The sequence below is a fragment of the Scyliorhinus canicula genome, chromosome 3, assembly GCF_902713615.1.
Source record: "Scyliorhinus canicula chromosome 3, sScyCan1.1, whole genome shotgun sequence".
Taxonomy (NCBI): Eukaryota; Metazoa; Chordata; class Chondrichthyes; order Carcharhiniformes; family Scyliorhinidae; genus Scyliorhinus; species Scyliorhinus canicula.
Window position 1 is genome coordinate 17,137,308 of NC_052148.1, and position 144,179 is coordinate 17,281,486.

The following is a 144,179-nucleotide window of genomic DNA, read 5'->3' on the forward strand; positions in this document are numbered from 1 at the left end:
TGTACCTAATTCCTTTTTTCCAATTAAGGGGCAATTTAGCTGGTCAATCCACCTAGCCTGCACATCTTTGGGTTGTGGGGGTGAAACCCACGCAGACACGGGGAGAATGTGCAAACTCCACACAGACAGTGACCCAGAGCCGGGATCGAACCTGGGACCTCAGCGCCGTGAGACTGCAGGGCTAAGCCACTGCGCCACCGTGCTGTCCTCGTCGGCGTCTTTAACTCTCGTTCTTTTCGAGGGGAAAGAAGAAAAATCACCGTAGTTTGATCCCTTTGTTGTTCTCTGCATCTACCTTTTTTTTCCTCCGTTTTTTGTTTGAGGGAGGGAGAGGATTGAAAGGGGAAAGGAGAAAGAAAGATTCAAAGTAAAAATCGCTTAAGATTGGTCCCGGTGGGTTCAGCGGAGCGGCTGCTTGTGGAGGAGCTCCCATCGGGGATCGCAATTTTGTTCTTGTTTTTTCACTTGGAACTTGCGCTCAAGACCCATAAATTTGTTGCTTTAAGCCCCCCACGGCACGGGGATGCGGAGTAGGTGTTAAGCCGGTCACGAAGATCAGAAATAACTAATTTTAAAGTCGGAGGGATTAAAGAGCACGGAGGGTTTTTTTTTCCTTTCTGTCTTTCGGGCTCGAGGGACAGGCACGAAGCCAGTAATAAACCCGGCGGGTGTGCGGGGCGGCTTGAGGGCCAAAGGGGCCAATTCTGAAATACGAGGCAGTCAAGGCAGCGGGCCCTAGTTCGGAAAGCGAGGCGGCAGGACTGAGGTCAGTGCTTGAACCAACTAGAGCGGCGGGGCTGGGCGCAGAACACAAGGCAGCTGAAACTGCGGAGCTGGGTCCTGAGCACAAGGTAGCCGGAGCGGCGGAGCTGGGTCCGGAGCACAAGGTAGCCGGAGGCGGCAGAGCTGGGTCCGGAGCACAAGGTAGCCGGAGGCTGCGGGGCTGGGTCCGGAGCACAAGGTAGCCGGAGGCAGCTGAGCTGGGTCCGGAGCACAAGGTAGCCGGAGGAGGCGGAGCTGGGTCCGGACAAAGGTAGCCGGAGCGGCGGGGCTGGGTCCGGAGCACAAGGTAGCCGGAGGCGGCGGAGCTGGGTCCGGAGCACAAGGTAGCCGGAGCTGGGTCCGGAGCACAAGGTAGCCGGAGCGGCGGGGCTGGGTCCGGAGCACAAGGTAGCCGGAGCTGGGTCCGGAGCACAAGGTAGCCGGAGCGAGGGAGCTGGGTCCGGAGCACAAGGTAGCCGGAGGCGGCGGAGCTGGGTCCGGAGCACAAGGTAGCCAGAGCGGCGGAGCTGGGTCCGGAGCACAAGGTAGCCGGAGGCTGCGGGGCTGGGTCCGGAGCACAAGGTAGCCGGAGCGGCGGAGCTGGGTCCGGAGCACAAGGTAGCCGGAGCGGCGGAGCTGGGTCCGGACACAAGGTAGCCGGAGCTGGGTCCGGAGCACAAGGTAGCCGGAGCTGGGTCCGGACACAAGGTAGCCGGAGCTGGGTCCGGAGCACAAGGTAGCCGGAGCTGGGTCCGGAGCACAAGGTAGCCGGAGGCGGCGGAGCTGGGTCCGGAGCACAAGGTAGCCGGAGCGGCGGAGCTGGGTCCGGAGCATAAGGTAGCCGGAGGCAGCTGAGCTGGGTCCGGAGCACAAGGTAGCCGGAGGCGGCGGGGCTGGGTCCGGAGCACAAGGTAGCCGGAGGCGGCGGGGCTGGGTCCGGAGCACAAGGTAGCCGGAGGAGGCGGAGCTGGGTCCGGAGCATAAGGTAGCCGGAGGCAGCTGAGCTGGGTCCGGAGCACAAGGTAGCCGGAGGCGGCGGGGCTGGGTCCGGAGCACAAGGTAGCCGGAGGCGGCATGTAGACGGATCGTCGCACGTTGGGTGGCTCCTGCTTGAGGCGTATATGTGTTTTTTTCTTTTTGGGAATTTTTAGTGCCCGGTCCTGGGGGCAATCTATGACTCATTAAGAAGTTGTAAAGAAGGCGAAAGATGTTCAAAAGCTAAAGAAACACAGCAGCGAGGAAGAGAGTGTGAGGGCTCACTGTTGATTGTGAGGATCAACACCGGGGGCTGACAAGATGGTGGAGGCAGGGCTGCTTACAGCAGAGAAGATGGCTGAGGTGGTGTCTTTTGCGCTTAGAAAGCAGTTCGCGAAGCATATGGATGTTATGAGAAAAGAGATGGCGGTGGCACTGAAAGCATTGGTGGAGAAGGCAATTGCCCCAGTGAAGGTAGCTGATACATAGGAGTCGGCTGAGGTGAGGGATGAAGGAAGTGGAGGAGGCCATGTCGCGACACAGCGATCAGCTCACCTCGATGGGGGATGAACTGCAGAGGGTGATCGAGGCCAATAAGGGGCTGCAAACAAAGCTGGAGGACATGGAGAACCGCTCAAGACAACAATATTTAAGGACTGTGGGCCTGCCCGAGGGGGCGGAAGGCCCGAGGCCGACAGCGTACTTTGCCAAGATGTTGCCAGAATTGATGGGGGAGGGAGAAAAACACTCAAAATGAACTGGACCGAGCTCATCGGTCGCTGAGCCCTAAGCCTAAGTTAAACCAGCCGCCAAGGGCAGTGGTTATCTTTCACAGATATCACATGAAGGAGAAGGTATTGAGCTGGGCAAAACAGAAGTAGGAGGTACAGTGGGCTGGTGCCAAGGTTCGTATCTATCAGGACTTGACGGCAGAACTGGCAAAGCGGCAAGCGGCTTTCGGCCGGGTGAAGACAGGATTATACAACAATGGAGTGCGGTTTGGTGTATCCAGCAAAGCTAAGGGTGACCTAAAACTCTAGAGGCTTTTATTTTGAGACAGTAGTGGCGGCAGAGGTATTTATGAAGGCAGAAGGCATGGGACGCAAGTAAAGAGCGAAGAATGTATATATGGATTGGATTGGATTTGTTTAGTGTCATGTGTACCAAGGTACAGTGAAAGTATTTTTCTGCGAGCAGCTCAACGGATCATTAAGTACATGAAAAGAAAATGAAATAAAAGAAAATACATATTAGGGTACACAATGTAACTACATAGACACTAGCATCGGATGAAGCATACAGGGATGTAGTGTTAATGAGGTCAGTCCATAAGAGGGTCGTTTAGGAGTCTGGTAACAGTGGGGAGGAAGCTGTTTTTGAGTCTGTTAGTACATGTTCTCAGACTTTTGTATCTCCTGCCCGATGGAAGAAGTTGGAAGAGAGAGTAAGCCGGGAGGGAGGGGTCTTTGATTATGCTGCCCGCTTTCCCCAGGCAGCGGGAGGTGTAGCTACAGTCAATGGATGGGAGGCAGGTTCATGAGAGTATTCACGACTCTCTGAAGTTTCTTGCGGTCCTGGGCCGAGCAGTTGCCATACCAGGCTGTGATGCAGCCCGATAGGATGCTTTCTATGGTGCATCTGTAAAAGTTGGTAAGAGTTAATGTGGATATGCCAAATTTCCTTAGTTTCCTGAAGAAGTATAGGCGCTGTTGTGCTTTCTTGGTCATAGCGTCGACATGGGTGGACCAGGACAGATTTTTGTTGATGTGCACCCCTAGGAATTTGAAGCTTTAAATAATGTACTTTCTTCATGCTGTTATAAAGGTTGAAGTTTTTTTGTTGCTGTTCTTTGTAGCTTTGAATAATGTTCATTCTTCATGCTGTTAAAGAGGTTGAAGTTTTTTTTTGTGCTGCTGTTCTTTGTAGAAATGAAAACCGGAAAGGGTTGCAGGCGAGCTTTGACCAGCGATCCACAAGGAAGGCGGTGTGCCAATTGAGGCTGGCGAGGGGAGCGGTCTACGAGTATGGAGAGTATGCAGCCTTCTCTCCATACTTGCATGCTGGCAGGCCAACTTCGGAGGAAGGCAGCGGCAAGGGACATTGTTCAGGTTCGGGATGGGATAGGGAAGTTGGTGGTGGCAAGGGATGAGATTATTAGGGTTTTTGAGGAGTTCTGTGAGATGTTGTCGATGTCGGAATCACCTGGCGCAGAGGATCAGAGAATGCAGGAATTCCTAGATGTTTTGGAATATCCGAGGTTGGGGGAGGAGGATAGAGCCACATTGGAGGGGTGATGGGAGAGCAGGAAATAGTAGGAAAGGTAGCAGGGCCGGGTGGGTTTCTGGTGTACTACAAAAAGTTAGGGATAAGTTGGCGCCACTGATGGTGGGGATGTTTGAGGAGTCGATAGTGGAGGGGGTGTTGCCACAGACTTTGAGGCAGACATCGATAACCTTGTTGCTCAAGAACGATAAAGATCCAACAGAGTGTGGGACATATAGGCCCATATCACTCTTCAATGTGGATGCAAAGGTACTGGCAAAGGTCTTATCGGGTAGATTAGAGAAGTGCCTCCCAAAAGTGAGAAGGGAAGATCAGGCAGGGTTTGTAGAGGGAGGCAGCTTTTTCCAAATGTTAGGAGAGTTCTGAATGTAGCTATGACACTGGCGGAGGGGAGGGAGGCAGAGGTAGTTGTTGCACTGGATGCCGAGAGGGTCTTTGATCAGATAGAGTGGGGTATTTAACGCCAGGTTTGGAGCGGTTTGGGAGTGGGGCGCAATATGGGTAAAATTACTTTATAGCGAGCTGAGGGGAAGTGACCGCCTGAATAATATGAATTCTGGGTATATTGCTCTACATTGTGGGACCAGGCAGGGGTATACTATGTCCCCCCCCTGTTGTTCGCTCTTTGACCACCGCGCTGCGAAATTTGGTGATGCGGAGGGGGATTATGCGGGGGGGGGGGGGGGGGGCGGTGGAGCATAGTCTATCCTTGTATGCAGATGACTTGCTACTATATGTGTCAGAACCAAGTGCGGCAATGGGTGGTATACCAGACCTGCTTTGAGTGTTAAGGGTCTTTTTTGGATAAAAGTGAATATTTTGTGGCGTCCCGGCCAGGGGTGGGAGCAGGGGTGGGGGGGCTGCCATTCTGTAAGGCGGTAACCTATTTTAGATACCTGGGGGTGCAGGTGGCACGGGATTGGGTGGAGCTCCATAGGTATAATATCACTAGTTTGGTGGGGAGGGTGAAAGCGGATTTGGCAAGATGGGATTGTCCTCCTCTGTCGCTGGCAGGTCGGGTGCAGGCAGTTAAGATGAATGTATTGCCGCAGTTTTTGTTCATTTTTCAATACCTGCCGCTCTTTTTTAATCAAAGGCATTCTTTAAGGAATTAGAAAAGATGATTACCTCGTTCATTTTGGGGGGAATGTGGCTAGGATTAAGAAGGTGCTGTTGCAGAGAGGACGGCAGTCAGGGGGTGTTGGCTCACCCAAATTTACTGTATTAATACTGGGCGGTGAATGCTGAGAAGGTGAGGGGCTGGGTTAGAGGGGGGGGACGTCCAGTGGGTTAGATTGGAGGAGAGTCTGTGCAGGAGGTTGGGGTTGAGGGCATTGGCAACAGCACCGCTTCCCATGGTCCCGGGGAAATATTCAGGGAGGCCGGGGTAGTGGTGACGCTGAAGATCTGGAGGCAGTTGCATTAAGGCTGTGGGCGGGGTCAAGGGAAATGCCGATTCGAGGGAATCATCGATTCGAGCCAGAAAGGTGGGATGGGAATTTTCGGAGATGGGAGGAGAGGGGAGTTAGGGTATTAAAGGATTTGTTTCTGGGAGGCCGGCTTGCAAAGTTGGAGGATCTGGGAGAGAAATATGGGTTGGGACAGGGGGAGATGTTTAGGTCTATACAGGTCCGAAATTTTGCCAGGAAGGAGGTACAGAACTTTACGATAGCGCCGGCTCCCACACTGTTGGAAAAGATATTGACAATAGCGGAATGGAGAAGCGGGGTGTCGGCAAGTTATGGGGTGATTCTGGGGGGAGTTAAGGTATCACTAGAAAGGATTAAAGCAAAGTGGGAGGAAGAGTTGAGGGAGGATATTGAGGAGGGGGTCAAGTGTGGGGTTCTCCGGAGGGTGAATGCATCACTTTGTGCGCGAGGTTGGGGTTGATACAGTTGAAGGTGGTGTACAGGGCGCACCTCACAAGGACAAGGATTAGCCGACTTTTTGAGGGGATGGAGGATGTTTGTGAATGGCGTGGTTGGGGGGGGGGGGGGGGGGGGGGGGGGGGGGTTGGGGCGGAGTCCACTAATCTCAGTCATATGTTTTGGTCCTGTCCAAAACAGGAGGGGTATTGGAGGGAGGTCTTTAGGATAATCTCAAAGGTGGTGTACATGAGACTTGAACCGGGTCCCCTAGAAGCCATATTTGGGATTTGGGATGTCTGATCGGCCGGGCTTGGCAGCGGGTGCGGAGGCGGATGTCTTAGCCTTTGCCTCACTGATTGCCTAAAGGCGGATTCTGTTGGGGTGAAGGTCGGCTTCTCCGCCCCATGCCTTGGCATGGCGGGGGGATCTGCTGGAGTTCTCGACGTTCAAGAAAGTTCAAGTTGAGGGGCAGGCTGGAAGGGTTCTACAAGTCAAAAGTTCGGCACAACATCGTGGGCCGAAGGGCCTGTTCTGTGCTGTATTTCTCTATCTCTATCTCATGAACCTTGTTCATCATGCATTTTCATGTATTGGATGACCTTGTAAATTGACATTGACTCAAGGTACTCCTGGGACTCCTGTACTATCTGCCTGGTTCCCTTAGATTGCCTGACGGTCACCTATTGCCTATTTGCCTGCATGCTCCGAACCCGTATTGTGGCTACCTCCCTAAATGTGCTATCCATGTAGTTCTCTTCACTGGGAATGCACCACATTAACCCCGGCTACTGCTTGAGTTCGTAAACCCAGAGCTCAATCTTCTGCAGCTGGTGACACTTGCTGAAGGTGTGTTTATCTACGACACATGGCACATCCATGACTTCCCACATCCGGCAGGATGCACATTCCACTCAGCCGAGCTGCCCTGACATACTCTACAGACGATTGGTTATAAGCAGAATAGTTTACTAGTTACTCACCAACCAACTCGTTCCGCTGCACCAAAGTAAGAAAGAAGTTGGAAAAAAGGGAACACCTCTACCCCAGAACTCCCCCCTCGTTGGGTGCTGCACTCTGTTTGCAAAGCCAGGCCTCTATATTGATGCTCATTGAAGCTGAAACTGCATCAACTGTATTGGACTAGTCAACTACTCTCCAGACCAGGCAATGATGGACGATTTCCTTCCCTAAAGGACATTAGTGAAGCAGATGGGTTTTGATGCAGAGCAAGGCCAACAGCACGAGGTCAATCCCTGTACCGGCTGAGGTTATTCGTGAAGGCCCCCCCTTCTCAAACTTTCCCCGCCCCTCTTGCCTGAGGCGTGGTGATCCTCAGGTTAAAGCGTCAACAGTCAGCTCTTCCCCTCAAAGGGGAAAGCAGCCAATGGTCATCTGGGTCACCTGGTCAGCACCGTTGCTTCACAACACCAGGGTCCCAGGTTCGATTCCTGGCTTGGGTCACTGTCTGTGCGGAGTCTGCACATTATTGCCTGTCTGCGTGGGGTTCCTCCGGGTGCTCCGGTTTCCTCCCACAAGTCCCGAAAGACGTGCTGTTAGGTGAATTGGACATTCTGAATTCTCCCTCTGTGTACCCGAACAGGCACTGGAGTGTGGCGACTCGGGGCTTTTCACAGTAACTTCATTGCAGTGTTTATGTAAGCCTACTTGCAACAATAATAAAGATTATTATTATTATTAACCTTCTCTTCAAGGTGAACAACTCAATTTTTAATCCATTGTGATAACTGATAACCCTCATCTCTGGAATCACTCTTGTTAATCCACCTGCCTGTATCTATATATCTGTTTCCATCTGACTATTTCTATCTGTACTTATCTATCTCTCTATATCTCTCACTTTGCAAACATGTTTGGACACAACTTTGGACACTATGCGGTAACTTATCATAGCCAATCAACCTAACAGCACATCTTTGGACTGTAAGAGGAACCTGGAGTACCCGGAGGAAACGCATGCAGACAGGGGGAGAACGTGCAAACTCCACACAGTGATCCAAGGCTAGAATCGAACACGAGTCCCAGGCCCTGTGAGGCAGCAGTGATACCACTGTGCCACCGTGCTGCCCATTTTTTTTTTAACAGGAGACCATTCGGCCCATTGAGTCTGCACCGACCCTCCGAAAGGGCACCCCAGCCAGGCTCACTATCCAGCTGTAGCCACCTGGGGTGACCACTGCCCGACACAAAATGGAAGATTGCAAGGAATGCAGGGAAAATGGACAGGTTGTAAAAAGCAAGCAGCTTGCAAAGGGCTTGTATATTTGGACTGCTGCAGAAACCAGTTTTGGCTGTTGCTGAAACAAGACAACGCTATGAAAAGAAACAGTTAGCATATTAATGAGGCAATACCGGGCGATCCCCAGGCACAAAAGAAACAAGTTAACACTAATCGATACATTCAATGGAAGGCCAGACTTTTCGGCGCCAAAGAAGCCCAAAACAATAACTCCCAAGAACCGCCCCAGTGATCGAGATACTGCCCCGTTATTGGGGAATTCAAATCAATCGATTGGGAAGAGACCCAATCGATTGCGAGTGTATAGAGGGTCCGCCCAGGTGGGCACAAGACCCTGAGAGGAGTATAAGACAGAGACCGCGACCCCAGCTCTCTCTCTCTGCCAGCCTCTCCTTGACCAGACAGCCCTCCCAGCAGAACACCGTTGCAGCAGAAGAACCTTGAGGAGGAGAGGCCTGGACAGAAGCCGCCAGCAAGTAAGTCACAACGCACGCTACGAGAGTAGACACTCCTGACACCTTTAGTCCATAACTACTGGAAGCCTGCAGACCCAGGACAAGCTAGAGGCCGTTGTTCCCTGATCCGGCAGTCCCCTTATCCAGATAAGTATTTGGTCTATTAGTGGTAGGATTAGCCTAGTCTTATAGTTTTATTTGCATGGTTAGTAGATTATTGTAATATAATAAACGTGTCTTGTTTGAACTTACTAATTGGTGTATGGATTTTTTTGAACTTGAACGTGAAACTTGTGGCGGTATCTTAACGATACCTGGCGACTCCAAAGCTAAGGAACGAAACAGAGCCAAATTGAGTGTTAAGCACACTCACCCAGAACGAGCAACACCGCCCAACCCCACAACTCTGCAACCCAGCCTGCAGATTGCAACCTACCCTGCACATCTCTAGCTGTATCCATCCGTCCATGCCTGTTATCAGTCAATATCTTCCTGTATCTAGCTGTTTCTACCTAACAGAGTGCTCTTTATATCTTCATTTTGCTATCTGTGTAACTCTATCGTCATGTAAAATTGAGATATGTTTAGCTTTGAAGCCTTGACTCGTGAGTTACAGGCAACTGCATGCGTTTTTTTACAGGTACATGTGACTTGCCATTTGAGTTCCACTTACACCCACTGTAAGGATGTGATGCTTCTGCTACAATCCAGCTCTTGTTCACATCACTGGCCTTCAGCAGATGGGTGGTGACATGCAGGGTCACATCCCACCCTCCAGGCAGAGCTGGCACTGAGCTCAGCTCACACATCTGTGCTCAACAGCGCGTCATCCCTACAGTACAAGCCCTAATTGCTGATAAATTATTCATTCATTTCTCCGCCGTCCTGCTTTTGGAGCGGAGTTGGCTCCGATGGCAGGGCGGGTGTGTGTGTGTGTGTGTGGGGGGGGGGGGGGCATCGTTGGAGGATGCAATTCAGATTGTCATCCCCCATAAAACAACAAAACAACTCCTGGCAAATTTCCCAATGAACCGATTTCTGCAGAATTAAACAGGAGTTACCGGAGCTCACATGAAGTTAAGATTCATTTAAAAAGCTGGAGAAGTTGGAATGGGGCATGATACTGGGCTGGTTTAGCACACTGGGCTAAATCGCTGGCTTTTAAAGCAGACCAAGGCAGGCCAGCAGCATGGTTCAATTCCCATACCAGCCTTCCCGAACAGGCGCCGGAATGTGGCGACTAGGGGCTTTTCACAGTAACTTCATTTGAAGCCTACTTGTGACAATAAGCGATTTTCATTCATTTTCATGATAGAAAAGTGATTTGAATTTTCTTCATACTTACCAACCAACCAAAGCTCCATTACTCAATCCGAGCCCCTGCTTCCTCCCCTGAAGATATCAACTTGTCCTGGGTTGTGGTTTCATATTTGTCTGTCCCTTGACCAGATGGCCTTTGTATTTAGAACCATAGAATCCCTACAGTGCAGAAGGAGGCCATTCAGCCCATTGCATCTGCACCGACACTCTGAAAGAGCAACCTCCCGAAGCCCACTTCCCTGCCCTATCTCCATCACCCCACCTAACCTGCACTTCTTTGGACACCAAGGGGCAATTTATCATGGCCAATCCATCAAACCTGCACATCTTTGGACTGTGGGAGGAAACCGGAGCACCCGGAGGAAACCCACGCAGACATGGGGAGGATGTGCAAACTCCACACAGAGCGTCGCCAATGCTGGAATTGATCCCGGGTCCCTGGCACTGTGAGGCAGCAGTGTTAACCACTGTGTCACCATCCCGGTCTTTTGCACTTAATGATGCTGCTCAACTTTATAGCCTGCCTCACCTTGCTTTCTGCCTATTGCCCGGAGGTGCACCCACTATTGCCCAGCTATCTGCAGCAGGGGAGCAGCCCCAGGGATTGTCCAGGAAAGGGTCACAAACTTGTCAACTGTCCTCCGCAGAGATGGGGAGATTAAACATGGCTGGGGGGAATTGAACTTTGGAGTTTCTGGTCGAGATAGAAAAGATACACATTTCTCTGGCATCTTTCGTTCCTCAGGACACTCAAAAACACTTCACAGCCACTTAAATTCCTCTGAGCTGCAACCACTCTTGTGAGGTAGGAAACGTGTCAGCAATTTGGGAACAACAAGATTCCACAAGTAACAATACAACAATGATTAGATCGGCATATTTTCAGTGTTGTTGGTTGAAGGATAAAGGTTGGTTAAGACAATGGACAGAACTCCAATCGTCTTCTTCGGAATAGACGGTCTCTTTTATTTTGTTCATAGGATGTGGACGTCACTGGCTCGGCCATCATTCGTTGTCCATCCCTAATTACCCTTCAGAAGGTGGGGGTGAGCTGCCTTCTTGAACCGCTGTAGTGCTGCTAGGGAGGGAGTTCCAGGGTGTTGTCCCAGCGGCAGTGAAGGAACGGCGGTACATTTCCAAGTCAGGGTGGTGAGTGACTTGGAGGGGAACCTCCAGGTGGTGGGGTTCCCAGGTATCTGCTGCTCTTGTCCTTCTAGATGCTAGTGGTCACATGTTTGGAAGGTGCTGCCTAAGATGCCCTGATGAGGTGCCACTGTGCATGTGGTAGTTGGTCAGGTGCAGCCGCTGTATGCCAGTGGTGGAGGGGGTGAATGTTGAAGTCCTGAGTGGACAGGTGGGCCTCAGTGTGACGTCTCATTGGAAGGATGGCTGCTCTGAAAGTGCAGCTCTCCCTCAGCACTGCACTGGGAGTGTCAGCCTGAATATGGCCACTTCCAATTCTGAGTGAAATACCTGAATAAGGTACATCAGAGGTGGACCCTAGGTGTTCTCTCTAATTCTCTCTAATTTGAATGCCATAAGGCCATCTGCTTGAGCAACTCTTGATGGATGTTGCTGTTTTCCTGGATTAAGAAGCTGATGGGGCCAGGAGGCAGGGGATTAGTAGTAGCTGCAAACAGTATAATCATCGGCTCGGGAACAGAATGATTTCTGAACAGTCCGCTGCCAACGCTATGATCTATTTGAAGCATAGAAATGTGCTGACTGTTAGAGAGAAGAGGCTTGAGGGAAAGAGAAAACTTGAAATGGAGCACAGGAAGGAAAAACTCACATATATCTTGTGGTGGCTCGAGAAACACTCTGGCGATTTCCAGTAACAACGATGGGGTTTATTAACGGAAGGCTGGTAACTATACATGATGTGGAGATGCCGGCGTTGGACTGGGGTGAGCACAGTAAGAAGTCTTACAACACCAGGTTAAAGTCCAACAGGTTTGTTTCAAACACGAGCTTTTGGAGCGCAGCTCCTTCTTCAGGTGACTGAATATACAGGTGACAGGTTCAATATACAGGTCAAAAGACATCATGGGGGGGAAAGAGTTAATCAAAGAGTAATCGGTCTGTGACCTATCCGGACCTCTGTAGGCCAACCACATGCCCGGCATCCTTTGAGGTAGTTAAGTTGTCAGCAGCCGGTGACAGTTCAGAGGTCACCGCCTTGACGGTAGGAGACCGGTTCTCACCCGCTTCTAGCGGTACAGCTGGCTGGGAGGATTCAGGAGTTCTCAGCTTCCTCTGCTCAGGAACATTCACAGGAGTGTCGACAACACTGGTGGGAGTAATTTGCTCTGAATTGGGGGTCGCATGTGTGTTTTGGCAGTCCGTCCATTCACATTCACCACCTACGGCAACATCCGTCCGGTTAACCATAGATTCTCCAAGCTGAAATTACGAATCAAGACCGTGTCCCCCATCTGGAATGACCAGTCTCCCCTTTGCGTCGCCTGTTGACTTCTCTTAGAGCCTGAGGTGCCTCCAACGTCCGTGCTACGTTAGGGAGCATGAGGTCCAAATGGGTTCTGAGGCAGTGTGACCCCTGTGGTGGTGCGTGGCGGGTGAATTGTATGTCAACAAAAAATTGGTAAGTCGTTGGCATAGTGGTTTGTCAGATGGTTACCGCATGGTGTTCTGTAAGGCCTGAATGGTCCTCTCAGTCAATCCATTAGACACAGGGTGGTACAGGGCTGCCCTAGTGTGGCATATACTGTTGGCGCGAACAAAAGTCTGGAAGTTGTCCCCGTAAGGAAAATGAATCTGGGGAGATAGTTTATGGGGAACAAGGAAACGGCAGAGGAATTAAACAGATATTTTGCATCAGTCTTTACGGTCGAAGATACTTCGAATATTCCATAAATACTAAAGAATACAGGAGAGAAATTAAATACCATCACCATCACTAGAGAAGTAGTATTAGACAAACTAATGGGGCGAAAGGCAGATAGGACCCCTGGTCCTAATGGCTTGTATCCTAGGATCCTAAAAGAAGTAGCTACAGAGATAGTGGATGCTTTGGTTGGAATTTTCCAAAATTCCTTGGATGCTGGAGAAGTACTGGAGCATTGGAAAACTGCCAATATAACACCCCTATTCAAAAAGGGAGGAAGCCAAAAAGCGGGTTGATTAACCGAATGTCTATAGGGGCTGGTTTAGCTCACAAGGCTAAATCGCTGGCTTTTAAAGCAGACCAATCAGGCCGGCAGCACGGTTCGACTCCCGTACCAGCTGCGCTGGAATGTGGCGACTAGGGGCTTTTCACAGTAACTTCATTGAAGCCTACTCGTGACAATAAGTCATTTTCATTTCATTGTTGGGAAAATGTTGGAATCAATTATTAAGGAAGTAACAGCAGCACATTTGGAAAATCATAATCTAATCAAGCAGAGTCAGCGTGGCTTAAAGGAAGGGAAATCGTGTCTGAATATTTATTAGAGTTTTTCGAGAAAGTCTCAACCAGAGTGGATAGAGGGGAACCAGAAGATATGTTAGAATCATAGAATCGCTACAGTGCAGAAGGAGGCCATTCGACCCATCGAGTCAGCACTAACCCTCTAAAAGAGCAACCTACACAGACCCACTCCCCCGCCCTATCCCCGCAATCCCACCGAGGGGCAATTTAGCATTGCCAATCCACCTAACTCGCCAATCTTTGGATTGTGGGAGGAAACCGGAGCACCCAGAGGAAACCCACGCAGACATGGGAAGAATGTACAAATTCCACACAGTCACCAGAGGTCAGAATTGAACCCTGGCGCTGTGCCTCCAGAAGGACCTCAAGGAGACATTCTACAAGGTACCTCACAAAAGGTTAAGTCATAAGATAGGAGTCCATAGTGTTGAAGGGGCTTATTGGCATGGATAGAGAATTGACTAATGGGCAGGAAGCAGCGTGTTGTGATAAGAGTTTTTTTGATTGGCGACCTGTAAACAATGGAGTTCCACAGGGATCAGTGCTGGGACCACAACTGATTACAATTTCTATTAATGATTTGGAGGAAAGAAGCGAATGGACTGCAGCCAAATTTGCAGATGACACAAAAAATAGGCAGAAAGACAAGTTGCAAGAGGGATACAAACAGTTTGCAAAGACATAATAATAGGTTACGTAGGTGGGTAGAAAGTTGGCAAATGGAGTACAATGTGGGAAAAACTGAAGTTGTTCATTTTGGAAAGGAGAACAAAAGAACAGAAGATTATTTAAATAGAGAAAAACTGCAGAAAGCTGCAACACAAAGGGACTTGTGCACGAAACACAGAAAGCTAGCACACAGGTGCAGCAGGTAATCAGGAAGGCTAAAGGAATGTTGATCCTTATTTCACGCGGGTTGGAGCATGAGAGTCGGGAAGTCTTGATGCAACTGTACAAGGTACTGGTGAGACCACACCGGGAGCACTGAGCAAAGGTCGGGACTCAACTCATTGGAATTTAGAAGAATGAAAGATGATCTCATTGAAATAGAACATAGAACATAGAACAATACAGCGCAGTACAGGCCCTTCGGCCCACGATGTTGCACCGACATGGGAAGTCAAAAACTAAAGGCCATCTAACCTACACTATGCCATTATCATCCATATGCTTATCCAATAAACTTTTAAATGCCCTCAATGTTGGCGAGTTCACTACTGTTGCAGGTAGGGCATTCCACGGCCTCACCACTCTTTGCGTAAAAAACCTACCTCTGACGTCTGTCCAATATCTATTACCCCTCAATTTAAGGCTATGTGCCCTCCTGCTAGCCACCTCCATCCACGGGAGAAGGCTCTCACTGTCCACCCTATCTAACCCTCTGATAATTTTGTATGCCTCTATTAAGTCACCTCTTAACCTTCTTCTCTCTAACGAGAACAACCGCAAGTCCATCAGCCTTTCCTCATAAGATTTTCCCTCCATACCAGGCAACATCCTGGTAAATCTCCTCTGCACCCGTTCCAAAGCTTCCACGTCCTTCCTATAATGAGGCGATCAGAACTGTACGCAATACTCCAAATGCGGCCGTACCAGAGTTTTGTACAGCTGCAACATGACCTCATGGCTCCGGAACTCAATCCCTCTACCAATAAAGGCCAACACACCATAGGCCTTCTTCACAACCCTATCAACCTGGGTGGCAACTTTCAGGGATCTATGTACATGGACACCGAGATCCCTCTGCTCATCCACACTGCCAAGAATTTTACCATTAGTCAAATATTCCGCATTCCTGTTTTTCTTTCCAAAGTGAATCATCTCACACTTCTCTACATTAAACTCCATTTGCCACCTCTCAGCCCAGCTCTGCAGCTTATCAATGTCCCTCTGTAAACTGCAACATCCTTCCACCCTGTCTACAACTCCACCGACTTTAGTGTCGTCTGCAAATTTACTCACCCAACCTTCTGTGCCCTCCTCTAGGTCATTTATAAAAATGACAAACAGCAACGGCCCCAGAACAGATCCTTGTGGTACGCCACTCGTAACTGAACTCCATTTTGAACATTTGCCATCAACCACCACACTCTGTCTTCTTTCAACTAGCCAATTTCTGATCCACATCTCTAAATCACCCTCAATCCCCAGCCTCCGTATTTTCTGCAATAGCCGACTGTGGGGAACCTTATCAAACGCTTTACTGAAATCCATATACACCACATCAGCTGCTCTACCCTCGTCAACCTGTTCAGTCACCTTCTCAAAGAACTCGATAAGGTTTGTGAGGCATGACCTACCCTTCACAAAACCATGCTGACTATCCCTAATCATATTATTCCTATCTAGATGATTATAAATCGTATCTCTTATAATCCTCTCCAAGACTTTACCCACAACAGACGTGAGGCTCACCGGCCTATAGTTACCGGGGTTATCTCTACTCCCCTTCTTGAACAAAGGGACCACATTTGCTAGTCCTCTGGCACTATTCCTGTATCCAAGGATGACATAAAAATCAAAGCCAAAGGCTCAGCAATCTCTTCCCTGGCTTCCCAGAGAATCCTAGGATAAATCCCATCAGGCCCCGAGGACTTATCTATTTTCACCTTGTCCAGAATTGCCAACACTTCTTCCCTATGCACCTCAATGCCATCTATTCTAATAGCCTGGGTATCAGCATTCTCCTCTACAACATTATAGAGACAGCCAGGACATTAAAAAGAGCGCGAGATTTAAGACAGCCAGGACATTGAAAAGAGCGCGAGAGGAGAGACAGCCAGGACATTAAAAAGAGCGCGAGATTTAAGACAGCCAGGACATTGAAAAGAGCGCGAGAGGAGAGACAGCCAGGACATTGAAAAGAGCGCGAGAGGAGAGACAGCCGGGACATTGAAAAGAGCGCGAGAGGAGAGACAGCCAGGACATTGAAAACAGCGCGAGAGGAGAGACAGCCAGGACATTGAAAAGAGCCATGATGTGGAGATGCCGGCGTTGGACTGGGGTGAGCACAGTAAGAAGTCTTACAACACCAGGTTAAAGTCCAACAGGTTTGTTTCAAACACGAGCTTTCGGAGCACGGCTCCTTCTTCAGGTGAATGGAAAGGCTTGTTCCAGAAATGTTTATATAGACACAGTCAGAGATGCCCCGGAATGCGAGCACCTGCAGGCAATCAAATCATCAAAGATGCAGAGAGAGAGGTAACTCCAGGTTAAAGAGGTGTGAATTGTCCCAAGCCAGTTCAGTCGGTAGGCCTCTGCAAGTCCAGGCTTGTTGGTGGGGGCCGAATGTAATGCGACATGAATCCCAGATCCCGGTTGAGTCCGCATTCATGCGTGCGGAACTTAGCTATAAGTTTTTGCTCAGCAATTTTGCGTTGTCGCGTCTCCTGAAGGCCTCCTTGTAGAATGCTGACCCGGAGATCAGAGGCTGAATGTCCTTGACTGCTGAAGTGTTCCCCAACTGGAAGGGAACAGTCCTGCCTGTTGATAGTCGCACGATGCCCGTTTATTCGTTGTCGCAGTGTCTGCATGGTCTCGCCAATGTACCACGCTTCGGGACATCCTTTCCTGCAGCGTATGAGGTAGACTACATTGGTCGAGTCGCACGAGTATGCGCCGTGTACCTGGTGGGTGGTGTTTCCACGTGTAATGGTGGTGTCCATGTCAATGATCTGGCATGTCTTGCAGAGATTACCCTGGCAGGGCTTTGTGGTGTTGTGGTTGCTGTTCTGAAGGCTGGGTAATTTGCTGCAACCAATGGTTTGTTTGAGGTTGCGCGGTTGTTTGAAGGCCAGTAGTGGGGGTGTGGGGATGACCTTGGCAAGATGTCCATCCTCGCTGATGATGTGTTGGAGGCTGCGAAGAAGATGTCGTAGTTTCTCCGCCCCAGGAAAGTACTGGACGACGAAGGGTACTCTGTCAGTGGTGTCCCGTGTTTGTCTTCTGAGGAGGTCGGTGCGGTTTTTTGCTGTGGCGCGGTGGAACTGTCGATCAACCGATGCTATACACCAGATACATCGATGACATTTTTTTCCTTTGGACCCACGGCGAGACATCACTGAAACGACTACACGATGACATCAATAATTTCCATCCCACCATCAAACTCACCATGGACTATTCTCCAAATTCAGTTCCATTCTTGGACACACTCGTCTCCATCAAGGACGGTCACCTCAGCACCTCGCTTTACCGCAAGCCCACAGATAATCTCACGATGCTCCACTTCTCCAGCTTTCACCCGAAACACATTAAAGAAGCCATCCCCTATGGACAAGCCCTCCGTATACACAGGATCTGCTCAGACAAGGAGGAGCGCAACAGACACCTACAGATGCTGAAAGATGCCCTCGTACGAACGGGATATGGCGCTCGACTCATTGATCGACAGTTCCACCGCGCCACAGCAAAAAACCGCACCGACCTCCTCAGAAGACAAACACGGGACACCACTGACAGAGTACCCTTCGTCGTCCAGTACTTTCCTGGGGCGGAGAAACTACGACATCTTCTTCGCAGCCTCCAACACATCATCAGCGAGGATGGACATCTTGCCAAGGTCATCCCCACACCCCCACTACTGGCCTTCAAACAACCGCGCAACCTCAAACAAACCATTGGTTGCAGCAAATTACCCAGCCTTCAGAACAGCAACCACAACACCACAAAACCCTGCCAGGGTAATCTCTGCAAGACATGCCAGATCATCGACATGGACACCACCATTACACGTGGAAACACCACCCACCAGGTACGCGGCGCATACTCGTGCGACTCGACCAATGTAGTCTACCTCATACGCTGCAGGAAAGGATGTCCCGAAGCGTGGTACATTGGCGAGACCATGCAGACACTGCGACAACGAATAAACGGGCATCGTGCGACTATCAACAGGCAGGACTGTTCCCTTCCAGTTGGGGAACACTTCAGCAGTCAAGGACATTCAGCCTCTGATCTCCGGGTCAGCATTCTACAAGGAGGCCTTCAGGAGACGCGACAACGCAAAATTGCTGAGCAAAAACTTATAGCTAAGTTCCGCACGCATGAATGCGGACTCAACCGGGATCTGGGATTCATGTCGCATTACATTCGGCCCCCACCAACAAGCCTGGACTTGCAGAGGCCTACCGACTGAACTGGCTTGGGACAATTCACACCTCTTTAACCTGGAGTTACCTCTCTCTCTGCATCTTTGATGATTTGATTGCCTGCAGGTGCTCGCATTCCGGGGCATCTCTGACTGTGTCTATATAAACATTTCTGGAACAAGCCTTTCCATTCACCTGAAGAAGGAGCCGTGCTCCGAAAGCTCGTGTTTGAAACAAACCTGTTGGACTTTAACCTGGTGTTGTAAGACTTCTTATTGAAAAGAGCGCGAGAGGTAAGACAGCCAGGACATTGAAAAGAGCGCGAGATTTAAGACAGCCAGGACATTGAAAACAGCGCGAGAGGAGAGACAGCCAGGACATTAAAAAGAGCGCGAGAGGAGAGACAGCTGGGACATTGAAAAGAGCGCGAGAGGAGAGACAGCCGGGACATTAAAAAGAGCGCGAGATTTAAGACAGCCAGGACATTGAAAAGAGCGCGAGAGGTAAGACAGCCAGGACATTGAAAACAGCGCGAGAGGAGAGACAGCCAGGACATTAAAAAGAGCGCGAGAGGAGAGACAGCTGGGACATTGAAAAGAGCGCGAGAGGAGAGACAGCCAGGACATTAAAAAGAGCGCGAGATTTAAGACAGCCAGGACATTGAAAAGAGCGCGAGAGGAGAGACAGCCAGGAAATTAAAAAGAGCGCGAGATTTAAGACAGCCAGGACATTGAAAAGAGCGCGAGAGGTAAGACAGCCAGGACATTAAAAAGAGCGCGAGAGGAGAGACAGCTGGGACATTGAAAAGAGCGCGAGAGGAGAGACAGCCAGGACATTGAAAAGAGCGCGAGATTTAAGACAGCCAGGACATTGAAAAGAGCGCGAGAGGTAAGACAGCCAGGACATTGAAAAGAGCGCGAGATTTAAGACAGCCAGGACATTGAAAAGAGCGCGAGAGGAGAGACAGCCAGGACATTGAAAACAGCGCGAGAGGTAAGACAGCCAGGACATTGAAAAGAGCACGAGAGGAGAGACAACCAGGACATTGAAAAAAGCAGTGAAAGAGCGGGAGGGGACACATTGAGAGCGGCGGGGTGCCAGTGGGAGCAAAGATAATATAAGGTGGGAACCGGAAGTACGACCCGCGGACTTCTGGGAAGGATTTTCTCCTAGCCAATAAATTCTGGTGGAGAGGATACCCGAGACACTACACGTGTAGTGTCTCCCACCCGCCCTCCTCCTCTAACCTAATAATAAGACCCATTGGTGTGAGCAGGTAAGTGCTATATTATATTATTTTTTTAAAATTTGTTTACCAGAACTTGGTTGAAATTAAGTGGAATGGCAGGGAAGGTAGTGCAATGTTCCTCCTGCAGGATGTTTGAGGTGAGGGATGCCGTTAGTGTCCCTGCTGATTTTACCTGCAGGAAGTGCAGCCAGCTCCAGCTCCTACAAGACCGGGTTATGGTACTGGAGCTGGAGTTGGATGAACTTCGGATCATTCGGGAGGCAGAGGTGGTCATAGATAGGAGCTTCAGGGAAGTAGTTACACCAAAGACTTGAGATAGATGGGTAACTGTAAGAGGGACTGGGAAGAAGCAGTCAGTGCAGGGACCCCCTGCGGTCGTTCCCCTGAGTAACAAGTATACCGTTTTGGATACTTGTGGGGGGGACGACTTACCAGGGGTAAGCCATGGGGTGCGGGACTCTAGCACGGAGTCTGTCCCTGTTGCTCAGAAGGGAAGGGGGGAGAGGAGCAGAGCATTAGTAATTGGGGACTCAATAGTCAGGGGCACAGATAGGAGATTTTGTGGGAGCGAGAGAGACTCACGTTTGGTATGTTGCCTCTCAGGTGCAAGGGTAGGTGATGTCTCGGATCGTGTTTTTCGGGTCCTTAAGGGGGGAGGGGGAGCAGCCCCAAGTCGTAGTCCACATTGGTACTAACGACATAGGTAGGAAAGGGGACAAGGATGTCAGGCAGGCCTTTAGGGAGCTAGGATGGAAGCTCAGAGTGAGAACAAACAGAGTTGTTATCTCTGGGTTGTTGCCCGTGCCACGTGATAGTGAGACGAGGAATAGGGAGAGAGAGCAATTAAACACGTGGCTACAGGGATGGTGCAGGCGGGAGGGATTCAGATTTCTGGATAACTGGGGCTCTTTCTGGGGAAGGTGGGACCTCTATAGACAGGATGGTCTACATCTGAACCTAAGGGGCACCAATATCCTGGGGGGGAGATTTGTTAGTGCTCTTTGGGGGGGTTTAAACTAATTCAGCAGGGGCATGGGAACCTGGATAGTAGTTTTGGGGTGCGAGAGATTGAGAGTAGAGAGGTCAGGAGCACAGATTTGACTTCGCAGGAGGGCGGCAGTGTTCAGGTCGGTGGTTTGAAGTGTGTCTATTTCAATGCCAGGAGTATACGAAATAAGGTAGGGGAACTGGCAGCATGGGTTGGTACCTGGGACTTCGATGTTGTGGCCATTTCAGAGACATGGATAGAGCAGGGACGGGAATGGTTGTTGCAGGTTCCGGGGTTTAGGTGCTTTAGTAAAGTCAGAGAAGGGGGCAAAAGAGGGGGAGGTGTGGCGCTGCTAGTCAAGGACAGTATTACGGTGGCAGAAAGGATGCAAGATGGGGACTCTTCTTCCGAGGTAGTATGGGCTGAAGTTAGAAACAGGAAAGGAGAGGTCACCCTGTTAGGAGTTTTTTATAGGCCACCTAATAGTTCTAGAGATGTCGAGGAAAGGATGGCGAAGATGATTCTGGAAAAGAGCGAAAGTAACAGGGTAATTGTTATGGGAGACTTTAACTTTCCTAATATTGACTGGAAAAGATATAGTTCGAGTACATTGGATGGGTCGTTCTTTGTACAATGTGTGCAGGAGGGTTTTCTGACACAATATGTTGACAGGCCAACAAGAGGTGAGGCCACTTTGGATTTGGTTTTGGGTAATGAACCAGGCCAGGTGTTAGATCTGGAGGTAGGTGAACACTTTGGAGACAGTGACCACAATTCGGTGACCTTTACATTAGTGATGGAAAGGGATAAGTATACCCCGCAGGGCAAGAGTTATAGCTGAGGGAAGGGCAATTATGATGCCATTAGACATGACTTAGGATGTATAAGTTGGAGAAGTAGGCTGCAAGGGTTGGGCACACTGGATATGTGGAGCTTGTTCAAGGAACAGCTATTGCGTGTTCTTGATCAGTACGTACCAGTCAGACAGGGAGGAAAGGGTAGAGCGAGGGAACCATGGTTTACCAAAGAAGTGGAATCTCTTGTTAAGAGGAAAAAGGAGGCCTATGTGAAGATGAGGCGTGAAGTTTCAGTTGGGGCGCTTGATAGTTACAGGGAAGCGAGGAAGGATCTAAAGAGAGAGCTAAGACGAGCAAGGAGGGGACATGAGAAGTCTTTGGCAGGTAGGATCAAGGAAAACCCAAAAGCTTTCTATAGGTATGTCAGGAATAAAAGAATGACTAGGGTAAGAGTAGGGCCAGTCAAGGACAGTGGTGGGAAGTTGTGTGTGGAGGCTGAGGAGATAAGCGAGATACTAAATGAATACTTTTTGTCAGTATTCACTCAGGAAAAAGATAATATTGTGGAGGAGAATGCTGAGACCCAGGCTATTAGAATAGATGGCATTGAGGTGCGTAGGGAAGAAGTATTGGCAATTCTGGACAAGGTGAAAATAGATAAGTCCCCGGGGCCTGATGGGATTTATCCTAGGATTCTCTGGGAAGCCAGGGAAGAGATTGCTGAGCCTTTGGCTTTGATTTTTAGGTCATCATTGGCTACAGGAATAGTGCCAGAGGACTGGAGGATAGCAAATGTGGTCCCTTTGTTCAAGAAGGGGAGTAGAGATAACCCCGGTAACTATAGGCCAGTGAGCCTCACGTCTGTGGTGGGTAAAGTCTTGGAGAGGATTATAAAAGATACGATTTATAATCATCTAGATAGGAATAATATGATTAGGGATAGTCAGCATGGTTTTGTGAAGGGTAGGTCATGCCTCACAAATCTTATCGAGTTCTTTGAGAAGGTGACGGAACAGGTGGACGAGGGTAGAGCAGTTGATGTGGTGTATATGGATTTCAGTAAAGCGTTTGATAAGGTTCCCCACGGTCGGCTATTGCAGAAAATACAGAGGCTGGGGATTGAGGGTGATTTAGAGATGTGGATCAGAAATTGGCTAGTTGAAAGAAGACAGAGAGTGGTGGTTGATGGGAAATGTTCAGAATGGAGTTCAGTTACGAGTGGCGTACCACAAGGATCTGTTCTGGGGCCGTTGCTGTTTGTCATTTTTATAAATGACCTAGAGGAGGGAGCAGAAGGATGGGTAAGTAAATTTGCAGACGACACTAAAGTCGGTGGAGTTGTAGACAGTGCGGAAGGATGTTGCAGGTTACAGAGGGACATAGATAAGCTGCAGAGCTGGGCTGAGAGGTGGCAAATGGAGTTTAATGTGGAGAAGTGTGAGGTGATTCACTTTGGAAAGAATAACAGGAATGCGGAATATTTGGCTAATGGTAAAATTCTTGGTAGTGTGGATGAGCAGAGGGATCTCGGTGTCCAGGTACATAGATCCCTGAAAGTTGCCTCCCAGGTTGATAGGGTTGTGAAGAAGGCCTATGGTGTGCTGGCCTTTATTGGTAGAGGGATTGAGTTCCGGAGCCATGAGGTCATGTTGCAGTTGTACAAAACTCTAGTACGGCCACATTTGGAGTATTGTGTACAGTTCTGGTCGCCTCATTATAGGAAGGACGTGGAAGCTTTGGAACGGGTGCAGAGGAGATTTACCAGGATGTTGCCTGGTATGGAGGGAAAATCGTATGAGGAAAGGCTGATGGACTTGAGGTTGTTTTCGTTAGAGAGAAGAAGGTTAAGAGGTGACCTAATAGAGACATACAAAATGATCAGAGGGTTAGATAGGGTGGACAGCGAGAGCCTTCTCCCGCGGATTGAGGTGGCTATCACGAGGGGACATAGCCTTAAATTGAGGGGCAATAGATATAGGACAGAGGTCAGAGGTGGGTTTTTTACGCAAAGAGTGGTGAGGCCGTGGAATGCCCTACCTGCAACAGTCGTGAACTGGCCAACATTGAGGGCATTTAAAAGTTTATTGGATAAGCATATGGATGATAAGGGCATAGTGTAGGTTAGATGGCCTTTAGTTTTTTTTTTCCATGTCGGTGCAACATTGAGGGCCGAAGGGCCTGTACTGCGCTGTATCGTTCTATGTTCTATGTTCTATTATCTTTTTCCTGAGTGAATACTGACGAAAAGTATTCATTTAGTATCTCGCTTATGTCCTCAGCCTCCACACACAACTTCCTACCACTATCGTTGACTGGCCCTACTCTTACCCTAGTCATTCTTTTATTCCTGACATACCTATAGAAAGCTTTTGGGTTTTCCTTGATCCTACCTGCCAAAGACTTCTCATGTCCCCTCCTTGCTCGTCTTAGCTCTCTCTTTAGATCCTTCCTCGCTTCCTTGTAACTATCAAGCGCCCCAACTGAAACTTCACGCCTCATCTTCACATAGGCCTCCTTCTTCCTCTTAACAAGAGATTCCACTTCTTTGGTAAACCACGGTTCCCTCGCTCGACCCCTTCCTCCCTGCCTGACTGGTACGTACTTATCAAGAACACGCAATAGCTGTTCCTTGAACAAGCTCCACATATCCAGTGTGCTCAACCCTTGCAGCCTACTTCTCCAACCTACACATCCTAAGTCATGTCTAATGGCATCATAAGTGCCCTTCCCCCAGCTATAACTCTTGCCCTGCGGGGTATACTTATCCCTTTCCATCACTAACGTAAAGGTCACCGAATTGTGGTCACTATTTCCAAAGTGCTCACCTACCTCCAGATCTAACACCTGGCCTGGTTCATTACCCAAAACCAAATCCAATGTGGCCTCGCCTCTTGTTGGCCTGTCAACATATTGTGTCAGGAAACCCTCCTGCACACATTGTACAAAGAACGACCCATCTAATGTACTCGAACTATATCTTTTCCAGTCAATATTTGGAAAGTTAAAGTCTCCCATAACAACTACCCTGTTACTTTCGATCTTTTCCAGAATCATCTTCGCCATCCTTTCCTCTACATCCCTAGAACTATTAAGGTGGCCTATAGAAAACTCCCAACAGGGTGACCTCTCCTTTCCTGTTTCTAACCTCAGCCCATACTACCTCGGAAGAAGAGTCTCCATCTAGCATCCTTTCCGCCACCGTAATACTGTCCTTGACTAGCAGCGCCACACCTCCCCCTCTTTTGCCCCCTTCTCTGAGCTTACTAAAACACCTAAACCCCGGAACCTGCAACAACCATTCCTGTCCCTGCTCTATCCATGTCTCTGAAATGGCCACAACATCGAAGTCCTAGGTACCATCCCATGCTGCCAGTTCCCCTACCTTATTTCGTATACTCCTGGCATTGAAGTAGACACACTTCAAACCACCTACCTGAACACTGGCACCCTCCTGCAAAGTCAAATCTGTGCTCCTGACCTCTATACTCTCAATCTCCCGTACCCCAAAACTACAATCCAGGTTCCCATGCCCCTGCTGAATTAGTTTAAACCCCCCCAAAGAGCACTAACAAATCTCCCCCCCAGGATATTGGTGCCCCTCAGGTTCAGATGTAGACCATCCTGTCTATAGAGGTCCCACCTTCCCCAGAAAGAGCCCCAGTTATCCAGAAATCTGAATCCCTCCCGCCTGCACCATCCCTGTAGCCACGTGTTTAATTGCTCTCTCTCCCTATTCCTCGTCTCACTATCACGTGGCACGGGCAACAACCCAGAGATAACAACTCTGTTTGTTCTCGCTCTGAGCTTCCATCCTAGCTCCCTAAAGGCCTGCCTGACATCGTTGTCCCCTTTCCTACCTATGTCGTTAGTGCCAATGTGGACTACGACTTGGGGCTGCTCCCCCACCCCCTTAAGGACCTGGAAAACACGATCCGAGGCATCACGTACCCTTGCACCTGGGAGGCAACATACCAAACGTGAGTCTCTCTTGCTCCCACAAAATCTCCTATCTGTGCCCCTGACTATTGAGTCCCCAATTACTAATGTTCTACTCCTTTCCCCCCTTCCCTTCTGAGCAACAGGGACAGACTCCGTGCCAGAGGCCCGTACCCCATGGCTTACCCCTGGTAAGTCCCCCCCCACAAGTATCCAAAACGGTATACTTGTTACTCAGGGGAACGACCGCAGGGGGTCCCTGCACTGACTGCTTCTTCCCAGTCCCTCTTACAGTTACCCATCTATCTCCAGTCTTTGGTGTAACTACTTCCCTGAAGCTCCTATCTATGATCCCCTCTGCCTCCCGAATGATCCGAAGTTCATCCAGCTCAAGCTCCAGGTCCCTAACACGGTTTTTGAGGAGCTGGAGTTGGGTGCACTTCCCACAGATGAAATCAGCAGGGACACTGACGGCGTCCCTCACCTCAAACATTCTGCAGGAGGAGCATTGTACTGCCTTCCCTGACATCACCTCTAGATTTAAAAAAAAACAAGAAAAATAAAAGAAAAAGAAAGGAAGATATATGGGATTCTTAAGGTGGTTGGCAAGATAAATGCTGAGGGGATGTTTCTCCTCATAGGAGAGTCCAGGGCCTGAGGGCATAATCTCAGAATAAAGAGGTGCCCATTTTAGGCTGAGATGAGGAACAAAGAACAATACAGCACAGGAACAGGCCCTTCAGCCCTCCAAGCCTGTACTGGTCATGATACCACCCTTGCCAAAACACTAAAGAACAAAGAGGAATGTCTTCTCTCAGAGGGTTGTGATTCTTTGGAACTCCTTTCCACAGAGACCTGTGGGTGTAATGTCCTCTCATTGGCCATCGGCAGAATCGGGAACCTCGATTGGGCGGAGAATCGGTTCCGACGCTGAAATCGTGGCCGGCACAGGTTTCACACCAAATCACAATTCTCCGTCACCTTGACAGTGGCGTCAATGCGTTCGAGAACGCATGTACAGTGGACGCTATTGGCATATCATTAGTGGACCAGACCCGATATTCTCTGGGGCCTCTGCAATTCTCCGCCTCCATTGGGCTGAATTCTCGACAGCAAGGTTCACTCGTGCTTCTATAAATCGTGAAACCGGTGCCGTGGCTGATGGGAGAGAGGAGGTATGGAAAGTGTTCAACATCGCGATAGTTTCCTGACAATTGTGCCACTGGCCAGGGGGCTTCTGCCAAGTGTGGGGGAGTAGCGGGGGTGGCTAGGAGGTGGGCTGTGGGGGCGGGGCAGATGGGCACAGAACACCATTGCCCGCAGCCTGCAAGGCAGTCATGCAACTGCATACACCGCTGGCTGCTCACTGTGAACTTAGTGTCACGGGTTGTATGGATGTCCCAGGCCACACCCTATGTACCCTCTGGCCCTGCCGACCCATCAGTAGCATGGGCATGCTCCAGCGAAACCAATTCCATCTTGTTGGCTGGGATGATGTGTGTGGGGAGTGCAGTGTGTATGTGTATCTGCAGCTTGTCAGCCTCCTGAGTGGCAATCCTGGACCCGGAGAATCCCGCAATGTTTCTCATTGGAATCGGTTGAATTCCACGTGGTGCGGGTGCTAATCCCTCAACGGTCACTGAATCGGTTCAGCACCAGTTTTGCTGTCGTGGAAGTCCATGGATCCTTCCCCGACATCAACACTTAAGCTCAGGAACGGATGATCTAGCCGCATGTCCAGATTTAAGGCTGTGAGAGATAGATTCTTGATTAGTAAGGGAATCAATGGTTATGGGGAAAGGGCAGGAAAGTGAACGTGGGGAATATTGGATCAGCCATGATCCTACTGAATGGCGGAGCAGGCTCGAGGGCTCGAAGAGCTTACTCCTGATCCCATTTCATATATACTTATGGGTACCATGGCCCGACACAATAGACTCCATGAATAGTGAAAACTCAGTGCAAGGCATCCACCATGGCTGCCGAGGCCGAGGTTGTGGTCCCCATCTCCTGTATGGACAGCCACGGTGTGGGCATCCATCAAAACTAAAAAGATTTGTCCAAGAAAGGCCCCCCATAGTCAACATGGGCTCAAGTCCATGGGCTACTGGGCCATTCCCAAGGGTAGAGAATGGCCGACGGAAGCAGGGACTGATGCGTTTGACAAGGGTCACATTGCTGAACTATTTCCTCAATGGCTTTATCAATGTCCAGCAACTAGATATAGCTGGGTGCCAGCATCTTCATCTTTGTTTGCCCTGGGTGGGCACTATGCAGATCCTAAAGAGAGGTACCCAGGCTGGTGGTGAAGCAATGACTTGTGAGCCCCACAAGATTGCACCATCCTCGCAGGTCAGTTCACCTTGACGGGTAAAGTAAGACTCAAATTTTTCATCGTGCCACATGCTTTGTATCATCCTCTTGACTTTCGATAGAATGGGCTACCTCTGTGTCCAGTTACAAATGTGGCCAGCCAATACAGGCAAGGTGACTAAGAAATTCAAAGCCAATATGATCTCCTGGGTACTGGTGGTGGTGGTGAAATATGGTGGTGGAGGGTCCAACAAGAGATGGTGCAATGCTGGACCTAATTCTGGGGAATGAAGCCAGGCAGGTGGTTGATGTATTGGTGGGGGAGCATTTTGGTGATAGCGACCACAACATGGCACAATTTAAGTTTGTTACGTAGAAAGAAATGGGCAAGTTGCAAAAAAAAGATTGTGGTTTGGGGAGAGCAGATTTTACTAAAATAAGGCAGAATCTGACCAAGGTAGACTGGGAAGAGTTACTTGTGGGGAAATCTACAGAAGAGCAGTGGGAGGTGTTCAAAATGGAAATGGGGCAGGTACAGGCCCAACATGTTCCTTCTGGGGGTAATAGGAAGGAGTAACAAGCCTAGAGGACCATGGATGACCAGAGACATTCAACATAGAAAGAAAAGAGTGGTTTTTAGCAAGAAAGAGAAGGGAGGGAAACTGCAGGGGATGGACACAAAGGAAATGTGGAGCTTGTTCAAGGAACAGGTCCTGCGTGTCCTTGATAAGTATGTACCTGTCAGGCAGGGAAGAAGTGGTCGAGCGAGGGAACCATGGTTTACTAAAATAGTTGAATCACTTGTCAAGAGGAAGAAGGAGGCTTATGTAAAGATGAGACGAGAAGGTTCAGTTAGGGCGCTCGAGAGTTACGTTAGCTAGGAAGGACATAAAGAGAGAGCTAAGAAGAGCCAGGAGGGGATATGAGAAGTCTTTGGAGGGTAGGATCAAGGATAACCCTAAAGCTTTCTATAGGTATGTCAGGAATCAAAGAATGGCTAGGGTAAGAGTAGGGCCAGTCAAGGACAGTAGTGGGACGTTGTTCGTGGAGTCCGAGGAGATAGGAGAGGTGCAAAATGAATATTTATCGTCAGTATTCACAGGAAAAAGACAATGTTGTCGAGGAGAATACTGAGATACAGGCTATTCGATTAGAAGGGCTTGAGGTTCATAAGGAGAAGGTATTAGCAATTCTGAAAAATGTGAAAATAGATAAGTCCCCTGGGTCGGATGGGATTTATCCTAGGATTCTCTGGAAAGCTAGGGAAGAGATTGCTGAGCCTTTGGCTTTGATCTTTATGTCATCATTGTCTACAGGAATAGTGCCAGAAGACTGGAGGATAGCAAATGTTGTCCCCTTGTTCAAGAAGGGGAGTAGAGACAACCTTGGTAACTATAGACCAGTGAGCCTTCTGTTGTGGGCAAAGTCTTGGAAAGGTTTATAAGAGATAGGATTTATAATCATCTGGAAAGGAATAATTTGATTAGCGATAGTTAACACGGTTTTGTGAAGTGTAGGTCGTGCCTCACAAACCTTATTGAGTTCTTTGAGAAGGTGACCAAACAGGTGGATGAGGGTAAAGCAGTTGATGTGTGTATATGGATTTCAGTAAAGCGTTTGATAAGGTTCCCCACGGTAGGCTATTGCAGAAAATACGGAGGCATGGAATTTAGGGTGATTTAGCAGTTTGGATCAGAAATTGGCTAGCTGGAAGAAGACAAAGGGTGGTGGTTGATGGGAAATGTTCAGCCTGGGGTTCAGTTACTAGTGGTGTACCACAAGGATCTGTTTTGGGGCCACTGCTGTTTATCATTTTTATAAATGACCTGGGGGGGGGGGGGGCATAGAAGGATGGGTGAGTAAATTTTCAGATGACACTAAAGTCGGTGGAGTTGTGGACAGTGCGGAAGGATGTTGCAAGTTACAGAGAGACATAGATAAGCTACAGAGCTGGGGGGAGAGGTGGCAAATGGAGTTTAATGCAGAAAAGTGTGAGGTAATTCATTGTGAAAGGAATAACAGGAAGACAGAGTACTGGGCTAATGGTAAGATTCTTGGTTGTGTGGATGACTAGAGAGATCTCGGTGTCCATGTCCATAGATCCCTGAAAGTTGCCACCCAGGTTGAGAGGGTTGTTAAGAAGGCGTACGGTGTGTTAGCTTTTATTGGTAGAGGGATTGAGTTTCGGAGCCATGAGGTCATGTTGCAGCTGTACAAAACGCTGGTGCGGCCGCATTTGCAGTATTGCGTGCAGTTCTGGTCGCCGCATTATAGGAAGGATGTGGAAGCATTGGAAAGGGTGCAGAGGAGATTTACCAGGATGTTGCCTGGTATGGAGGGAAGATCTTATGAGGAAAGGCTGAGGGACTTGAGGCTGTTTTCGTTGGAGAGAAGAAGGTTAAGAGGTGACTTAATTGAGGGATACAAGATGATCAGAGGATAAGATAGGGTGGACAGTGAGAACCTTTTTCTTCGGATGGTGATGTCTAGCACGAGGGGACATAGCTTTAAATTGAGGGGAGATAGATATAGGACAGATGTCCGAGGTAGGTTCTTTACTCAGAGAGTAGTAAGGGTGTGGAATGCCCTGCCTGCAACAGTTGTGGACTCGCCAACATTAAGGGCATTTAAATGGTCATTGGATAAACATATGGATGATAATGGAATAGTGTAGATGGGCTTTAGAGTGGTTTCACAGGTCGGCGCAACATCGAGGGCCGAAGGGCCTGTACTACGCTGTAATGTTCTATGTTCTATGTACAAGGGGAACAAATCAATGGAGGCAATGAAAGTGCAGGTTTGAGTTTAAGAAAGCAATTAGGCGAACAAAGAGGGGACCTGGGAAAGGTTGGGCTGGTAATAGCAAGTAAAATCCCAAGATATTCCATAAGTATAACAATGGGAAGCGGATAACCAGAGAACGAGTAGGGCCCATTAGCAACCAACAGGGAAATCTGTGGATTTAGCCAGAGGACATTGGTAGGGTGTTGAACAAATGCTTCATATCTATCTTCCACCAAGAGAATGAGGAGGTAGGTATAGAACGCGGGAGGTTCTGGAGTAACTTGTAATAGGGAGCAATCAGGTATTGGAGCAGTTGGCAGGATTAAAAGTAGACGAACCTCCAAGTCCGAATGAATTGCATGCCAGGATACTGTGGGAAGTGAGGGAGGAGATTGCAGGACTCTGACCCAAATTTTAAATACCTCCCTGGTCAAGGGGAAGCTGCCAGAGGACTGGAGAACAGCTAATGCGGTCCCAATATTTAAGAAAGGTTGTAGAAACATGCCAGCAAACTACAGGCCTGTGGGTGTCTCACGTCAGTGGTCGGGAAACTATTGGAGAAAAAGGAGAGAATCTATCTCCACTTGGAGGGGCAAGGTTTGATCAGGAATATTCAGCATGGCTTTGTCGGAGAGAGGACGTGCCTAACAAATTTGATTGAATTCTTTGAGAATGTGACCAGTTGTGGGCTGTTTAGCACACTGGGCTAAATTGCTGGCTTTGAAAGCAGGCCAGCAGCACGGCTCAATTCCTGTGACAGCCTCCCCGAACAGGCGCCGGAATGTGGTGACTAGGGGATTTTTCAAGCCTACTCGTGACAATAAGCGATTTTCATTTCATTTCATGAGGGTAGTGCAGTTGATGTAGTTTATATGGATTTCAGCAAAGCCTTCGACAAGGTCCCACATGGGAGACATATAAAGGAGAGAAATGCACATGGGTTACAGGGTAACTTGATAAGGTGGATTCAAAATTGGATCAGCTGTAGGAGACAGAGGGTGATGACAGACGGTTGCTTTAGTGACTGGAAGGCAGTGTCTAGTGGCGTACAGGGATCGGTGCTGGGTCCCAATGTGGGGGGTATGTTGTATTTTATATTTTCCCCGCGTCTTGACTGTGATAGAGAAATTCAAACAGCATTCATTAGGTAAGCAAAACTGAACTTTATTCACTAATTAGAACTGACTGCTAGCAGTATGGCTGAGATTTGAAGTCAGAAAGCAGTCAATTACAAACTGCTGAGTCCATCCCAAGTCTGCAATCTTACAGAAAAGAAGGCGATTCTTATACATTATAGGATCAAGATAACGTGAATACAACTTGGTTAGGAATTTGATCGAAGTAAAACATAAGTAATAATCGTTACAATGGCATCACCTTGCTGACCTTTAGGGGACTTGAGTTTCATATCATTATCTTGTCTTTGTTTTAAGAAAGGGAAGAAGTTGTTTAGGAACAGGAAGAAATAGTTGTTCAGCTTGTTATGTATTAAGACTACTTCTAGTTTCAAGCCTTATCTAGACTCTCAGAGTCACCCAGTTCCCAGGACATGCTGTCTCTGTGTATTCTGTATCTGTGTCTTAGGTTAAATTCAATTGTACCAAGAAGACTTGACTAGTTTTCCCATCATGCCATTATTTGCTTCACACAATACCACAGGTAGGATCAGTAAGTTTGAGGATGACACAAAGATTGGCTGGGTGGTTAATAGTGAGGCTGAGAGTCTTGGGTTACAGGAAGAAATGGGATGGCTAAATGGGCAGAAGAGTGGCAGATGGAATTTAACCCTGAAAAATGTGAGGTGTTACACTTTGGAAGGAGTAATGTGACAAAGAAGTGTTCAATGAATGGCACAACACTGGGAAGTTCCGAAGAACAAAGGTGTGTTTTTCCATAGATCTTTGAAGGCAGAAGGGCAGGTTAATAAGGTTGTGAAAAAGCACACGCTGATGTGTTAGGCATGTTGGTTCGACGTTGACTGCAACTGGATGCAGGGAAGCTAGAAACAAACGTCTGACACCGGAGATGATCCAACACTGTTTTATTTAACTATGAACTGCTGTACATGTTGAGCTGTGGGTAGACACTCTACTAATCCTACTGATGACCTCTTACTGGCTCGACCAGACTTACTAACTACCACATGGCAATAGTGCCCACTGACTTGTGCACTCTGACTGTCTCAGTGTCTGGGTCTCATAAAGAGCGGGAGTCTTAATGCCCCATGGGCTTTCTAGTGGTGGTGTCTTGTCTGGTGATTTGTTGTTCTGTGTCGTGTGTTCATTGGCCATCCTGTGTGTCAATCACTGCCTGTCTGCATCTCATTATATACATGAGTAGATATTATGACATCTCCCTTTTTTTTAAACAAGTTATGGAACATGAAGGTATATACATACCTGACTATGTAAAAGTGGTAACGAACATATGTACATTGGAAGGTGTCTATCGTGCAGATACAGAGCAAACTGAACAAAATTTATAAAAGTAAAGTCTATAGATTCAGTCTTTGAGGCGGGCAAATTCTGGTCGATCGCCGCAGAGGTGGAGCAGAAGACGCTGGCACTTGGACAGGCGGGATTGCTGGCAGATCGGTGGCCTCGTGGCAGGAGACGTCCGGAGGAGGCATGATAGCCAGCAGAGCAATGCGGTTAGGCGGTGGGCGGGGAACTGTCCGCAGTGCCCTCCTGCTGCGCCAGAGAATGGAGCCGTCAGCCATTTGAACAATGAAAGACCTTGGGGCGGCCTTCCTGACAACAACAGCTGGGGCCGACCAGCGTATGCTGGAAAATAGCACAGGCTGATGCGATACCAAATGCCAACCCTATGCACTGATGAATCTCCTTATGTATATTTATTGTAGCGAACATCTAGGACTCTTCGACCAATTCTAATTGAAGTATGCGTGGCTAAAATCTAATTTAGTGTAGTTGAGGCCTCCAGCCAACTTGGAATAGGGGCCCTCGATTCAGGGAATCGGGTACCGAATAATAATAATCTTTATTAGTGTCACACTTTATTAGGCTTACATTAACACTGTGAAAAAGCCCTAGTCACCACACTATGGCATCTGTTATGGTACACTGAGGGAGAATTCAGAATGTCCAATTCACCTAGCAAGCAAGTCTTTTGGGACTGTGGGAGGAAACCGGAGCACCCGGAGGAAACCCACGCAGACACGGGGAGAACGTATAGACTGCGCACAGATAATGACTCAAGCCGGGAATCAAACCCAGGTCCCTGGCACCACACATCCTTATGGATCAAAACCATTCTCTGCTAGTTATGTTTTATAGGGGCTGATTTAGCACATTGGGCTAAACAGCTGGCTTGTAATGCAGAACAAGTCCAGCAGTGCGGGTTCAATTCCCGTACCGGCCTCCCCGAACAGGCAGGTGCCAGAATGTGGCGACTAGGGGCTTTTCACAGGAACTTCATTGAAGCCTACTTGTGAGAATAAGCGATTATTATTATTATTAGCTTAAGAACAAGAACTATAGGTGCCGCCCAGTTGGAATACTGAACCGGCTTGATTATCTCTTGAGCTCAGCTTCAACCTTCTGATGTCGGGTATAAGGAACTGGCCTGACCTTAAATAATCTGGGGGTCTATTCCGAATTGATGTGGATTTTGACTTTGACGCCTTTAATACAACCTAATTTGTTGTGAAAAACTTCCTCACACCTTATCAGGACATCTTGACGGACGCTGTTGGAAATGTAAAAAATTTCAGCCTATTGAGTTTGATTTGCTGTAACCAGTCCCTTCCCATGTGACGGGATCTTTGCCCTTCCACAACAACCAGGGACAGGCTGCCCTCTTGCTCTTTATAAGCCACTGGTATATGGGTGGTTCCAAGGATTTGCAAGGTTTCCTAAGTGCACGTGGAAAACCTGGCTGTGGTGTTGCTCAATTTTAAAATCTGAGCTCCGTCACGGATATACGTGAAGGTCTTCTCCCCCAAAACAGTCACCGAGGTCCTGGCACCAACTTCTACTTTCAGAGGTTTGCCTTCAAGGCAATTTCAACTGGACTGGACTGCATTCAAGTGGTACATTGCATGCTCCTCTTCAGAGCTCCTCTCCACTATGTTCAGTGGCTCTGTGGACTGGTGCTGCTGTTGTTTCTTTTTGCATTGGCGCACTTCCGCTTGCACAGAAATGTGCTTAAATGTGTTGTCCAACAATTACATCGAAAGCACATGAATTCTCAACAATGGCAGATCTCTTGGGGATGGTCCCCCTAGCAATGTAACAGCCCCCTCTGTCTCAGGTTGCTGCCCAAATCTTCTCCCGGTCTGTTGACTCCGGTCTGGTCCTGAAGGCCGTGTCTGGTTCTCTGCTGTGAATGTTGGCCCTGCCGCGTGGCTCACGGCCGTACTGCCCCACATTTGATTGACTCCCCCATGCCCTTTTCGACACATTCTATCGCCCGAGCAATCTCGATCACTTTTTCAGAGTTACTGTGGTTTCAGCCAGAAATTTCTTTTCAATGTTAAGATTATGGATCCCACGAACCAGCCGGACGTGCAGCATATCACGGAGCGTGATCCTGAACTCACAATGCTCAGCGAGTTGACGAAACCTGGCTATGGACGCTGAGATGGGTTCTTCAGGGTCCTTAACATTGGAGGATAATCAAGCACATTGTGTTCAAGTGTTTTTTGACCAACTTGACTACCTGGTCAAAGGTCTTTGAGTCAGGTGCCATGGGGGGTATGAGGTTCCGAATTAGGTTGTACATTTAGGGTCTGCAAACTGTCAGAGTATCACCTTCTGCTTGTCATCATCTGTGATCACATTGATGGTCAAAAAATAGCAGAGCTGTTCAATGTACTGGCTCCAATCTTCAGTCCCTTGGTCAAACTGGTCTAGTTTATCGATGATAGGCATTTTCACTCACGTTTTGATAGTTCCTGACCCTTGTTCGTCCTTCTTTTGTAAATTTGCCCTTTCCTTCCCACCTCCTTAAATCACAAAGTACTGCAGGCTCCAATCAAACCTTTTACATTGTCGCCAATGCGCTATTTGCCGACCACAAAGGTACAAAACAAACAGGAGCTTTATTGGGAGGGTGTTTTCACACACACACACGACTAAAATAGACTGACGATTAAGCTGCCCAAACTGCCGATGATGTCATCAATATGTCATGTGATCGAACTCAAAGTGACCTTGTTCCAACTAGAAACAAACATGAATACACAACACTTTCCTCCCCCTTTACATTCGAAGTTTCTGCAATGAAACACTATGGGCACGATTCTCTGGCCGCGTTTCGCTCTAGCGAGAGCACAACGAGTCTGGTGAATAGCGGGAGAGGACAAAAACGAGGACCAAGCCGGGCGTCAAACCAATCACGATGCAACCGGACTGCACCCATAGGTGAAATCTGGATCCTGCCCTGGCGTGACGAGAAACCAATTAGCATCACTTAAGCCATATTTCCATACAATTAAAGGGAACCGCCCCACATCCAACAGCCTCCCGCGATCCAGCGGCCTCCCCAGCAAGTGGTCAAGCTGGTGCCGATTAGTACTCATTTTCAAAAACATGAACCTGCTACGGGGAGACAAGAGGTAAGCAGCCATCTTGGTTCAGAGGCAGGGAGCCTGGAGGTGCTGGGCGTACTGCTCCTGTGCCTGGGAGGGGGGGCACCTGAGGGGTGAAATCCCGGTCGGGGATGGGCCGCCACGGGCAGAGGGGATCTTGGGGCTGGGGGGGAACTCTGCTGGGGGGGGGGGGGGGAATGTTGATGGGGCGGAGACGTCTATACCTGGGTTCTGCAGGCCAACTTCTGACAGTGTGTCCCTGCTTGTTTGCCCAATGATCACCCATAACTCAAATCGACTGCGGAGGCCTCTGGTTGTGTGGCTGAAGATTATTGCTAATCGGGAATTGGCACTTCACACATCCCATAAGACCATGAGACATAGGAGCAGAATTAGGTCACTTGGCCCACCGAGTCTGCTCCACCATTCAATCATGGCTGATATTTTCTCATCCCCATTCTCCAGCCTTCTCCCCATAATCCCTGATCCCCTTATTAATCAAGAACCTATCTATCTCTGTCTTAAAGACACTCAGTGAATTGGCCTCCACAGCCTTCTGCAGCAAATAGTTCCAGAGATTCACCACCGTCTGGCTGAAGAAATTCCTCCTCATCTCTGTTTCAAAGGATTGTCCCTTTAGTCTGAGGTGGTGTCCTCTGGTTCTAATTTTTCCTACAAGTGGAATCATCCTTTCAACATCCTCTCTATCCAGGCCTCCCAGTATCTTGTGCGTTTCAATAAGATCCCCTCTCATCCTTCTGAACTCCAACGAGTACAGACCCAGAGTCCTCAAATGTTCCTCATATGACAAGTTCATTCCAGGGATCATTCTTGTGAACCTCCTCTGGACTCTTTCCAAGACCAACACATCCTTCCTTAGATATGGGGCCCAAAACTTCTCACAATACTCCAAATGGGGTCTGACCAGAGCCTTATGCAGCCTCAGAAGTACATCCCTGGTCTTGTGTTCTAGACTTCTTGACATGAATGCTAACATTGCATTTGCCTTCTTAACTGCTGACTGAACCTGCACATTAACCTTAAGGGAATCGTGAATAAGGACTCCCAAGTCCCTTTATGCTTCTGCTTTCCGAAGCATTTCCCCATTTAGAAAATAGTCTATGCCTAAATTCCTCCTTCCAAATTGCATAACCCCACACCTTTCCACATTGTATTTCATTTACCACGCCATTGCCCACTCTCCTAGCTTGTCCAAGTCCTTCTGCAGTTCCCTTGCTTCCTCAATACTACCTGACAGTGGATCCCAAGTGGATCCCCGTGGGTGGAGGGGCCATGTAGCATGTGGGGCTCATTGCCTAGCATCTCAATCACACCTTGACACATGGACACTGTGCTTGAACACTGTGGGAGGCAGCATCGCAGACAAAGCGGCCAACCTACGATCACCCAGGGGATGGGTCCCAGTCCTCGGCACATGTCCGCGGCCGTGTGTATTCCACACACATGTCTGGGGGGGATGGGTCATGGGATTGGTGGCGGCCCACATCACGGAACAAATGTTATTTGTACACGTGTACACCACTGCCCCACTTTCTTGATGGTACCGCCCCACTATTCCCACCCACCCCTCCCAATGCCCCCCAATGCACCCTGCCACCTCCAATGGACACTCCACTCCTTAGCCCCCCACCTGCCCACCCCCCCCCCCCCACCCCACAGTGCCCTCTTAACAATCCCCGATGTGCTTGACCTTCCTTGTTCTACCGCTACGTCGAGGTGTATCCGTAGGATGTACATCAGAGGTGGAGGTAGCCAGGTGCTTACATCGTCCCATGTCCTTCGATGTCCCTGCCGGGCATCCTCTGGGTGTGTGGGGTCGGAGGGCCCTGGCGCAATTGAAGGCGACACATGATAGCCGTGCCGTCCTGTTCCGGGTACTTACTGCAAGACGTGGCCTCATCAGAGGGGTGAAACTCAGGGGAGCTGGTGGCCACTGTCGCCAGCCCATAGGATGGGTCCAGGTTGCCACCCTGCGCCCCCTCCACCCGCTCATTGCCCATAGGGCCCTGGGGTTCATCTCGGGATGGAGGGGCAGCTGGACTGAGCCCCGGCTGCCCCAGCATCCTCTGGCGCTGTCAGTCCTGATGGCTCCCCATTGTCTGCACCATGGTGTTGACGCCCACGGCGATACTCCTCAGTGATTGGGCCTGCAGTTCCTTAGTTCTGCCCACCTCTGACTATAACAAGCTCCGCAGCGCCTCAGCCATTCCATTGGAGAGCGGGACATGTCCCTCAGCGTCTCATGAAGGTCAGCCTGGTACTGGGTCATGTCCCCCAGCGAGTCGGACATTCTGCCGATACCCCAGCCAGGGCCATCACCAACTGCGCCATTCTTTGGACAACTCCGCTAATGCTGCGGACATCGTGCACCAGGCACTCCACTGTGGTCACCACCCTCGCAGTGAGAGCATTAACAACTCGAGTTTGACAGGTCCTCTGGGTGGGGCCCAGTGGATCCTCACCTCTGCGACGTACGCCGACCTCGGCATTGATGATCACTCTGTTTTCGCCCACCCCCGTAAACTCCAAGGCCTGTTCCTCAAAGTTCAGGATTCTTATGTCCAGCACCCCTCCACCAGCTTGGACCCTCTCTCGGCGCTTGTGGGACAGAGATCCTGCAGAGACAGACAGGGCATCGTTAGTCGCATGTGTGGTTCACAGTGGTCGTGGGGGTGAAGGGGGGGGGGGTGACGGAAGGGGGGACAGTGGGTTGGTGGGCAAATGGAGGGTTGGGGGGGTCTGGCCGCATGGGGGTGTGAAAGTTTCAAGGGGGTGTCATCTCCTGCGTACGGCCGGCTGTAGGTCATTGACCCTCTGCGGGCACTGGAGGCCAGACCTCCTGGGCTGACGGCCGCTGCCCCCTTAGCCCAGGTGGCACTGGCTGCCCCATGGCTCAACCTCAGGGACCCTCGTGGAGAACAGGAGATCCTTCCTGGCCTTGACCGCATCGAAGAGCTTCTCCACGTCCATGTCTCCAAATCTTGGGGCTGGTCACCTTGGTGCCATGGCAGCGAGCTGAGTGGGGTTGGCTGTGCAAATGCTGTTTAAGTGCTTCTCGACCTTGCTAGCAGAAAGCTGGGGAGTGGAGTCCCGGCAAATCGGATGACGAGCCTTCATTTGCAGCGTGATGCCCATGGGGCCTTGTTAAGTGGATCAATTATCGTATTACATTGTCGGCCTCGCTGGGCCGAGTGCCGGGAAGCCCACGGCACTTACTGCTCTCTACCACACTTAGAAATTTTTCTGGAGAATCGCGGCCAGTATAAAGTTAACAATCAAAATTTACATTATGTACAATTAACAAACACAACTGTTAATAAGTTAAATGTTTTGGAGGACGTTGCTTCCTGTGCGGTTGGTGGTGAATCCCAGGCCTTTGATTTTTTGGGTTGACCGTGACCTCTGGTATTTTTGGTTGTGTTTGTACACCGGCCATTGTTGTCTCAATCCGAGGCAGTGTCGTGTTTGCAGGTTTGCTCATTGTTGAAGTGTCCTCAGCTGAGAGATAGGACGAAATCCTCCACCTCGCGCTGCCGGTTGCAGAGTTCCCGGTGAGGCGGAGAATCCAGAGTCGGGGAGAATACCGTTTCCAATGCTGCGGCCCCCCCGCTAGGCGTCGGGATCGAGGTTCGTGCCCTCTCACTAGCGGGAGGATGCAAATGGGTCACTTAGACCCACTTAGCGGGCCGGCCACCATATTTCCTGGGCCCGCGAGATTCTCCGGTTCTCGGGGCCGGGATTCAGGTGGACGAGAATTACTACAAGTATGGACAAACGTGGCCATGACGCGATGGAAAACAATAATCTAATCTGATCTAGATTATTGTCACAAGTAGGCTTACATTATCACTGCAATGAAGTTACTGTGAAAATCCCCTTGTGGACTTCCACGGACATCCCCCATGATGGACCTCATGGTGGGCCAAAGGCGTAACACCTTAAAGGAGTTGCCCCCAAAGCCCATCTGAGGGCCAATCTTCCCCCACAATGCAAGACCTGCCCACCGCACCTGACCCCCGACATAAAGAGACACCCCCCCCCCCAGAGACCCCGTAAATAATGAGCCCTCAGGCACTCGCCCCCCAGAAAAGTGACCTCTGTCAGGCAGCCACCCAAGAAAATAGACTTCTGTCTGGAAGCTGGAGAGTAGTCTAGATAGAGGCAGTGGAAAAGAATACTGTTGTCACACTCACCTGGGCAATGCACCTGCTGGCACAGACAGAGGAAGCAGCACGTGTCAATTCCTGGAAATACAAACCATCCAGCTGCGTTTAAATCCCTTCAGATCCTTGAGCTGCAAGTCAGGCAGCTCAGTAGCATAAGGGTTAGCACTATGGCTTCACAGCGCCAGGGTCTCAGGTTTGATTCCCGCCTTGGGTCACTGTCTGTGCGGAGTCTGCACGTTCTCCCTGTGTCTGCGTGGGTTTCCTCCGGGCGCTCAGGTTTTCTCCCACAAGCCCCGAAAGACGTGCTGTTAGGTGAATTGGACATTCTGAATTCTCCCTCTGTGTACCCGAACAGGCGCCGGAATGTGGCGGCTAGGGGCTTTTCACAGCAACTTCATTGCAGTGTTAATGTAAGCCTACTTGTGACAATACAAATTATTATTGTTCATTCATATCACTTACTAGGCTGTGATTGACAGCTTCCACACACACACAGCTGTCAGCTTTGCTCCATTTATCTTCCTTCACGGGTTCGCGTGATGGACTGGGCGGTGTTCACGACTCTGTAGTTTCTCACGGTCTTGGGCCGAGCAGTTGCCACACCAGGCTGTGATGCAGCCAGATAGGATGCTTTGTATGGTGCATCTGCAAAAGTTGGTAAGAGTCAATGCGGACATGCCAAATGTCCTTAGTTTCCTGAGGAGTTTCCAGGTGCTCGCAGTGTGGATTCCGACCTCCTCACAGCAGTTTTCTTTCTGATATTTAAAAAAAAAAAAAATTTAGGGTACCCAATTCATTTTTTCCAATTAAGCGGCAATTTAGCGTGACCAATCCACCTACCCTGCACATCTTTGGGCTATGGGGGCGAAACCCACACAAACATAGGGAGAATGTGCAAACTCCACACGGACAGTGACCCAGAGCAGGCATCGAACCTGGGACCTCAGCGCCGTGAGTCAGCAGGGCTAACCCACTGCGCCACCATGCCGCCCCGTTTGCGGTATTTTTAAAATAGAGACTTGCTGACTACAAAAACTCACAAAACAAACAGAGCTTTATTGGAAAGGTGTTTTCATACAGGCTGCGAGCGGAGGCTGACTGTTAGCTTGCCCAAGCTGCTGATGATATCTCAGTACATCACGTGATTGAAATCTTAAAGTGACCTTGTTCCAGCTAGCAACAACATGAATACATAACAAAGCTGTTTATTGATAAAAGGTAACGGCTGCTAACAATACAGGCACAGAACACAATAGGATGGGCCTTGCTCCTTCGGCTCCACACTACCCGGAGCCCTCCTCCCAAGCCCCCATGCAAACTCGTTATTGACAGGGTTCGTGCGCTCCTGCACGATTGGCTCCAAGCTGGTCACGTGGTCCACCGGGCCCACTGCCTTAAAGCAGCCATGCCACCACATCTCTAACACTTCTATCACAGCCTCAAGAGGACGGGAAGCAGCCCACAACCCCAATTAATCACCTTTAAAATACAAGGCCTGGTTTTAGCCTAACCCTGCATGGTGGTAAACAGGTGGGTTCATGTCAGCCGCCTAATTTAGACTTGCTCGATGGGACCTGAATGGCACGAGGTATAAAACAGGCACGTGCCCTGACTCCCCCTGCTCACCTCCAAGCCCTCTGCACATACCGTATTCCAGCAGGTGGGTTTGATTTCAGATTCTTGCTCCATATCCATTCCCAATCACTGTCATCTCCTCACTGACTTTAAACCCTCAGATATCTGTGTGCCTTCAGAACCCCAAAATGTATCATGGAGTTCAACCAATCTCTCCCTTTAATGTATTGTTGCTTTTGAAGCACACGACTTGGTCTCCAGGTGTGGCATTGCAATTATGGACACGTGGGTTTTCAAACACAACAATGTTTATTCCATGAATTGAACTTAACTTTTTTACATAAACATTGGATCCCTTATCACCCCTTACTTCAAAGATAACCCCGAAAATAATACAACACTAAATAATCCCTCAAAATGTTCCTTCAAACCTCCAAAAGACTTAACACCTTTAAACAGAAACACATCAGGTTAAAAACATTTCTAAAATTAGTTTAAATCATCCAAATGATTCAGAGATAGTCTTTCCTGGCAGAGATCACAGCAGATCCAGCTCACTGCAAACACAGACACACCCAAGCTTGTTTTCTCAAAACTGAAACCAAAAAGCAGAAGTGAGCTCAGCTCAGCATACCCCCACCCTCTGACATCATTTCAGCAATATGAGCTGCTCCATTTCTTAAAGGTACATTGCTTAAACATCCATTTCTTAAAAGCACTCTCACATGACACTCTTGAGCATTCCCAATTCTCATCACTCCACCATCAGTGCTCTGCAATTCTATTCCTAAACCTCCCTACCTTTGAACTCCCCTTTCTTAAAATGTTTATTTTATTCATGTATGGGATGTACAGGCGTCACTGGTTTGGTCAACCTATTTTGCCCATCCCTAGGTACCCTTGAGAAGGTGGTAGTTAGCTGCCTCCTTGAACCGCTGCAGTCCATGTGCTGTAGGTTCACCCACAGTGTTGTTAGGGAGGGAGTTCCCGGAGTTTGACTAAGTAACAGTGAAGGAAGGCAATAGATTTCCAGGTGGCGGTGTTCCCAGGTATCCACTGCTCTTGTCCTTCCAGATGGCAACGGCCGTGGGTTTGGAAGATGCTGCCTAAGTAACCTTGTTGCATTCCTGCAGTGCATCTTGTAGATGGTACATATTCTTTTTTTTTAATTTAGATTACCCAATTATTTTTTCTATTAAGGGGCAATTTAGCGTGGCCAATCCACCTACTCTGCTCATTTTTGGGTTGTGGGGGCGAAACCCACGCAGACACGGGGAGAATGTGCAAACTCCACACGGACAGTGACCCAGAGCCGGGATCGAACCTGGGACCTCAGCGCCGTGAGGCGGTTGTGCTAACCACTAGGCCACCGTGCTGCCCTGTAGATGGTACATATGACTACCGCTGTTTGTCGGTGATGGATGGTGGAGGGAGCGAATGTTTGTGGGAGGGGTAACAATCTGAAGTGTTAGCAGTTCTAGCAATCTTAAAATTGGATAAGTCCCCAGGCCTAGATGAGATGTATCTTAGGCTGCTGCGTGAGGCAAGAGGGAGGAACTCTGACATTAATTTTCAAATCTCCTCTGGCCACAGGTGAGGTGCCAGAGGACTGGAGGACAGCTAATGTGGTGCCATTATTCAAGAGGGAAGTAGGGGGAAAAAACAGGTATTACAGGGCAGTGAGTCTCACATCAGTGGAAGGGAAATTATTGGAAAAAATTCTGAGAGACAAAATTAATCTCGACTTGGAGAGGCAAAGCTTAATAGTCAACATGGCTTTGTTAAAAGGAGATCATATGTAACAAATTTGATTGAGTTTTTCGAGGAAGTGACAAGGTGTGCAGATGGGGGCAGTGCAGTTGGTGTAGTCTACATGGTCTTCAGTAAGGATTTTGACAGATTGCTGTCCGAGGACTGGTCAAGAAGGTGAGAGCCCATGGGATCCAGGGCAATTTGGCAAATTGGATCCAAAATTGGCTCGGGGGCAGGGGGAAGAGGGTGTTGGTTGAAGGTTCTTTTTGTGATTGTAAGCCTGTATCGAATCGTGTAGCGCAGGGTTTGGTGCTGGGTCGCTTGCTGTTTATCTTGTATATTAAGGGTCTGGACAAGAATATGCGACATATGATCAGTAAGTTCGCAATGACATAAAAAATAGTGGTGTGGTAAATAATGTGGAGGAAATACTTAGATTACAGGGTGATATAGAATGGGCTGGTCAGATGGGCAGAACAGTGGCAAACGGAATTTAACCCTGAAAAGGATCTCGTGATGCATTTTGGGAATTCTAACAAGGCAAAGGAATACACAACAAATGGACGCTAGGAAGTAAAGAGGATCAGAGAGACCTTGGGTGCAAGTCCATAGGTACCTGAAGGCAGAAAGACAGGTGGATAATGTGGTTAAGAAGGCATATGGGATACTTGCCTTTATTAGCCGAGGCATAGAATATAAGAGTAGAGAGGTTATAATGGAGCTACATAAAACATTCATTAGGCCACAGCTGGAGTACTGTGTGCCGTTCTGGTCACCTCACTATGGGAAGGATGTGATTGCACGAGAAATGATGTTGAGGAGATTCACCAGGATGTTTGCTGGGCTTCAGCTCTGAGGAAAGACTGGTTCGGCTGAGATTGTTCTCAGAGCAGAAAAGGCTGAAGGGAGGCCAGATTGAGGTGGACATAGATAGGTAAGAAAGGAAACTACCCCTTAATAGAGGGGCCAATAACCTTGGAGCATAGATTTAAGGTTATAGGTCGGAGATTTTGAGGGGATTTGATGAAAGGCTCTTCGCCCAGAGGGTGGTGGGAATCTGGAACTCGCTGCCTGAAAGGGTGGTAGAGCAGGAACCCTCACAACATTTAGGAAGCATTTAGATGTGCACTTGAAATGCCACAGCGTACAAGGCTACAGATAGGTGCTAGAAAATGGGATTAAAATTGATAGGTTGTTGATCGCTGGGACAGACACGATGTACCAATGGGCCTCTTCCTGTGCTATAAAACTCTATGACCATCACTGCTCCCACTCATTAAAGGATCAAGAATGAGAGGGCAGAGATTTAAAGTGATTTGCAAAAGAAGCAAATGTGATGTGAGAAGAAGGCTGCTTTCTCCTGGATTCTATTGAGTTTTTTGAGTGTTGGAGCTGCACTCATGCAGGCAAGTGGAGCAATGCTTTTTGGCAAGTGGGGTGGCACGGTAGCACGGTGGTGAGCACTGTTGCTTCACAGCGCCAGGGTCCCAAGCTTGATTCACCAGCTTGGGTCACTGTCTGTGCGGAGTCTGCACGTTCTCCCCGTGTCTGTGTGGGTTTCCTCCGGGTGCTCCGGTTTCCTCCCACAAGTCCCGAAACACGTACTTGTTGGGTGAATTGGACATTCTGAATTCTCCCTCTGTGTACCCGAACAGGTGTCTGAATGTGGCGACCCGGGGCTTTTCACAGTAACTTCATTGCAGTGTTAATGTAAGCCTACTTGTGACAATAAAGACTATTATTATTGTTGAAAGCTATCCCTTGGATGAAGCTTTTGGTCATCTGGATCATGGGCAAATTTTACTTGCTGGTGTGAATATACTCCGCTAAATGTGATGCTGATAGGCGTGCAGGAGGAGAGGGACCTGGGTGTATAAGTGAATAGATCATTGAAGGTAGCAGGACAAGTGAAGGGAGCAGTTAATAAAGCATTTAGTATTCTGGACTTTAGTACAAGAGCAAGGATGTTATGCTGAACTAGTTTGATTTCAGCTGAGGTACTGTGTACAGTTCTGGGTGCCCCACTCTAGGAAGGATATACACGTACTGGAGAGAGTGCAGACGAGGGGGTGAGAAACTTCAGTTATGAGGATAGATTGGAGAGGTTGTGCCTGTTCTCCTTGGAGAGAAGAAGGTTAAGAGACGATTTAATGGAGGTGATCAAAATGACGAGGGGGCCGGACAGCGTAGACAGGGAGAAACTGTTCCCGCTTGTAAAAGGAACAAGAATGAGGGGGCAGAGATTAAAAGTGATTTGCAAATGAAGCAGATGTGGTGTGAGAAGAAACTTTTTCACACAGCGACTGGTTGGGGTCTGGAATGCGTCGCCTGGAAGTGTGGTGGGCGCAGGTTCAATCGAGGTGTTGAAGGTCTTCACCAGCAATGTGCAGGGGTATGGGGAAAAGACAGGAGAATGACACTAAGTCATGGTGCTCATTTGGACAGCCGATGCAGATACATTTAGCCAAATACAAACGTAGAAAATAGGAGCAGGAGAAGGCCTTTCGGCCCTTCAATCCTGCTCCGCCATTCATTATGTTCATGGATGATCCTCCAACAACAGCCTGACCCCGCCTTCCCCCCATATCCTTTGATCCCTTTAACCCCAGGTGCGATATCAAACTGCTTCTTGAAAATATACAAGGCGGAATTTACCGGCTGTTCATTCCGGTGGGATATTCCGACCTCACCGACATCTCACGGGTTTCCTGGCAACGAGAAATGCAGTCAACGGGAAACCCCATTGACAATGTCAGGACCAGAAAATCCGAGTGGCGGGCCGCCCCCTCCGCTGAAAATCGCTCGGCGGGTTGGTCAGTAAATCCTGCCCACATTGTAGTTCATAAATTCATAGGATATAGGAGCAGGTTAGGCCCTTTTTTAAAAATATAAATTTAGAGGGGCCAATTCTCCTGCCGGCAAGGTTATGCCTCTAATGCCGCACAGCTGCTACTATGGCTTGGGCCTCCTTTTCAACGGAGGAATGGTGGATTTCGGAGGCATGGAGGGTGCGTGAGAAGAGGGCCACGGGCCTGCCCGCTTGGTTGAGTGTGGCCGCCAGAGCTACGTCGGATGCGGCGTTCCCGACTTGGAAGGGAAGAGATTCATCGATTGCGTGCGTCGTGTCCTTTGCGATGTCTGCCTTTATGCGACTGAAGGCCTGGCGGGCCTCTGCCGACAGGGGGAAAACGTGGATTGGATTAGTGGGCGGGCCTTGTACGCATAATTGTGGACCCACTGGGCGTAATATGAAAAATACCCCAGGCAACGTTTCAGGGCCTTGGAGCAGTGTGGGAGGGGGAACTCCATGAGGGGGCTCATGCGTTCGGGGTCAGGGCCTATGACTCCATCGTGCACTTCGTAGCTGAGGATGGCTAGACGGTCGGTGCTGAATACGCATTTCTCCTTGTTATAGGTCAGGTTAAGGAGACTGGCGGTATGGAGAAATTTGCGGAGGTTGGTGTCGTGGTCCTGCTGGTCGTGGCCGCAGATGGTGAGGTTGTCAAGGTACGGAAACGTGGCCCGCAAACCGTACCGGTCAACCATTCGGTCCATCTCCCGTTGGAAGACCGAGACCCCATTTGTGACACCGGAGGGAATCCTTAGGAAGTGGTAGAGCCGCCCATCTGCTTTGACTGCAGTGTACTTGCGGTCGTCCGTGCGAATGGGGAGCTGGTGGTAGGCGGATTTGAGATCCACCGTGGAAAAGACCTTGTATTGTGCAATCTGATTGACCAAATCAGATATGTGGGGGGAGAGAATACGCGTCGAGCTGCGTTTACCTGTTGATGGTCTGACTATAATTAATGACCATCCTGTGCTTCTCCCCGGCCTTTACAACCACTACTTGAGCTCTCCAGGGGCTGTTGCTAGCCTCGATAATACCTTCCTTCAGTAACCACTGGACTTCCAACCTAATGAAGGTCCGGTCCTGGGCACTGTACCATCTGCTCCTGGTGGCGACGGGTTTGCAATCAGGGGGGAGGTTTCCAAAAAGGAATGGCGGGTCGACCTTGAGGGTCGCGAGACTGCAGACAGCGAGGGGGGGTATAGGGCCGCCGAATTTAAAGGTTAAGCTCTGGAGGTTACGCTGGAAGTCCAATCTCAGGGGTGTGGCAGTGCAGAAGTGAGGGAGGACTTAGAGTCGGAAATTCTTAAACTCTCTCCGCTGGACCGTGAGGTTAGCTACGCGGAACACCTTGATCTCTACAGAGTGAGACCAGACAGATTCTCTGGTTAACTGGGTGTATAGGGTGGGAGAAGCGCCTTACCGGGTTGGGGTGGATAAAGCTCTCTGTGCTCCCGGAGTCGATCAGGCAGGATGTCTTGTGTCCGTTGATGAGTACAGTCGTCGTAGCGATTGAAAGAGTTCGGGGCCGAGGCTGGTCCAGAGTCACCGAGGTGAGTCGTGGCAGAAGCTGATGGGATTCTTCGGGCAGTCATCCAAATCGGGGTCTTGAGACTCCAGCCAAGATGGCGGCGCCCACTGGTCGCACAGGGCCGTGGGTGGGCAAGATGGCGGCGCCCATGAATCACATGTGGTCTCTGGGGAACAAGATGGCGGCGCCCGGGGTCCGTACGTGGATCGCGGAATCAAAGATGGCGGCGCCCACGGGCCGCACGTGGCCTGCGATGAGAGTAATGGCGGCGGCCCCGGTTCACCCCCAAGGACATCGGCGACCGCCCTGGCCTGGCATACCGCCACAAAATGCCCCTTTTTTTCCACAGCTCTTGCAAGTTGCGGAGTGGGCCAGGCAGCGTTGCCGGGGTGCTTGGCTTGCCCGCAAAAATAACAATCGGGGCCCCCCCCCAGGGTTGCCTGACAGCAGCGCAGCACAAGCTTGTGGGGGGTTTTATAGAATTTACAGTGCAGAAGGAGGCCATTCGGTCCATCGAGTCTGCACCGGCTCTTGGAAAGAGCACCCTACCCAAGGTCAACACCTCCACCCTATTCCCATAACCCAGTAACCCCACCCAACACTAAGGGCAATTTTGGACACTAAGGGCAATTTATCATGGCCAATCCACCTAACCTGCACATCTTTGGACTGTGGGAGGAAACCGGAGGACCCGGAGGAAACCCACGCACACACAGGGAGGATGTGCAGACTCCGCACAGACAGTGACCCAAGCCGGAATCGACCCTGGGATCCTGGAGCTGTGAAGAATTTGTGCTAACCACAATGTACCGTGCTGCCCTACACGGTTGGGGGATGCGTCGGAATCGGCTGCGGGTGGGGTCCACGCTGCCCATGGGGCTGCCGCGCGGTCGAAGACATACGCTCAGGCATTGCGGGAGGCTACATCTAAGGAGCTTGCAAGGGCCCGTGCCTCCTTGAGACCTAGCGTCTCTTTATCCAACAGCCACTGGTGGATCTGAGAGAACAGCATTCCTGCAACCAAGGCATCCCGGATTAAGAGTTCGGCGTGGTCGTTGGCTGAACCTTGCGGACAGACACAGTTCCTACCTAGTACCAGCAGTGCGCAGTAGAATTCGTCTAGCGATTCCCCTGGAATTTGTCGTCTGGTAGCTGGAAGACGTCGGGCATAAACCTGATTTACTGGGCGGATGTAGTGTCCTTTCAACAGGGTCATCGCGGCCTCGAAACCGTCCGTGTCTTCGATGAGCGTGTAGATTTCTGGGCTCACCCCTCAGTGGAGAAGTTGCAGTTCCTGGTCCTCCGTGGGTGTAGTTGTGGCCGTCCTGATGTGTCCGTTGAAACACGCCAGCCAGTGTTCGCAGCTGAGTTTGCCGCATGGGGGCTAAGTTGCAGACACTCCGGCTTGATGCGGAGCTCCATTCTTCAAATCTAGTTCAATAAATTGATGCACGATCAATAACTCCCGAAGCGAGATTGTAGGACAATTGAAGGCTTTATTGAACTAGAAGTTTCCCCCAGCAGAGCAGGTACAGAATGCAGCAGCTAGGGAAACACAGACTCTTACACTCCGCCTTACTGGGCGGAACCAGCAGGCGGGCTTCACCAATGATCTTACAGTATCAGGTACCTCCAACACCAGTGATCTTACAGCATCAAGTACCTCCAACCTAGGTACCGTAATACCCCTAATACCGACTACCACACCTACTCTACCTGCATGCTAGTTTTCTGTGACTCATGAACGAGGACCCCAGATCCCTCTGCACTGGAGCATCTGCACTAGAGCATCCCAAAGCCTCTCCCCATTTAGATAATAAGTTCCCTTCCCATTTTTACGACCAAAATGCACAACCTCACATTTATCCACCTTAAACTCCATCTGCCACATTTTGGCCCACTCTCCTAACCTATCAGAATCCATTGGAAAGGTTCTTATTTCCTTATTGCTGCTTCCTGTCCCGCCTATTTTTGTGTAATTTTGGCCTCAACAACTTCTTGTGCTAGACAATTTCACAGGCCGACCATTCTCTGGGGAAAGAAATTTCTCCTCATCTCTGTCCTAAACGGTCTACGGTATCCTCAGACTGTGACCCCTGGTTCTGGACACCCCTTGACCTCCTTCTGCATCATACAATCTCTATGATTCTGTGATCATGCTGATATAATCAGTCTATAATATCACAGGGTCTTGAACATCCATCTGAACCACAGGATAAGGCTCCCAATTTAACGGCTGATCTGATCAAGGGATTGATGAGGAGGGAGTGGGTATAGGGAGGGGGAGTGTGTGAAGAGTGGATTGTAAAATAGGGAGAATGGTGGAAAGAAATATGAGGGAATCACAGAATGGCTACAGTCAGAAGGAGGCCATTTGGCCCATCGAGTCTGCACTGAAAATCTGAAAGAGCACCTCAGCTAGGCCCACTCCCCCGCCCGATCCCTGTAACCCCACCCAACGTTTGGACACTGAGGGGCAATTTAGCATGGCAAATGCACCTAACCTGCACATCTTTGGACTGTGGGAGGAAACCAGAGCACCCGGAGGAAACCCACGCAGACACGGGGAGAAAGTGCAAACTCCACATGGAAAGTCACCCGAGGCCGGAATTGAACCCGGGTCCCTGGCGCTGTGAGACAGCAGCGCTAACCACTGTGCCTTTTACAGAAGGAAGGGAAAGCTGGGTAATTACGTGAGAAAAGGCAAATGGAAGGAGGGGGGGATAAAGGAGGTGTTGCTCATGCCGAAAGTAGACTCCTCCATGCGAAAACCTCAACATTGCTCTGCATAAAGATGTTTACGATTTCGTCTCAGCTGGTACGCAGGGGAAATGTTCCTGCTTGCTGATCCTCGGAAAGCAGCTAACAGACCAAATTCAGCACACTCGTGCAGCTGACACGTTATAATCACAACGTAAGCAATCAGCAACCATCACCTGCCATTTCCCAGACAGAGAGCTTTATGAGGCAACTCCACTTCTATCTCCGCCTCCGCACCATGCCTCAGAAAACAAAAGCAAGTTCCCGACCAACACAGAACTGGAAAGGAAACAAATTAACAGGATCGTTAAACTGCCACGAGACATTCTAGCATCCTCCCCCCCCCCAACAGCCAGCGTTTTATCAGGCACCGGTGAGGACGTCAATCATTCCGGGCAGCACTTCCCGTGGGGTCCTGCTATGCCAGCTTGCCTCAGGCTTGACAATAAAAGCAGATAACGGACTCAATCGCTTTACCTGCTCAGTTGGTGATTGGATTAAAGGGCTAATTAGGGTTAATGATATGTTTGCTTTTCCTTTGAGCTGCTTACTGGTTACTGATCCAAGCCCCGCTCCGAGGAGTCACTGCTGAATTCTTGCCAATGCTTTCTTTTAATGATTTGCTTTATTGCTGTGAGCCTTGGCTCAGCTGGTAGCGCTCTTCCCTCCGAGCCAGAAGGTCATGGGTCGGCATCCCACTTTGAGCACAGAATCTGGATTGTCACTTCTCAAGGCAGGAGTATGGGATTACTGCACTGTCGTAGGTGCCATCACAGGTGGATGTAAAAAGAGAGTCTCATGCCAATCAATGTATTGGAGAAGGGCAGGGGAGCTCGCCCCCTGGTGTCCTGGAGGGGCATTATTTCCTCACCGTTTGTGGGAGCTTGCTGTGTACAATGGCTGTTGTCCTGCCTAAAGTACAACGGGGCCCACACTTGGCTGTCCTGGTGTTGTGAAAGACAAAATATAAATGCCTTGGCCCAATTTTAACACTCTTGAACTCCACCTTTGGAGACTGTTCTTTCAATTGCTATGCCGACTCTTTGTAACTTCCCTTCCTCCTGTCTTCCCAGAAGCCTCTCTAAAAACCTATGTGTCAGACTTAAAGTCAAACCATTTTTTTTAACCCATTCTCTTTTTTCTTGACCCATTTCCTTTTCAATCTCAGTCTAATTTTTAATCGCGTTTTGCAGTGCCTGATGAGATGGGCATCATGGTAGCACAGTGGTTAGCACAGTTGCTTCACAGCTTCGGGGGCGCGGGTTCGATTACCGGCTAGGGTCACTGTCTGTGCGGAGGCTACATGTCCTGCCTGTGTGAGCCTGGGTTTCCTCCGGGTGCTCCAGTTTCCTCCCATAGTCCAAAGATATGCAGGGTTAGGTGGATTGGCCATGCTAAATTGCCCTTAGGTTAGAATGGGTTACTGGTTTACAGGAATAGGGTGGAGGTGTGGGCTTGGGTAGGGTGTTCTTTCCAAGAGTCGGTGCAGACTCGATGGGCTGAATAGCCTCCTTCTGCACTGTAAATTCTATGATTCTATGGCTGTATTCTCATATTTGAAATTGTAAAAGACTACGGGACCAAGACAATGGGGGTCAAAAAAACGGAATGTACATGATCGTTTAAATGGACAACGGTTAAGCTTTTCGCTTCATGGACAAAATAGTCCACGTGGAAAATATCTGTTTACCTTTGGGAAAGTTCTGCACATAAGGGATCGTAAGTGCTGAAGTTGATTTTTTTGGCCAAAGTCTAAACTTCCATGAACTTGGACAGTGTGGTAGTCACCACTAACTAGCTGTATTGTATGTATTACGGTAAGACACATATACTAGCGGTACATGGGTAAATCCCTGCCTGCTGGCTCCGCCCAGTAGGCAGCATATAAATGTGTGTGCTCACCGGAGCTGCTCCCATTCTGGCAGCAGCTACAGGAGGCGCAGCATCTTTGCTCAATGAAGCCTCGATTATTCCACTATTGAAGGGGCTGGTTTAGCTCACTTGGCTAAATAGCTGGCTTTTAAAGCAGACCAAGCAGGCCAGCAGCACGGTTCGATTCCCGTACCAGCCTCCCCGGACAGGCGCCGGAATGTGGCGACTAGGGGCTTTTCACAGTAACTTCATTGAAGCCTACTCGTGACAATAAAGCGATTTTCATTTCATTTTTTTCTCGTCTTTGTGGTAATTGATAGTGCATCAGACAGGTATATGTGCCACTGCTGTGTGATGTTCCAGAGAGGGGCAGGTACGTGAGCATCGGCATGAGTGACATACTTCACACCATAAACATCAGGAGCCCGAGAGTGTCAGCAAGGTCATCAAGAGGTCATGGCCTGGTCAACCACTGAAGACATAAAGAGGACTTGCTCAGCAGATTCGCCACCCTGGGACACAGGGAACCCAATTGCTGCTTTGTGAGTACTTGTCGTGACTTGTGATACTCAATATAGACCATAAGACCATAAGACATAGGAGCAGAATGAGGCCATTCAGCCCATCAAGTCTGTTCCGCCATTCAACCGTGGCTGATAGGTTTCTCATTCCCATTTCCCTGCCTTCTCCTCATAACCCTGATCCACTTCTTAATCAAGAACCTATCTATCTCTGTCTAAAAGACACTCAGTGACTTGGTCTCCAGAGCCTTCTGCGGCAAAGAGTTCCACAGATTCACCACCCGCTGGCTGCAGAAATTCCTCCTCATCTCTGTTTTAAATGATCATCCCTTTAGTCTGAGATTGTGTCCTCTGCTTCTAGTTTTTCCTACAAGTGGAAACATCCTCTCCACGTCCACTCTATCCAGGCCTCGCAGTAACTTGTAAGTTTCAACAAGTTCCCCTCATCCTTCTAAACTTCAACGAGTACAGACCCAGAGTCCTCAACTGTTCGTCAAACAACAAACTCTTCATTCCAGGGTTCAATCTTGTGAACCTCCACTGGACCCTTTCCAAGGCCAGCACATCCTTCCTTAGAGGCGGGGCCCAAAACTGCTCACAATACTCCAAATAGGGTCTGACCAGAGCCTTATAGAGCCTCAGAAGTACATCCCTGCTCTTGTATTCTAGCCCTCTCGACATGAATGCTAACATGGGCAGGTAAACCAGGCTCTAGGGGCCCAGGGACCTCTCCCGCCAATGCAGATGGTGAAATTTGAATTGAATAAAAATCAGGAATTAAAAGTCTAATGATGACCATGAAACCATTGTCAATGGTCGTAAAAGCCCGTCTGGTTCAGTAATGCCCTTTAAGGAAGGAAGTCTGCCATCCTTACCTGGCCTGGCCTACATGTGACTCCAGACCCACAGCAACGTGGTTGTCTCTTAACTGCCCCCTCAAGGGCAATTAGAGATGGGCAATAAATGCTGGCACAGCCGGCAACGCCCACATCCCATGAACGAATAAAAAAACAATTTGCCTTCTTAACTGCTGACTGAAACTGAATGTTAACCTGAAGAGAATCTCGAACTAGGACTTCTAAATCCCTTTATGCTTCTGATTTCCTGAGCCTTTCCCCATTTCTTAGAAAATAGTCTTTGCTCCATTCTTCCTACCAAACTGCATAACCTCACACTTTTCCACATTATATTCCATCTGCCATTTCTTTGCCCACTCTCCAAGCCTGTCGACGTCCTTCTGCAGCCCGCCTGATTCCTCAATACTGTCCCTCTACAGATCTTTGTATCATCTGCAAACTTAGCAACAGTGCCCTCAGTTCCTTCTTCCAGATCATTAATGTATATTGTGAAAAGTTGTGGTCCCAGCACAGACCCCTGAGGCACACCACGAGTCACCGTCTGCCATCCTGAAAAAGACCCCTTTATTGCCACTCTCTGCCTTCTGCCAGTCAGCCAATTCTCTATCCATGCCAGGATCTTACCCTTAACACCATGGGCTCTTAACTTATTTAACAGCCCTCGTCAGCCATGGATGCCTCATCCTCCCCTGAGCATGCTTCATCCTCCTTGGGATGAATTCCTGTTGAGCCTTAGCCACGCGGTTGTTCTGCGCTATTGTGCATCCAGAGTAAGACTAGAACCTAGACAGGGTATAGCCCAGGTAATAGAGGGAACTTTACAATCATTGTAAGATAGTATAACTCCTATGAACAAATCCTTGCTAGCACTCTACAACATTCTGCTGCAGTGATGTTCTTGGGATATGACAAGGCAGTATCTATTGTCAATCCTTAGTGGCCCTTCGGGAATTAAAAGACAACCAATACCCTTCAGGGAAGGAAATCTGCCTTCCTTATCTGGCCTGGACTACATGTGACTACAGACCCACGGCAATATGGTTGAGTCTTAACTGCCCTCTAAAATGAATCGGTGCTCGCCCCTCAACAGTCACTGAATCGGTCCAGGTGCGGCGACAGTTTTGCTGTTGTGGAAGTCCACTAATCCTGCTCCAGAGTCAACACTTAGGGCATGATTCTCCAAAATGGAGACTAAGTGTTTGCGCCATTGTGAACACTGTCGCATTTCACGACGGCACGAATTGGGCGCGGGGACAATCGATTCTGGCCCCCACAGGGGGCCAGCACTGCGCTGGAACGGTTCATGCCGCTTCAGCCTCCCGTCGCGCCAACCCACGCATGCGCAGTTGGGCCGCACCATGGCGCGGGGGTTCTGGGGCCGGAAGCGGAAGAAAGTAAGCCCGGGGGGGGAGGCCAGCCCGCCGATCATTGAGCCCCGATCGTGGGCCAGACCCAATCGGAGCCCCCCCCCCCCCATCCCCGGTGAAGGAGCGCTGTTCCCCACCCCACAGGCCGCCCCCCCCCCCCCCGACCCTTCGAGCAGAGTTCCCGCGGCAGCGACCAGGGGTGAACGGTGCTGGTGGGACTCTGCCTTTTCCGCGCGCCTGGCCACGGACAGCGGCCCGCAACTGGTGCCTAGCCAAATCCGCCAGCGCAAATGGCACCAATTCTCCGCACCTCAGAGAATCGCGCACTGGCGATTGCGCGGTTGCGGCGATTCTCCGGCCCGGCGTTGGGCCCTTAGTCTCAGGAACGGAGAATCCAGCCGTGTATATTTTCAAGAAGGAGCTAGTTATAGCTCTTGGGGCTAAAGAGATCCAAGGACATCGGGGTGGGTGGGGGGTGGGGGGAGAGGGAACAGGTTACTGATGATCAGCCATGATCATATTGATTGGCAGCGCATGCTTGAAGGGCCGAATGGCCTACTATCGCTCCTATTTTCAATGTTTTGTTTTGTGCTCATGTTTCCACAGGGTGGAAGGTAACCTGCAGATGGGACAATTGCTGGGAGGCCTTTGGAACAGCCAAATCTGGAAGTGTGGAAGAGGGTTGCAGCAGTCAGATGGGCTGGGAGGTGGCAACATTGGCAACATCATGTTCTAAAGGCGAAGGACAGGACCAGAAGAGAAAGACAAGCTGCCTGGTGATTTGCAAAATTGCCATTTCGGAATCGTCCTTCAAACAGTTAATCATTTCAACTGGAGCTCATGAAACATAAATAATGCAGCGAAGTGAACACAATTCTGGAGCAAAAATACTTCCTTAGAAGGAATTGAGTGTAAAACGCAGCAATAATCCTCAATTCTGCTTGTCAGCGTAAATCACCCTAAGTACCTGTTTTGTCAACAGGACATTATCCATGTAGCCCTGCTCCTTTATTATTGCTCCTGCAGCTGCAGCTGGCTGACATATGCTCTCACCAGTCACCATATGGGGCCTGTGGTGGACAATACATCAACTGGTGCTTTATCCTTGAGGCTTAAAGGCCTGGGGCCTCACATCGGAGCCAACAATTTCCACCAACAATCCCTGTTGGCAACAGCCATGTTGGGAACCTGCTGATGTCTTAATCACAAACTGCATTAGCTGTGGTTCAGTGTGAGTGATCTCACCTGAGTCCAAAGAGTGTGGGTGAAAGTCTCACTCCAGGGACATGACCATGTAATCAAGTTGAACACTCTCAGTACAGCACTGTCTGAACTGCCTGCTTTCAAAAGGAGTTACCAAACTGAGAGCCCATTTGCCTTACCGGGTGTTTGTTAAAAGATCAATATCATAGACTCATAGAATGCCTACAGAGCAGAATAAGGCCCTTTGGACCATCGAGCCTGCACTGGCCCTCCGTAAGAGCACCCTACCTAGGCCCACAGTGCTTAACATTGTTGCTTCGCAGCTCCATGGTCCCAAGTTCGATTCCCGGCTTAGGTCACTGTCTGTGCGGAGTCTGCACGTTCTCCCCATGTCTGCGTGGGTTTCGTCCGGGTGCTGCGGTTTCCTCCCACAGTCCAAAGACGTGCGGGTTAGGTGGATTGGCTGTGCTAAATTGCCCTTAGTGTCCGAAAAGGTTAAGGTGGGTTACAGGGATGGGGTGGAGGTGTGGGCTTAAGTGGGGTACTTTTTCCAAGGGCTGGTGCAAAATCAATGGGCCGAACGGCCTCCTTCTGCACTGTAAATTCTATGATCTATGATCACACTCCCACATTATCCCCGTAACCTCACCGAACCTTTGGACACAAGGGCCAATTTAGCATGGCCAATCCACCTAATCTTTGGACTGTGAGAGGAAACCAGAGCACTCGGAGGCAATCCACGCAGACACGGGAAGAACCTGCAAACTCCAGGCAGGCTGTTACCCAAGGTCGAAGTCAACCCCGGGTCCCTGGCACTGTGAGGCAGCAGTGCTAACCACTGTGCCGCCATGTCGCCCCAATTTATAACTCCTGCAGAACACAAGAATTGTGAGGAGGAGTCATATTGAGCTCAAAACGCGAACACTGTTTCTTTCTCCACTGATGCAGCCAGATGGTCTGAGCTTTTCCAGCACTCTCTGATCTTATTTCAGATCTCCTGCGTTTGCATTATTTTATCTTTTGTCCTTGTGTTCTTTAAAGATCCCAGGGCACTCTTATCAAGAAGAGCAAGGAAGTTCTCCCCAGTATCTTGGCCAACAGTTATCCCTCAACAAAAGCAGGTTATGCTCTTCTGACAGCTCCTTCCAAACCCATTACCACAAACATCGAGAAGGACAAGGGCAGCGCACACATGGGAACACCACCACCTAGACGAGCACTTAAATCACCAAGGCATGGTAGGCCATGGACCAAGTGCTGGTAAATGGTATTAGTATAGATTGGTATTTGGTAGTCGACATAGACGTGGTGGGCCGAAGGGCCTGTTTCTGTGCTGTATGAATCTATGACTCGAAGTCAGTCACCGCCCTAAATTGGAAATCAGTCGCCATTCCTCCATTGTTGCTGGATCTCCTTCCCTAACAGCACTGTGGGTGCACCCACACCATAGGGGCTGCAGCGATTCAAGGAAGCATCTCCACACCACTTTTTCTCAAGGGCAACTAGGGATGGGCAATGGGCAGCTTGGTAGCACAGTGGTTAGCACTGTTGCTTCACAGCACCAGGGTCCCAGGTTCAATTCCCGGCTTGGGTCACTGTCTGTACAGAGTCTGCACGTTCTCCCCGTGTCTGCGTGGGTTTCCTCCGGGTGCTCCGGTTTCCTCCTACAGGCCAAAGATGTGCAGGTTAGGTGGATGGGCCATGCTAAATTGCCCTTAGTGTCCAAAATGTTTCGGTGGGGTTGCTGGGTTACAGGGATAGGGTGGCGGTGTGGGCTTAGGTAGGATCTTTCCAAGGGCCGATGCAGACTCGATGGGCCAAATGGACATTCTGAATTCTCCCTCTGTGTACCGAACAGGCGCCGGAAGGTGGCGAATGGGGGATTTACACAGTAACTTCACTGCAGTGTTAGCGTAAGCCTATTTGTGACAGTAAAGATTATTATTGAAGCCCACACTCCTTGAAGGGATAGAAAAAAAAGTTATACATCATCTGGTCATTATCATTGTGGTTGTTCGTGGGATCTTGCTGTGTGCAAATTTGCAACTCTATTGCCAGCGCTACAACAGCAACTACACTTCCAAAGTATTCCACCTGATGTAAATTGCTCTGAGGTGTCCTGGCATCGTAAACCTGCCTCATCGAACAACAAACCTTTCTCTGTGACACCTTCCTGCTTGGCTCAGCTCTTCAGCAGCCCAGCCACGAGAGAAGTGATCGCCGGCAGCTTAGAATTACATTCCTGACAAAAACAATGAATCCTCGGATCATTAAAGTAATTTGGACAAGCTTGAATTGATAATTAACACTGAACCAATTTGGCTAATGTAATTCAATGATTAACAAGGACAATCACAGCCCAGTTTCTAATTAGATCTTGTATCGAATTGCCGTGTGCCGAAAGCTTTTTCTCATCAGCCTTTGAAACATTTACTGTAAGACCTAAAAGAAATAGTGGAATCGTTTTACCGTCAATAATATATTTCAGCATTGTGGCGGGGATCATAATTGGATTTTTCTTTCATACTTATGAACTGAAGGGCAGTTTGAAAATCTCTTTACTGAGTATTTCTGGACTAAAGTGCCACTTACAGTGTTCCCCAGCTCCCCACATGGGTCGGTAAATGCACCATCAGCAGTGTCTCAGTTTGATTCTTCATCCGTGCTGACTTGGCCGTTCTCAGCTGAGGCACTGGCAACGATAACAACAACAACTTGCATTCTGACAGCACCTTGCTCATAGAAAGCGCAAGGGGGAGTTACGACAAGAGGGCGAGAGATGAAGGACTTCGGTTATACTGAGAGAGTGGAGGAGCAGCGGTTGTTAAGGTGGGGGGGGGGGGAAGGTGAAAAAGAGATTTAAAAGAGAATTCTCAGAATTATAAGGGGCTTTCGAAATGGCAGGAAGGGAGATACTTTGGCAGGAGGGTCAGAAGCTGAAATGAAATGAAAATCACTTATGTCACGAGTAGGCTTCAATGAAGTTACTGTGAAAAGCCCCTAGTCGCCACATTCCGGCACCTGTCCGGGGAGGCTGGTATGGGAATCGAACTGTGCTGCTGGCCTGCTTTAAAAGCCAGCGATTTAGCCTGGTGAGCTAACCCAGCCCCTGAAAGCAGAAGAAAGCAGCATTAAAATCATTGGTAAAGGAAGCAAGGGGGAAATGAGGTGAGTTTTTTGTCATGTCCATGGGAATGCTATGATCTGGAATGTACTGTCAAAAAGGGTGGTGGAAGGGGCGGCATGGTGGCACAGCGGTTAGCACTGCTGCCTCACAGTGCCAGGGACCTGAGTTCAATTCCGACCTTGGGTGACTGTGTGGAGTTTGCACTTTCTCTCCGTGTCTGCGTGGGTTTCCTCCGGATGCTCCGGTTTCCTCCCACAGTCCAAAGATGTGAGGGTAGGTGGATTGATCACGCTAAATTGCCCCTTAGTGCCCAAGGATGTGCAGGTTAGGTTACCTGAGCTGGATGGGGTAGTGGGCAAGGGTAGAGTGCTCATTCAAAGGGTCGGTGCAGACTCGATGGGTCGAATAGCCTCCTTCTGTGCTGCAGGGATTCTAAGCAGATTCAATAATAATGCATGTATCTATACAATGGGCAGTGTTTTCCCCAAAGTGGCAACGTGTCAGGTTCGGTCAGAAAACTGGCATGATCCTCCGCCAGAGAAACAGGCAGGTTTCCCGATGAGATGAGGCATGTTTTGCACGGTCATTGGGAGGGACATGGCCTAATCATGCCAACAAACCCAGCTGCACAGAGATTGGGGCCTCCTTCGGGCCGAACCCCTTGGCACTGCCCCCTGTCACCCTGGCGCCCTGCCAGTTTGGCACTGTCAGGGTGACGGCATTCCAGAGCACTCCCCTGCCATGTCCTCGCCCAACCCCGGGGGCTACAATGACCTCCGAACCCCCAGCATGGTCATCACGTCTGCTCTCCATTTGTGGTGACGTGTAGTGATTCTCGACAGCGCCACGTCAGGCCAACAGGGTGGGAACTTTGCACGTTCCCAGAAGAATTGGCATCAAGCCGACCTTGCATATTAAAATCCATTTAAGTGCATGGTTGTCAAGTTCAGGCCCTCATTTGGTGTGAGCCTGATGACATCTGCTGGGTCAGCCCCGAAACACCACAAACTGGCACCTGGCATAAATCCTATTTCAGGGCTTTACTGGTATTTTCCCACCATAGTGGGATTTGCGCTGGACACAACGTGGCTGGAAATTTGCCACCAATAGATACATGGAAGTATTTGCAAGGCTATGGGAATTACAGTATTGGATCATTCCTTTTAGGAGCTCTCACAGGTTTGATGGGCTGAATGGCCTCCTTAAGCATTGGATACTTCTGTTAGGAGCCGAGAAGAATAACAGATGGAAATTGGCTTGAAACTGTAGATGACCCTAATAAAGTAAATATATTGAATGATTAGTCCATCCAAGTATACACAAAGGAAGGCATGCCCTCCCTACACGTTGTCTATCAGGCAGCGCCATTGGGCATTGAGAGATTACTTGGTGTCTTTGTGGAGATGGCAAGCCAAATGGACTGTAAAATGCCTTCTGAATTAGACTCCAAAGCCAGGACTCTCCGAACCCCGCCGTTAAGATCGGGAAACCCAATTGGATGGAGATCCCGCGGTGGGGCAAAATCGAGATTCGCGCTGGGCAGTGACCGGGTTGAGATTCTCCATGCCCCCCCCCCGCTGGCCATAGCGGGTTTCCCGGTGTCCCAGCTGGGCTTTCTACCCCGACCTGGCGGAACCATGCAAATCGTTCATCAGAGCTGTTTTACATAAGAACATAAGAACTAGGAGCAGGAGTAGGCCATCTGGCCCCTCGAGCCTGCTCCGCCATTCAATGAGATCATGGCTGATCTTTTGTGGACTTAGCTCCACTTTCCCGCCCGAACACCATAACTCTTTAGAACATAGAACATTACAGCGCAGTACAGGCCCTTTGGCCCTCGATGTTGCGCCGACCTGTGAAACCCCTCTGAAGCCCATCTACACTATTCCCTCATTGTCCATATGTCTATCCAATGACCATTTGAATGCCCTTAGTGTTGGCGAGTCCACTACTGTTGCAGGCAGGGCATTCTACGCCCTTATTCCTTTAATCTTCAAAAAACTATCTATCTTTATCTTTGATGTTCTATTGACTTGCTATCAATATGGCGGTCAATATGGTCGCCTTCCTTAATCCTAATTATGAGTATACTTTCAGAGTCGCCAGGTATCTCCTGATACCGCCACAAGGTTCAAACCGAATATCGATCAAAGAGCCAATACACCAGTTAGTTTGTTCAAAGTCAACACTATTTATTTACACACAGTAAGATCTACTCATGCACAACAGTACTACAACTAAACTATCTCTAACGCTAATGTTTATACTTAACTTCGGGTGCCCACTTAGTCAGAGGAATAATGGCCGTTGTTCGGATCTGAGGCTGTTAGGTTCGAAGAGGTAACAGGACAACAGCTAAGGTCGTCCGTCTGGTAGCGAGCGTTGACCTTGAACTTACTGCTTCTGGTGATGCTGGTGGAAGGGTCTCTCCGCTTGAGAACCAAATCCAAGAGAGCGAATCTCTCATGGGGGTTCCTTCTTATACTTGGAGGGGCTTCGCGCGCTTTTAGGTGGGCCTTAAACTTGGTCCCAATTAATTGGGCAGCTTCTCGATCATTGTTATCGATCTAAACCAATAAAGGGGCGGGTGCCTTGATGGCTGGGCGTGTCCTAGGTGTCCAATGGCCTTGCTTTGTTTGTGTCTTTTGGTTGGGGTACTGGCGCCGGGATTTCTGTGACAGTATCAACTACCTGAGTGTTAGTCCTTTGTTTCTCGGAGATGGGCCATCAATATGCTAATCGACCCAGAGTTTCGATTCCGTCTGGTAACTGCTTCCCAAATATACATTCAGGCTCTGTGCCGTCTTGTTGTTTAGTATTGTCCACATTTCCCTACATTCTCTGTGTGCGTCCATTTTGTATTCTGAAAGTGGCCGTCCGAGACGGCTACATCTTGAAAAAAATTAACTGCTTCACTGGGCAGGGAATTCCACAGATTCACAACCCTTTCGGTGAAGAAATTTCTCCTAAATTCAGTCCTAAATCTACTTCCCCTTATTTTGAGGCTATGCCCCCTAGTTCTGCTTTCTCCCGCCAGTGGAAACAACCTCTCCGCATCTATCATATCTATTCCCTTCATAATTTTATATGTTTCTTGTAGTAATCCACGGGAGGCAGGAGTTCCATCACCACACCAATATTTATTTACAATAACGATATTACAGGAGCAGCTACAAACAGTGCTGCTAGCAGTCCAGTCAACTTAAGACTGGCTCACAAAGCCTACACAGGTGATTATATGGGCCCCCTCAATGAGCTATCATTGAGGGAGCTCATACTCCAATTGGCCAACCAATAAAGCCAATTGGAGTTCATTACACCTCTATAAGATCCCCCCTAACATCCTTCTAAATTCAAACGAGTACAGTCCCAGTCTACTCAACGTCTCCTCGTAATCCATTGCATGTTTTGCATGTCATTAGCAGGCAGGGCACACCATTCACAAGCTAGGCGGGATGCTCTGGTACCCCTGCACCTCCCCCCCCCCCCCCCCCCCCCACCACTACCATACCCAGGCTGCGAGTCCCACTGGCGTCAATTGGTGCAAGCATTGAGAAACGCACTCGATACTTGGCAGCTTGCAGTCCGATGGGTGGCAAGGTGGGAAGAAGCCTCCCAACAATTGCTGCCAGGGTGCCGAGGGGGGTCCTTCCTGAGAGGTGGGGGCCAGGGGGCCTCTGTTTAGTCATCTCAGGATATGCTACGTTCAATTCTGGTGACCTTGCCCAACTGAGATCCTTTTAGAACTGGTACAACAAGGGCAGATTCCTTTCAATTCTGATTGGTCCTCTCAAGATTGGCTCAGTCTTTATTGATCCCTGTAGAGCAGGATTCCCATTGGTCCCCCTGCTGTGGAATCTTCTCAATTCTTACAGTCCTTTCAGGGCAGGATCTTCTTGTCCCTGATTGGTGCCTTCCTGTACCTTCACATCAGCTGCATCAACATTCGTATTGGTTGTTCTGTTGTGATCTGATCGATTAGTTTTTTTTAATGAATCATCCTATTCAGCGAGTCAACATAACATTACAGTATTAGACAAATACCATTTAATTACTTGTCTACAATGCTCAATCGTTTCAGCAACAATTAAACAATGAAAATCTCTGGCAAAGCAAGGCAAATTTCAATGTAACTGAATGCAGGGGCAAGGGGGTATGTAGTAATGAGATGAGGTGAAGAGCACATCGAGGTGCCATGTAACCGAGGTGAATGTTTCTATTGCAATGCTAGGAGAAGTGTCAAATGTAAATATACCAGCATTTCCCTTGCTCTCAATAAGAGACATTAAAATGTCAGTGAAGTACTAGCTTCATAAATCACGAGATGGCAGATGAGGAGGTGATCGGACTCCATCAGAAGCGAAGAGGTCCCTCAGGGACTGCCATCGCAGGCAATAGAAGGGGCAGCTATCACAAAGCCACTCGGGTCCTTCATGATTGGCAAGACGGATTGCAAATAGGGTTTTAATTTAGACATATGCTTTACTGGATTAAGACTATAAAAAAACAAACAATCACATTGTCGATCAACTTTAGTCCCACGCTCCACCAGAAGGGAATATTATAATCTTAAATGTCATTCTTTTAAGTGTATTAGATTGAAGTTAGTTCTGCTGGGATTCGGATTGCTGTGCATGTGAGCCGTCTGCACGCACCAAGGTCACATCAATGTCAAGGACCAGGATTTATTTCTCAATGAAGGTCAAGAATGAGAGATTTCAAGGTTGTGGCATAATTCTTTCCTGTTGGCTCGCTGGTGAGATGGGCTGAGCAGAGAAGGTTAAGAGGAGATTTAATAGAGGTTTTCAAAATCTGGAAGGATTCTGATGAAGGATTTTTCTCTTTATTCTTTAAATAGGATGTGGTCGACACCGGCAAGGTCAGCACTTGTTCCCCCATCCCTAATTGCCCTTTGAACTGAGTGACTTGCCAGACCATTTCAGAGGGCGCTTGTGAGTCAATCACATTGTGGTTGGTCTGGAATCACATGTCGGCCGAGATTAGATGAGTAATTCTCCTTCCTAAAGGACATTTGTGAACCAGGTTTGTTTTATCTGACAATCAGTGGTAATTGTTCTGGTTCCCATCACTGAGACTAACTTCCACCTCCAGATTTCATTCATTGAATTTAACTTCCACCAGCTGCTGTGGGGGGGGGGGGGGGGGGGGGGTTCATAGAGTCACACAGTTCAGAAGAGGCTTCCAGCCCATGAAATGAAATGAACATCGCTTATTGTCACAAGTAGGCTTCAAATGAAGTTACTGTGAAAAGCCCCTAGTCGCCACATTGTGGCGCCTGTTCGGCACCATCGCATATACACCATCAAAACTATACTAAATCTACACTAATCCCACTTTAGAGCACTTGACCCATAGCCTTGAATGTTATGACATTCTTATCCACTTGCTTATCCACATACATTTCAAGGGATGTGAGGTTTCCTGCCTCTACTACCACCCCCCCCCCAACTCACCCCCACCCCCCAAACCCCACCCCCCCAACCCACCCCCCAAACCCCCATCCCCCACCCCCTACCCCACCTACTCCCCCACACCACCCCCACCCCCAAACCCCCAACCCAGGATAGGGCAGGGGACTGGGCCCAGGTAGGGTGCTCTATTGGAGAGTAGGTGCAGATTCGATAGGCCAAATGGCCTCTTTCTTCACTGTAGAGATTCTATGGATTCTATGGAATAAAGGACCAAAGCACTGATCCCTATGGGACCCCACTGGATAATGGCCTCCAGTCACACAAGCAGCCTTCTATGATCATCCACGAAGCCAGTTTTAAATCCAACTTGCCAAGTTATTCTGGATCCCATGCGCTTTTACCTTCTGTATCAGTTTCCCATGTGGGAATTTGTCAAAGGCTTTGCTGAACTCTATATAAATCCCATCAACTGCAGTACCGTCTACAGGAGTGTAGTATTAATCAGGTCAGTCCATAAGACGGTCGTTTAGGAGTGTGGTAACAGCGGGGAAGGAGCTGTTTTTGAATATGTCCGTGCTTGTTCTCAGACTTTTGTATCTCCTGCCCGATGTAAGAAGTTGGTAGAGTGAGTGAGCTGGGTGGGAGGGGTCTTTGATTGTGCTGCCCGCTTTCCACAGGCAGCGCGAGGTATAGATGGAGTCAATGGATGGGAGGCAGGTTCGTGTGATGTTCCTTCTTTTCTACCCTTTCTATGTGCTTCATCATTCTATATACCTCGAACAGGTCCCCCCTAAGCCTCTTCATAACTAAAATACTCCAACCCGGGCATCATCCTGGTGAATCTCCTCAGCAGCCTCCCAGAGGTATCACATCCTTCCTATCGTGTGGTGACCAGACTGCACACAGCACTCCAGCTGTGGCTTAACTAGCGTTTAATTGAGCTCCATCATAACTTCCCTGCTCTAATATTCTATGCCACGACTGATAAAGACAAGTATCCCATAGGCCTTGTTAAATACCTTAACCACCTGTCCTGCTGTCTTCATGTACTGTGGACTTGCAACTCAAGGTCCCTCTGGTCCTCTGTTCTTCCGAGTGTCCTACCGTTCATTGTGTATTCCCTTGCCTTGTTCGTCCTCCCACAGTGCATCATCTCATACTTTTCAGGGCTAAAATCCATTTGCCACTATTCTGCCCATGTGACCAGCTCATCTATATTGTCTGATGCCGCACTGGGCACAAATTCCCAGTCACAAAAACAACATTTGACCGTCACCCTCTGCCTCCTGCCACTCAGCCAAATTTGGATCCAATTGACCAAATTGCTTTGGATCCCATGAGCTCTTACCTTCTTGACCAATCTTCTTGTGGGTCCTTGTCAATTGCCTCACTGAGGTACATATAGACTACATCAACTACATGAGGGACGGGCAATAAATGCTGGGCTCGTCAGCGATGCCCACATCCCATAAAACAATTTTTCAAAAACTGCGCTGTCCTCATCTACATACCTGGTAAGCCCTTTGAAAAATTCAAGATAATTTGTTAAGACAAGATCTCCCCTTGATAAAGCCATGCTGACTATCCTTGGTTAAGCTTTGCCTCTCCAAGTGGAGATTAATTCAATCCCTCAGATTTTTTTCCAATAATTTCCCTACAACTGATGTTAGGCTCACTGGCCCATAATTACCTGGTTTATCCCAACTTCCCTTCTTGAATAATGGTACCACATTAGCTGTCCTCTAGTACTTTGGACCTCTCCTGTGCTCAGTGGTATTAAATTTTGAACCCAGTCCCCAGAGCATGAGCCTAGGTCTCTGGATTGCTAGCCGAACAACATTGCCATATGCCACCATCTCCCCCGAAATGAAGGGAAACTATTTCTACTGATAGGCATAGTGGTTAGCACTGCTGCCTCACAGTACCAGGATCCGGGTTCAAATCTGGCCTTGGGTGACTGTGTGGAGTTTGTACATTCTCCCCGAGTCTACATGGGTTTCGTCCGGGTGCTCCGGTTTCCTCTCACAGTCCAAAGATGTACAGGTTAGGTGGATTGGCCATGATAAATTGTCCCTTATTATCCAGGGAAGTGTATGTTAGGTTAAGGGGTTATAGGAATATGGTGGGGAAATGGGCTTGGGTGGAGTGCTCTGTCAGAGGGTCAGTGCAGACTCATTGGCCCAAATGGCCTCCTTCTGCACTGTAGTGATTCCAGAATGATAGAATCACTAGTGCAGAAGGAGGCTATTCAGCCCATCAAGTCTGCACAGACCCTTTGAAAGAGCCCCACCCACCCTATCCCCAGCAATCCCACTTAATTATTTGGACACTAACCTTTTGGAGGAAACCGGAGCACCTGGAGGAAACCCACGCAGACACGGGGAGAATGTACAAACTCCACACAGTCTCCCGAGGCCGGAATTGATACTGGGGCTGGGAGGCAGCAGTGCTAACCACTGGGCCTCCGTGCCGCCAGATTCTATGATTCACTGAAGGGTTAGTGACTAAAGGTTAGATTGAACCTCATTGGCGAAAGAACCAGAGGCGACAGGAGAATGTTCTTTAACCTTCTACCCACCTCTCTACCGCTTACACCTCCCAGAGGTCTGTGTCCTTTTCAACTCAGGCATTGAAATTGTGAAGGGGAATCAGATTGTTGCCCATTGGGACTCAGACAAAGGACTTAACGTGGCTGGAGTAACATTCCTCTTTGGGCTTGTCTGCAGCTCCAGTGTTGGGGCCTATGCGCTGAGGACTGTAGCAGTTTGATTCTGGGCTAGGGTGAGCAAAAGGGGCAAGGGGCATTCATTTAACCCCCAAGGGGAATCTCTGGGACAGCCAAATAGTTTGTTTTTAATAGCAAAGCCAATCCCATGGACGTGACAATCTTCTTCTGGTTTTCCGCGATGTTTTTCTTGAGTAGGCCTTCCCCTGCCTGCTGGATCTCGCAACGCTGAAACATCTGAGCTCTTGGACAATGATAGCAGCATGCAATTCTGGTCTGTCACAGTTAATGTTATCCATGAGGGTCCCGATATTCCAGGTCCCGAACATCATTTTAAGGGTGGAAGATGCCGGTGCGTGAGTTCTTTTAACATGGGGGTAGCCATTGCACACTAACCACTGTATGGGCTGGACAGGGCAAGGCCTTGGTCCTACCGTATGGAGGTCCTAGACATCTGGAGACCAGGCTACACTGTGTGGGCTTTGGACATACAATCACACATACTGCTACTGTCCTTTCTGCTTCCCACAGGACTTCTGTCCCTGGAAGCTACAAAGTGGAGTGGCGGCCTCATGACCTCATGAGGGTGGCATTGGCTTCTCGGAGTTCACATCCACACAGCCCCTCTCTCCCTGTTAATGACCCCACTGCCCCTCTCTCCCTGTTAATGGCCCCACTGCCCCTCTCTCTCTGTTAATGACCCCACTGCCCCTCTCTACCTGTTAATGGCCCCACAGCCCCTCTCTCTCTGTTAATGACCCAACTGCCCCTCTCTCTCTGTTAATGACCCCACTGCCCCTCTCTACCTGTTAATGGACCCACTGCCTCTCTCTCTGTTAATGGCCCCACTGCCCCTCTCTACCTGTTAATGACACCACTGCCTCTCTCTCTGTTAATGGCCCCACTGCCCCTCTCTACCTGTTAATGGCCCCACTGCCCCCCTCTCCCTGTTAATGACCCCACTGTCCCTCTCTCCCTGTTAATGACCCCACAGCCCCTCTCTACCTGTTAATGGCACACAGCCCCTCTCTACCTGTTAATGGCCCCACTGCCCCTCTCTCACTGTTAATGACCCCACTGCCCCTCTCTCCCTGTTAATGGACCCACTGCCCCTCTCTCTCTGTTAATGGCCCCACTGCCCCTCTCTCTCTGTTAATGACCCCACAGCCCCTCTCTACCTGTTAATGGCCCACTGCCCCTCTCTCCCTGTTAATGGCCCACAGCCCCTCTCTACCTGTTAATGGCCCCACTGCCCCTCCCTCCCTGTTAATGGCCCCACTGCCCCTCTCTCCCTGTTAATGACCCCACTGCCCCTCTCCCTGTTAATGACCCCACTGCCCCTCTCTACCTGTTAATGGCCCCACAGCCCCTCTCTCCCTGTTAATGACCCCACTGCCCCTCTCTCCCTGTTAATGACCCCACTGCCCCTCTCTCCCTGTTAATGACCCCACAGCCCCTCTCTCTCTGTTAATGACCCCACAGCCCCTCTCCCTGTTAATGGCCCCACTGCCCCTCTCTCACTGTTAATGGCCCCACAGCCCCCCTCTCTCTGTTAATGACCCCACTGCCTCTCTCTCTCTGTTAATGACCCCACTGTCCCTCTCTCCCTGTTAATGACCCCACTGCCTCTCTCTCTCTGCTAATGTCCCCACTGCCCCTCTATCCCTGTTAATGACCCCACAGCCCCTCTCTCTCTGTTAATGACCCCACAGCCCCTCTCCCTGTTAATGGCCCCACTGCCCCTCTCTCTCTGCTAATGACCCCACAGCCCCCCTCTACCTGTTAATGGCCCCACTGCCACTCTCTCCCTGTTAATGACCCCACAGCCCCCCTCTACCTGTTAATGACGCCACTGCCTCTCCCTGTTAATGACCCCACTGCCCCTCTCTACCTGTTAATGACCCCACTGCCTCTCTCTCCCTGTTAATGACCCCACTGCCCCTCTCTACCTGTTAATGACCCCACTGCCTCTCTCTCCCTGTTAATGACCCCACTGTCCCTCTCTCCCTGTTAATGACCCCACTGCCCCTCTCTCCCTGTTAATGACCCCACAGCCCCTCTCTACCTGTTAATGACCCCACTGCCTCTCTCTCCCTGTTAATGACCCCACTGTCCCTCTCTCCCTGTTAATGACCCCACAGCCCCTCTCTCCCTGTTAATGACCCCACAGCCCCTCTCTTCCTGTTAATGACCCCACAGCCCCCCTCTACCTGTTAATGACCCACTGCCTCTCTCTCTGTTAATGACCCCACAGCCCCTCTCTCTGTTAATGGCCCCACTGCCTCTCTCTCTCTGTTAATGACCCCACAGCCCCTCTCCCTGTTAATGGCCCCACTGCCTCTCTCTCTGTTAATGGCCCCACTGCCCCTCTCTCCCTGTTAATGACCCCACAGCCCCTCTCCCTCTGTTAATGACCCCACTGCCCCTCTCTCTCTGTTAATGACCCCACAGCCCCTCTCTCCCTGTTAATGACCCCACAGCCCCTCTCTCTCTGTTAATGACCCACAGCCCCTCTCTCTCTGTTAATGGCCCCACTGCCCCTCTCTCTCTTTTAATGACCCCACTGCCCCTCTCTCTCTGTTAATGGCCCCACAGCCCCTCTCTCTCTGTTAATGACCCCACTGCCCCTCTCTACCTGTTAATGGCCCCACTGCCTCTCTCTCTGTTAATGACCCCACTTCCCCTCTCTCCCTGTTAATGGCCCCACTGCCCCTCTCTCTCTGTTAATGACCCCACTGCCCCTCTCTACCTGTTAATGGCCCCACTGCCTCTCTCTACCTGTTAATGGCCCCACAGCCCCTCTCTCTCTGTTAATGACCCCACTGCCCCTCTCTCTCTGTTAATGACCCCACTTCCCCTCTCTCCCTGTTAATGACCCCACTGCCCCTCTCTCCCTGTTAATGGCCCCACAGCCCCTCTCTCCCTGTTAATGGCCCCACTGCCCCTCTCTCCCTGTTAATGGCCCCACTGCCCCTCTCTCTCTGTAAATGACCCCACAGCCCCTCTCTCACTGTTAATGACCCCACAGCCCCTCTCTCTCTGTTAATGGCCCCACTGCCCCTCTCTCCCTGTTAATGACCCCACTGCCCCTCTCTCCCTGTTAATGACCCCACTGCCCCTCTCTCCCTGTTAATGACCCCACAGCCCCTCTCTCTCTGTTAATGACCCCACTGCCCCTCTCTCCCTGTTAATGACCCCACTGCCTCTCTCTCTCTGCTAATGACCCCACTGCCCCTCTCTCCCTGTTAATGACCCCACAGCCCCTCTCTCTCTGTTAATGACCCCACAGCCCCTCTCCCTGTTAATGGCCCCACTGCCCCTCTCTCTCTGCTAATGACCCCACAGCCCCCCTCTACCTGTTAATGGCCCCACTGCCCCTCTCTCCCTGTTAATGACCCCACAGCCCCCCTCTACCTGTTAATGACGCCACTGCCTCTCTCTCCCTGTTAATGACCCCACTGCCCCTCTCTACCTGTTAATGACCCACTGCCTCTCTCTCCCTGTTAATGACCCCACTGCCCCTCTCTACCTGTTAATGACCCCACTGCCTCTCTCTCCCCGTTAATGACCCCACTGCCCCTCTCTCCCTGTTAATGACCCCACAGCCCCTCTCTACCTGTTAATGACCCCACAGCCCCCCTCTACCTGTTAATGACCCCACTGCCTCTCTCTCTGTTAATGACCCCACAGCCCCTCTCTCTGTTAATGGCCCCACTGCCTCTCTCTCTCTGTTAATGACCCCACAGCTCCTCTCCCTGTTAATGGCCCCACTGCCTCTCTCTCTGTTAATGGCCCCACTGCCCCTCTCTCCCTGTTAATGACCCCACAGCCCCTCTCTCTCTGTTAATGACCCCACTGCCCCTCTCTCTCTGTTAATGACCCCACAGCCCCTCTCTCCCTGTTAATGACCCCACAGCCCCTCTCTCTCTGTTAATGACCCCACAGCCCCTCTCTCTCTGTTAATGGCCCCACTGCCCCTCTCTCTCTGTTAATGACCCCACTGCCCCTCTCTCTCTGTTAATGGCCCCACAGCCCCTCTCTCTCTGTTAATGACCCCACTGCCCCTCTCTACCTGTTAATGGCCCCACTGCCTCTCTCTCTGTTAATGACCCCACTTCCCCTCTCTCCCTGTTAATGGCCCCACTGCCCCTCTCTCTCTGTTAATGATCCCACTGCCCCTCTCTACCTGTTAATGGCCCCACTGCCTCTCTCTACCTGTTAATGGCCCCACAGCCCCTCTCTCACTGTTAATGACCCCACTGCCCCTCTCTCACTGTTAATGACCCCACAGCCCCTCTCTCTGTTAATGACCCCACTGCCCCTCTCTCTCTGTTAATGACCCCACTGCCCCTCTCTCTCTGTTAATGACCCCACAGCCCCTCTCTACCTGTTAATGGCCCCACAGCCCCTCTCTCTCTGTTAATGACCCCACTGCCCCTCTCTCTCTGTTAATGACCCCTCTGCCCCTCTCTCCCTGTTAATGACCCCACTGCCCCTCTCTCCCTGTTATTGGCCCCACAGCCCCTCTCTCCCTGTTAATGGCCCCACTGCCCCTCTCTCCCTGTTAATGGCCCCACTGCCCCTCTCTACCTGTTATTGGCCCCACAGCCCCTCTCTCCCTGTTAATGGCCCCACTGCCCCTCTCTCTCTGTTAATGACCCCACTGCCCCTCTCTCTCTGTTAATGACCCCACAGCCCCTCTCTCCCTGTTAATGACCCCACTGCCCCTCTCTCCCCGTTAATGGCCCCACAGCCCCTCTCTCTCTGTTAATGACCCCACTGCCCCTCTCTCACTGTTAATGACCCCACTGCCCCTCTCTCACTGTTAATGACCCCACAGCCCCTCTCTCTGTTAATGACCCCACTGCCCCTCTCTCTCTGTTAATGACCCCACTGCCCCTCTCTCTCTGTTAATGACCCCACAGCCCCTCTCTCCCTGTTAATGACCCCACAGCCCCTCTCTCCCTGTTAATGGCCCCACTGCCTCTCTCTCTCTGTTAATGACCCCACAGCCCCTCTCTCTCTGTTAATGGCCCCACTGTCCCTCTCGCCCTGTTAATGACCCCACTGCCCCTCTCTACCTGTTAATGACCCCACTGCCTCTCTCTCCCCGTTAATGACCCCACTGCCCCTCTCTACCTGTTAATGACCCACTGCCTCTCTCTCCCTGTTAATGACCCCACTGCCCCTCTCTACCTGTTAATGACCCCACTGCCTCTCTCTCCCCGTTAATGACCCCACTGCCCCTCTCTCCCTGTTAATGACCCCACAGCCCCTCTCTACCTGTTAATGACCCCACAGCCCCCCTCTACCTGTTAATGACCCCACTGCCTCTCTCTCTGTTAATGACCCCACAGCCCCTCTCTCTGTTAATGGCCCCACTGCCTCTCTCTCTCTGTTAATGACCCCACAGCTCCTCTCCCTGTTAATGGCCCCACTGCCTCTCTCTCTGTTAATGGCCCCACTGCCCCTCTCTCCCTGTTAATGACCCCACAGCCCCTCTCTCTCTGTTAATGACCCCACTGCCCCTCTCTCTCTGTTAATGACCCCACAGCCCCTCTCTCCCTGTTAATGACCCCACAGCCCCTCTCTCTCTGTTAATGACCCCACAGCCTCTCTCTCTCTGTTAATGGCCCCACTGCCCCTCTCTCTCTGTTAATGACCCCACTGCCCCTCTCTCTCTGTTAATGGCCCCACAGCCCCTCTCTCTCTGTTAATGACCCCACTGCCCCTCTCTACCTGTTAATGGCCCCACTGCCTCTCTCTCTGTTAATGACCCCACTTCCCCTCTCTCCCTGTTAATGGCCCCACTGCCCCTCTCTCTCTGTTAATGATCCCACTGCCCCTCTCTACCTGTTAATGGCCCCACTGCCTCTCTCTACCTGTTAATGGCCCCACAGCCCCTCTCTCACTGTTAATGACCCCACTGCCCCTCTCTCACTGTTAATGACCCCACAGCCCCTCTCTCTGTTAATGACCCCACTGCCCCTCTCTCTCTGTTAATGACCCCACTGCCCCTCTCTCTCTGTTAATGACCCCACAGCCCCTCTCTACCTGTTAATGGCCCCACAGCCCCTCTCTCTCTGTTAATGACCCCACTGCCCCTCTCTCTCTGTTAATGACCCCTCTGCCCCTCTCTCCCTGTTAATGACCCCACTGCCCCTCTCTCCCTGTTATTGGCCCCACAGCCCCTCTCTCCCTGTTAATGGCCCCACTGCCCCTCTCTCCCTGTTAATGGCCCCACTGCCCCTCTCTCTCTGTTAATGACCCCACAGCCCCTCTCTCACTGTTAATGACCCCACAGCCCCTCTCTCTCTGTTAATGGCCCCACTGCCCCTCTCTCCCTGTTAATGACCCCACAGCCCCTCTCTCCCTGTTAATGACCCCACTGCCCCTCTCTCCCCGTTAATGGCCCCACAGCCCCTCTCTCTCTGTTAATGACCCCACTGCCCCTCTCTCACTGTTAATGACCCCACTGCCCCTATCTCACTGTTAATGACCCCACAGCCCCTCTCTCTGTTAATGACCCCACTGCCCCTCTCTCTCTGTTAATGACCCCACTGCCCCTCTCTCTCTGTTAATGACCCCACAGCCCCTCTCTCCCTGTTAATGACCCCACAGCCCCTCTCTCCCTGTTAATGGCCCCACTGCCTCTCTCTCTCTGTTAATGACCCCACAGCCCCTCTCTCTCTGTTAATGGCCCCACTGTCCCTCTCGCCCTGTTAATGACCCCACTGCCCCTCTCTCCCTGTTAATGACCCCACAGCCCCTCTCTCACTGTTAATGACCCCACTGCCCCTCTCTCCCTGTTAATGACCCCACTGCCCCTCTCTCCCTGTTAATGACCCCACAGCCTCTCTCTCTCTGTTAATGGCCCCACAGCCCCTCTCTGCCTGTTAATGGCCCCACTGCCCCTCTCTACCTGTTAATGGCCCCACAGCCCCTCTCTACCTGTTAATGGCCCCACAGCCCCTCTCTCTCTGTTAATGGCCCCACAGCCCCTCTCTCTCTGTTAATGACCCCACAGCCCCTCTCTCTCTGTTAATGACCCCACAGCCCCTCTCTCCCTGTTAATGACCCCACTGCCCCTCTCTACCTGTTAATGACCCCACTGCCTCTCTCTCCCTGTTAATGACCCCACTGCCCCTCTCTCCCTGTTAATGACCCCACTGCCCCTCTCTCCCTGTTAATGACCCCACAGCCCCCCTCTACCTGTTAATGACCCCACTGCCTCTCTCTCTGTTAATGACCCCACAGCCCCTCTCTCTGTTAATGGCCCCACTGCCTCTCTCTCTGTTAATGACCCCACAACCCCTCTCCCTGTTAATGACCCCACTGGCCCTCTCTCCCTGTTAATGACCCCACAGCCCCTCTCTCTCTGTTAATGACCCCACAGCCCCTCTCCCTGTTAATGGCCCCACAGCCCCTCTCTCTCTGTTAATGGCCCCACTGCCTCTCTCTCTCTGTTAATGACCCCACAGCCCCTCTCTCACTGTTAATGACCCCAGTGCCCCTCTCTCACTGTTAATGACCCCACAGCCCCTCTCTCTGTTAATGACCCCACTGCCCCTCTCTCCCTGTTAATGACCCCACTGTCCCTCTCTCTCTGTTAATGACCCCACAGTCCCTCTCTCCCTGTTAATGGCCCCACTGCCTCACTCTCTCTGTTAATGGCCCCACAGCCCCTCTCTCCCTGTTAATGGCCCCACTGCCCCTCTCTACCTGTTAATGGCCCCACTGCCCCTCTCTCTCTGTTAATGACCCCACAGCCCCTCTCTCCCTGTTAGTGGCCCCACTGTCCCTCTCTCCCTGTTAATGGCCCCACAGCCCCCCTCTACCTGTTAATGGCCCCACTGTCCCTCTCTCTCTGTTAATGGCCCCACAGCCCCTCTCTCCCTGTTAATGGCCCCACTGCCCCTCTCTACCTGTTAATGGCCCCACTGCCCCTCTCTCTCTGTTAATGACCCCACAGCCCCTCTCTCCCTGTTAGTGGCCCCACTGCTCCTCTCTCCCTGTTAATGACCCCACTGCCCCTCTCTCCCTGTTAATGACCCCACTGCCCCTCTCTCTCTGTTAATGACCCCACAGCCCCTCTCTCTCTGTTAATGACCCCACAGCCCCTCTCCCTGTTAATGACCCCACTGTCCCTCTCTCTCTGTTAATGACCCCACAGCCCCTCTCTCCCTGTTAATGGCCCCACTGCCCCTCTCTCACTGTTAATGGCCCCACTGTCCCTCTCTCTCTGTTAATGACCCCACAGCCCCTCTCTCCCTGTTAATGGCCCCACTGCCCCTCTCTCACTGTTAATGGCCCCACTGCCCCTCTCTCTCTGTTAATGACCCCACTGCCCCTCTCTCCCTGTTAATGGCCCCACTGCCCCTCTCTCCCTGTTATTGACCCCACAGCCCCTCTCCCTGTTAATGGCCCCACTGCCCCTCTCTCCCTGTTAATGACCCCACTGCTCCTCTCTCCCTGTTAATGACCCCACTGCTCCTCTCTCTCTGTTAATGACCCCACTGCCCCTCTCTCCCTGTTAATGACCCCACTGCTCCTTTCTCACTCTTCTGGTTGATTTTTCTAAAAGTTATTCCTTTCTCAGAGTAACAAAGTCAATTCACAGAGTGGACAGGGCAAAACCCTTAATCCATATCCTTGCTCGCACCAAATTCAAATTGAATCCAATTCACGTTGCCCACAAAACAGACACATTAGATCCATGCCGATGGGAACAGGTATTCCTCTCTTCTGCGAGGTGGTTACTGCCTCCGAGCCCTCTTTTCATTCTAGATTGTGGTTATTCCCCACTAACATACATCTGGGGAATAACACTTACCAGAAACTCAACTGGACTAGCTATAGAAATAGATTTTCTGCATGCGTGGATCACTGCCTGCCACCATTAATGATGAGGAAAGCTCGGCGTGTGATGGAACACTTTCCACTTAGCTGTGAGAGGGCAGACCCAACAAGAGTCAGGAAGCTCAACGCCATCGGAGACAAATCGACCCACTTGCTCAGCCATCAACGTCTTCATCACTGTCCCCCCCCAACAATTTGATGCCTGAAGTGAAACATTCCATTTTTAATACCGTTGACGATTATTTCCATTGATATTAAACTCAGTAAAATATCGCAAAATCCTTAGCAGGAGCACAATCAAACAAGACTTGACACTGAGTCTCAGAAGGAGATCTTGCAGCAGATGACCAAAAGCTTGGTCAATGAAGTCCATTTTGTGGAGAGTCTTAAACAAGGGGAGTCAGGGAGATTTCAGGAAGGAATTCCCGAGTCGGTCAGAAGAGGTGGTTCGGGGGTGTCAAGAAGAATGTCCAAAACGGAGATGGAGAGCTTGTCGGGGAAGAGTTACAGAGGTCGGCAGCTAGAGTTTATAATAATAATCTTTATTATTGTCACAAGTAGTGGGCAGCATGGTGGCGCAGTGGTTAGCACTGTGGTCTCACGGCACCGAGGTCCCAGGTTCGATCCTGGCTCTGGGTCACTGTCCGTGTGGAGTTTGCACGTTCTCCCCGTGTCTGCGTGGGTTTCGCCCCCACAACCCAAAGATGTGCAGGGTAGGTGGATTGGCCACGCTAAATTCCCCTTAGTTGGAAAAAAATGAATTGGGCACACTAAATTTTAAAAATATGTATTGTCACAAGTAGGCTTACATTAACACTGCAATGATGTTACTGTGGAAAGCCCCCTAGTTGCCACATTCCGGCGCCTGTTCGGGTACACAGAGGGAGAATTCAGAATGTCCAATTCACCTAACCTGTACGTCTTTGGACTGTTTGAGGAAACCAGAGGAAACCCACGCAGACGCGGTGAAAACGTGCAGACTCCGCATCGTCAGTGATCCAAGCCGGGAATTGAACCTGGGATCCAGGCACGGTGAAGCAACAGTGCTAACCACTGTGCTACCTTGTCGCCACAAACCTATGGCTCAGTTGGCGGCATGCTTGCCTTTCATCAGAAGGTTGGGGTTCATAACATATTCCAGGATTCAAGCAGAGACAGTGAGGGAGTATTGTTTCTCTGGCGAAGAGTCGACTTTGAAGAGTCGACAATGAAACTTTAAACCAAGATCTCATCAGCCGCCCCAGCGTGTTTTTAAAGATCATACGCGTTATGTATTTTGAAGAAGTGCAGGAGAGTTACCCATGGTAGCCAGCCAATAATACCCCTCAAACAACAACAAGATAAACAGTTTATCTGGTCATTCTGACGTTGTTGTTTATGGGAGTTTCCTCTGAGTAAATTGGTTGCCAAGCTTCCTTCATTGCAGGGATTACAGTTCAAGAGCACCTCATTAGCATTTTAACAGGATTGGACAGGGTAGATTCAGAAAGGATGTTCCCGATGGTGGGGGATTCCAGAACTAGAGGTCATAGTTTGAGGATAAGGGGTGAACCTTTTAAGACTGAGATGAGGAGAAATTTCTTCACCAGAGAGTGGTGAATCTGTGGAATTCGCTGCCACAGAAAGTAGTTGAGGCCAAACCGTTGTGTAATTTCAAGAAGATATTAGATATAGCTCTTGGGGGTAAAGGGATCAAGGGATATGGGAAGAAGGCAGGATCAAGATATTGAACTTGATGATCAGCCATGATCATAATGAATGGCAGAGCAGGCTCGAAGGGCCGAATGGCCTCCTCCTGCTTCTATTTTCTATGTTTCTATGTTCCTAGCCCAGGGCATTGACTGAAGACGGCTCTTTCGGCATCGACCAGGGAGGATCAGCTTGGGTCTTCATAGGATGGGTGTCACACTGTGGGATGGGCAACCCCAACTCAGACATCACAACAGCGACTGTGGGCGCAATTTAACGGCCTTGTCGCTTCCGGATTGGTGATGCAACAAGGCCGGTGAATCTCATGAGAGGCCTCTCGTCAGATTCGCGATGCTGGAAACTGCTTGCGAAATCTCGCGAGACATTGCGGTCTGGGAGAGATCCAAGATAACATATTTAAGTGACCATTAAACTCTTTTAAATATGTCTGCACCATATTCTCCCGGGGTCCGATAACTAATGGTCTTGCCTGGGTGACATTGCCAGGGTGCAGTTTAACACTGGTTTTCACAATCATGGACCAGGCATAACGGCACACGGTGGCGGGGGGTAGGGGGTCTCCCAGGCCATTCGAGGCCCCTGGGCAGTCGGGTTCTGAAAGGATGGTACCTTTGCACTCCCACTGACAGCCGGGTGCTTTGGCACTGCAACCTGCCACCTCGACAGTGCCACCCAGGCACCCTGGCGCCATTGCCAGGGTTGACAGGTTGGCAGTGCCAAGGTGCCTGGGTGCCAGGTTGCCCATGCCAGGATCGGACCCTTAAGAAGCAAGGTGAGGGGAGTGGAGGGGGGGGGGGGGGGGGCTCGGAGACCCCGTAAGAGGTACGTTAGGTGCAGTAGGGGGTGTGTGTGTGGAGGCTGCGGTGGGGTGGCTGAGGGGAGGGGATCAAAAGATCGGGACAGAATTTATACATGGTGTCCCAATCCGCGAATACTCTTCCCGGATGAGCTGAACTGATCAGTGCAGGAAATGATGCAAGTGCGGCCTCGATGGAGCGTCCCCCGCTGGGAGCAAAGTCCTGTTAAATAGCGGTGCCGTTCTTGCCGCCTGCAACAGGCCCAAAACGCGACTCTGTTTCTGTCCCGTTAAATCGCGCCCTACACTTCAAACAAACCTCATTGGCTGCAAAGCATTGGCAGTACAATGCTCCTCCTGCAGAATGTTTGAGGTGAGGGACGCCATCAGTGTCCCTGCTGATTTCATCTGTGGGAAGTGCACCCAACTCCAGCTCCTCAAAAACCGTGTTAGGGACCTGGAGCTTGAGCTGGATGAACTTCGGATCATTCGGGAGGCAGAGGGGGTCATAGATAGAAGCTTCAGGGAAGTAGTTACACCAAAGACTGGAGATAGATTGGTAACTGTAAGAGGGACTGGGAAGAAGCAGTCAGTGCAGGGACCCCCTGCGGTCGTTCCCCTGAGTAACAAGTATACCGTTTTAGATACTTGTGGGGGGGACGACTTACCAGGGGTAAGCCATGGGATACGGGCCTCTGGCACGGAGTCTGTCCCTGTTGCTCAGAAGGGAAGGGGGGAAAGGAGTAGAACATTAGTAATTGGGGACTCAATAGTCAGGGGCACAGATAGGAGATTTTGTGGGAGCGAGAGAGACTCACGTTTGGTATGTTGCCTCCCAGGTGCAAGGGTAAGTGATGTCTCGGATCGTGTTTTCCGGGTCCTTAAGGGGGAGGGGGAGCAGCCCCAAGTCGTAGTCCACATTGGCACTAACGACATAGGTAGGAAAGGGGACAAGGATGTCAGGCAGGCCTTTAGGGAGCTAGGATGGAAGCTCAGAGCGAGAACAAACAGAGTTGTTATCTCTGGGTTGTTGCCCGTGCCACGTGATAGTGAGATGAGGAATAGGGAGAGAGAGCAATTAAACACGTGGCTACAGGGATGGTGCAGGCGGGAGGGATTCAGATTTCTGGATAACTGGGGCTCTTTCTGGGGAAGGTGGGACCTCTATAGACAGGATGGTCTACATCTGAACCTGAGGGGCACCAATATCCTGGGGGGGAGATTTGTTAGTGCTCTTTGGGGGGGTTTAAACTAATTCAGCAGGGGCATGGGAACCTGGATTGTAGTTTTGGGGTACGGGAGATTGAGAGTATAGAGGTCAGAAGCACAGATTTGACTTCGCAAGAGGGTGCCAGTGTTCAGGTAGGTGGTTTGAAGTGTGTCTACTTCAATGCCAGGAGTATACGAAATAAGGTAGGGGAACTGGCAGCATGGGTTGGTACCTGGGACTTCGATGTTGTGGCCATTTCAGAGACATGGATAGAGCAGGGACAGGAATGGTTGTTGCAGGTTCCGGGGTTTAGGTGTTTTAGTAAACTCAGAGAAGGGGGCAAAAGAGGGGGAGGTGTGGCGCTGCTAGTAAAGGACAGTATTACGGTGGCGGAAAGGATGCTAGATGGGGACTCTTCTTCTGAGGTAGTATGGGCTGAGGTTAGAAACAGGAAAGGAGAGGTCACCCTGTTGGGAGTTTTCTATAGGCCACCTAATAGTTCTATGGATGTAGAGGAAAGGATAGCGAAGATGATTCTGGAAAAGAGCGAAAGTAACAGGGTAGTTGTTATGGGAGACTTTAACTTTCCAAATATTGACTGGAAAAGATATAGTTCGAGTACATTAGATGGGTCGTTCTTTGTACAATGTGTGCACGAGGGTTTCCTGACACAATATGTTGACAGGCCAACAAGAGGCGAGGCCACATTGGATTTGGTTTTGGGTAATGAACCAGGCCAGGTGTTAGATCTGGAGGTAGGTGAGCACTTTGGAAACAGTGACCACAATTCGGTGACCTTTACGTTAGTGATGGAAAGGGATAAGTATACCCCGCAGGGCAAGAGTTATAGCTGGGGGAAGGGCAATTATGATGCCATTAGACATGACTTAGGATGTGTTGGTTGGAGAAGTAGGCTGCAAGGGTTGGGCACACTGGATATGTGGAGCTTGTTCAAGGAACAGCTATTGCATGTTCTTGATAAGTACGTACCAGTCAGGCAGGGAGGAAGGGGTCGAGCGAGGGAACCGTGGTTTACCAAAGAAGTGGAATCTCTTGTTAAGAGTAAGAAGGAGGCCTATGTGAAGATGAGGCATGAAGTTTCAGTTGGGGCGTTTGATAGTTACAAGGAAGCGAGGAAGGATCTAAAGAGAGAGCTGAGACGAGCAAGGAGGGGACATGAGAAGTCCTTGGCAGGTAGGATCAAGGAAAACCCAAAAGCTTTCTATAGGTATGTCAGGAATAAAAGAATGACTAGGGTAAGAGTAGGGCCAGTCAAGGACAGTGGTGGGAAGTTGTGTGTGGAGGCTGAGGAGATAAGCGAGATACTAAATGAATACTTTTCGTCAGTATTCACTCAAGAAAAAGATAATATTGTGGAGGAGAATGCTGAGACCCAGGCTATTAGAATAGATGGCATTGAGGTGCGTAGGGAAGAAGTGTTGGCAATTCTGGACAAGGTGAAAATAGATAAGTCCCCGGGGCCGGATGGGATTTATCCTAGGATTCTCTGGGAAGCCAGGGAAGAGATTGCTGAGCCTTTGGCTTTGATTTTTAGGTCATCATTGGCTACAGGAATAGTGCCAGAGGACTGGAGGATAGCAAATGTGGTCCCTTTGTTCAAGAAGGGGAGTAGAGATAACCCCGGTAACTATAGGCCGGTGAGCCTAACGTCTGTGGTGGGTAAGGTCTTGGAGAGGATTATAAAAGATACGATTTATAATCATCTAGATAGGAATAATATGATTAAGGATAGTCAGCATGGTTTTGTGAAGGGTAGGTCATGCCTCACAAACCTTATCGAGTTCTTTGAGAAGGTGACTGAACAGGTAGACGAGGGTAGAGCAGTTGATGTGGTGTATATGGATTTCAGTAAAGCGTTTGATAAGGTTCCCCACGGTCGGCTAGTGCAGAAAATACGGAGGCTGGGGATTGAGGGTGATTTAGGGATGTGGATCAGAAATTGGCTAGTTGAAAGAAGACAGAGAGTGGTAGTTGATGGGAAATGTTCAGAATGGAGTTCAGTTACGAGTGGCGTACCACAAGGATCTGTTCTGGGGCCGTTGCTGTTTGTCATTTTTATAAATGACCTAGAGGAGGGCGCAGAAGGATGGGTGAGTAAATTTGCAGACGACACTAAAGTCGGTGGAGTTGTAGACAGTGCGGAAGGATGTTGCAGGTTACAGAGGGACATAGATAAGCTGCAGAGCTGGGCTGAGAGGTGGCAAATGGAGTTTAATGTGGAGAAGTGTGAGGTGATTCACTTTGGAAAGAATAACAGGAATGCGGAATATTTGGCTAATGGTAAAATTCTTGGTAGTGTGGATGAGCAGAGGGATCTCAGTGTCCATGTACATAGATCCCTGAAAGTTGCCACCCAGGTTGATAGGGTTGTGAAGAAGGCCTATGGTGTGTTGGCCTTTATTGGTAGAGGGATTGAGTTCCGGAGCCATGAGGTCATGTTGCAGTTGTACAAAACTCTAGTACGGCCGCATTTGGAGTATTGCGTACAGTTCTGGTCGCCTCATTATAGGAAGGACGTGGAAGCCTTGGAACGGGTGCAGAGGAGATTTACCAGGATGTTGCCTGGTATGGAGGGAAAATCTTATGAGGAAAGGCTGATGGACTTGAGGTTGTTTTCGTTAGAGAGAAGAAGGTTAAGAGGTGACTTAATAGAGGCATACAAAATGATCAGAGGGTTAGATAGGGTGGACAGCGAGAGCCTTCTCCTGCGGATGGAGGTGGCTAGCACGAGGGGACATAGCCTTAAATTGAGGGGTAATAGATATAGGACAGAGGTCAGAGGTGGGTTTTTTACGCAAAGAGTGGTGAGGCCGTGGAATGCCCTACCTGCAACAGTAGTGAACTCGCCAACATTGAGGGCATTTAAAAATTTATTGGATAAGCATATGGATGATAAGGGCATAGTGTAGGTTAGATGGCCTTTAGGTTTTTTTCCATGTCGGTGCAACATCGAGGGCCGAAGGGCCTGTACTGCGCTGTATCGTTCTATGTTCTATGTTCTATGTTCTAAAGCACTTCCTTTCACCAGGGTCAGTGGGTCACTAGGCTGGGTGACACCGTTGTCTAAATACTCAGCTGAACAGACTGAACTGTGCCCATTCAAACAATTCTGTGTTGACGTCTCCACCTGGTGGATTCAGGCAGTACTGCTCTCCACCTGACGCTTTACCTGTTCACTAATAGCTCTCAGCCCTTGCAGACGTGTTATGGTACCACTACTGCTCCTGTTTCTTACTCTTTGGGATAATAGCTTTGCTTAATTTTGGGGAACGGAGCCAACATGTAGAAATACACATGGGTTATTCAAACAATTAACAGTAGTACTTAATTAATGTTTTTCTCAATAAAGGGAATTGCCTTAGCTGTGCTTTTTTTTTAGAATAACTGACATGATACTAGTCCACAGATTACAAAAATAAGTCATGTGGAGAGTGGTTAGAATCTGGAATGCATTGTCTTAAAGGGTGGTGGAGACTGATTCAATCGAAAGGGAATGAGCTAAACACAGACAAACTTACGGATTAGGAGCAGGAACTCTTCGAGCCTGCTCCACCGTTCAATAAAACCTGACTGTGGCCTAAATTCCACTTTCCGTCCTACCCTTTGACTCCCTTGTCAATCAAGCATCTATTAGGGTGGTGCGGGGACACAGTGGTTAGCACTGCTGCCTCACAGCTCCAGGGACTGGGGTTCAATTCCAGCCTTGAGTGATTGTCTGTGTGGAGTTTGCACTTTCTTCCTGTGTCTGCGTGGGTTTTTAAAAATTGATTCACAGGATGTGGGCGTTACTGGCTAGACCAGCATTTATTGCCCATCCCTAGTTGCCCTTCAGAAGGTGATGGTGAGTTGCCTTCTTGAACCGCTGCAGTCTTTGGGGCATAGGTACACCCACTGTGCTGTTAGGGAGGGAGTTCCAGGATGTTGCCCTGGTAAAAGTGTAGGAACGGCGATATATTTCCAAGTCAGGGTGGTGAGTGACTTGGAGGGGAACCTCCAGGATGTGGGGGTTCCCAGATATCTGCTGCTCTTGTCCTTCAAGATGGTAGTGGTCGTGGGTTTGGAAGGTGTTGTCTAAGGAGCATTGGTGGGTTATCGTGGTGCATCTTGTCGATGGTACACATGGCTGCCACTGTTCATTGGTGGTGAAGTGTTTGAATATTTATGGAAGGAGGAACAATCAATCGGGCTGCTTTGTCCTGGATGGTTTGAGCTTCTTGAGTATTGTTGGAGCTGCACTTACCCAGGCAAGTGGAGACTATTACATTGCACTCCTGACTTTTGCCTTGTAGATGGTGGACAGGCTTTGGGGGGTCAGAAGGTGAGTTACTCACCGTAGGATTCCTAGCCTTTGACCTGCCCTGGTAGCCACAGTATTAATATGACTACTCCAGTTCAGGTTCTGATCAATGATAACCCCCAGGATGTTGATTGTGGGGAATTCAACGATGGTAATGACATTGAATGTCAAGGGACGATGCTTGGATCCTCTCTTGTAGGAGATGGTCATTGACTGGCACTTGTGTGGCATGAGTGTAACTAGACACTTGTCAGCCCAAGCCTGGATATTGCCCAGGCCTTGCTGCATTTGGACATGGACTGCTTCATTATCTGAGGGGTTGCGAATGGTGCTGAAAATTGTGCAGTCATCCGCAAACATCCCCACTTCTTATGATGGAAGCGAGGTCATTGATGAAGCAGCTGAGACTCCAACCAGTGGAGAGTTTCCCCCCTGATTCCCATTGACTCTAGTTTAGCTAGGGCTCCTTGATGCCATACTCAGTCAAATGCTGCCTTGATGTCAATGGCAGTCACTCTCACCTCACCTCTGGCATTCAGCTCTTTTGTCCATGTTTGAACCAAGGCTGTAATAAGGTCAGGAGCTGTGTGACCCTGGCGTAACCCAAACTGAACATCCGTGAGCAAGTTATTAGAACAAAGAACAAAGAAACGTACAGCACAGGAAGAGGCTCTTCGGCCCTCCAAGCTTGCGCCGAACATGCTGCCCGTCTAAACTAAAATCTTCTACACTTCTGGGGTCTGTATCCCTCTATTCCCATCCTATTCATGCATTTGTCAAAATGCCCCTTAAATGTCACTATCGTCCCTGCTTCCACAACCGGCAGTGAGTTCCAGGCACCCACTACCCTCTGTGTAAAAAACTTGCCTCATACATCTCCTCTAAACCTTGCCCCTCGCACCTTAAACCTATGCCCCCTAGTAATTGACCCCTCTACCATAAGAAAAAGCCTCTGACTATCCACTCAGTCTATGCTCCTCATAATTTTGTAGACCTCTACCAGGTCGCCCCCTCAACCTCCTTTGTTCCAGTGAGAACAAACCACGTTTATTCAACCTCAGCACTTGCTGAGTAAGTGCCGTTTGATAACACTGTTGATGATTCCTTCCATCACTTTGCTGATGATGGAGAGTAGACTGATAGGACGGTAATTGGCTGGGTTGGATTTGTCCTGTTTCTTGTGCACAGGACACACCTGGGTAATTTTCCACATTGCCTGGTAGGATGCCAGTTCTGGATCACAAGTCTCCGGCTTCCTCCGGATGCTCCGGTTTCCTCCCACAGTCCAATGATGGGCAGGTTAGGTAGATTGGCCGTGCTAAATTGTGCCATAATGTCCAAGGATTTGAAGGTTAGGTGGGGTTACGGGGACAGGGTAGGGGATTGGGCCTAGGTAGGATGTTCTTTCAGAGGGTCGGTGCAGAATCAATGGGCTGAATGACCTTCTTCTTCACTGTGGGGGTTGAGTGTGATTTGCGCCAACGCGCTAAATGCACCCATATGAAATCCTGCCATCCACCACCTCGAATGCCAGTTTAAACGAACATGAGGATGTAGCGGAAGGCAAAGCAAACTCTTAACGATTACATTAATGGCTTGTGTTACAGTCTGCAGAATCTAATTCAGTCACAAAACATGCAGTCCTCACTCAGAAAGCCTCCGTGGGAGCCTGCTACCCAGATTAACATGACACTAAATCATTCCAATTACAATCTTAGATCAGATTTGGCCAATTAAAGCTAAGCTTGTGATAATATCAGGATCTCCTGTAAGTGTAGAGCAGTTATGAATAGGAACTCAGAGCAGGAAGAGAAATCAAGCCTGCTGCTTAACTGCATACTGTTTAATCTTATTCCATTATGCTCAGGCCACTTACATTGCATGACGTTTAAATATGAATTACATTTATAAAAATTGAATTCTCGGGATAATGGGCATTGCTGGCAAGATTAGCTTTTCTAGCCGAGTGCTGCAGGAGTTGTCAGGACAGTGACTTTGGCTCAACCATCTTCAGCTGCTTCATTTTTTAAAAATGTTCATGGTGTCGCTGCATCCCCAGTCTACCCACCCCGGCCTATCCCCAGAACACCGGCACACTAAGAGGCAATTAAGCCTGGAGGAAACCCACGCAGACACGGGGAGAACATGCAAACTCCACACAGTCACCCAAGGCCGGAATAGACCCCAGGTCCCTCACATTGGCAGGGAGTAGGGCGAACCACTTTGCCACCGTGCCGCCCAGCGAGACTTCACAGGCATAGGTGGGGCTTTGAATGTGGACAGACTCAATAAGGGACAATCTATAGAACAGTACAGCACAGAACAGGCCCTTCGGCCCTCAATGTTGTGCCGAGCAATGATCACCCTGCTCAAACCCACATATCCACCCTATACCTGTAACCCAACAACCCCCCCCCCCCTTAACCTTACTTTTTAGGACACTACGGGCAATTTAGCATGGCCAATCCACCTAACCCGCACATCTTTGGACTGTGGGAGGAAACCGGAGCACCCGGAGGAAACCCACGCACACACGGGGAGGACGTGCAGATTCCGCACAGACAGTGACCCAGCCGGGAACCGAACCTGGGACCCTGGAGCTGTGAAGCATTTATGCTAACCACAATGCTACCGTGCAATCCCTTTTCCTCAATGCCTTCACAATACTGGTTTCCCAGGTGCAGCAAAGAGGGAGCGTTGACAGGGTCCCTGGCTCCCAACTAATGTGCTACTGGGGATGACCTTGCACGAAGAACGGAAATTTTGTAATGAATGCACCAAGGCTGCCAAGAACGAGCTAAACACTGAACAACAGCAGCGATGTGCTTGTCCTACAGGAAAATCACCAAAGACCATCACCGAATTACATCTGACAGTGAACCAGACAAAGAGACATTTGGACAAGTGATTAAAGCTTCCTGAAAGAGATAGTTTACCAGCCACATCTTGAAGCAGGAGGGAGAGAAACGGTGAGGTTTATCACTGTAACTTCTTCCAACTCTGGTCTCTTGGTTTTCATCTTTCCTCTATTGGTGGACATCCCTTCAGCCACCCAGCTCCTAAGCTCCAGGATCCCCTCCCTAAACTTCTCCGTCTTTCTCTCACCTCCTTTAAGTCTCTCCTTCAAACCTATCTCTTCAACCAAATTCCTGATCGCTGGTCCTAACGTTTCTCCGGAACAAAATGGTGGCTCAGACGCTCTTCAGCACGTTTTCTCCTCCACGTCCTCCGACGTCTTCCATGATGGTGATCCTGGGAATAAAATCATCCCACATGGATGGAAAGCTGTTCAATGTGAGACAACTCTGGACAGAGACCAAGGTTTCCAAGGGCATGCTTCACAATTTCCTGCTTGCTGATGACTGTGCACTAGCTGTCAGTTCAGAGCAGGTCATGCAAGGGAGCATTTACTTGTCCTTCGAAGCATGCATCAGCATCGAGAATAGCATCAATGAAACAGAAGTAATGTACCAAACTTCTCCATCAAAGCCCCATCTCATGCCCAAGGTTTCAGCCTATGACCAGAACCCATCAGCAGTGGATACGATCACTTATCACCACAGCGCACCCTCTTGAACTGTCCGCATCCATGGTGAGACACATGATCCATGGTGAGACACATGATCCATGGTGAGACACATGATCCATGGTGAGACACATGCAAGGACTATCAAAGCTGGGGTACCTTTCGGCAGACATTGAACCACCAGTCTGGGAATGTAGAGGAGTAAGTCTGCCGACCAAATAGAGAGTCTACAGAGCAATAGTCCTGCCCACTCTGCTCTTTGCATGCCAGATGTGGACTTTATAATAATAATCGCTTATTGTCACAAGTAGGCTTCAATGAAGTTATTGTGAAAAGCCCCTAGTCGCCACATTCCGGTGCCTGTTTGGGGAGGCCGGTACGGGAATTGAACCCGCGCTGCTGGCATTGTTCTGCATTACAAGCCAGCTGTTTAGCCCACTGGACCAGAGAGGAATTTCATTATTAATTGTATTGTATTAATCAGGATGGTATTCATTGCAGTCGCTATACCAGTCGCTATACCAGTCGCTATACCAGTCGCTATACCAGAGTCCTGCCAAGAAGCTCAACCACATTCATTGAGCTACCTTCAGAACCTTCTGAAGATCAGATGGCAGGGTAAAATACCAGACACTGAGGTGCCCGCCTGAGCTGGCATGCCAAGCATCCGTACCATATTCAGGCAGTCACTACTGGGTAATAGTGGTCGCAAAGCCAGAATGCCTGACGCTCGCTTACCAGAGCAAATTTTAGGCAACACGGTAGCACAGTGGTTAGCGCGGTTGCTTCACAGCTCCAGGGTCCCAGGTTCGATTCCCGGCTTGGGTCATTATCTGTGCGGAGTCGGCACGTTCTCCCAGTGTCTGCGTGGATCTCCTCCGGGTGCTCCGGTTTCCTCCCACAGTCCAAAGATGTGCGGGTTAGGTGGATTGGACATGCTAAATTGCCCTTAGTGTCCAAAAAGATTTGGTGGGGTTACGGGTGATGTGTTGGGTAAGCTGGGTCTGCGAGGACTGCGTTTACTGCAGTGGTGAGAGAGACAGGCTTCCAACACTTGAAGAAATGCAACTCGATTTTATTGAACTCTTAACTGGGCAGTGGAGCAGATCTGCAAAGGGCTGCATAGTGGCCAAGCTTGCCATACTGGAGACAGCGTCGAGATTTTGCGGGACATTGCCGCTTTAAATGGGCGGAACCACAGTTGGAGCATGTCATGGCACCGACGTCAGGACGTTCCGTGCGCAACCGTGCATTCACAGTGCGGTCGATCAACGTGCGCACTCACGCAGTTTGGTTGTCGGCCTCGCGGTCCTCTCGGTCGTAGTGCGCATGTGCAGGAACCCGGGAAAAGCGCGCAAAATGGCCGTCCTCATCCAGACTCAGGCCCAGCAGTTGTTTGATGGCCTGCACCCATTCCGCATCGTGGGGGTTTTGCCGTGCCGTTTCTGCCGCCTTGATATGGGAGTACCCGTTGTTCGCGTGCTCGTGGAGGATGCAGGTTTTGATGGCGATGGTGATGGTAAGGGTGAGCTGCTTAACTTTTAAGAGCTGCTGGCGAAGGGGATCGGAGTGGACCCCGAAAATGATTTGATCCCGGATCATGGAATCGGAGGTGGAGTCATAGTTGCAGGACTGCGCGAGGATGCGGAGATGGATTAAAAAGGACTGAAAAGGTTCATCCTTACCTTGAAGCCTCTGCTGGAACATGTGGCGTTCAAAGCTCTCATTGACTTCAACATCACAGTGGCTGCCAAACTTCAGCAAGACTGTTTTAAACTTTGTCTTGTCCTCACCTTCAGCAAAGGTGAGGGAGTTGTAGATGTGGATAGCGTGGTCTCCGGCTGTAGAAAGGAAGAGAGCAATCTTCCTGGCATCCGATGTGGCTTCGAGGTCGGTGGCTTCAAGATAAAGCTGGAACTTCTGCTTGAAAATCTTCCAGTTGGCACCGAGGTTGCCGGCGATGCGGAGCTGCGGGGGAGGGCGGACGCTGTCCATGTTACCGGATGGCTGATCGCTGGTCAGAGGCAGATTATCTCAAGGTAGGTCCGTCAAACTCGAGCATAACTCACTGGTACCATGATGTGTTGGGTAAACTGGGTCTGCGAGGACTGCGTTTACTGCAGTAGTGAGAGAGGCAGGCTTCCAACACTTGAAGAAGCAACTCGATTTTATTGAACTCTTAACTATAATACATGCTTAAACTGTGGGTTGACACTATGCTGACTTTACTGGAGACCTAAGGCTAACCTGACCAGACTAACTGACTGCCACATGGTGTTTGTTCTAGTTGCTGCTTATGAGCTCTGACTGTCTCAGAGGCTGGATCCCGAGAGAGCTGGAAAACTAGTGTCCTCTGGCTTTGTAGTGGTCGTGTCCTGTCTGGTGATTGGCTGCTGTGGTCTGTGTGTTCACTGGTAATCCTGTGTGTCAATCACTGCCTGCCTGTGCACCATCATATACCTAAATGTCTATTATGACAACGGAGATAGGGTGAAGGTGTGGGCTTAGGTAGGGTGCTCTTTCCAAGGTCCGGTGCAGACTCGATGGGCCGAATGACCTCCTTCTGCACTGTAAATTCTCGGATTCTATGATCTTCTTTGGGGATTTTGAGTCTTAGGCTCTCACGGAGGTCAAAGGACGTGTTTTACAAGAACACTCTGAAAACTTTACTTTGGAGTTTTGATATCAATCCTGATTCCTTGACGAAGCTCGCCCAGGGTCACTGCACCTGGCAAGGGTGTATCGGAGGCAGAGAGAAATCGCAAGGAGAAGAAATACCGAGCCCGAAACTCATCCAAAACTCAATCATATTCTCTGTTGTCTTGTCCCATCCTGCAGCAGAACCTTCCGGGCACAGATCAACCTCAACCTACCTACCCACCAGAATCCTACCAAACACCCCAGATGATGAAAATGGTCACCTTCAACTCAATGGACGAACGAGATGATTGAAAACGTTCCTTAGGGATTTTTTTTGCTATTTTAAAAGCGGTACTGGAAACTGCACCTCATCAAATTGAGCCCCAAGTCATTGGAGTGGAATTACGAATGCAAATTCTTACAACTTAAATGCGAAAATACCATCAGAGTCTGAAGCTAGAGTCACAACAAAGTGCTGATAATGGCCGAGGACCTAAGTGTTTGATGTGCTTTCTGTGTTGGTCTAACATCGACTGCAACTGGATGCAGTAAAACGAGAAACAGGCTTCCGACACAGGAGATGGTCCAACACTGTTTTATTGAACCTGTTGATTGCTGTACATAATCTGCTGTGGGTTGACACTCTATTAACCTAACTGATAACCTCCTACTGGCTTGACCAGACTAGCTCTCTACCACATGGTGATGATGTTCATTGGCCTGTGCACTGCGACTATCTCCCTAGCCATATCCTGTGAGAGAGGGAGAGCCTTAATGCCCTGTGGGCTTTATAGTGGCGGTGTCCTGTCTGGTGATTGGTTGTTCTGTGTCATGTGTGTTGATTGGTTATCCTGTGTGTCAATCGCTGCCTGTCTGCATCTCATGATATACATGAGTGGATATTATGACAGTGCTGACCGCAGATCCTCTTGCAAGTGCTGAGAACTTCACATGCAATGCGCCAGGCGAACTAACCCATCAGAGGTCACGGCGGAGTATTCACCACACAGATTTTCAGCCTCATTGTTTTTGCTTTTCTCTCTTGCTCTCGCGAGGCTGGTGACTTGTGTCCTGTTGACCAATACATCCCCACATTGTGTAGACCAGAGGCGTGTTTGACTACGGAATGTACATCACATTAGAGAAACACATAGTGGCACTCGGCACTGGCTAGTAATCAACCCAACTGGCTACGCTCCCCAACCCCACCCTCGCTTCCCACTGCCCAGCTAAGGGTAACAAAGGCCAATGGCGCACTCACCCCCTTACAGTGAGTAGAGCACAGAAATAGACCATTCAGCCCCCAGGGCTTCACGCCAGTGTCCATACTCCACATGAGCTTCCTCCCAGCTCTCCTCCATTCACCCTGTTAACGTGTCCTTCTGTAACTTTGCCCCTCATGCACTTTCATAGCTTCCCTTAAATGCATCTATGCTATTCTCCTCACGTACTCCTTGTGGTAGCAAGTCCCACATACTCGCCACCTCCTGGGAAACTATCATTGGTTGTCCTAAAAACTCATCTGGTTCACTAATGTCTTTTAGGGAAGGAAACCCTTAACTGGTCTGGCCTGCATGTGACTCCAGACCCACAGCAATGACTATTAACTGCCCTCTGAAATGGCCGAGCAAGTCACTCAGTTGCAATCAAGAAGCTGGCTCATTGCTACCTCCTCAGTGATAGAATCATAGAGTTTACAGTGCAGAAGGAGGCTATTCAGCCCATCAAGTCTGCACCGGTCCTTGGAAACAGCACCCCACTTAAGCCCACACCTCCACCCTATCCCCATAACCGAGTAACCCCACCTAACCTTTTGGACACGAAGGGGCAATTTAGCACGGCCAATCCACCCAACCTGCACATCTTTGGACTGTGGGAGGAAACCAGAGCACCCGGACTCTCCTGGTCAAAAACAGGACGCAGCCATCAGGCATTTTGACTTGTGATCACTGGTGCTGACATCTCATTATGTGGCTCAGTGTTATAATAATCGCCCCTGTGAAGCTCCTTGGGATGTTCCACTAAGTTAAAAACACTGTGTAAATGCAGGTTGTTGGTGTGTGATAGGAGCACCCTTCTATTAGGTACTGAGGGGGTGCTGCGCTGTTGGAGGTGCCGTCTTTCAGATGTGATGGCGAATTGGGGTCCATCCGCCCTATTAGGTGGATATAAAAGATCCCATGGCACTATTTCAGAGAGTGTTGCCCCTGGTGCTCTGGCTGATATTTCTCCCTCAAACAGTGCGACAGAAAGAAACGATCTGGTCATTGTCGCATCGCTGCCTGCGGGAGCTTGCTGTGCACAGAATGGCTGCTGCATTTCCGACACGAGAGGTAAAGTAAAGTAGCCATAGTCCCAGATGACCATAGACTGCTTTCCCCTTGGTGGGGGGGAGAGAGAGAGAGAGAGAGAGAGAGAGAGAGCTGACTGGTGGTGATTTAACCTAAGGATCACCACAATCAGGCGAGGGGCGAGGTTGAGAAGGCATGGCCTTCATGGATAACCTACATTACAACACAACTGACAGCAATAGTACACCCTCAGTTTGAGAAAGGTGCTATATAGATGCAAAGATTTATTTTTAATAGAGTTAACGCTCTACTGTCCCTCCAAATCCCCCCCCCCCCCCCCCCCCAACTCTCTATAACAGGCATTGAGAACACAATGCTCACAATTCCAAATTCAACAAGTAAGAAAATCCTTCGGAGACGAGACTCTCTGTCTGTGATTAAACCTAATCCCTATTGATTGACAACAGGAGTTGTCAAGCAGCTTGATTCTCTGCTTCCTATCCTGCTCCTAGTTGGCTGCACCAAGCCTCATGTTTGTGTTCCTCTGGGACATTCCCTCTCACATCTGGCCGAACTTAGCTCAAATGCAGACGCACAGATTACGTCCTCTTCCCCCCCACCCCCCCGCACCCCCCCCCCCCCCCGCCCCCGCCCCCAGCCCGCACCCTCCAGCCTCTCTCTGCCGCTTGCCCTCCCTCTATCCCCACCCTCCCAATTTACATCCTCACTCCCAGAGCAGAGCACGGACGCTGCAACATGAAGGCAGGCCATGTGGCCGTACCAATCCACACCAGCACTTAACCTCACCGCAACGTGACACTCTCAACCCCATTTACCTACCCCCTCCTTCTATTTCCCCCTTCACCCCGAATGTTGACATAATATCCCGCTCAGTCATTGGCCACTGGGAGTGAATTCCATCCCCTCACAACTCTTGCTGTGTGGATCCTCTCCCCCCCCCCCCCCCCTTCCTCAGTTTCTTGTGTCGATGACGCGCCTCAACAGTGCCGAGAACCTGCCGTTCTTTTCTCGCTGCTCCTCTCCCCCGCTCCTTCGTTTCATCGTTCAAAACACTTTGCATCCATTAAAATTTCATAGCGAACAAACCAATCAATGACATATCCCAGCAGCCAATTTCCGGACATTAATAAATCATCATGTTCTTCGAATCCAGAGGAGTTGGCAAGGCTGACACTGCGACAGCTACTTTTGGAGGCTGGTTTCTGTTCTGTTACAGTCACATTCCTGCTGTCTATATTTACAAGTGAGGGATCCTCCTCTGAAAAAGAGAAGACTGAGGGGTCGCCTGATCGAGCACTGTTGCCTCACAGCGCCTGGGTCCCGGGTTCGATTCCCAGCTTGGGTCACTGCCTGTGAGGAGTCTGCACATCCTCCCTGTGTCTGCGTGGGTTTCCTGCGGGTGGGCTCCAATTTCCTCCCACATATCCCGAAAGACGTGCTTGTTAGGTGAATTGGACATTCTGAATTCTCCCTCTGTGTACCCGAACAGGCGCCGGAGTGTGGCGACTGGGGGATTTTCACAGTAACTTCATTGCAGTGTTAATGTAAGCCTACTTGTGACAATAATAAAGACTATTATTTCAAATTGTCGAAGGTTTGGATAGGATAGATATGAAGCAATTGCTTCTACTTATGGGGGAGACCAAAATTAGCGGCCATCAATATAAGACGGTCATTAATAAATCCAGTCGGGTGTTGGGAGCTACTTTGTTATCCAGAGAGTGGTTCAAATGTGAAACCCACAACCACAGGGAGCATGAAGTGACTTGGCGAAATATATTGAAGGGGAAGCTAGGCATACACATGAGAGGATTACACTGATAGTGTCAGGAGATTAAGGAATTATGGAGGTTCACATGGAGCTTAAACACCATAATGACCAGTTGGACAAAATGAAACAACAGAGCGTAGAGGGTCGCGCAGGCCTTTAAGTCGACCATTCAGTGAAGGAAGATGTTGTCAACAGTACTATCATTAACCTACATACTGAAGCTCAGTTTGGGTCCTGCCAGGGCTTCTCAGCTCCAGATCTTATTGCAGCCTTTGTCCGAAATGTCACATGGACACAGAGAACAGGACATGACCAATAAGCAGGCAGAACACTCAGGGGTGGGATCTGACTATAAAAGACACGAGGCATTCGCACTCCGCCTCTTTCCACGGACGAACATCTAGAGAGACAGCCAAGGGTGTTGTTACAATCTCAGACCTCCACCACACACCAGGTACACTGGTCTAACACTGGCTGCAACTGGATGCAGCTTAGATCAGAAAGTTCTGTGAGTTCGACTCTCTGCTAACTTAATTGTGGTTACTCTGTCTGACTGAACCAGACTAGCTCTTAGCCAGGTGGTGGAGGTGTGAGATTGTAACAACACCGTTGACTGACTCTCTAGATGTTCATCAGTAGAAAGAGGCGGAGTGTGAATGCCTCGTGTCTTTTATAGTCAGATCCCACCCCTGAGTGTTCTGCCTGCTTATTGGTCATGTCCTGTTCTCTGTGTCCATTAGCTGCTTGTCTGCATATCATTACATGTGTGTGTCTGCATATCATGACACAAAACAGAGTCAAACTCCAGAGGGGAGGTTAGAGTGACTGTGCCCTTGACATTAAGGGAGCATTTGACCGAGTATGGCAACAAGGAGTTCTAGCAAAACTGCAGTGTATGGGAATCCGGGGGAAAGCTCTCTGCTGGTTGGAGTCATACCTGGCACAAAGGAAGATGGTTGTTGGAGGTCAATTCTCCCAGTTCCAGGATATCCCTGCAGGAGCTCCTCAGGGTAGTGCCCCAGGCCCAACCATCTTCAGCTGCTTCATCAGTGTCCTTGCCACCCTCATAATCTGAAGTGGGAATGTTCGCTGATGATTGCACAATGTTCAGCACCATTTGTGATTCCTCAGACACTGAAGCAGTTCATGTCCATACACAACAACAATACCTGAGCAACATTCAAGCTTGGGCTGATAAGTGGCAAGTAACATTTGCGCCACACAAGTGCCAAGCAATGACCATCTCCAACAAGAGAGAATGCAATCATCTCCCCATGACATTCAGTAGAATTGTCATTATTCAATTCCCCACTATCGTTATCCTGGAGATTACCATTGATCAGAAGCAGAGCTCTACCTGTCCAATAAATACTGTGGCTAAAAGAACAGGTCAGTAGCTGCGAATTAATTAGAGAGTAAAATATCTCCTGCCTCCTCAAAGCCTGATTGGTGCAACTCCAGCAACAGTCAAGAAGCTCAATAGCATCCAGGACAAGGCAGCCCGCTTGATTGGCACCCCAACCACCATCTTCAACATTCACTCCCTCCATCACTGATGCACAGTGGCAGCTGTGCGTACCATCTACTGATGAAAGATGCGTTGTAGCGACTCTGAGGTTCATTGACAGCCCTTTCCAACCCATGCCTTTCCCCACCCTATTAAGGTAAAGGCAGCAGATGCATGGGAACATCGCCACTTGCGAGGTCCCCTCCAAGTTTTAAAAAAATATTTCTATTCTCCTCCGTTTTCACATGTTTCTCCCAAATTTACACCCCACCAACAATAAACAATAATCAGCAACAAATATGTCAATCCCCATATCAATAACAACGATGCCATCCTCCCACCAAACCCCCAACATTATCCCCATGTTCACACAAACAAATGACAAAAAGGAATTAGGGATCACCCATCGTCGCCATTAACGCACACAGCACCCCTCCCCCCCACCCCTCCCAGCCACCCGCCCCAACTAGTGTTCGATGTTATCCAGTTCTTGAAAGTGCATAATGAATAATGCCCATGAATTGTAGAACCCCTCCAGTTAACCTTCTTAAGAGTCAAGAATTCCAACAGGTTCCCCCGCCACGCCAGGGCACAGGGTGGAGAGGCTGCTCTCCATCCCAGAGGATCCGCCTTCGGGCGATCAATGAGGCGAAGGCTACAACATCTGCCTCCGCACCCGTTTCCAACACTGGCTGGTCCGACACCCCGAATATGGCCTCCCGGTGATCCGGGTCCAGTTTTACGTGCATCACTTTAGAGATTACCCTAAAAACCTCCTTCCAGTAATCCTTTAGTTTTGGACAGGACCAAAACATATGAACGTGATTAGCGCCCCCCCGCAACGTTCACACACATCGTCTACTCCTTCAAAGAATCGGCTCATGCTCGCCCTCGTGAGGTGTGCTCTGTATACCACCTTCAGCTGTATCAGCCCCAACCTCACGCACAAGGTGGAGGCATTCACTCTCTGGGGCACCTCACACCAGAACCCCTCCTCCATACCCTCTCCCAACTCTTCCTCCCACTTTGCTTTGATCCCTTCCAGTGGTGCCTTCTCCTCTTCCAAAATAGCTCCGTAAACCGCTCACACTATCTCCTTCTCCAGTCCCCTTGTCGTCAGCATCTCCTCCCGCAATGTGGAGGCCAACTCCACCGGGAAGCTCTGTATCTCCTTTCTGGCAAAATCTCGAACCTGCATGTATCTAAACATTTCCCCCTGCTCCAGCCCATACTTCGCTCCCAGCTCCTTCAATCCTGCAAACCGACCCCAAAGAAACAAATATTTTAGTGGCTTAATCCCCTTCTCCTCCCATTTCCGAAAATTTCCATCCCACCTCCCTGGCTCAAATCTGTGATTCCCCCGAATCGGCATTTCCCTTGACCCTGCCCCAACCCGAAGTGTTGGCGAAACTGCCTCCAAATTCTCAATGAAGCTATTACCGGACTCCCTGAGTATTTCCCCGGGGCTATCAGGAGCGGCGCTGTTGCTAGTGCTTTCAATCCCGACCCCCTACTCAAACTCTCTGTGGTGAACGTATTATGGCAGCCATTCACCACTGTATTGCATTGTACTATGTTGTTGCCCTTGTGGGCTCCACCTGTGGACCATTGTATCGCATTACAACGCACTGCATCATGTTGGTGCCCGTGTGGGCTCAGCCCCTGGCTCCACCCCCTTGAGGGGAGGTATATAGAGAAGCTGCCCTGTAGGCGGCTCTCAGTGCAGAGCAGTCACAGGCAGGCACTGTTCTAGCTGATTAAAGTCGCTGTTCACTTCAACTCTCTGTCTCATGTGAATTGATGGTCGCATCAATTTAATCAACTACAACATCGCGATGGGAGCAGTCCTCAAACCTGACCGACTGGAACTCGACCCACAGGCCGCGGAAGCCAAAGGGAATTTTTCACACTGGCTCCGATGTTTCGAGGCCTACCTCGCCGCCTCCTCCTCGCCTTCCGTCTCCGACGATCAGAAGCTGAGCTTCCTCCACACCCGGGTGAGCCATCGAATCTCCGTGCAAATAGAGGAAGCAACGACATACGCAGACGTTCTGGCGATGCTGAAGCGCCAATACGTGAGGCCAGTGAACGAAGTGTTCACGCGGCATCCCCTCACCGCTCACTGCTAATGGCCCGGGGAATCGCTGGAGGCGCACCTCCACGACCTGAAAGTCCTCGCGCGAAGCTGCAACTACAGGGCCGTCACGGCCTCACAACACATGGAACTCACTATCTGGGACGCCTACGTCAGACAGCGCCTGCTCGAGAAGGGCGCCCTCGACCTAGAAGAGACGGTAAAACTAGCCACCTTCCTAGAAGTAACGTTTCAGACCCTCAACGCTTTCCCCTCCGACCACGCGACCCCCTCGTGGACACCCGACTAGAGAGTTCCCCAGGCCTGTGCTGTGTGGCTGCCCACCCATCACGGGGGGCTACCCTGCTATTTCTGCGGCCAGCACCAGCACCCCAGGCAACATTGCCCGGCTCGGAACGCAAACTGTAGCGACTGCGGCAAGAAAGGACACTTTGCCAAAGCTTGCCTGGCCAGGTCCAAGTCCTCCAAATCACAGGCCCAACTCTCAGACTCACAGGCCCGCAGACCCCGCAGCATGCCGGTTCCGCCCCCTTCGAACGTGTCATCCGCCTCGTGTTGGCCGTGGGGGCAGCCATCTTCGACTCTACGCAACACGTGTGACTCACGTGGGCCGCCATCTTGGTAGCCGTCTCCCACGTGGCCCGCCATGTGCGACTCACGGGGCCCGCCATCTTGGCCGCAATCTTCAACGCCGCCAGACACGTGCGACCAACGGGAGCAGCCATCTTGGGACCACCCCACCACCTCTGACCACGCCGGTAACCTGCAACTTGGCGACTGTAAACCAGACGCCACCAGGAGCAGGCGGTACAGTATCCAGGACAGGACTTTTATCAAGTCCAAGGTCCAGCGGCTCTTGCGGGAAGGGATCAAGGAGGCCAATAATAGCTCCTGGAGAGCCCAGGTGGTGGTCATCAGGACCGGGGAAAAGAACTGGAAGGTTGTAGATTACAGCCAAACCATAAACCGATATAAGCACCTCGATGCGTACCCCCTTCCCCGGATAGCGGACATGGTGAATCAGATCGCACACAACCGGGTGTTCTCCACGGTGTATCTGAAGTCTGCATACCACCAGCTCCCAATCCACCCGAAGGACTGCCACTACACGGCTTTTGATGCAGGCGGCCGCCTCTTCCACTTCCTCCAGGTCCCCTTCGGCGTCACCAAAGGGGTCTCAGTCTTCCAAAGAACGATAGACCGAATGGTGGACCAGTATGGGCTGCTGGTGACATTTCCGTACTTGGACAACGTCACCATCTGCGGCCACGACCCACAGCACCACAACACCAACTTTCAGAAGTTTCTCCAAACCGCCCAAGCCCTCAACCTCACTTATAACAAGGAGAAATGCGTTTTCTGCACAACCAGACTAACCATCCTCGGCTCTGTCGTGGAAAACGGAGTCCTAGGGCCCGACCACGACCGTATGCGCCCCCTCCTGCAACTCCCCCTTCCCCACTGCCCCAAGGCCCTGAAAAGATGTCTCGGGTTCTTTTCCTATTATGCCCAGTGGGTCCCCAACTCTGCGGACAAAGCCTGCCCACTGATCTAAGCTACCATCTTCGTGCTGGCAGCCAGGCCTTCAGCTGCATCAAGGCCGATATTGCCAAAGCTGCAATGTGCGCGGTGGATGAGTCCGTCCCCTTCCAGGTGGAGAGCGACATGTCAGAGGTCTCCCTCACCGCCACCCTTAACCAGGCAGGTAAACCCGTCGCATTTTTCTCCCGTACCCTCAACGCCTCCGAGATTCGACACTCCTCAGTCGAAAAAGAAGCTCAAGCCATCGTGGAAGCTGTGTGGCACTTGAGGCACTACCTCGCTGTTAGGAGGTTTACCCTCGTCACCGACCAATGATCGGTAGCCTTCATGTTCGACAATACACAGTGGGGCAAGATCAAGAAAGATAAAATCTTGAGGTGGAGGATCGAACTCTCCACCTATAATTACGATATAGTATATCGTCCTGGGAAGCTCAATGAGGCCCCAGATGCCCTGTCCCGTGGCACATGCTCCAGCGCGCAAGATGACCCACTCGAGGCCATCCACGATGACCTCTGCCACCCGGGGTCACCCGGTTTCTCCACTACATTAAGGCCCGCAACCTGCCCTACTCCACCGAGCAGGTCAGGGCCATGACCAGGGACTGCCAAATCTGCGCGGAGTGTAACCGCACTTCTATCGACCAGATAAGGCCCACCTGGTGAAGGCATCCCGGCCCTTTGAGTGCCTCAGTATCGACTTCAAAGGGCCCCTCCCCTCTACCAACCGCAATGCGTATTTCCTCAACGTCATTGACGAGTCCTCCCGCTTCCCCTTTGCAATCCCCTGCCCCGACATGACCGCAGCCACCGTCATTAAGGCCCTACATAGTATCTTCACCTTGTTCGGTTTCCCCACGTACGTCCACAGTGACCGGGGCTCCTCGTTTATGAGCGATGAACTGCGTCAGTACCTGCTCGGTAAGGGCATCGCCTCGAGCAGGACTACCAGTTACAATCCCCGGGGAAACGGACAGGTGGAGAGGGAGAACGCGACGGTATGGAAGGCCGCCCTCCTGGCCCTGTGGTCATTGGGGAGGTCCTCCCCAATGCACTCCATTCCATTAGGTCACTTCTTTGCACAGCCACAAACGAGAACCCTCATGACCGCCTATTTGTTTTCCCTAGGAAATCCGCCTATTTGTTTTCCCTAGGAAATCTGCCTCCGGGGTCTCGCTTCCATCCTGGCTGAAGACACCAGGACCCGTACTCCTCCGGAAACACGTGAGGAGCCATAGGTCCGACCCCCTGGTCGAGAGGGTCCAGCTCCTTCACGCCAACCCCCAGTATGCCTACGTGGCGCACCCCGATGGCCGACAAGATACGATCCCCCTCCGGGACCCGCAGGATCCCCTACGACCATCACCTACCCCCCCCAACCTACACTGAACAGCGCCCCCTCCCCTACATGGCCTCCACATCCCATCGTATACCCCCTTACCCCATTGCCGACCTACAGGGATGAAGCTCCAGAAGACACGCTCCCAGATTCCACACCCGCACCGACGGGTTCGACACCTGCGCCCGCTGCAAAGCCGGAGCTCAGGCGATCACAGCGCATGATCAGGGCACCGGAACGACTTAACCTGTGAGCCCTTCACTCCTGCAGGACTTCAATTTTTTAACAGGGGTGAATGTCGTGAATGCATTATGGCAACCATTCACCACTGTCTTGCATTGCACTATGTTGTTGCTTATGTGGGCTCCACCTATGGACCATTGTACTGTATTACACCGCTTGTATCATGTTGGTGCCCTTGTGGGCTCCGTCCCTGGCTCCAGCCCCTTTGGGGAGATATATAGAGCAGTTGCCCTGTAGGTGGCTCTCAGTGCAGAGTAGTCGCAGGCAGGCACTGTTCTAGCTGATTAAAGCCACTGTTCACTTCAACTCTCTGTCTTGTGTGAATTGATGGCCGCATCACTCTCCTCCATTCTGACCCACTGGGAATCAACCCCTCTGACCCAGCTCTGCACCTTCTCCACATTTACCACCCAGTAGTAATACATCAGGTTCGGGAGACCCAAACCCCCTGCCTGCCTTCTGTTGCAGCACCTTTCTAACTCTGGCCACCTTCCCTCCCCTTATGAATAAAATAATCCTTCCCACAATCTGAAAAAACGCCTTTGGCAGGAAAATCGGCAGGCATTGAAAAATATACAGAAATCGCGGCAACACATTCATTTTAACCACCTGTACCCGACCCACCAGTGACAGAGGGAGACCATCTCACCTTGCCAGATCAGCTTTCCCTCTCCTTACCAAACTAGAAATGTTGTACCTGCGGAGCCCCCCCCCCCCCCCCCCCCCCCGCCCCACGCCCCCCCCCACCGCCCCCCCCCCTTCCCGGGCAACCTGCACCCCCCAGGTACCTGAAGTGAGTCCCCGCCCTACGGAATGGCAGCATCCCCATCTCTCATAAAATTCCTCAAAAACCTTGGGCGAAATTCTGCGCAAATCGTCGGGGCGGGAAAAAAACGGCGCAAACCCTCGCAGGAATCACTCCGGCGCCGAGCTGCCCCAAAGGTGCGGAATCCTCCGCACCTTCGGGGGCTAGGACGGCGCCGGAGTCGTTTGCGCCGCGCCAGCCCGCGGGAAGGGGCTTGGCGCCATGCCAACCACCGGCAAAGGGTCTCTGCCAGCCGGCGCGAGTTGCCCCATGTGCGGGAGTGCCAGCGTCTGCTGGCGTCAACCCCGCGCATGCGCAACAGGTGTTCACCTCCGCGTCAGCCATCGCGGATCGGTACAAGGCTGACGCGGAGGAATAGCGGAGGACACGGCACAGGCCCGCCCGCGGATCGGTGGGCCCCGATGGTGGGCCAGGCCACCATAGGGGCACCCCCCGGGGCCAGATCCCCCAGGCGCCCACCCCCCTCCTCCCACCCCGAGCACCGCGGAGGCCGCCCATGGAGCTGGATCCCGCCGGTAGGGCTCAACCTTGATTTATGCCGGCGGGACCCTCGTTAAATGGGCGGGACTTCGGCCCATCGCGGAGAATTCGGGCGGCCCCGGGGCCCATTGCTTCATGCCGGTCCCCATCATTCTCCAAGGCGGGCAGCGCGATTCACGCCAGGGTGATTTTTGGGGGCCGGAGAATTCAGAGGACTTCGGGATTCACGCCGACCCCCGGCGATTCTCCGACCCGGTGATGGGCCGGAGAATCTGCCCCTTGTTAATCAGATCCAGAGCCACCACCAACTTCCCTGCCTTACCCCTCACCTGAACAATTTACCTTACCACTGCCTCCCTCCGGAGCTGACCTGCTCCATGTCTCCATCTCCATTTTCATAAACTGTACCCCTTGCTCGTCTCAGTTGGCGCACCGCCTTCCTGGTAGATAGTCGGTCAAAGCTCGCCTGTAGTTCCTTCCTCTTTTCCAGCTTTGCTGGGTCCCCATCCTCTGCATAACCTCTAAGGGTCCATCCCTCCCATTTGTGCCATTAGTCCAGCCAATGCCTTCGCCCCTCCTGATGGAACCAGCGAGCGCGGCCGTGATCTGTCCAACCTTGGCTCTTGCAGCAAGTTCCAGTATCCCCCCGCAATCAGTTCATGTGTGTCCAAGTCGGGGATGGCCCCAAACACCTTCTTCGCGAATCCCACATCGTCTCAATTGGGACCGTATACACTTACCAGCGCCACTAACCTCCCCTCCAGCGCCCCTGGCACAATCACATATTTACCCCCCTGATCTGCCACCACCTCCTCCATCTGGAAGCGTATCTTTTTGCTGACCAATACCGCTACCCCTCGAGCCCTTCTATCAAATCCAGAGTGAAACACCTGACTAACCCAGCCCTTTTCAAGTCTCACCTGGTCCTTCACCCTCGAGTGAGTCTCCTGCAGCATTGCCACATCGGCTTTCAAACTTTTAAGATGCGCAAGCACCCTTGACCTCTTGACCGGACCCCCTAACCCCCTCACGTTCCATGTGACTCTCCTAACTGGGGGTCTTTCACCTCCCCCCCCCCCCTGCACCCTTCTTATCCACCATCATCATACCACCGGGCCCTGCCCCATGAGCCTGACCCACCCCTATCCATTATTAACATTGAACCCCTTCCCCCCCTCCCAAAACCCCCCCTACATTTCCTCTTGAAAAAACATCTCCCAGCATCAATCCCTTCCCCCCCCCCCCTTACTCACCTTGTAGGCCCATGGGTCCCCTCCAAGTTAGTCACCATCCTGATTCTGAAAATATATCATGGTTCCTTCACTGTTATTGGGTCAAACTTCTGGAACTCTCTCCCTAGCCGCACTGTGCTTACACCTCAGGGGCTGCAGCAGTTCAAGAAGGCGGCTCACCAACACCTACTCAAGGGCAATTAGCAAAGGGCAATTAGAAATGGGCGATAAATGCTGACCCAGTCAGCGATGCCCACATTCCATGAAATATTTTTAAAAAAGAATGTTACAGTATGGAGGGATCTGGCTCCCCTTGTACATGACTCACATAAAGATAGCATGCATGGAGAGCAAGTAATCTGGAAAGAAATGGAATGTTGTCTTTTGTTGTTCGGGGAATGGAGAAAAGCAGAAAGCCTTGCTGGAACTGTACAGGGCTTTGTCAAACTGCAACCAGAGAAATGTGTACAGGTTGGGTCTCCTTACTTAAAGTAGGATATACTTGCATTGGAAGCAATTCAAAGAAGGTTCATGAGGCTAAATCCTGGGATGAAGTTGTTTCATGAGGAAATGTTGAGCTGGTTGGGCCTATATCAATCGAATGCATGATGAAGAACAGCTTGATAGGTTTGAACAAGTGTTGATACCCAGGAGGAAATAATTCACAGGGCGGCACGGCAGCACAGTGGTTAGCACTGCTGCCTCACAGCGCCAGGGACCCGGGCTCGATTCCGACCTCGGGTGACTGTCTGGAGTTTGCACTTTGTCCCCGTGTCTGCGTGGGTTTCCTTCGGGTGCTCCAGTTTCCTCCCACAGTTCAAAGATGTGCAGGTTAGGTGAATTGGCCATGCTAATATTGCCCCCAAAAAGTTAGATGGGGGTTACAGGGATTGGGTCCAAATAGGGTGCTCTATCGGAGCAAAGGCTGGTGCAGACTTGAGCCAAATGGCTTCCTTCTGCACTATAGGGATGCTATGATTCTATAATATATGCCTTTGCAGCAGCAATAAAAGTTTCATGTTCAGGAAAAATGTACGACTCGGTGAGTACGTTTCTGACACAAAGGGTGATCAATAATTGTCAAGAATAGTGGGTGAGGTTAGGACACCGGTTTGTGGTGACTGCCGCTTTTCAGGCAACACAGTAGCGTAAGGGTCACATGGCCCTGGGTGACCAATTGGAATCAGAGTGGGTAACCATCCCAGGGGGTCGATCCCTGTAAGGCAAGAGACAGGTGGGGAGTTAGGTACAGGCATGCGGCTGCTAAACAATTTTTATTCATAAATTGCTTTTAGTGTTCATCAATGGAGTTTCTGAGTTGCATATTTACAGGGTTAAATGTAAAAAAAACTGCTCAATATTATAAAACCATAAGACCATAAGACATAGGAGCAGAATTAGGCCACTTGGCCCATCGAATCTGCTCCGCCATTCAATCATGGCTGATATTTTCTCATCATCATTCTCCTGCCTTCTCCCCATACCATCTGATCCCCTTATTAATCCCTTTATTAATCAAGAACCTATCTATCCCGTACCAGCCTCCCCGGACAGGCGCCGGAATGTGGCGACTAGGGGCTTTTCACAGTAACTTCATTGAAGCCTACTTGTGACAATAAGCAATTTTCATTTGCATTTCATTTCATATCTCTGTCTTAAAGAGACTCAGTGATTTGACCTCCACAGCCTTCTGCGGTAAAGAGTTCCACAGATTCACCACCCTCTGGCTGAAGAAATTCCTCCTCATCTCAGTTTAAAGGATCATCCCTTTAATCTGAGGTGGTGTCCTCTGGTTCTAGTTTTTTCTACAAGTGGAAACATCCTCTCCACGTCCACTCTATCCAGGCCTTGCAATATCCTGTAAGTTTCAATAAGATCCCCTCTCATCCTTCTAAACTCCAACAAGTACAGACCCAAAGTCCTCAACCGTTCATCATACGATAAGTTCTTCATTCCAGGGATCATTCTTGTGCACCTCCTCTGGAGCCTTTCCAAGGCCAGCACATCCTTCCTTAGATATGGGGCCCAAAACTGCTCACAATACTCCAAATGGGGTCTGGACAGAGCCTTATACAGCCTCAGAAGTACATCTCTGGTCTTGTATTCTAGCCCTGTTGACATGAATGCTAACATTGCATTTGCCTTCATAGAACATAGAACAGTACAGCACAGAACAGGCCCTTCGGCCCTCGATGTTGTGCCGAACAATGATCACCCTACTTAAACCCACGTAACCCGTATACCCGTAACCCAACAATCCCCCCATTAACCTTACACTATGGGCAATTTAGCATGGCCAATCCACCTAACCCGCACATCTTTGGACTGTGGGAGGAAACCGGAGCACCCGGAGGAAACCCACGCACACACGGGGAGGACGTGCAGACTCCACACAGACAGTGACCCAGCCGGGAATCGAACCTGGGACCCTGGAGCTGTGAAGCATTGATGCTAACCACCATGCTACAGTGAGGCCCTTCTTAACTGCCGACTGAACCTGCACATTAACCTTAAGAGAATCGTGAACAAGGACTCCCAAGCCTCTTTGTGCTTCTGATTTCCTAAGCATTTCCCCATTTCGAAAATAGTCTATGCCTAGATTCCTGCTTCCAAAGTGCATAACCTCACACTTTTCCACATTGTATTTCATTTGTCACTTCATTGCCCACTCTCCTACCTTCTGCACATAATGGGGAGATGGTCAGTGATAGATTATTGATTTATTGATTCATTGATTTATTGATGTTTTTAGGTACTGATTGATTGCATAGCTAAAGAGTGGAGTTATTCAAAATGCCATGATTGTGAAAAGAGATGATGTGGCGAAGCCGGCGTTGGACTAGGGTGAGCACAGAAGACATCTTACAACACCAGGTTAAAGTCCAACAGATTTGTTTCGAACCACTAGCTTTTGGAGCACTGCTCTTTCCTCAGGTGAATGAAGAAGGAACTGTGCTCCGAAAGCTAGTGAAAAGATAGTCATTGTTTCAGATAATGAATTAACTATTGAACTTCAGGGTCTTGTCTGTAGACATTTAGACATTTTTCCAATGAATGTTTAATATAATGAATATACCATTGTATTTCAGTGCATTTAGAAATAAGAATGTATCAAATAATTAGTTACAGCAAGGTCTATGGCCGACATTTGTGTAAGAAACGTATTCTCATGAGGTGGCGCATGTCGGCACTGAATTATTCCTGATGGATTCGAATCAATTTAAGTAATGGCCAATGTTTATTAATGAATCGTCCAAGAAGTAGCAGACATCTATTTGAACAAACCAGGAGGTCTCAGCTGAGAATTAGAAACCAATGAGAGTAAATGAGGGATTAGACCATCAATAAGGATCCCCTTAAAGTAAGACCTCGCGGTCACGGGCGGCCTCCTGTGTCCCTGCCTTCCTGAATTTGTGAATCATCCTATTTGTTTATTTTAAAAGTGATTTCTTTATGCTTTTATGATTTATGATTCCCTTTGCCATGCATTTGACCAACACATGCACTGTTTGATAATTTGTTTCTAAGTTTTGATTTAGTTCGTCTGCAGGTGAATTAAAGTGAAAGATTAGCAATAAAGTTATATTTTCAACTCCTCCAATCGATCAGACTATTGACTCATATTAGAAGATAAAATAAGAGACCCTACAGTCAGGCTGACGTAGATGCAGAATGTTATGAAAGACAACGTAGCTCCTTGTTGAGAGCAGAGGTCGGGAACGCTAAGTCCTGATAGACCTTGGAGTTTCTGCACATGCCTGGGTCGGGAGTAGGCCCCTTTAATTGTACTCAAACATGGCTGGAAAACCTCGGGGAACTTGTCCCGTGCTGCACACAGGCCATCACAACCCACTTGGATGATATGTTACCAATCCAACTGGTGTAGCTGATTATGTTCCAACAGGCTAGGGCCATTTTCCTGCACTGCAATGAGGGGAAGGCAATTGGCACCTATACGTTACTGGACCAAGGGTGGAATCCACAATATTCAGTCGTTCCCCAGTATAAGTGGACAAACAAGATGCTGTGTCGGCCAAAGTCAAAGTATGCACACCGTTTAATAAGATCAAAGGTACTCTGAGCCATCACAGAAATGGAAGATCCCGTATCCAACTCCATTTGGAGCATATGACCATTCACTTGTATCGGGACATCAATAGGGGCACACGGTGCACTGCTAAACAGTTTGGCTGTATCTCAGCCTCCTCGGCCTCTTCTTGGTCATCCAGATGCAGGGCCTGGCCCCGGGGCTGATGCCTACCTCGATTGGGGTGCCTTGAGCACTGACCCTCCTGCTGCCTGCAGTTACACCTAGACCGGCGTCCACACATCGCACACAGGCCGTAATCGCCTTCAGCCAAGTCTGGGGATGTCCCATGTCATGACTGCCGGCTCTTCACCCACAGGTCGTAGTCACTGCAGCGGTCAGTCTGGGCAATGGGGATACCACGTGAGGGGTAATGCCCCAAAATGTTCACCTCCATTCCTTGTACCTCCTGCACGCCATGTTCCATGCTTTAACAGGACAAGGGACCTGCAGTGCCTGTTGAAAATAAAGGGAGGTTTCACCAAATGGTTTTTATATGTTTCATATTAGTTATACCGCAGACCAACCGATCGGGGAGCATATCCAATAAAGCAGTTCCATACTCACAAGACACGACTATGTCCGTAGCCGTGATATGAACTTGGTGACTGATTCACCGGGGGGCATCTCTGCCATATTAAAATTACACCTTTGAATTATTACTGATGGGGTTAGACTAAAGTATTGCACCACAAGTGCCACGAGTTGGTTGAACAAGTGTGAATCTGGCACCGCTGGGTACGTGAAACTCCGGATCAACCGGAACATGTGTGTTTCACAGGTCATCAACAGCATGACTGTCTGGCGCTTATTCTCTGTGATGTTGTCGGCCAGGAAGAAGTAATGAATCCATTATGCGTACTGGTTCCAGTCTTCACCATTGGTGTCAAATGCATCTAGTCCCCCAAACCGAGACACGGTGAAATAATTAGATCCAACCTGGATCCAGTAAATGGGGGAGGTGTTTCAACCAAGTAGGTCACCGAGCCAACAGCAAACTAGTTTACTCCTCATCGCCAGATAAATAATAACAAGGGGAGTCCACACCGAGTAAAATAAAGAACTGGGTTTATTTACAATAACAATATGTACACTACTCGGTAAATCCCTACCAGGTACCTTCCGTCTGTTGGTGCCTTACTGGCCGCCCTTTCATACAATGGTTAATAGAATTCCGCCACCCCTCAGTGGGGGAGTTTGTACTCCGCGAGGACCACTGGGAAGATAATCATTTCCACCCCATCGGTTCCGTGTGGGATATTACAAGTATGCTTGTGCAATTCAGCATTTTAATTTCTTCGGGCCGAGGGTGGACTCAGGACATCTGTGCAGAAAGGGAAAACAGTGTGGAAATCCTTGTAATGTGACTAAGAGTGGAGGGCCATTGCAGTCTTAGGCAGGGGCAGGGAAAGGGACCAGTGAGGGGTCCCAAAGGGAGGGGGCAGGGAGATATCCCAAAAGAAGAGCCCCATAAAGGGGACAGAGACAGATCTCAGTTAAGTTAACTTAAAAATAGAGGAGCGAAAGAGGCTTCAAACAGGAAACGGTCTGTGGTTAGAAGACTTTGAAGTGAAGAGGGCTCAGGAGAGGTCTTGCCAATTGAAGAGGGCAGCAGAAGGTTGGTGACTCCATGCTGCAAGCCATTGGGGTGAAGGTACATATTGGAGCAGTGGCATTGCGTTCAGTATGCCCGAAGAACTTAAGTTGTGCTTATGAGTTGGTGCTCGCATTTATACCTGGGAATTCAGCGGGATGTAATCTTGGGAGTTAAGTTTGAAATCCTACAAGGTGCACCGTTGTTGAGGCTGCTGCGTGGGAGAAACCTTTGGAGAGAATTCCAAGATGAGTTCTTCGAAGGTGAACGTTGGAATCCCTCATCAGAGCGAGAGTTTTACAAGATTGTTGACTCAGATTGTTTACTGATGGGTTGGGTTGTTGAGAAATCCATGGAAGCTGTCTTGGTAGCACCTGCCATTTATTGTGCAGCCTGGTGCGTTCACCACACTTTGCATGTTGATTCAAAGGAGTTCCTCAGGGTAGTGTCCTAAGCCCAACCATCTCCAGCTGCTTCATCAATGATCTCCCGTCCATCATAAGGTCAGAAGTGGGGACGTTTGCGGCTGACTGCACAATGTCCAGCACCATTCGTGACTCCTCAGATTATTAAGCAGTCCATGTCCAAATGCAGCAAGACCTGAAACAATATCCAGGCTTGGGCTGACAAGTGGCAAGTTACATTCATGCCACACAAGTGCCAGGCAATGGCTATCACCTACAAGAGAGGCACTAACCACCGCCGCTTGACATTCAATGGTATTACCATCGCTGAATCCCCACAATTAACATCGTGGAGGTTACCATTGATCACAAACTGAACTAGACTAGCCATATTAGTACTGTGGCTGCCAGGGCAGGTCAAAGACTAGGAATCCTACGGCGGACAACTCACCTCCTGACTCCCCAAAGAATGTTCAGCATCTACAAGGCACAAGTCAGCAGTGCAATAGAATACTCTCCATTGGCTGAAGTGCAGCTCCTACAACACTCAAGAAGCTCAAGGCCATCCAGGACAAAGCAGCCCACTTGATTGCTCCTGCTTCCACAAACATTCAAACACTCCAGCACCGACAAACAGTGGCAGCCGTGTGTACCATCTGCAAGATGCACTGCAGGAACTTGCCAAGGTTCCTCAGACAGCACCTTCCAAACCCACAACCACTACCATCTAGAAGGACAAGAGCAGCAGATATCTGGGAACCCTACCACCTGGAGGTTCCCCTCCAAGTCGCTCATCACCCTGACTTGGAAATATATCGCTATTTCTTCACTGTCACTGGGGCAAAATCCTGGAACTCCCTCCCGAACAGCACAGTGCGTGTGCCTACACCTCAAGGACTGCAGCAGTTCCAGAAGGTCACTCACAGCCGCTTTCTGAGGGGCAACTAGGGATAGGCAATGAATGCTGGCCGAACCAGTGACGTCCACATCCTGTAAATGAATAAAATCAAAAGGCTAGCTAAATTGGCGATGCTAAAGTGCTCCTTACTGTCCAAAGAGGTGGATTGATTCGGGGGATTGGCCATTTCATTTCATTTCATTTCATTTTTCATTTCATGATCAATGCACAGGGGTACGGGATAGGGTGAGGGAGTGGGCCTAGGTGGAGTGCTCTTTTTTGGGGTCGGGACTCAATGGGCTGAGTACCCTCCTTCTGCACAGTAGGGATCCTATGGATGCTATGGATTATAAGTGAAGGAGGCAATTCAGCCCATCACATCAGCAATGGCTCTTTGGAAGCACTATCACACTCTCCTACTCTTCACATAGCTCTGTAAATTCTTCCGTTTCAAATATTTACCCAATTCTCCTTTGAAAGTAATCATTGAACATGTTTTCATCATCCTGGAAGGATGAAATTAAATGGACCAAAGGCAATCTTCGCCTGAATCTATCACCTACTCTTGTTGACCTCCTCAGCGTTGGTTCAGAGAGTCCCTGATTCACTGGGACATTAAATTTTACTAAATATACCTGAGTGACCTCTGTTGCAGATGGCAATATCCAAACACTACTATCCTGTGACCCTATATCACAGACAGTAATATCCTGTGAGATCCTATATCACAAACACTAATATCCTGTGAGACCCTATATCACAGACACTAATATCCCGTGAGACCCTATATCACAGACACTAATATCCTGTGAGACCCTATATCACAGACACTAATATCCTGTGAGACCCTATATCACAGACACTAATATCCTGTGAGATCCTATATCACAGACACTAATATCCCGTGAGATCCTATATCACAGACACTAATATCCTGTGAGACCCTATATCACAGACACTAATATCCCGTGAGACCCTATATCACAGACACTAATATCCTGTGGGACCCTATATCACAGACACTAATATCCTGTGAGATCCTATATCACAGACACTAATATCCTGTGAGACCCTATATCACAGACACTAATATCCTGTGAGACCCTATATCACAGACACTAATATCCTGTGAGACCCTATATCACAGACACTGATATCCTGTGGGACCCTATATCACAAACACTAATATCCTGTGAGACCCTATATCACAGACACTAATATCCTGTGAGACCCTATATCACAGACACTAATATCCTGTGAGACCCTATATCACAGACACTACTATCCTGTGACCCTATATCACAGACACTACTATCCTGTGACCCTATATCACAGACACTAATATCCTGTGAGGTCCTATATCACAGACACTAATAGAACATAGAACGATACAGCGCAGTACAGGCCCTTCGGCCCTCGATGTTGCACCGACATGGAAAAAAACTAAAGGCCATCTAACCTACACTATGCCCTTATCATCCATATGCTTATCCAATAAACTTTTAAATGCCCTCAATGTTGGCGAGTTCACTACTGTTGCAGGTAGGGCATTCCACGGCCTCACCACTCTTTGCGTAAAAAACCCACCTCTGACCTCTGTCCTATATCTATTACCCCTCAATTTAAGGCTATGTCCCCTCGTGCTAGCCACCTCCATCCGCGGGAGAAGGCTCTCGCTGTCCACCCTATCTAACCCTCTTATCATTTTGTATGCCTCTATTAAGTCACCTCTTAACCTTCTTCTCTCTAACGAAAACAACCTCAAGTCCATCAGCCTTTCCTCATAAGATTTTCCCTCCATACCAGGCAACATCCTGGTAAATCTCCTCTGCACCCGTTCCAAGGCTTCCACGTCCTTCCTATAATGAGGCGACCAGAACTGTACGCAATACTCCAAATGCGGCCGTACTAGAGTTTTGTACAACAGCAACATGACCTCATGGCTCCGGAACTCAATCCCTCTACCAATAAAGGCCAACACACCATAGGCCTTCTTCACAACCCTATCAACCTGGGTGGCAACTTTCAGGGATCTATGTACATGGACACCGAGATCCCTCTGCTCATCCACACTACCAAGAATTTTACCATTAGCCAAATATTCCGCATTCCTGTTATTCTTTCCAAAGTGAATCACCTCACACTTCTCCACATTAAACTCCATTTGCCACCTCTCAGCCCAGCTCTGCAGCTTATCTATGTCACTCTGTAACCTGCAACATCCTTCCGCACTGTCTACAACTCCACCGACTTTAGTGTCGTCTGCAAATTTACTCACCCATCCTTCTGCGCCCTCCTCTAGGTCATTTATAAAAATGACAAACAGCAACGGCCCCAGAACAGATCCTTGTGGTACGCCACTCGTAACTGAACTCCATTCTGAACATTTCCCATCAACTACAACTCTCTGTCTTCTTTCAGCTAGCCAATTTCTGATCCACATCTCTAAATCACCCTCAATCCCCAGCCTCCGTATTTTCTGCAATAGCCGACCGTGGGGAACCTTATCAAATGCTTTACTGAAATCCATATACACCACATCAACTGCTCTACCCTCGTCTACCTGTTCAGTCACCTTCTCAAAGAACTCGATAAGGTTTGTGAGGCATGACCTACCCTTCACAAAACCATGCTGACTATCCCTAATCATATTATTCCTATCTAGATGATTATAAATCGTATCTTTTATAATCCTCTCCAAGACCTTACCCACCACAGACGTTAGGCTCACCGGCCTATAGTTACCGGGGTTATCTCTACTCCCCTTCTTGAACAAAGGGACCACATTTGCTATCCTCCAGTCCTCTGGCACTATTCCTGTAGCCAATGATGACCTAAAAATCAAAGCCAAAGGCTCAGCAATCTCTTCCCTGGCTTCCTAGAGAATCCTAGGATAAATCCCATCCGGCCCCGGGGACTTATCTATTTTCACCTTGTCCAGAATTGCCAACACTTCTTCCCTATGCACCTCAATGCCATCTATTCTAATAGCCTGTGTCTCAGCATTCTCCTCCACAATATTATCTTTTTCTTGAGTGAATACTGACGAAAAGTATTCATTTAGTATCTCGCTTATCTCCTCAGCCTCCACACACAACTTCCCACCACTGTCCTTGACTGGCCCTACTCTTACCCTAGTCATTCTTTTATTCCTGACATACCTATAGAAAGCTTTTGGGTTTTCCTTGATCCTACCTGCCAAAGACTTCTCATGTCCCCTCCTTGCTCGTCTCAGCTCTCTCTTTAGATCCTTCCTCGCTTCCTTGTAACTATCAAGCGCCCCAACTGAAACTTCACGCCTCATCTTCACATAGGCCTCCTTCTTCCTCTTAACAAGAGATTCCACTTCTTTGGTAAACCATGGTTCCCTCGCTCGGCCCCTTCCTCCCTGCCTGACTGGTACGTACTTATCAAGAACACGCAATAGCTGTTCCTTGAACAAGCTCCACATATCCAGTGTGCCCAACCCTTGCAGCCTACTTCTCCAACCAACACATCCTAAGTCATGTCTAATGGCATCATAATTGCCCTTCCCCCAGCTATAACTCTTGCCCTGCGGGGTATACTTATCCCTTTCCATCACTAACGTAAAGGTCACCGAATTGTGGTCACTGTTTCCAAAGTGCTCACCTACCTCCAGATCTAACACCTGGCCTGGTTCATTACCCAAAACCAAATCCAATGTGGCCTCGCCTCTTGTTGGCCTGTCAACATATTGTGTCAGGAAACCCTCCTGCACACATTGTACAAAGAATGACCCATCTAATGTACTCGAACTATGTCTTTTCCAGTCAATATTTGGAAAGTTAAAGTCTCCCATAACAACTACCCTGTTACTTTCGCTCTTTTCCAGAATCATCTTCGCCATCCTTTCCTCTACATCCCTAGAACTATTAGGTGGCCTATAGAAAACTCCCAACAGGGTGACCTCTCCTTTCCTGTTTCTAACCTCAGCACATACTACCTCAGAAGAAGAGTCCCCATCTAGCATCCTTTCCGCCACCGTAATACTGTCCTTGACTAGCAGCGCCACACCTCCCCCTCTTTTGCCCCCTTCTCTGAGCTTACTAAAACACCTAAACCCCGGAACCTGCAACAACCATTCCTGTCCCTGCTCTATCCATGTCTCTGAAATGGCCACAACATCGAAGTCCCAGGTACCAACCCATGCTGCAAGTTCCCCTACCTTATTTCGTATACTCCTGGCATTGAAGTAGACACACTTCAAACCACCTACCTGAACACTGGCACCCTCTTGCGAAGTCAAATCTGTGCTCCTGACCTCTATACTCTCAATCTCCCGTACCCCAAAACTACAATCCAGGTTCCCATGCCCCTGCTGAATTAGTTTAAACCCCCCCAAAGAGCACTAACAAATCTCCCCCCCAGGATATTGGTGCCCCTCAGGTTCAGATGTAGACCATCCTGTCTATAGAGGTCCCACCTTCCCCAGAAAGAGCCCCAATTATCCAGAAATCTGAATCCCTCCCGCCTGCACCATCCCTGTAGCCACGTGTTTAATTGCTCTCTCTCCCTATTCCTCATCTCACTATCACGTGGCACGGGCAACAACCCAGAGATAACAACTCTGTTTGTTCTCGCTCTGAGCTTCCATCCTAGCTCCCTAAAGGCCTGCCTGACATCCTTGTCCCCTTTCCTACCTATGTCGTTAGTGCCAATGTGGACTACGACTTGGGGCTGCTCCCCCTCCCCCTTAAGGACCCGGAAAACACGATCCGAGACATCACTTACCCTTGCACCTGGGAGGCAACATACCAAACGTGAGTCTCTCTCGCTCCCACAAAATCTCCTATCTGTGCCCCTGACTATTGAGTCCCCAATTACTAGTGTTCTACTCCTTTCCCCCCTTCCCTTCTGAGCAACAGGGACAGACTCCGTGCCAGAGGCCCGTACCCCATGGCTTACCCCTGGTAAGTCGTCCCCCCCACAAGTATCCAAAACGGTATACTTGTTACTCAGGGGAACGACCGCAGGGGGTCCCTGCACTGACTGCTTCTTCCCAGTCCCTCTTACAGTTACCCATCTATCTCCAGTCTTTGGTGTAACTACTTCCCTGAAGCTCCTATCTATGACCCCCTCTGCCTCCCGAATGATCCGAAGTTCATCCAGCTCAAGCTCCAGTTCCCTAACACGGTTTTTGAGGAGCTGGAGTTGGGTGCACTTCCCACAGATGAAATCAGCAGGGACACTGACGGCGTCCCTCACCTCAAACATTCTGCAGGAGGAGCATTGTACTGCCTTCCCTGACATCACCTCTAGATTTAAAAAAAAACAAGAAAAAGAAAAAGAAAGGAAGAGCTTACCTGATATTACCTCAAACCCTGCTCCCGCTGAAAGTTAAGCAAATTTAAAGGCACTCACTCACATTCACGACAGGTCCCTGCTCCCGCTTCCCAACCACCGTTGGGTGGGGGGGTTGGTTAGAGGCGGAGGTAGGGTGGGAAACACTCACGAAGTGTTTTGGGTTTAACTGTCAGTTGCCAACAGCCCTTCCACAAACCACCTTCAACTTAGGCTGACCGCACTGCACGTATGCAAATTTCCCCAGAACAGCTGATCAGTAGCTCTGCTCTGCTGCCCTCTGCTGGATCAATATCCTGTGAGACCCTATATCACAGACACTAATATCCTGTGAGATCCTATATCACAGACACTAATATCCTGTGAGACCCTATATCACAGACACTAATATCCTGTGACCCTATATCACAGACACTAATATCCTGTGAGATCCTATATCACGGACACTAATATCCTGTGACCCTATATCACAGACACTAATATCCTGTGAGATCCTATATCACAGACACTAATATCCCGTGAGAACCTATATCACAGACACTAATATCCTGTGAGACCCTATATCACAGACACTAATATCCTGTGAGACCCTATATCACAGACACTAATATCCTGTGAGACCCTATATCACAGACACTAATATCCTGTGAGACCCTATATCACAGACAGTAATATCCTGTGAGATCCTATATCACAAACACTAATATCCTGTGAGACCCTATATCACAGACACTAATATCCTGTAAGACCCTATATCACAGACACTAATATCCTGTGGGACCCTATATCACAGACAGTAATATCCTGTGGGACCCTATATCACAGACAGTAATATCCTGTGGGACCCTATATCACAGACACTAATATCCTGTGGGACCCTATATCACAGACACTAACATCCTGTGAGACCCTATATCACAGACACTAACATCCTGTGAGACCCTATATCACAGACACTAATATCCTGTAAGACCCTATATCACAGACACTAATATCCTGTGAGATCCTATATCACAGACACTAATATCCTGTGGGACCCTATATCACAGACACTAATATCCTGTGACCCTATATCACAGACACTAATATCCTGTGAGACCCTATATCACAGACACAAATATCCTGTGATCCTATATCACAGACACTAATATCCTGTGGGACCCTATATCACAGACACTAATATCCTGTGAGACCCTATATCACAGACACTAATATCCTGTGATCCTATATCACAGACACTAATATCCTGTGAGACCCTATATCACAGACACTAATATCCTGTGATCCTATATCACAAACACTAATATCCTGTGAGACCCTATATCACAGACACTAATATCCTGTGAGACTCTATATCACAGACACTAATATCCTGTGAGACCCGATATCACAGACACTAATATCCTGTGAGACCCTATATCACAGACACTAATATCCTGTGGGACCCTATATCACAGACACTAATATCCTGTGATCCTATATCACAGACACTAATATCCTGTGATAACCTATATCACAGACACTAATATCCCGTGAGATCCTATATCACAGACACTAATATCCTGTGGGACCCTATATCACACACACTAATATCCCGTGAGACCCTATATCACAGACACTAATATCCTGTGAGACCCTATATCACAGACACTAATATCCTGTGAGACCCTATATCACAAACACTAATATCCTGTGAGACCCTGTATCACAGATACTAATATCCTGTGAGACCCTATATCAGACACTAATATCCTGTGAGACCCTATATCACAGACACTAATATCCTGTGAGACCCTATATCACAGACACTAATATCCTGTGAGAACCTATATCACAGACATTAATATCCTGTGGGACCCTATATCACAGACACTAATATCCTGTGACCCTATATCACAGACACTAATATCCCGTGAGATCCTATATCACAGACACTAATATCCTGTGAGAACCTATATCACAGACACTAATATCCTGTGACCCTATATCACAGACACTAATATCCCGTGAGATCCTATATCACAGACACTAATATCCTGTGAGACCCTATATCACAGACACTAATATCCTGTGGGACCCTATATCACAGACACTAATATCCTGTGAGACCCTATATCACAGACACTAATATCCTGTGACCCTATATCACAGACACTAATATCCTGTGAGACCCTATATCACAGACACTAATATCCTGTGAGACCCTATATCACAAACACTAATATCCTGTGAGATCCTATATCACAGACACTAATATCCTGTGATCCTATATCACAGACACTAATATCCTGTGAGAACCTATATCACAGACACTAATATCCTGTGAGACCCTATATCACAAACACTAATATCCTGTGAGATCCTATATCACAGACACTAATATCCTGTGATCCTATATCACAGACACTAATATCCTGTGAGACCCTATATCACAGACACTAATATCCTGTGAGACCCTATATCACAGATACTAATATCCTGTGAGACCCTATATCACAAACACTAATATCCTGTGAGACCCTATATCACAGACACTAATATCCCGTGAGACCCTATATCACAGACACTAATATCCTGTGAGACCCTATATCACAGACACTAATATCCTGTGGGACCCTATATCACAGACACTAATATCCTGTGAGACCCTATATCACAGACACTAATATCCTGTGAGACCCTATATCACAGACACTAATATCTTGTGGGACCCTATATCACAGACACTAATATCCTGTGATCCTATATCACAGACACTAATATCCTGTGAGAACCTATATCACAGACACTAATATCCCGTGAGATCCTATATCACAGACACTAATATCCTGTGGGACCCTATATCACAGACACTAATATCCTGTGATCCTATATCACAGACACTAATATCCCGTGAGACCCTATATCATAAACACTAATATCCTGTGAGACCCTATATCACAGACACTAATATCCTGTGAGACCCTATATCATAAACACTAATATCCTGTGAGACCCTATATCACAGACACTAATATCCTGTGAGAACCTATATCACAGACACTAATATCCCGTGAGATCCTATATCACAGACACTAATATCCTGTGGGACCCTATATCACACACACTAATATCCTGTGAGATCCTATATCATAAACACTAATATCCTGTGAGACCCTATATCACAGACACTAATATCCTGTGAGACCCTATATCACAGACACTAATATCCCGTGAGATCCTATATCACAGACACTAATATCCTGTGAGACCCTATATCACAGACACTAATATCCTGTGGGACCCTATATCACAGACACTAATATCCTGTGGGACCCTATATCACAGACACTAATATCCTGTGACCCTATATCACAGACACTAATATCCTGTGAGACCCTATATCACAGACACAAATATCCTGTGATCCTATATCACAGACACTAATATCCTGTGGGACCCTATATCACAGACACTAATATCCTGTGAGACCCTATATCACAGACACTAATATCCTGTGATCCTATATCACAGACACTAATATCCTGTGGGACCCTATATCACAGACACTAATATCCTGTGAGACCCTATATCACAGACACTAATATCCTGTGATCCTATATCACAGACACTAATATCCTGTGAGACCCTATATCACAGACACTAATATCCTGTGATCCTATATCACAAACACTAATATCCTGTGAGACCCTATATCACAGACACTAATATCCTGTGAGACTCTATATCACAGACACTAATATCCTGTGAGACCCGATATCACAGACACTAATATCCTGTGAGACCCTATATCACAGACACTAATATCCTGTGGGACCCTATATCACAGACACTAATATCCTGTGATCCTATATCACAGACACTAATATCCTGTGAGAACCTATATCACAGACACTAATATCCCGTGAGATCCTATATCACAGACACTAATATCCTGTGGGACCCTATATCACACACACTAATATCCCGTGAGACCCTATATCACAAACACTAATATCCTGTGAGACCCTATATCACAGACACTAATATCCTGTGAGACCCTATATCACAAACACTAATATCCTGTGAGACCCTGTATCACAGATACTAATATCCTGTGAGACCCTATATCAGACACTAATATCCTGTGAGACCCTATATCACAGACACTAATATCCTGTGAGACCCTATATCACAGACACTAATATCCTGTGAGAACCTATATCACAGACATTAATATCCTGTGGGACCCTATATCACAGACACTAATATCCTGTGACCCTATATCACAGACACTAATATCCCGTGAGATCCTATATCACAGACACTAATATCCTGTGAGAACCTATATCACAGACACTAATATCCTGTGACCCTATATCACAGACACTAATATCCCGTGAGATCCTATATCACAGACACTAATATCCTGTGAGACCCTATATCACAGACACTAATATCCTGTGGGACCCTATATCACAGACACTAATATCCTGTGAGACCCTATATCACAGACACTAATATCCTGTGACCCTATATCACAGACACTAATATCCTGTGAGACCCTATATCACAGACACTAATATCCTGTGAGACCCTATATCACAGACACTAATATCCTGTGGGACCCTATATCACAGACACTAATATCCTGTGAGACCCTATATCACAGACACTAATATCCTGTGACCCTATATCACAGACACTAATATCCTGTGAGACCCTATATCACAGACACTAATATCCTGTGAGACCCTATATCACAAACACTAATATCCTGTGAGATCCTATATCACAGACACTAATATCCTGTGATCCTATATCACAGACACTAATATCCTGTGAGAACCTATATCACAGACACAAATATCCTGTGAGACCCTATATCACAAACACTAATATCCTGTGAGATCCTATATCACAGACACTAATATCCTGTGATCCTATATCACAGACACTAATATCCTGTGAGACCCTATATCACAGACACTAATATCCTGTGAGACCCTATATCACAGATACTAATATCCTGTGAGACCCTATATCACAAACACTAATATCCTGTGAGACCCTATATCACAGACACTAATATCCTGTGAGACCCTATATCACAGACACTAATATCCTGTGAGACCCTATATCACAGACACTAATATCCTGTGGGACCCTATATCACAGACACTAATATCCTGTGAGACCCTATATCACAGACACTAATATCCTGTGAGACCCTATATCACAGACACTAATATCCTGTGGGACCCTATATCACAGACACTAATATCCTGTGATCCTATATCACAGACACTAATATCCTGTGAGAACCTATATCACAGACACTAATATCCCGTGAGATCCTATATCACAGACACTAATATCCTGTGGGACCCTATATCACAGACACTAATATCCTGTGATCCTATATCACAGACACTAATATCCCGTGAGACCCTATATCATAAACACTAATATCCTGTGAGACCCTATATCACAGACACTAATATCCTGTGAGACCCTATATCATAAACACTAATATCCTTTGAGACCCTATATCACAGACACTAATATCCTGTGAGAACCTATATCACAGACACTAATATCCCGTGAGATCCTATATCACAGACACTAATATCCTGTGGGACCCTATATCACACACACTAATATCCTGTGAGATCCTATATCATAAACACTAATATCCTGTGAGACCCTATATCACAGACACTAATATCCTGTGAGAACCTATATCACAGACACTAATATCCCGTGAGATCCTATATCACAGACACTAATATCCTGTGAGACCCTATATCACAGACACTAATATCCTGTGGGACCCTATATCACAGACACTAATATCCTGTGGGACCCTATATCACAGACACTAATATCCTGTGACCCTATATCACAGACACTAATATCCTGTGAGACCCTATATCACAGACACTAATATCCTGTGATCCTATATCACAGACACTAATATCCTGTGAGACCCTATATCACAGACACTAATATCCTGTGAGACCCTATATCACAGACACTAATATCCTGTGATCCTATATCACAGACACTAATATCCTGTGAGACCCTATATCACAGACACTAATATCCTGTGATCCTATATCACAAACACTAATATCCTGTGAGACCCTATATCACAGACACTAATATCCTGTGAGACTCTATATCACAGACACTAATATCCTGTGAGACCCGATATCACAGACACTAATATCCTGTGAGACCCTATATCACAGACACTAATATCCTGTGGGACCCTATATCACAGACACTAATATCCTGTGATCCTATATCACAGACACTAATATCCTGTGATAACCTATATCACAGACACTAATATCCCGTGAGATCCTATATCACAGACACTAATATCCTGTGGGACCCTATATCACACACACTAATATCCCGTGAGACCCTATATCACAAACACTAATATCCTGTGAGACCCTATATCACAGACACTAATATCCTGTGAGACCCTATATCACAAACACTAATATCCTGTGAGACCCTGTATCACAGATACTAATATCCTGTGAGACCCTATATCAGACACTAATATCCTGTGAGACCCTATATCACAGACACTAATATCCTGTGAGACCCTATATCACAGACACTAATATCCTGTGAGAACCTATATCACAGACATTAATATCCTGTGGGACCCTATATCACAGACACTAATATCCTGTGACCCTATATCACAGACACTAATATCCTGTGAGACCCTATATCACAGACACTAATATCCTGTGAGATCCTATATCACAGACACTAATATCCTGTGAGAACCTATATCACAAACACTAATATCCTGTGAGACCCTATATCACAGACACTAATATCCTGTGAGACCCTATATCACAAACACTAATATCCTGTGAGACCCTGTATCACAGATACTAATATCCTGTGAGACCCTATATCAGACACTAATATCCTGTGAGACCCTATATCACAGACACTAATATCCTGTGAGACCCTATATCACAGACACTAATATCCTGTGAGAACCTATATCACAGACATTAATATCCTGTGGGACCCTATATCACAGACACTAATATCCTGTGACCCTATATCACAGACACTAATATCCCGTGAGATCCTATATCACAGACACTAATATCCTGTGAGAACCTATATCACAGACACTAATATCCTGTGACCCTATATCACAGACACTAATATCCCGTGAGATCCTATATCACAGACACTAATATCCTGTGAGACCCTATATCACAGACACTAATATCCTGTGGGACCCTATATCACAGACACTAATATCCTGTGAGACCCTATATCACAGACACTAATATCCTGTGACCCTATATCACAGACACTAATATCCTGTGAGACCCTATATCACAGACACTAATATCCTGTGAGACCCTATATCACAAACACTAATATCCTGTGAGATCCTATATCACAGACACTAATATCCTGTGATCCTATATCACAGACACTAATATCCTGTGAGAACCTATATCACAGACACTAATATCCTGTGAGACCCTATATCACAAACACTAATATCCTGTGAGATCCTATATCACAGACACTAATATCCTGTGATCCTATATCACAGACACTAATATCCTGTGAGACCCTATATCACAGACACTAATATCCTGTGAGACCCTATATCACAGATACTAATATCCTGTGAGACCCTATATCACAAACACTAATATCCTGTGAGACCCTATATCACAGACACTAATATCCCGTGAGACCCTATATCACAGACACTAATATCCTGTGAGACCCTATATCACAGACACTAATATCCTGTGGGACCCTATATCACAGACACTAATATCCTGTGAGACCCTATATCACAGACACTAATATCCTGTGAGACCCTATATCACAGACACTAATATCTTGTGGGACCCTATATCACAGACACTAATATCCTGTGATCCTATATCACAGACACTAATATCCTGTGAGAACCTATATCACAGACACTAATATCCCGTGAGATCCTATATCACAGACACTAATATCCTGTGGGACCCTATATCACAGACACTAATATCCTGTGATCCTATATCACAGACACTAATATCCCGTGAGACCCTATATCATAAACACTAATATCCTGTGAGACCCTATATCACAGACACTAATATCCTGTGAGACCCTATATCATAAACACTAATATCCTGTGAGACCCTATATCACAGACACTAATATCCTGTGAGAACCTATATCACAGACACTAATATCCCGTGAGATCCTATATCACAGACACTAATATCCTGTGGGACCCTATATCACACACACTAATATCCTGTGAGATCCTATATCATAAACACTAATATCCTGTGAGACCCTATATCACAGACACTAATATCCTGTGAGAACCTATATCACAGACACTAATATCCCGTGAGATCCTATATCACAGACACTAATATCCTGTGAGACCCTATATCACAGACACTAATATCCTGTGAGACCCTATATCACAGACACTAATATCCTGTGGGACCCTATATCACAGACACTAATATCCTGTGACCCTATATCACAGACACTAATATCCTGTGAGACCCTATATCACAGACACAAATATCCTGTGATCCTATATCACAGACACTAATATCCTGTGGGACCCTATATCACAGACACTAATATCCTGTGAGACCCTATATCACAGACACTAATATCCTGTGATCCTATATCACAGACACTAATATCCTGTGGGACCCTATATCACAGACACTAATATCCTGTGAGACCCTATATCACAGACACTAATATCCTGTGATCCTATATCACAGACACTAATATCCTGTGAGACCCTATATCACAGACACTAATATCCTGTGATCCTATATCACAGACACTAATATCCTGTGAGACCCTATATCACAGACACTAATATCCTGTGAGACTCTATATCACAGACACTAATATCCTGTGAGACCCGATATCACAGACACTAATATCCTGTGAGACCCTATATCACAGACACTAATATCCTGTGGGACCCTATATCACAGACACTAATATCCTGTGATCCTATATCACAGACACTAATATCCTGTGATAACCTATATCACAGACACTAATATCCCGTGAGATCCTATATCACAGACACTAATATCCTGTGGGACCCTATATCACACACACTAATATCCCGTGAGACCCTATATCACAAACACTAATATCCTGTGAGACCCTATATCACAGACACTAATATCCTGTGAGACCCTATATCACAAACACTAATATCCTGTGAGACCCTGTATCACAGATACTAATATCCTGTGAGACCCTATATCAGACACTAATATCCTGTGAGACCCTATATCACAGACACTAATATCCTGTGAGACCCTATATCACAGACACTAATATCCTGTGAGAACCTATATCACAGACATTAATATCCTGTGGGACCCTATATCACAGACACTAATATCCTGTGACCCTATATCACAGACACTAATATCCCGTGAGATCCTATATCACAGACACTAATATCCTGTGAGAACCTATATCACAGACACTAATATCCTGTGACCCTATATCACAGACACTAATATCCCGTGAGATCCTATATCACAGACACTAATATCCTGTGAGACCCTATATCACAGACACTAATATCCTGTGAGACCCTATATCACAGACACTAATATCCTGTGAGACCCTATATCACAGACACTAATATCCTGTGACCCTATATCACAGACACTAATATCCTGTGAGACCCTATATCACAGACACTAATATCCTGTGAGACCCTATATCACAAACACTAATATCCTGTGAGATCCTATATCACAGACACTAATATCCTGTGATCCTATATCACAGACACTAATATCCTGTGAGAACCTATATCACAGACACTAATATCCTGTGAGACCCTATATCACAAACACTAATATCCTGTGAGATCCTATATCACAGACACTAATATCCTGTGATCCTATATCACAGACACTAATATCCTGTGAGACCCTATATCACAGACACTAATATCCTGTGAGACCCTATATCACAGATACTAATATCCTGTGAGACCCTATATCACAAACACTAATATCCTGTGAGACCCTATATCACAGACACTAATATCCTGTGAGACCCTATATCACAGACACTAATATCCTGTGAGACCCTATATCACAGACACTAATATCCTGTGGGACCCTATATCACAGACACTAATATCCTGTGAGACCCTATATCACAGACACTAATATCCTGTGAGACCCTATATCACAGACACTAATATCCTGTGGGACCCTATATCACAGACACTAATATCCTGTGATCCTATATCACAGACACTAATATCCTGTGAGAACCTATATCACAGACACTAATATCCCGTGAGATCCTATATCACAGACACTAATATCCTGTGGGACCCTATATCACAGACACTAATATCCTGTGATCCTATATCACAGACACTAATATCCCGTGAGACCCTATATCATAAACACTAATATCCTGTGAGACCCTATATCACAGACACTAATATCCTGTGAGACCCTATATCATAAACACTAATATCCTTTGAGACCCTATATCACAGACACTAATATCCTGTGAGAACCTATATCACAGACACTAATATCCCGTGAGATCCTATATCACAGACACTAATATCCTGTGGGACCCTATATCACACACACTAATATCCTGTGAGATCCTATATCATAAACACTAATATCCTGTGAGACCCTATATCACAGACACTAATATCCTGTGAGAACCTATATCACAGACACTAATATCCCGTGAGATCCTATATCACAGACACTAATATCCTGTGAGACCCTATATCACAGACACTAATATCCTGTGGGACCCTATATCACAGACACTAATATCCTGTGGGACCCTATATCACAGACACTAATATCCTGTGACCCTATATCACAGACACTAATATCCTGTGAGACCCTATATCACAGACACAAATATCCTGTGATCCTATATCACAGACACTAATATCCTGTGGGACCCTATATCACAGACACTAATATCCTGTGAGACCCTATATCACAGACACTAATATCCTGTGATCCTATATCACAGACACTAATATCCTGTGAGACCCTATATCACAGACACTAATATCCTGTGATCCTATATCACAAACACTAATATCCTGTGAGACCCTATATCACAGACACTAATATCCTGTGAGACTCTATATCACAGACACTAATATCCTGTGAGACCCGATATCACAGACACTAATATCCTGTGAGACCCTATATCACAGACACTAATATCCTGTGAGAACCTATATCACAGACACTAATATCCTGTGATCCTATATCACAGACACTAATATCCTGTGAGAACCTATATCACAGACACTAATATCCCGTGAGATCCTATATCACAGACACTAATATCCTGTGGGACCCTATATCACAGACACTAATATCCTGTGATCCTATATCACAGACACTAATATCCCGTGAGACCCTATATCATAAACACTAATATCCTGTGAGACCCTATATCACAGCCACTAATATCCTGTGAGACCCTATATCATAAACACTAATATCCTTTGAGACCCTATATCACAGACACTAATATCCTGTGAGAACCTATATCACAGACACTAATATCCCGTGAGATCCTATATCACAGACACTAATATCCTGTGGGACCCTATATCACACACACTAATATCCTGTGAGATCCTATATCATAAACACTAATATCCTGTGAGACCCTATATCACAGACACTAATATCCTGTGAGAACCTATATCACAGACACTAATATCCCGTGAGATCCTATATCACAGACACTAATATCCTGTGAGACCCTATATCACAGACACTAATATCCTGTGGGACCCTATATCACAGACACTAATATCCTGTGGGACCCTATATCACAGACACTAATATCCTGTGACCCTATATCACAGACACTAATATCCTGTGAGACCCTATATCACAGACACAAATATCCTGTGATCCTATATCACAGACACTAATATCCTGTGGGACCCTATATCACAGACACTAATATCCTGTGAGACCCTATATCACAGACACTAATATCCTGTGATCCTATATCACAGACACTAATATCCTGTGAGACCCTATATCACAGACACTAATATCCTGTGATCCTATATCACAAACACTAATATCCTGTGAGACCCTATATCACAGACACTAATATCCTGTGAGACTCTATATCACAGACACTAATATCCTGTGAGACCCTATATCACAGACACTAATATCCTGTGAGACCCTATATCACAGACACTAATATCCTGTGGGACCCTATATCACAGACACTAATATCCTGTGATCCTATATCACAGACACTAATATCCTGTGATAACCTATATCACAGACACTAATATCCCGTGAGATCCTATATCACAGACACTAATATCCTGTGGGACCCTATATCACACACACTAATATCCCGTGAGACCCTATATCACAAACACTAATATCCTGTGAGACCCTATATCACAGACACTAATATCCTGTGAGACCCTATATCACAAACACTAATATCCTGTGAGACCCTGTATCACAGATACTAATATCCTGTGAGACCCTATATCAGACACTAATATCCTGTGAGACCCTATATCACAGACACTAATATCCTGTGAGACCCTATATCACAGACACTAATATCCTGTGAGAACCTATATCACAGACATTAATATCCTGTGGGACCCTATATCACAGACACTAATATCCTGTGACCCTATATCACAGACACTAATATCCTGTGAGACCCTATATCACAGACACTAATATCCTGTGAGATCCTATATCACAGACACTAATATCCTGTGAGAACCTATATCACAGACACTAATATCCTGTGACCCTATATCACAGACACTAATATCCCGTGAGATCCTATATCACAGACACTAATATCCTGTGAGACCCTATATCACAGACACTAATATCCTGTGGGACCCTATATCACAGACACTAATATCCTGTGAGACCCTATATCACAGACACTAATATCCTGTGACCCTATATCACAGACACTAATATCCTGTGAGACCCTATATCACAGACACTAATATCCTGTGAGACCCTATATCACAAACACTAATATCCTGTGAGATCCTATATCACAGACACTAATATCCTGTGATCCTATATCACAGACACTAATATCCTGTGAGAACCTATATCACAGACACTAATATCCTGTGAGACCCTATATCACAAACACTAATATCCTGTGAGATCCTATATCACAGACACTAATATCCTGTGATCCTATATCACAGACACTAATATCCTGTGAGACCCTATATCACAGACACTAATATCCTGTGAGACCCTATATCACAGATACTAATATCCTGTGAGACCCTATATCACAAACACTAATATCCTGTGAGACCCTATATCACAGACACTAATATCCTGTGAGACCCTATATCACAGACACTAATATCCTGTGAGACCCTATATCACAGACACTAATATCCTGTGGGACCCTATATCACAGACACTAATATCCTGTGAGACCCTATATCACAGACACTAATATCCTGTGAGACCCTATATCACAGACACTAATATCCTGTGGGACCCTATATCACAGACACTAATATCCTGTGATCCTATATCACAGACACTAATATCCTGTGAGAACCTATATCACAGACACTAATATCCCGTGAGATCCTATATCACAGACACTAATATCCTGTGGGACCCTATATCACAGACACTAATATCCTGTGATCCTATATCACAGACACTAATATCCCGTGAGACCCTATATCATAAACACTAATATCCTGTGAGACCCTATATCACAGACACTAATATCCTGTGAGACCCTATATCATAAACACTAATATCCTGTGAGACCCTATATCACAGACACTAATATCCTGTGAGAACCTATATCACAGACACTAATATCCCGTGAGATCCTATATCACAGACACTAATATCCTGTGGGACCCTATATCACACACACTAATATCCTGTGAGATCCTATATCATAAACACTAATATCCTGTGAGACCCTATATCACAGACACTAATATCCTGTGAGAACCTACATCACAGACACTAATATCCCGTGAGATCCTATATCACAGACACTAATATCCTGTGGGACCCTATATCACACACACTAATATCCTGTGAGATCCTATATCACAAACACTAATATCCTGTGAGACCCTATATCACAGACACTAATATCCTGTGAGACCCTATATCACAAACACTAATACCCTGTGAGACCCTATATCACAGATACTAATATCCTGTGAGACCCTATATCAGACACTAATATCCTGTGAGACCCTATATCACAGACACTAATATCCTGTGAGAACCTATATCACAGACACTAATATCCTGTGGGACCCTATATCACAGACACTAATATCCTGTGAGAACCTATATCACAGACACTAATATCCTGTGAGACCCTATATCACAGACACTAATATCCTGTGAGAACCTATATCACAGACACTAATATCCTGTGGGACCCTATATCACAGACACTAATATCCTGTGACCCTATATCACAGACACTAATATCCCGTGAGATCCTATATCACAGACACTAATATCCTGTGAGAACCTATATCACAGACACTAATATCCTGTGACCCTATATCACAGACACTAATATCCCGTGAGATCCTATATCACAGACACTAATATCCTGTGAGACCCTATATCACAGACACTAATATCCTGTGGGACCCTATATCACAGACACTAATATCCTGTGAGACCCTATATCACAGACACTAATATCCTGTTACCCTATATCACAGACACTAATATCCTGTGAGACCCTATATCACAGACACTAATATCCTGTGAGACCCTATATCACAGACACTAATATCCTGTGAGACCCTATATCACAGACACTAATATCCTGTGATCCTATATCACAGACACTAATATCCTGTGAGACCCTATATCACAGACACTAATATCCTGTGGGACCCTATATCACAGACACTAATATCCTGTGAGACCCTATATCACAGACACTAATATCCTGTGAGACCCTATATCACAAACGCTAATATCCTGTGAGACCCTATATCACAGATACTAATATCCTGTGAGACCCTATATCACAAACACTAATATCCTGTGAGACCCTATATCACAGACACTAATATCCTGTGAGACCCTATATCACAGACACTAATATCCCGTGAGATCCTATATCACAGACACTAATATCCTGTGAGACCCTATATCACAGACACTAATATCCTGTGAGATCCTATATCACAGACACTAATATCCTGTGACCCTATATCACAGACACTAATATCCCGTGAGATCCTATATCACAGACACTAATATCCTGTGGGACCCTATATCACAGACACTAATATCCTGTGAGACCCTATATCACAGACACTAATATCCTGTGAGATCCTATATCACAGACACTAATATCCTGTGAGACCCTATATCACAGACACTAATATCCTGTGAGATCCTATATCACAGACACTAATATCCCGTAAGACCCTATATCACAGACACTAATATCCTGTGAGACCCTATATCACAGACACTAATATCCTGTGAGACCCTATATCACAGACACTAATATCCTGTGAGACCCTATATCACAGACACTAATATCCTGTGGGACCCTATATCACAGACACTAATATCCTGTGAGACCCTATATCACACACACTAATATCCTGTGAGACCCTATATCACAGACACTAGTATCCTGTGACCCTATATCACAGACACTAATATCCTGTGACCCTACATCATAGACACTAATATCCTGTGAGACCCTATATCACAGACACTAATATCCTGTGACCCTATATCACAGACACTAATATCCTGTGAGATCCTATATAACAGACACTAATATCCTGTGACCCTATATCACGGACACTAATATCCTGTGAGACCCTATATCACGGACACTAATATCCTGTGAGACCCTATATCACAGGCACTATTATCCTGTGAGACCCTATATCACAAACGCTAATATCCTGTGAGACCCTATATCACAGATACTAATATCCTGTGAGACCCTATATCACAAACACTAATATCCTGTGAGACCTTATATCACAGACACTAATATCCTGTGAGACCCTATATCACAGGCACTATTATCCTGTGCAACATTATATCACAGACACTAATATCCTGTGTGATCCTATATCACAGGCACTATTATCCTGTGCAACATTATATCACAGGCACTAATATCCTGTGTGATCCTATATCACAGGCACTATTATCCTGTGCAACATTATATCACAGACACTAATATCCTGTGTGATCCTATATCACAGGCACTATTATCCTGTGCAACATTATATCACAGACACTAATATCCTGTGTGATCCTATATCACAGACACTAATATCCTGTGCAACATTATATCACAGACACTAATATCCTGTGTGATCCTATATCACAGGCACTATTATCCTGTGCAACATTATATCACAGGCACTATTATCCTGTGTGATCCTATATCACAGGCACTATTATCCTGTGCAACATTATATCACAGGCACTATTATCCTGTGTGATCCTATATCACAGGCACTATTATCCTGTGCAATGTTATATCACAGACCAACATGTCACGTGAAAGTTTGTATTGCATCCCCGATATTCAAGAGTCTTCCATCATGAGAACCCAAATCCTGTGAGTACCTGTCCCCAATCCCATGTGGGATCCGACACTGCGAATTTCTGTCGATCATGAATCCCCATTTTACAATAATTTGCAATCCCCAGAAGGAAAGAATTACATTCCTTCAGAGCCTTTCACAAACCTATTACATCTGAAATTACTTGACCGCCACTGAAGATGTTTTGATGTGTAGACGCCATTGTAATGTAGGGATGGAGTTGCAAACTGCTGTCAGAATCCTTTCCCAAACAGCACTGTGGGATTGCACCGTCCCCCAGCCTCATGTTTCTCGACGGCGCGCCCTCTGGTGGCAGGATTCTCTAATACCACCGCTTGTCAATGGGATTTCCCACTGAAGCCACCTCATACCTCCGGGAAGTCCACGGGCAGGGGTGCCCAGCTGGAGAATCCCGGCCTAGATTTCAGGCGAAGTTGGTTGAGTGATAAACGTTGGCCCAGACACTGCCTGCTCTTTTTCTTAAAATATACTGAGCAATGTTCCTTCTTTTTTACCATTCCACAAATATCCTGGAGCAGAAAGCGATGTTGTTCTACAGGAGGGATGTTCTTTACATCACAGGCAATGATGATCTAAACTTCTTCAGGGGCACATTGCAAGGAAAGGGATTTGAAGACAAACCTGTACGTTAGTGTGTGATTCTAGTGAGTACATTCGGGGGGGGGGGGGGAGGTAGTGTCATAGTGGTAGTGGACTAGTAACTCGAAGGCCCAGGCTAATGCTGGGGGACACACGTTTAAGCTCCACCACCTCAGTAACTAGTAAGATCTAAAATCGATGAATAAATTTGGAATTAAAAGCTAGCATCAGTAATGGGGTGACCACGAAACTACCATTAATTGTTGTAAAACCCCATCTGGTTCACTAATGCCCTTTAGGGAAGGAAATCGCCTGTCCTGACCTGGTCTGGCCTACATGTGACTCCAGACCCACAGCAATGTGGTTGACTCTTAAATGCCCTCTGAAATGGTTGAGCAAGCCACTCAGTCCAAGGGCGATTAAAGCTGGGGATCGCCCACATCTCACAGAGGAATTTAAAAAAAAAAGCATTGTAATATCCTCTGGATATGGGGATTTTAACAAGGCTACAATTGCAACAGCAAAGATTTTGCTGTGATTTTTTATGACGACGGCGGCACGATAGAAAAGCAAGTTGCTTCGTTCCTGGTCCATCTGGATTACTGAACTTGCCTAAGTCCTAAGTTTGAGAACAGAGGGCACACCAGACCTCACACAATCCTCCCTGTGGCTTCCAAGGGGTTAACAGAATCTCCTCCTGCCACAAGAAGATAGCCCCTTGTACTTACCATCTGGCATAAAGCCAATCATCTGGCCTGGCTCCTCACCAAGGTCCCCTCATTGCCTGTCCTGGACTCGCTGTCCCAGCGAAGCTTGTGCATAATACATAGTGCATTCAAAAACTAATAAAATTTCATTGCTTTTAACATCCTCTGCTTTGAATTAGCTGCTGCCATTACTTCCACCCAAACGTGGTTATAAAATAATAGCCATTTACTGGGCTCCAAGTTGGCTGTGCAGTAATCCTGTTTCACAGGCTGAAATCTCCACGCCTTCCGTTTTTCTATCATCCTCTGATCTGCTTATTAAATGATCTTGTTTTCCCAGTGCACAGCAGAACACAAGAAGGCGATCTTATGTATAAAATATATTTAAAAAAGAGAGAAAGGGCCTAATGGATTTTTGCAGGGGCTGGAACCTGAGACGAGGCCTAATAAAAACAGACGCCCAAGGGATGTGTTGAAAGGATGAGCTAAAAATATATAATTTAATAGAGCACGCAGCTCTGCTAAGTGATAGATGTGGGGATTTATTTTTGTATACGTGGAATTCTATTGAAAAATATACAATTCAGTTCTGGGACTTCCTGTGACAGCCATTTTGTTTTTTAAATACACTATTAAATTTAAAAAAACATTCTATAATAATTATAACAATAAAGACTTGGATAGGTATACTACCTTTCAGAACCTCAGGATACTTGTTCTTTATTGCCAATGATGTACATTTTGAACTATGGTCACTGTATGATTCTCAGGAATATAGCAGCCGATTTGTGCACAGTAAGCTCCTCAAGCAGTGATGGGATTCATGGACAGTCATTTTAGTGGTGTTGGTTGAGGGGTAAATGTTGGCCAGTCACAGGGGAGGACTCCTTTGGTCTTCTTTAAAATGGTCCCGTGGGGGGCTTCTAAGTCCATCTAAGGGGGCAGGTGGGACCTTGTTTCAACATCTGCAGCTGAAAGATGGCATCTCTGACAGTACAGCATTCTCTAGGTTTTCACACTGGCAGCACGGTAGCATAGTGGTTAGCACAGTTTCTTCACAGCTACAGGGTCCCTGGTTCGTTTCCTGGCTTGGGTCACCGTCTGTGCGGAGTCTGCATGTTCTCCCCGTGTCTGCGCGGGTTTTCTCCCACAGTCCAAAGATCTGCAGGTTAGGTGGATTGGCCATGATAAATTGTCCTTGGCGCTCAAAATGGTTGGGTGGGGCTAAGGGGAGAGTGGAAATGTGGGCTTGGGTAGGGTGCTCTTTCCAAGGGCCGGTGAGGACTCGATAGGCCGAATGGCCTCCTTCTGCACTGTAAATTCTATGGACTATCAGCCTAAATATTGTACTCAAGTCCCTGTACATAGAAGATACAGTGCAGAAGGAGGCCATTCGGCCCATCGGGTCTGCACCGACCCACTTAAGCCCTCACTTCCACCCTATCCCCGTAACCCAATAACCCGTCCTAACCTTTTTTGTGTCACTAAGGGCAATTTATCATGGCCAATCCACCTAACCTGCACATCTTTGGACTGTGGGAGGAAATTGGAGCACCCAGAAGAAACCCACGCAGGCACGGGGAGAACGTGCAGACTCCGCACGGACAATGACCCAGTGGGGAATCGAACCTGGGACCCTGGCACTGTGAAGCCACAGTGTTAACCACTTGTGCCACCATGCTGCCCCGTGCTGTAGTCGACTTGAACCCATCCCTTTGCTACAACCAGACTTGTCTATTGCAATGTTTCCTGGCCAGCCCACAGAGTGCCCACCATAAATATTCAGAACCCAACTGGCTGTGTCCAATCTTGCACCAGGTCCCATTCACCTATCACCCCTGTGTTCACTGGCCCAGACTGGGCCCTGGGTAAAACTCCCTGGTATATAAATCATTCGAGTGCCTCATCCCTCTGTCTTCCAGCCCCACAACACTCGAGATCTCTGCGCTCCTCTTAATCTGGCCTCTTGAGGGTTCCCGATTGTCATTGATGACTGTGCCTTTAGTTGTCTGGGCCCGAGGCTCTAAACCTCCCTCACACTCTGTCCCTTTCTCGTTCTCTAAGATGCCCCGTAAAATCTAACTTTTGATCAAGGTTTTGGTCAGTTGTCCCCCAATATCTCTTTATGTGACTCAATGTCCAATTTTGTTTTTAACGCTCCTGTGAAGGGCTTTGTAACTTTTTATTATGTTAAAGTTTCTATATTGATATAAATTGTCATTGACATTTTGCCCCAGATGTGAGGACCCTACCCACTTGATGCGACCATCAATTCACTCTGAGATACAAGTTGGAGTAAACTGTGGCTTTAATCGGCTTACAACTGAGCCTGCCTGCGATGGCACGATACTGAGGGCGATCTCGCAGGACCGCAGCCCTTATACTCCCTAAAGTGGGTGGAGCCTAGGGCGGAGCCCTGTACATGCTCCTCATCTCCCCCTGTGCGCAGAACCGCACAGTGGCTCACAGATGGGGCCCACAGGGACAACAGTAAGGTACAGTGTGAATTACCAATTACACATTCACCACACCACCTAGCTGCGATTGATGAAACTTCGACATTAAGAATTGATGTATGGAAGTGTTGCAAATGTGACATGGAGCTCAAACAGAGGCGCCAAGTGAGGCTCCATATTAGGTTACTAAATTTTTGCAGTTTAATTTGTTGCAATGTAGAAACCGTGGCAGCCATCCCATACACAGGAAGCTCCGGTAAAGAGCAATGTGATGGTAATCAGATATATTAATGATCTGGACATGAATGTGGGAGATGTGTGCTGGAATTCTCCGAAATCCCAGCCAAGTGTTGACACCGGCGTCAAAACCAGGGCGAGCGATGCTGGCAAAAACGGGCCTCCAGGCCCAGGCATTCTCCGCTTCCTCGGGGGCTAGAACGGCGCCGGAGTGCTGTGCGCTGCTCCGGCGGGGAAAGCTGGCACGACACGGCGCATGCGCGTGGTTTCTGTCTCCGCGCCGGCCCCCAGGCAACATGGCGGAGCCGTACAGGAGCCTAAGGAGGAACATAGGTCCCCTCTGGAATGAGCCCGCCCGCCAATCGGTAGCCCCTGATTGTGGACCTGGCCACCGTGGAGGCCCCCCCCCAGAGTTGGATCCCCCTGCCCGCCCCACCAGGACAGCCCCCGCAGCCAGAACTCCGAGGTCACGCCGGGTGGGACCATACGTAAACCAAGCCGGTGGGAATCGGTGGAACTCAGTGGGTACTCAGCCCGTCCAGCACGGAGTATCGCCGCGGGGGCCGCTTTCAATGGGCCGCGACTGGCGCGGCAGTGACCGCGCGGGCGCGATTGGCACCGATCCTCTGATCGCCGGAGAATTGAAGGCCCGGCGTCGGAGCAGTGTGGCGCGATTCTCACCCCCCCCCGGCGATTCTCCAATCCGGCGTGGGATCGGAGAATCCCGGCCATGATCAGTAGGTTTGCAGATGACACAATAAGTAGCCATGATGTGGAGATGCCGGCGTTGGACTGGGGTGAGCACAGTAAGTCTTACAACACCAGGTTAAAGTCCAACAGGTTTGTTTCAAACATGATCTCTCGGAGCACTGCTCCTTCCTCAGGTCCTTCCTCACCTGAGGAAGGGGCTGGTTTAGCTCACTGGGCTAAATCGCTGGCTTTTAAAGCAGGCCAGCAGCACGGTTCGATTCCCGTACCAGCCTCCCCGGACAGGAGCCGGAATGTGGCGACTAGGGGCTTTTCACAGTAACTTCATTGAAGCCTACTCGTGACAATAAGCAATTTTCATTTCATTTTCAAGGAGCAGTGCTCCGAAAGCTAGTGTTTGAAACAAACCTGTTGGACTTTAACCTGGTGTTGTAAGGCTTCTTACAATAAGTAGCGAGGAGGAAGGCCTTAGATTACGGGATGATATAGACGGGCTGGTCAGATGGGCAGAACAGTGGCAAATTCGAATTAACTCTGAAAAGTGTGAGGTGGTGCATTTTGGAAGGACCAACAAGGCAAGGGAATATACAATGAATAGTCAACCTTAGGAAGTACAAAGGACCAGAGGGGCCTTGGTGTGTATGTCCATAGATCCCTGAAGGCAGCAGGACAAGTCGATAAGGTGGTTAAGAAGGTATATGGGATACTTGCCTTCATTAACCAAGGCAAAGAATATAAGAGCAGGGAGGTGTAGCCACCTGGGGTGACCACTGCCCAACACAAAATGGAAGATTGCAAGGAATGCAGGGAAATTGGACATGTTGTAAAAGCAAGCAGCTTGCAAAGCGCTTGTATATTCAGACTACTGCAGAAACCAGTTCTGACTGCTGCAGAAACCAGACAGCACTGTGAAAAGAAACCAGTTAACATACTAGTGAGGTGATACCGGGCGATCCCCAGGTACAATGGAAACAAGTTAACACAAATCGATACATTAAATGGAAGGCCAGACTTCTCGGCGCCAAAGAAGCCCAAAACAATAAGTCCTAAGAACCTCCCAGTGATCGAGGTACTGCCCCGTTATTGGGGAATTCAAATCAATCGATTGGGAAGAGACCCAATCGATTGAGAATGAATAGAGGGTCCACCCAGACCCTGAGAGAGGTATAAAACAGAGACCGCAACCCCAGCTCTCTCTCTCTGCCAGCCTCTCCTTGACCAGCCAGCCCTCCCAGCAGAACACCGTTGCAGTAGAAGAACCTTGAGGAGGAGAGGTCTGGACAGCAGCCGCCAACACGTAAGTGTCATACAGCGCACGCTATGAGAGTAGACACTCCTGGGCAGCACGGTGGCCTAGTGGTTAGCACAACCGCCTCATGGCGCTGAGGTCCCAGGTTCGATCCCGGCTTTGGGCCACTGTCCGTGTGGAGTTTGCACATTCTCCCCACGTCTGCGTGGGTTTCGCCCCCACAACCCAAAAATGTGCAGAGAGGTGGATTGGCCACGCTAAATTGCCACTTAATTGGAAAAAATAATTGGGTAATCTAAATTTAAAAAAAAAATTTTTTTTTAAAAGAAAAGAAAAAAAGAGTAGACACTCCTGACCCCCTTTAGTCCATAACTACTGGAAGCCTGCAGACCCATGATAAAGCTAGAGGCCATTGTTCCCTGATCTGGCAGTTCCCTTATCCAGATAAGTATTTGGCCTATTAGTGGTAGGATTAGCCTAGTCTTATAGTTTTATATGCATGATTAGTAGATTACTGTAATATAGTAAACGTGTCTTGTTTGAACTTACTAACTGGTGTATGGATTTATTGCTTTGAACTTGAACTTGAAACTTGTGGCGGTATCTTAACGATACCTAGCGACTCTAGAGCTAAGTAACAAAACAGAGCCAAATTGAGTGTTAAGCACACTCACCCAGAGCGAGCAACAGAGGGTATGATGGAACTGTATGAAAAGCTGGTTAGGCTACAGCTAAAGTACTGTGTGTAGTACACCACACTACAGGAACGAAGTGATTGTAATGGAGAGGGTGCAGAGGAGATTCACCAGGATGATTTCTGGGCAGGATCATTGCAGCTTTGAAGAGAGACTGGTTAGATTGGAGTTCTTCTCCTTGGAGCAGAGGGGGTTGAGGGGGAACCTGATTGAGGTGTATAAAATTATGAGGGGTATGGACAGGGTGGATTGGAAGAAACATTTCCCCTTGGAGGAGGGGGTCAATAACCAGGGGGAATAGATTTAAGGTAAGGGGCAGAAGATTTAGAGGGGATCTGATGGAAAATCATCTCACCAGAGGGTAGTGGGAGTTTGGAACTCGCTGCCTGAAAGGGTGATGGAGGCCTCATAACATTTAAGAACTATTTAGATGAGTACTGGAAATGCCATAGCAAACAAGGTTATGGACCAAGTGCTGGAAAATGGGATTAGAGTAGAAAGGTGTTTGGAGGATAGTACGGACACCATGGACTGAAGGGCCTCTTTCCTTGCTGTAAAAACTCTAGGACTCGATAAGAAACTGGTCACATCTGTTCGACCAAATATTTCACCTCCCGTTGATGTTGAAGGAGAGATTCTGTAATATGTTGAGCACTTCCTTGGCTGTCACCTCACTCAAAAGATACCACGGTAACAGTGGTTAGCACAGTTGCTTCACAGGGTCCCAGGTTTGATTCCCGGCTTGGGTCACTGTCTGTGCGGAGTCTGCCCGTTTTCCCTGTGTCTGCGTGGGTTTCCTCCGGGTGCTCCGGTTTCCTCCAAAGATGTGCAGGGTTAGGTGGATTGGCCGTGCTAAATTACCCTTAGGTTTGGTGGAGTTACTGGTTTACGGGGATAGGGTGGAAGTGTGGGCTTAAGTGGGGTGCTCTTTCCAAGAGCCGGTGCAGATTCAATGGGCCAAATGGCCTCCTCCTGCACTGTAAAAAAATTCTATAAAAGGCCATTATTGGCAAGGATCAACTGCACCAGTTCAGCCTCCTACAAACTATGGCAGTGAGTGTTTGACAGCAATGATCTCCTCAAGTCAATAACGTCTCTGGTGCATAGAGCAGTTGTTGCCACTACATTCCTGTATTACAGTCAGAGCTGGACTGTGTATCAGTGACACAAAGGAGTGCCAGAGAAATTCCATCAAGAATGCTTGTGCCTCAGCTGATCTCGATAGGGGCCCACAGGGAGAAGGCAGACAGGGCAGAGATGGACCGACTGGTAAAGGAGATAATCCAGGTCGACAGGAGGTGTGCGGAGACCCCAGAGGCAGGGCTTTTAAGGGAATGGCAGAGGCTACAGGCGGAGTTTAGCTTGCTGACCACAGGGAGGGCGGGGGAGCAGCTGAGAAAGGCGAGGGGGGCGATTTATGAACATGGAGAGAAGGCCAGCAGAATGCCTACACAGCAGCTTAGAAAGAGCCAGGGAGATAGGGAAAGTAAAGGATGGTGACGGAAGCCTGGTTGGAGACTCAGCAGGGGTGAATAAGGTGTTTAAGGAGTTTTATAGTAGGCTGTACGGGTCGGAGGGGATGAGGCACTTTCTAGGGGGGCTGAATTTCCCGAAGGTGGGCGGGGAGGTGATAGAAGGACTGGGGGCCCCGATCGGGATGGAAGAGATAGCGGAGGATCTGAAGGCCATGCAGCCGGGTAAAACCCCGGGGCCAGACGGGTACCCAGTGGAGCTCTATAAAACGTCCTCTGGGATATTGGTGTCATAATATACATCCAAGTATATGATGGTGTGCAGATAGACACTGACTGACACACTGGATGACCAGCCAGCACACAGAACACAGCAGCCAATCACCAGACAGGACTCGACCACTATAAAGCCAGAGGGCACCAGTTTTCCAGCTCTCTCGGGATGCAGCCTCTGAGACAGTCAGAGCCTGTGAGCAACAACTGGAACATCCACCATGTGGTAGTAAGACAGTCTGGTCAGGTTAGCCTCAGGTCTCCAGTCAAGTCAGCATAGTGTCAACCCACAGTTAAGCATGTTTTTCATTTTCATTTTTCATTTCATTTTTTCATTTTCATTTTAGTTAGTTGTTCAGTAAAATCGTGTTGCATTTCTTCAAGTATTGGAAGCCTGTCTCTCTCTACACTGCATCAAACGCAGTCCTCGCAGACCCAGCTTACCCAACACATCATGGTACCAGTGAGTAATGCTGAAGTTTGACGGACCAACCTTGAGATAATCTGCCTCTGACACCGGTCAGCCATCCGGTAACATGGACAGCGTCCGCCCACCTCCGCAGCTCCGCATCGCCGGCAACATCGATGCAAACTGGAAGATTTTCAAGCAGAAGCTCCAGCTACATCTTGAAGCCACCGACCTCGAGGCCGCATCGGATGCCAGGAAGATCGCACTCTTCCTTTCTACAGCCAGGGACCACGCTATCCACATCTTCAACTCCCTCACATTTGCTGAAGGCGAAGACAAGACAAAGTTTAAAACAGTCCTGATGAAGTTTGACAGCCACTGTGACATCGAAGTCAATGAGAGCTTTGAACGGTACGTTTTCCAGCAGAGGCTTCAGGGTAAGGATGAACCTTATCAGTCTTTTGTAACCCATCTCCGCATCCTCGCATAGTCATGCAACTATGACTCGACAACTGATTCCATGATCCGGGATCAGATAGTTTTCGGGAACAACTCCGATTCCCTTCGCCAGCAGCTCCTAAAAGTTAAGCAGCTCACCCTCACCATTGCTATCGAAACCTGCGTCCTCCACGAGCACGCTATCAACCGGTACTCCCATATCAGGGTGGCAGAAACGGCAAAGATAAACCCCCACGAGGCCGAACGGGTGCAGGCCATCAAACAAATGCAGGGCCTGAGTCTGGATGAGAGTGGCCACTTTGTGCGCTTTTCCTGGGCTCCAGCGCATGCGCGCCACCCGCTGTTGATCAGGACAATCAATGAGGCAAGGGAACATGGGGTGCTTCCCCCGATGATGTCACAGGCCACGATTTCGCTGATCCTGAAGCGGAACAAGGACCCGGAGCTGTGTGGGTCCTGCAGGCCGATATCCCTATTGAATGTGGACGCCAAATTCCTGGCCAAAATTTTGTCCTCTAGGATTGAGGACTGTGTGCCGGACGTTATTGGGGAGGACCAGACGGGGTTTGTTAATGGAAGGCAGTTGGTGGCCAATGTAAGAAGGTTGTTAAACGTAATCATGATGCCTCTGGAAGGTAGAGAGGTGGAGGTAGTGGTCGCAATGGATGTAGAGAAGGCTTTTGATCGAGTAGAATGGGAATATCTGTGGGAGGTACTGGGACGGTTCAGATTTGGGCGGGGCTTTATTGACTAGGTTACATTGCTGTATCAGGCTCCAGTAGTGAGAGTCCGGACGAATAGGCCAACATCGGACTACTTTAGGCTGCATCGGAGGACGAGACAGGGATGCCCCCTCTCCCCACTGTTGTTTGCGTTAGCCATGGAGCCGCTGGCAATTGCACTGAGAGCCTCAAGGGGCTGGAAGGGGCTGGTTAGGGGGTGTGGGTGGGGGGGGGGGGGAACACAGAGTCTCGCTCTACCCAGACGACCTGCTCCTGTATGTATCGGACCCAGTAGAGGGGATGGAAGAAATCATGAGGATTTTGGGGGAATTTGGCCGGTTTTCGGGGTACAAACTAAATATGGGGTAAAGTGAGATGTTTGCGGTCCTGGCAAGGGGACAGGAGAGGCGACGAGGGGAGCTGCCGTTTAGAGTAGTAGGGGGAAGCTTTAGGTATCTCGGCATCCATGTAGCGTGAGAATGGGAACAGCTGCACAAACTAAATCTGGACCAACTTGTAGACCAAATGAAGGACAATTTTTGGAGATGGGACACACTGTCATTAGCTGGGAGGGTGCAGACGGTGAAGATGACGGTGCTCCCAAGGTTGCAGTTTGTGTTTCAGTGTCTCCCCATCTTTATTCCGCGCTCCTTTTTTAAACGGGTCAACAAAGTTATCACGGGCATTGTATGGGCGGGCAAGACCCCGCGAGTAAAAAAGGGGATGCTTGAGCGGAGCCGGGGAGAGGGCGGGCTGGTGCTGCCGAACTTCAGTAATTATTACTGGGCGGCAAATATAGCCATGATCAGGAAGTGGGTGGTGGGGGGAGGGTCGGCATCGGAGCGTATGGAGGCAGCTTCATGCAAGGGAACCAGTTTGGGGGTGTTGATAACGGTGCCTCTGTCATTCCTGCCGGCACGCTACTCCACCAGCCCCATGGTGGTGGCGGCCCTGAGAGTCTGGGGGGCAATGGAGGAGACATGTGTGAG